This window comes from Schistocerca nitens, chromosome 7 (genome assembly GCF_023898315.1).
Source record: "Schistocerca nitens isolate TAMUIC-IGC-003100 chromosome 7, iqSchNite1.1, whole genome shotgun sequence".
Lineage (NCBI taxonomy): Eukaryota > Metazoa > Arthropoda > Insecta > Orthoptera > Acrididae > Schistocerca > Schistocerca nitens.
Genome location: NC_064620.1, coordinates 512,466,216 through 512,610,394, shown reverse-complemented (window position 1 = coordinate 512,610,394; position 144,179 = coordinate 512,466,216). Strand labels below are relative to the sequence as shown.

The 144,179-nt window shown below is 43.2% G+C and overlaps 1 protein-coding gene across 1 annotated transcript; it reads right to left on the bottom strand.

Moving 5' to 3' along the window:
* Positions 1 to 79,793: 79,793 nt before the first annotated feature.
* LOC126195807 (tubulin beta-1 chain-like) lies at positions 79,794 to 139,820 on the bottom strand. Its single transcript, XM_049934443.1, has 5 exons — positions 139,764 to 139,820; positions 115,994 to 116,331; positions 95,335 to 95,661; positions 88,886 to 89,353; positions 79,794 to 79,947 (listed from the first exon to the last, which is right to left on the bottom strand). Exons 1-5 carry the CDS (start codon positions 139,818 to 139,820, stop codon positions 79,794 to 79,796), a joined length of 1,344 nt encoding a protein of 447 aa, XP_049790400.1.
* Between the last annotated feature and the right edge of the window lie 4,359 nt (positions 139,821 to 144,179).

Here is a 144,179-nt window from a genome sequence, read left to right as displayed (position 1 = left end):
ATCCTCATCGACTGCAGGTCGCCGAAGTGGCGTCAAATTGAAAGACCGGCACCTGGCGAACGGTCTGCCCGACGGGGGGTCCTAGCCATACGATTAAATAAATCATACTCTGAGATTGGTCGAACCACTGTGTTAGGTTCTGCAAGCATCATGCCAACAGATCGCGTAGACAGGTGCCTATTGCATGATTACTGCAGAGCGAATGGTGATGGGCTCAAGCCAACAGTGTGGATACAAATGTAGGCACAGATACTTAGAGAAGGACTACAGCACGATAAGCCGAGATCCGGGCAGAGATTCCGAGGCGATCATGAGCTGTCATTCTACATTTAATGTTGGTTGATTAAGCGGAGGGTACCAAATAGCGAGGTCATTCGTCCCATCGGATTAGGGAAGGATAGAGAAGGAAGTAGGCCGTGTCCTTTCGCAGGAACCATCCCGCAACATGCCTGCAGCGATTTAGGGAAATCACGGAAAACCTAAATCAGGACGACAGGACGCGGCTGTGAACCGTCGTCCTCCCGAATGTGAGTACAGTGTACTAATCATTGCGCCACCTCGCTCGGTATTTAATGTTGGCAATATACCACGGGCATCAGACTCTTGCAGTGGTATGCAGCCAGATCAATTACGACGCAGTGTTTGAGAGAATATGTCTCGATAACGTTTGTTGTGGTCGGAACCACGTCAGTGTGTCCGAAGACGACCTTGAGAGGTCATTGGAAGCAATAATGTTTGAGATCCACATGGCTCTAACCGTGGGAAACTTTGTGTGGGGGACTATTGGGTACGGCAACAGCACTGATTGCATTTCAATCTCGGTCCTCCCCAGCAAATTTTAGCCTCTGCAGTTGCTTCTAGTACCATAATGGTTTTTTCCACCATGAAGGCTTTTTCCTGATGTTTTAACACATCTTATCATCCTGTCCCTTCATTTGTCAGTGTTTCACATACGTTGTTTTCAACCCCGACTATGCGAAGAACCTCCTCATTTCTCATTTTATCAGTCCATCTGATTTGCATCTTTCTTCTGTAGGACAACATCTCAGGCGCTTCAAGTCTCTCCTGTTCCGAATTTACTACGGTCCATGATTCACAACCATACGGCGATATGCTCTAAACGTACATTTTTCAGAAATTTCTTCCTAAAATTAAGGTCTGGGTTTGATACCAGTAGAATTCTCTTGGTCTTCTTCGCCTATGTTAGACTGCTTCTATGTTCTCCTTACTTCGTTCATCATGGGCTACTTTGCTTCCAAGTTATCTGAATTCGTTAACGTCATCTGCAACGTGACCATTAACATGACGTTAAGTTTCTCGCTATTCTCATTTCTGTTACTTCCCATTACTTTTATCTTTTGCGGTTTACTCTGAACCTGTTTCGTGTACTCAATTGACTGTCCATTCCTCCCACACAATGTGTAACTTTTCTTCACGTTCAGTGAAGACAGCAATGTCATCGGTGAATTTTATCACTGATAGCCTGTCACACAGAATTTTAATCCTACTGCTCGAACTTCCTTTTATTTCCGTCATTGCTTCGTCGATGTGTAGATTAAACAGTGAACAGCGGGGGCGAAAGATCGAATCCTGCCTTACACCCTTTTTAATACGAGCACTTTGTTCTTAGTCGTCCAGTCTTATTGCTCCTTCTTACTTCTTGTTCTTACTGTATCTCACCCGTCCTTACCTGTTGCTTATTCCTGTTTTTCTCAGAATTTCGAACATTTTGCACCAGCTGACACTGTCGAACCCCAGTCTTATTGCTCCTTCTTACTTCTTGTTCTTACTGTATCTCACCCGTCCTTACCTGTTGCTTATTCCTGTTTTTCTCAGAATTTCGAACATTTTGCACCAGCTGACACTGTCGAACGCTTTTTCTAATTTGAGAAATCTTGAGAGCATATCTCGGTTTTTCTTCAGTCTAGCGTCCATTATCCAGAGAGAGTCACTACTGCCTCTCTAGCGCCTTTACCTTTTCTAACATCCTAAATTTTGTTTTGCATCCCTCCGTATAGTGGACTTGAAGTACTCATTGTGCGATGATTTTTGCACCCATTCGCCCCTCTTATCTTTGGAACTGTGTGGATGACATTTTTCCAAATTTTTGGAAGATTACTGCCACCAGTTGTTAAATAATGTATAAAATGCATATATAAACCATTAGCTGTTTTTGTTTTAAACCAAAATTCAACCGGTTTCGGTCTTGGAACATGTTCTCGCATGAAAGGTTAAAATGGTTTAAGCCGCCATATTGCGTTAGTCAGTACTTAAAACTTGTAGTGCGTTTCATGAATATAAATATATGACACAGGACTTTAAAAGCAAACATCGAAATATAAATTGTACATATAGCCGTACTGCCGCAATTTGACTACCGTCGTTGTTTATTGTATAACAAAGCAATTACATGTTCTCTCTATGTATTGCTAAAATTGAACATAATTAAACTTACAATTGGAATTTATGTGTATTCATAAAACCGACTACAAATTTTAATTTAACAAATACGTAGTACATTGAAATATCTTAGTGTCGATATTGAAATTTCATTAAATACACATAGATAATAATGCTCTCGTTACTTTTCGTAATTACATCATAAATATACAATACCTCTTGATAGTAACATGAATTCTGTACCTTTTCACTGAGATATATCGCTATTACTATTGCTCTTTTGTATACTTTCCCTACAAAGGATGTCTCTAGTCTGCGTTGACATTTGGCTCAAGATATTTTTGGTTTATTGTACAATCATCCAATAAAACGATCATATTTATGTGCTATTGGCTTAATTTTAGTGGAAAACAAATATGTTTCGTAGATACAATAACTGATCACTATATAATTGAAACTTCTGCTTGTTTATAACTTTGTGTAAGTTGGCATGATATTATCTCAATCTCGAAAATGTACTGAAACATACATTGCGTTTTACACTGTCGTATTGTGCTGCATTGCATCCCCCTTCAACCCACAAAGTCTCACACGTAAGAATTGTAGGAGAACATCAGTCTGGTGGTTCGTAGTATAGCATTTACCAAATCTGCCAGTGTAGACGCTGTCCTACATTAACAAAAATTCGAGTTCATCTCCCTCTAGGCACACGTCCGTAACGTCCACTGTCCGAGTTGGATAGCTGATGGTCATATGTGTTTAATGTCGAACTTAATTTGTTGATAACATGATGTGTTGTTACTGTTAAAGATGTTAATCGAAACAATGTTTCCAATATTTGTGGCAGTCTCATATTCTGCGCCCAGTTAAGCATATATAAAAATAACTGCAAAAACAAAAACAAAAAAAAAGGAAACGCTTGGTAACACAAGAATATTTAGTGGACCTGTCCCATAGTGCTGCTGAAAGTATGTTAATAATAACATATTAGAGAATGTTACTGTCCCCTCTGACAACCATAATCCACTACAAGATGCCGTGTAACTGGACTGTAGCCGTAGCAGCTGCTGATTTCCCAGGGGTAGGATTAACGGCGAAATGAGTTTACGACGATGCACTTCCACGTCATGGCGCTGGTTGCTGGCGCGAAGAAGCGCATGTCGGCACGAGAGGGAAAGTTTCATGTCTCCTGGTTCTAGCGTGCCCATGTTAAATTACCGGCTCTGAGTAGATACACTGAAGAGGAAAGTAGTTCCTTCAAACAGTTGTTTTTGATGTTCACGGATTAAATAATCAAATGATATTACTAGGTGAGAATAACTGATGAGATGAATATTGTGAGCTTTTTGTTCCCATCGTTTAAAGACATTTCAGCAATATTGCAAAGTATCTTTGTCAGTTATATTGTTCGTAACACAGGCCATACATGGACAGAATATGACAGAATACTGAATTGTACCTAACTTGCCACTGCATACGCTCAGTGATTTTACATCACAGTGTCTCTTGAGAAATTATTTCACTTAGGAATTTTTTTGGATTAGATTATATTAGTTTTACTTTCGTTCCAATTGATTCGTAGTGAGGAGGTCCTCCAGGTCATAAAAACAACCATACATGACAAATACTTACAACTCAAACAAATAAGCTAATGTACCATTCCACAGATCCCAAGTGGCATGGTCGTCATTTTTTAATGAACGCTATATGAAAGAATCATTTTACAAATACTAATGCAATGAATTTAAAAGAAAAGTTTCTTATTTATTTATAAGGTAATAAACATGTAATAAAACTACTAAACACTTATTTACAATGAACACATTACTGCACTGAACTGGTGCAGAAGTTAGATTGTACTTAGACACACACACACGCTTATTTACAATGAACACATTACTGCACTGAAATTGTGCAGAAGTTATATATATATATATATGTTGGTTCTACTGAGAAATTTATCAATGGAGTAGAAGGAGTTGGCCACCAATAAATCCTTTAGGCTTCTCTTAAATTGAATTTCATTGGTTGTTAAGCTTTTTACGGCTGCTGGCAAGATATTGAAAATGTGTGTTCCTGGATAATGCACACCTTTTTGTACAAGACTTAGTGACTTTAAATCCTTGTGAAGATTATTCTTATTTCTAGTATTGATTCCATGAATTGAGCTCTTCGTTTGAAAAAGTGATATATTTTTGATGACAAATTTCATTAAGGAATAAATATATTGGGAAGCAGTAGTTAGTATCCCTAGTTCCCTAAACAGGCTTCTGCAAGATGTTCTTGAGTTCACACCACATATAACTCTTACTGCACGTTTTTGTGCCCGGAAAACTTTAGCTTGGCTTGATGAATTGCGCCAAAAAATAATCTCATATGACAATTTGGAATGAAAGTAAGCATAGTATGCCAGCTTTTTCGTTTTTATATCCCTTATGTCTGACACAATTCGCATTGCAAATAGAGAATTGTTAAGACGCTTCAGCAGTTCTGTGGTGTGCTCCTCCCAGTTGAATTTATTATCAAGCTGTAATCCCAAGAATTTAACACTGTCCACTTTTCTATCTGCTTGTCGTTGTATGTTAGGCATATACTCGTGGGACACCCCTTACAAGTTATGAACTGCATGTAATGTGTTTTTTCAAAGTTTAGTGACAAAGAATTGGCTAGGAACCAGTGATTAACGTCCACAAATATTTTATTAGCTGATGTTTCTAAGACTACACTTGATTTGCTATTTATTGCAATGTTCATATAATCGGCAAAGAAAACGAACTTGGCTTCTGGTAATGTTAGTGATGAAAGGTCATTGATATACACAAGAAAAAGTGAGGGCCCTAAAATGGAACCTTGTGGGACCCCACATGTAACTAGTTCCCAGATGGATGATGCCTGATAGCTTGATATATGTCTCTTTCCTAATAACACCCTTTGTTTCCTGCCGGAGATATAAGATTTGAACCATTTTGCAGCATTTACTGTTACACTATAATATTCTAATTTACTTAAAAGGATATTGTGATTTACACAGTAAAATGCCTTTGACAGATCACAAAATATGCCAGTTGCCTGCAATTTTTTGTCGAATGAATTAAGCACATTTTCACTGTAAGTGTAGATAGCCTTCTCAATATCAGATCCCTTTAGAAATCCGAACTGTGAGTTTGACAGTATGGTATTTGAGATAAGATGGTTATAAAGCCGATTGTACATTACTTTTTCTAAAATTTTTGAGAATGCTGGCAAAAGTGAAATTGGACGGAAATTTGATGCTATTTCTTTATCTCCCTTCTTAAAAAGTGGCTTAACTTCAGCGTATTTCAATCATTCAGGAAATATTCCACTGAAAAATGACTGGTCACACAGATAGCGTAATATGTTATTTAACTCAGAATCACATTCTTTCATTAACTTTATTGATATTTCATCATACCCACTAGATGTTTTTGATTTTAATGATTTTATGATGGATATTGTTTCTACTGGGGCAGTGAGGGTCAAATTCATATTACGGAAGTTACTTGAAATGTCTGATCTGAGGTATTCCATAGCAGCATCTACAGAACCTGACAACCCCATCTTGTCAGTAACAGTTATAAAATATTTCTTAAAAAGTTTTGCATCACTATACACATCTGTCACCAATGTGTCATTTACTCTTAATGCTATTTGCCTCTCTTCAGGTCTGGTTCTACCAGTTTCTCTCTTCACTATATCCCATATTGTCTTTATTTTGTTATCTGATATGACTATCTTTTCCTTGTGATATATTTGCTTTGATGTCCGCATTACAGTCTTTAATATTTAGCAGTATTTCGTGTAATGTGCTACAGCATCAACATCGGAACTGTTACAGATTGACCGATACAGTTTTCTTTTTTTTTTTTTTTTTTTTACAAGATACCCCAATTCCTTGAGTAATCCATGGCTTCTTTGTAGACTTTGCTCTGACCTTGGTAAGTTTTGGGGGGAAACAGTGTTCGAATAAGGTAAGCACTTTATTAGCAAAAGTGTCATATTTTTCATCCATTCCATGAGCACTGTTAACATCAGCCCAGTGAATGTCTCTGAAGAGTGTCCTAAAATAAACAATTTTTGGCTTATTGATTACCCGCTTGAGCTCAGATTTAACAAATTTTATATCCTGTTTGGTATGAACATTTAACAGAAGGAACTGCACGTCATGGCCTGAGAGGCCATTGACTATTGGTTTTGTAATATAATTTTGTTCATTGGACTTTTCTGTAAAGATATTATCAATGGCTGTTTGTGAGCAATTGGCTACCCTAGTAGGTAACTTTACAGTGGGAATAAAGTTGAATGATAGTGTTACTAACTCAAATAAATTCTTATTGGGAGAGTCTTTAAGGAAATCTACATTGAAATCACCAGCAACTACTATTTATTTGTTTATGGTTGTTAAATGGGCCAGGACAGCTTTAAGGTGGTTTACGAACAGATTAAAGTTACCTGCTGGTGCTTGATATACACTTAATATTATGAAGGATTTTTTGTGAAATTCTACATCTGTTGGCACATGCTTCCATATGCTGTTCTAGACAAAATTTATGAATGTCTATGTTCTTGAATTTATGACAGTTCCTGGTGAATGTGGCAACGCCTCCTTTCTCCATTTCTGATCTACAAAAGTGAGATGCTAATCTAAACCCTGTAACACTTAAAAGTTCTATACCAGTGGTCACATGATGTTCAGAGAGGCAGATTATGTCAGCTGGGTTTGAAGACTCTAATTCATCTATGCAGACAAGTAATGCCACTGGGTTCCCGACGCGATTGCTTCTTTTACGCATATCGGTATAGAATGGATAGCACCCATTACATTTCAGACGTGTTAAGGCCAGTGGCTGAGTACTATTGGGAGGTGTATGCGTTTGTTTTCAAGGATTAATCATATTCAGAATTAGTGCTGTGGAAGCCATAATATTATAGAGATGTGCAGAAAGAAAATTATGATAGTCATGAAAGAATTACTAATGGTGACTCATCAAAATGCTCCAGAAGTACTTATATAATAAAAACTTCCACCTTTTTCAACGTAACGCGTAATAATGGTCTTGCATGTCTCAGGAGAGGATAGAATACGTAAGTAAACAAATTCACGAAAGTAGCAAGTGGTACTAATTTATTTTTGCTTCAAACTTACAGAGATCAACAGCGCTACGGGTCTCTTTCTCCAAATATGGAGTCCGTTTACCGTAAATTCAATAGGCAGGAGCCAAATAGCAGTGCGTAAAGTGAGCATGCTTCCACGATGCAGCGGTACCACACATAGCCGCGTGTCGTTCACGAACAGCATTCCGCGTCGCCCTACCTTATCTGATAGCTGAAAGTAACGACCAACCGATCCTCGGTTCCCCTCTTGGATTCACAGTATGTAACGTAAACAGAATAACCTTCTTTAGGTCACTTTTCGTCTAATCTTAGGTCTACACAATGGCGGTGCCCTGTGTTTACTGTCTTTAAGCATGATATAACAAAGGAAAAGATCTGCCTACAAATGATTGTGAAAAATTTGCTGTTAAGAACGAATATATTGCCCTTCAAATACATAGATATAAATGACAAATTTACATTGAGAGTGTTCAATCTCATGAAACAAGATTACATCTTCGAAAGCAATATTCGATATCATCTAACAAATTGATAACCTCTTTCTCACGAGAATTAGAAGGGAGGAATTAAATACAAAGGATAATGAAATGAATATAGAAATGATTCAGTAACAAACTTCTCAGTAATTAAAGCAGACACTCCGTCTCTCAGCCTTACCCATGAATATGAATACACGCGAGTGAAAACAAGCGTCCAAAAGAATAGAAAGTCATGACCTAACTCATCCCAGATGGTAGTGCAACATTCAGCACATTATCTTAGAAATTATGCAAGTCTGTAGGCTTTTGTGCCCATTGTCACTGAAGGTACAGTCTTCCAGGTTGTTAGCTTGCGTCATATTTCTTCTATACGATTGACGTTCATTCGGTCTGGACATCACAAGACCCTGAAGAAGATCCCAGCAGAAGGGAAGAAACGTCGATCGTATAGAAGAAATATATCGCTGTATGACAACCTAAAATATTTTTCCTTCGTTCATCGTACAAATTATTCATCATCATAGCTCTTCATCAAGCAAAAGTAATTTCATCAGAATAGCGTGCACCATGAAATGTAGCTCCTAAAGCAGCCACGTCTTAACACTCCAACCGCTGTACCTGAAACGTAATGTAAGAGAGGAGTTCAATAAGTAATACATTTTTTTTCTCGGCCATTTTCAGTTCAAAACATGCACACTTAATTCTCACTATACATGTATATCTACATCCATACTCCGCAAGCCGCCTGTCGGTGTGTGGCGGAGGCTACCTTGAGTAAGTCTATCGGTTCTCCCATCTGTTCCAGTCTCGTATTGTTCGTAGAAAGAAAGATTGTCGGTATGCCTCTGTGTGGGCTCTAATCCGTCTGATTTTATCCTCATGGTCTCTTCGCGAGATGTACGTAGCAGGGAGCAATTCACTGGAGTTTATCTATCATCTCCATAACGCTTTCGCGATTACTAAATCATCCTGTAACGAGGCGCGCTACTCTCCGTTGGATCTTCTCTATCTCTTCTATCAACCCTATCTGGTACGGATCCCACACCGGTGAGCAGTATTCAAGCAGTGGGCGAACAAGTGTACTGTAACCTACTTCCTTTGTTTTCGGATTGCACTTCCTTAGGATTATTCCAATGAATCTCAGTCTGGCATCTGCTTTACCGACGATTAATTTTATGTGGTCATTTCATTTTAAATATCTCCTAATGCCTCCTCGCAGATAATTTATGGAATTAACTGCTTCCAGTTGCTGACCTGCTATATTGTAACTAAATGATAAAGGATATTTCTTTCTGTGTATTCGCAGCACATTACACTTGTCTACATTGAGATTCAATTGCCATTCCCAGTACCATGCGTCAATTCGTTACACATCCTCCTGCATTTCAGTACAATTCTCCATTGTTACAACCTCTCGATATACTACAACATCATCCGCAAAAAGCCTCACTGAACTTCCGATGTTATCCACAAGGTCATTTATGTGTATTGTGAATAGCAACGGTCCTACGACACTCCCCTATGGCACACCGGAAATCACTGTTACTTCGGAAGACTTCTCTTCATTGAGAATGACATGCTGCGGTCTGTTGTCTAGGAACTCTTCAATCCAATCACACAATTGGTCTGATGGTCCATATGCACTTACTTTGTTCATTAAATGACTGTGGGGAAGTCTATCAAACGCCTTGCGGAAGTCAAGAAACACGGCATCTACCTAGGAACCCGTGTCTATGGCCCTCTGAGTCTCGTGGACGAACAGCGCGAGATGGGTTTTACACGGTCGCCTTTTTCGAAACCCACGCTGATTCCTACAGAGTAGATTTCTAGTGTCCAGAAAAGCCATTATACTCGAACATAATACGTGTTCCAAAATTCTACAACCGGTCGACGTTAGAGATATAGGTCTATAGTTCTGCACATCTATAGTTTCATGAAGTTCCGATAGATGGCGGTGCTATCAGTACCCTTCAAAATGGCGTCTGTATCCGAGGTGCGTTCCTAGCAGAGCGCTGTCATCCAGTTTGTTTTGGAGGAAAACCATAATATCGTAGATAGGCACTTTCAGAATATCTGCGGGAACATGGGAGTGAACGAAAGCACGACGAGTTGCTGTGCGAGGTGTCTGTCACAGTTGCAACTAGGTCGCGCAAGCCTGTCTGATCTCTCGTGTGCTGGGCGGTCGCACAGAGCTGTCACTCTTGCAATGTCGGAACGTACTGACACTGTTATTCGAGCTGCTCGACGGATCACAGTCAAATTCCTCGCTACTCAACAGGGAAGCGTCATGGGACCTCTGCTGTTCCTGATCTATATAAAAGACCTGGGTGACAATCTGAGCAGTTCTCTTAGGTTGTTCGCAGATGATGCTGTAATTTACAGTCCACTAAGGTAATCCGAAGACCAGTATCAGTTGCAAAGCGATTCAGAAAAGATTGCTGTATGGTGTGACAGGTGGCAGTTGACGCTAAATAACGAAAAGTGTGAGGTGATCCACATGAGTTCCAGAAGAAATCCGTTGGAATTCGATTACTCGATAAATAGTACAATTCTCAAGGCTGTCAATTGAACTAAGTACCTGGGTGTTAGAATTACGAACAACCTCATTTGGAAAGACCACACAGATAATATTGTGGGGAGGGCGAGCCAAAGGTTGCGTTTCATTGGCAGGACACTTAGAAGATGCTACAAGTCCACTAAAGAGACAACTTACACTACACTCGTTCGTCCTCTGTTAGAATATTGCTGCGCGGTGTGCGATCCTTACCACGTGGGATTGACGGAGGACATCGAAAGGGTGCAAAAAAGGGCAGCTCGTTTTGTATTATCACGTAATAGGGGAGAGAGTGTGGCAGATATGATACGCGAGTTGGGATGGAAGTCATTGAAGCAAAGACGTTTTTCGTCGCGGCGAGATCTATTTACGAAATTTCAGTCACCAACTTTCTCTTCCAAATGCGAAAATATTTGGTTGAGCGCAACCTACATAGGTAGGAATGATCATGAAAATAAAATAAGAGAAACCAGAGCTCGAACAGAAAGGTTTAGGGGTTCGTTTTTCCCGCGCGCTGTTCGGGAGTGGAATGGTAGAGAGATAGTATGATTGTGGTTCGATGAACCCTCTGCAAAGCACTTAAATGTGAATTGCAGAGTAATCATGTAGATGTAGATGTAGTGCTGACTCACTCGTCCACAAGTTGGGGTATTGTATTGTATTGAATGTTAACCGGGGACCTAGAAACGACGGAGAGGCCCCGTCCCCGCCGCAGCCGCAGTGGTCCACAACCCCACGACGACTACTGCAGTCCACCTCACCCCTGCGCCGCCACACACCGAACCCAGGGTTATTGTGCGGTTCGGCCCCAGGTGGACCCTCCAGGGAACGTCTCACACCAGACGAGTATAACCGCTATGTTTGCGTGGTAGAGTAACGGTGGTGTACACGTACGTGGAGAACTTGTTTGCGCAGCAATCGCCTACATAGTGTAACTGAGGCGGAATTAGGGGAACCAGTCCGCATTCGCCGAGGCAGATGGAAAACCGCCTAAAAACTATCCACAGATTGGCCGGTTCACCGGACCTCGACACAAATCCGCCGGGCGGATTCCTGCCGGGGACCAGGCGCTCCTTCCCGCCCGGAAAGCCGTGTGTTAGACCGCACGGCCAACCGGGCGGGCACAAGTTGGGGTACTCAAAACTGTTTGCCCACTCGTATCCTCGCTGCCAAACAGACCATAAAGAGCAACGAAGGACCATCTGTGCGTAATTGCTTGCTTGTTATGAGCCTGATAGTGATAAATTTTTGGCGAACATCGTCATAGGCGATGAAACATGGGCTCATCACTTCGAGCCCCAAACAAAACGGAAGTCCATGGAGTGGCACCACACCAACTCTCCTCCGAGGAAAAAGTTCAAAGCCGCACCCTCTGCCGGTAATGTCATGGCGACGATCTTCAGGGACTGTGAAGCAGTTATTCTGGTTGATGACGTCCGTTATGATGTAATGTTCAGCTCTGAAGTGTATTGGCTATCTCAGTAAATTAAAGAAATGGCTTCACGTGTTCAACGCCACAAAATGCAAACCAAATTCCCCCTTCTCCTTGACAACGCCGGACGTCAAACAAGTACGCGCACTCGAGAGGAGCTCACAAACCCTTAGTGGACTGTTCTTTGTCATTCACCCTACCTCCCGGATCTCGCCCCTCCAGACTTCCATCGTTGTGGCGCAGTGAAGCAAGCCCTCCGCGGGAAGTGGTACGTGGACAATGTGGAAGCTGTTTCGACAAGACGATGGTCCCGACGTCGACCATTAGAGTGGTACCATGCGGGCATACAGAGGCTCCCAGTAAGATTGCGTACGGCCGTCGCATTGAACGGAGATTATGTTGAAAATTAGGGTTTTGTAGCCAAAATTTAGGGGAACAGTATGGTGTATTGGAATCCTGAATAAAATCAACCAGCTTTCAGAAAAAAAGTGTTTTATTTCTTATTAAACGCCCCTCGTAACTACACTAATGCTCATAAATTAGGGATAATGCTGATAAATGGTGAAACAACGCTCTGGTGGGCGGTTTGCAGGTTTAAATCACCTCGGGGTATGACCACGCGGTGCATTTGACTTGCAGTCGTCGCACGGCGGCGCTGGCAGCAGTTCACATACGCAGAGGTGTTGGTGCATGTCAGAGTATGGTGCAGCGAGTAAGTGTGCATACGTTTCCAGATGTGCTAATGGTGACTATGTGTTGAAAATGGCTCAAAGAACACATATTGATGAATGTTATGAGGGGTAGAATACTAGGGCGACTGGAGGCTGGTCAAACACAGCAGGTCGTAGCACGGGCTCTCCGTGTGCCACAAAGTGTGATCTTAAGATTATGGCAACGATTCCAGCAGACAGGAAACGTGTACAGGCGCTACAGTACGGGACGTCCACAGTGTACAACACCACAAGAAGACCGATATCTCACCATCAGTGCCCGCAGACGGCCACGGAGTACTGCAGGTAGCCTTGTTCGGGACCTTACCGCAGCCACTGCAACGGTTGTCTAGAGACACACTGTTTGCAGACGACTGAACAGACATGCTTTATTCGCCCGGATACCTGCAAGGTGCATTCCACTGACCCCTGGTTACAAGGGAGCCCGTAAAGCCCGGTGTCAAGAACACAGTACATGGTCATTGGAACATTGGTCCCAGCTTATGTTCATGGACGAGTCCAGGTATAGTCTGAACAGTGATTCTCGCCGAGTTTTCATCTGGCGTGAACCAGGAACCAGATACCAACCCCTTAATGTCCTTGAAAGGTAACTGAATGGAGGTTGTGGTTCGATGGTGTGGGGTGGTTCAAAAATGGTTCTGAGCACTATGCGACTTAACTTCTGAGGTCATCAGTCGCCTAGAACTTAGAACTAACCTAAGGACATTACACACATCCAAGGCGGAGGCAGGATTCGAACCTTCGACCGTAGCGGTCGCCCGGTTCCAGACTGTAGCGCCTAGAACCCCACGACCACTCCGGCCGGCGGTGTGGGGTGGGATTATGATTGGTGCACGTACACCCCTGCGTGCCATTGGCAGAGGAATCGTAACAGTTTAGGCGTATCGGGACATCATTTTGCACCAGTATGTCCGCCTTTTCAGTGGTGCAGTGGTTCCCACTTTCCTTCTGGTGGATGATAACGCACGGCCCCACCGAGCTGCCATCGTGGAGGAGTACCTTGAAACAGAAGATATCAGGCGAATGGAGTGGCCTGCTTGTTATCCACACCTAAACCCCATCGAGCACGTGTGGGATGCTCTCAGTCGACGTATCGTTGCACGTCTTCATACTCCTAGGACACTTCAGGAGCTCCAACAGGCATTGGTGCAAGACTTAGAGGTTGTACTCCAGCAGCTGCTCGACCACCTGATCCAGAGTATGCCAACCCATTGTGCGGGCTGTATATTTGGGTATGGTGACCACATCCCATATTGATGTCGGGGTACATGCGCAGCAAACAGTGGCGTTTTGTAGCACATGTGTTTCGGGGCGGTTTTCTCAACTCATCACCAATACTGTGGACTTACAGATCTGTGTCGTGTGTGTTCCCTATGTGTCTATGCTATTGGCGCCAGTTTTGTGTAGTGCCACGTTGTGTGGCACCACACTCTGCAGTTATCATCAATTTATGAGCATGAGTGTAGAATCAGAACTGAAGATGAAATGGTTGACTTCCTTCGAACTAGGAAGTCACTTGCCACCGCTACTGTCAAGGCACGTGATTGGCTTAAGGCCAACGCCTCACGGAAGAAAAGCTTTCCTATGCAGTATTTATGCAAAAAGTTTACGAACGTGTCAGAAGCGGTACGTAGTGAACCGGGTTTACTTAATATCTCAGAGATAGCAGTAAAATAAAAATTACATACCTCGAAAAGATAAGATAGGGGGTGAGAAAATAAAAGAGCCTAGGGTGGTACTAGTTTTAGTTTTTGTGTCAAGTTTGGCACCACTTCATCCCGATGAGTCTCTGGGCAGAGATGGTGTGTGCTACCTCTGGCGGGAGAGTGATAGCTCGCGGCCAGAAGCCGAGTTGTGATGATTGGCCGCGAGCAGACTAAAGTGTTGTTGCTGACTCCTGGGTGAGGTGACTTACATCAGCATTGCAGGCAAAGGCAGGCACTTGTCCTGCCGGACAGAAGACACAAAACGTATGGTTCGCTGGTGTTGAGTGTGCTACGGTGGCTCTAATTTTTGATGTTTTGGACATGGTAAACTATTGCATGACCCGCAAATAAATACGATTAGCATGTGCCTAGAAAGATAGTACTTCTTTAGGCACTGTAGGCCGGCATTTTGTTTATTCTCCTCTAGCTTAGCTTGAGACTCTGAATCGGATTTGGTGCGTTAGAAAATTTTGTAACTTTTTTATCGGATTAACTGGCCGTTAGTATTCAGGTGACATGCCGTTGCACGTTTGTCTGAAATTGTTGATAATCAGTTCTTGTCAATGTTGTTAACATACGTAGTGTCTTGTGTACGATATTGGCTGTTTGAAGTAGGCCTTTGAGAAGTAGTTAAATTTGATGTAGTGGATTATCCAGCTACGTTTATGAGGCAAGCAGTCGATATATGTAGTGCAAGGAGGTGGATGTCTAATAAGGAGCCCAGGATGAGCAAGATTGTACTATGGAAATTCCTTATCTATGGGGAAATGCCTTTTTAAGTGTTTGATTTTTAGATCTGTACTAAATAATTTTCAGACTCCTCCATCATTTTGAAGTTTTGTGTGGAATATTGGTTTTACTAAGATGTAATTTAAAAATGATGTGGTTTTTAAGCGTGAGGCTTTTGCTTTTAAAATTTTAAGTGGTTACGTGTATTTCTTGTAGCCTTGGATTTGCAGTTGTTGGTTCATTTGGGGGCATATCTGTCAGTGTTTAAGAATACAATTACCTGAGCTCAAGTTAAAATTCTTTCGGTGAGAAGCTGTAAGGAGCGATCTGCGCTGTTATTGTCACATGTTCTGTATTTTAAAGGTTGTTGTTAAATATGCACATAAAAATTGTTTAATAAACTACCTCATTTTGTCTGTTAATGATTAATCATAGTTGGCCTATGTGGTATATATGTGTCATATACCTGTAAATAATAGTAAGTACATATCATTACACAGCTTTGTAATAATATTCACCCATTTGATTACATAACTTCGTAATAATATTCGGCAATTTTTTCAGAATAAATTGTGCAACATCAGAAGTGTAAAGAAATGGTCATAGAGCTGTGACATTCATTAAACCTCATGTCAAATCGCAGTGCATATTTGGCATCAGTAAGTGGTAGCACCTCATCTTCAATTATGGCCAGTCAGCACCTCCTAGACATTGAAGAAATCAAAGGAAGTTCACATCTTGAGAAACGTTCTAACCCGAGCGTACAGCTGATCCAGACGCTGTATGTTAACTACATCCTCCGAAACTTTTCTTTGGGGGTTATTTCAAATATGCTCTGTGGCGTTTAGATCAGGATATTGAGCAGATCACTGTAGCGCTGGAATGCTGTGCCTTTAAAAGGATTCAGACAGCCCTCCGACAGTATGTGGTCTGGTATCACAGGAATTGTGGCCCAGAAATTCAACGGCTGGATCGACTAAAAGTTTCAGAATGTTTTGAATTTGAATATTTGCTCGAAGTCTTCCTCCTACTGCGAAACAAAGAGGTTCGTTTAACTATCGGTCATTTTTCTCACCAGACCATTATAGATGCACTTTGAAATTTGTAGATCTCTTGTACGTGGCTAAGCCCTTCTACGTCACCTGGCCATCGTCATATGCGCACTCTTCTTGTATCTGGTAGCAGGCCGAAGAGCGATTCATCTACAAAGAAAACTTTTCCCATCTAGCCACTTTCCAACTGCGGTACTACTGGCACCACTAAATACAATGAGCACGATTTACATGACGAACAGCAGGAAATTTTAATGGTCGACGTGCACTGAGGCCTCTTTCATGCAGTAAGGCCTCTTTCATGTAGTGTGTTTCTTATATTTTTTTGTTTGAACCATTTACGTTGCCTACGTTTTGTGAGACAGTTCCTAACATTCTGGCGATTGAAGTTCTTTCTCTGAGGGTCCAGCCGGCCGTGGTGGCCAAGCGGTTAAAGGCGCTACAGTCTGGAACCGCGCGGCCGCTACGGTCGCAGGTTCGAATCCTGCCTCGGGCATGGATGTGTGTGATGTCCTTAGGTTAGTTAGGTTTAATTAGTTCTAAGTTCTAGGCGACTCATGACCGTAGAAGTTAAGTCGCATAGTGCTCAGAGCCATTTGAACCATCTGAGGGTCCTAAGGCACAGACATCTGTATCGTCCTGCAGTAGTAGGCCTTGGTTTTCCTTGGTACCTTTCACCTGGCCTGCTAAATTGATGCCAAATTGTTGCTACACCACTGCCCGTACTTAGAGCCTATGTATCATCACCTTGTTTTCCTCAATTGGCACTTACCCCAAGCGCCTTAAATGTTTCATCACGGTTTAAATGACGACGTTCTTCGATCACTGAATCTTGTCTTAATTGTTTATTAAGACTTTGCGCAGTTATCAGCTATTAATGTGCACTGTTAACAACATACTTAATTGTTTCGAAGGTAACTAAGCAAAATTACAGCATTGGTAGCTATAGCAAACTGGTGGAATGGCAAACAACAAGTACTTTGGTATTCATTTCTATTCAGTTTTTAAAATTGGTCGATTTTTTTTAACATTTCCAATTTTTAACTTGTCACTTAGACGATTCTGATGTGTGCATGTGTATCAGGACTACCATTTGTAGCTCAACTCATCCAGTCGGTTCCATTCTTCCTTCCTACGGCGCGGTACTGCCACAATAGGCACTTTCACTATCATAGTCTCCATGATTTTATCTTACAAGAAGCTAATACAAGACAATATTTTGCCTATGTCTTCCTAATCCATTTGACATAGGACGTGTTCAGCTCTTGTCGTGGCTAGCACATTCTGATATATTGTTGTTGTTGTCGTGGTCTTCAGTCCTGAGACTGGTTTGATGCAGCTCTCCATGCTACTCTATCCTGTGCAAGCTTCTTCATCTCCCAGTACCTACTTCAACCTACATCCTTCTGAATCTGTTTAGTGTATTCATATCTTGGTCTCCCTCTACGATTTTTGCCCTCCACGCTGCCCCCCAGTACTAAATTGGTGATCCCTTAATGCCTCAGAACATGTCCTACCAACCGATCCCTTCTTCTAGTCAAGTTGTGCCACAAACTTCTCCCCAATCCTATTCAATACCTCCTCATTAGTTATATGATCTACCCATCTAACCTTCAGCATTCTTCAGTAGCACCACATTTCGAAAGCTTCTATTCTCTTCTTGTCCAAACTGTATTAAAAAACTAAAAACCCGCCTCGATTGCGAAAAAAGCACCTAGTGATAAGTGTTAACCCAGGTTTTGGCGTAGATAACTACACCTTCTTCAGAACAACAATAAAACCCGCAAGTGCCTAAGAAGACCTTTATCAATGATTAGAAGAACACCATAGCGATACATTTATAAACGAAAAAGAAACCCTCATGGCCCATCGAACATAGGCTGGTGTGAGGTGGAGCGTACACCATTAAGTTAAGTAGTGGTTTTGACTTTGTACATATGCACTGTTTGTATTTTCCTTTTCTTTTTCGTTTATAAATGTATAGCTATGGTGTTCTTTTAATCATTGACAAAGGTCTTCTTAGGCACTTGCGGGTTTTATTGTTGTTCTGAAGAAGGTGTAGTTATCTACACCGAAACCTGGGTTAACAACACTAGGTGCTTTTTTCGCAATCGAGGAGGGGTTTTTAGTTTTTTAATATATTAACCAACGATTGCTGACGTGCTGCGATGTTGAAGGTTCTTACATTCTTATAAGTTCGCCCAATGATGGACTCACCGTGGAACGGCATACCTTATTGTGTCATCCAAGTTCACTTCGACTCAGTACTCTGGAAAGATAGAGTTAATATCATAGGCAGGAGCATGATGTACTAAATTTTGCAACACATGCACATAATCAAAAAATTTAATAATCTGTTTTTTATACTATACCTCACATGCACAGCGAATAGAATTTGGTTACTTGCTATCCTTTCTGGACTAGTAGTTATTACAGCGAGCACCAGTGTACTTATCTGGCTCATCACCGCTGAATAGTGGACACCAGTGGCAGGTTAACGACAGGTCGTTGCCTGTACTCTGCAAGAGAAGGCCTGCTCCTCTCAAAGCCATGTCGGCTCCAGAGATAAAAATGTGAGGGAGCGGGTGAGGAACAAGGATGGGGGGGGGGGGTATCCTCGCCGCCTCTTCCCCCGTTTCTGCCGTGTTCCCCCTCTGGCCTGCTACTTGAAACTCGCGAGGGCCTGGCGTGGCAACGCCGCCGCCGTGGCGGTAGATGGCGCTCCACGCGGCGGTGCAGACACCAAGCAGCAGGTGCTCCTTACGATCAAACTGCGTCGTTGGCCCGCCACTTCCCCACAGGGCTCTTGCGCCGGGTTACTCTCGCTGTACTCTTGCTCATTTCGCCGTGGTTGCCCGCCCAGTATGATCCGCTTCTGTGCAGGGACCCTGCTGTGCAAGCTGAAGTGCAATAGCGATGCGTGTGTCTTATTCACTACAGTTGCGCAGCTGCTGTTATCGGAAGTAGTGACATCCTTCTACAGCACTTGTTTAGCTTCGAGCCTAGCTACTGATTCGAAATTTTTGCAGTGCAAAGGAAGACGAAATCGGAGAGTATAGATACAGCGTTTCAAAAGATTCATTTAGATTCACAGGACCACGAGGTTGCAATAGCTGTGAAGCGGGAAGCCTTCTCTGGTGTCTGTAGACAGGGCAGTGAAGCCACGACCTTCATCTGTGTAAGTAAGTGGTGTTATTTTGCTTTGCCAGAAAAACGATAAATGTAATAAGAGAGCCGGCCGCGATGGCTGAGAGGTTCTAGGCGCTTCAGTAGTTACCGCGCGGCTGCTACGGTCGCAGGTTCGAATCCTGCCTCGGGCATGGATGTGTGTGATGTCCTCAGGTTAGTTGGGTTTAAGTAGTTCTAAGTTCTAGGGGACTGATGACCTCAGATGTTAAGTCCGATAGAGCTCAGAGCCATTTGTAATAAGAGAGCAATGAACTTTAGTGAACTATCAGATGAAACTTGGAAAAACTGCTATTGAAACCTACCTGTTACTAAAAGAAGTGTGTTGGTGAAGACTGTCTATCACGTAGGCTAGTTTGTGAGTAGTTCAAGCGTTTCCAAGATGGCCGAGATGAAGTTGAATGCGACTCACGCCTAGGACGCCCTTCAGCATCCAACACGGATGAGAATGTCGAAAAAGTAGGTAACCATTCGATCTGACCGTCGGTTGAGTATTCGGTAGATTGCTGAAACTGTAGGAAATGACAAAGAATAAAGACGGTTTTTGCATAACATATTAAACAAAATAAGAATGTGTGCGAAACTGGTGCCAAAAATTATCATGATAGAGCAAAAGGAAGCTCTTGATAGCGTTTGTACTGACACTTTGCACACCTTTGAAAATGAACCCAATTTTTTGGAAAGAATGGTAAATAAAACGTAAATGTCTTGTGACTAGGGCCTCCCGTCGGGTAGGCCGTTCGCCGGGTGCAAGTCTTTCGATTTGATGCCATTTCAGCGACTTGCGCGTCGATGGGGATGAAATGATGATGATTAGGACAACACAACACCCAGTCCCTGGGCGGAGAAAATCTCTGACCCAGCCTCGCTGGCCACTCAGCTACCGGGGGCGGACGGAAAGAGTCATGACATGTGACGAATCTTAGTTTTTTCATTTGTGATCCAGAAAATAAATGCCTGCCCATACACTGGATGGGGCCGGCTTCACCGAGAGTGAAAACGACTCCAATCAGCATATAAATTTTCAAAATGATGGTGATTCACTTTTTCGATATTCATGGAATTGTGTATCTTCACCGGGTTCCTGAACGTCAAACTATTGACCAAAGCCACTACCTTGCGGTTCTTGCTAAACTCAGCGAGTAAATAACAAAAAGGCACCCGAATTGTGGTAGAACAACTAATCGCTGAATTCGCGGCCAGAGTAGTGCCTCTGTTGTTATCGATGGTCGTCCGTCGTTTAATCTTCCGATCAGAGACGCTCGTATAAGGACCTTCGACTGGAAGCCTATTTAAGGGGCTCCGGAACGCCCTATACTTGCAATGTTAAAATAACGCTTATAAATTACATCTTTCCTCACAAAGTATTTGAGGTAGGAAGTTGAACTTTTTACAGATTATTTATTGGAATATGGGCTACAACTTAATACAGGGATTTTACAAAATTTTAGTTCAGTTATTAAAGATGATTTTTTTTTCAATTGTAATGAAAATTCACAACATTTTTTTGCAATTTTTTATTTATATATTCAAAAATATACAGTTTTTTGGAAAAAGGCTGTGTTAAATTATGCAGAAGGTACTGTGTAACATTTACTGAAAGTTTGAAACAAATATGTTTGGAAGATCCTTAGAAAACATGTAATTAGTATGAGAAAATAAAAGTTTTGGGAATCGAGCGTCAAAGATTGGATTAACTTTTTAGTGCATTCCAGGTCCATAGGATGGATTATTTTCATCCTCTGCAAACTCCTCCTCCAGCTTCCTCTTGTTCCTCCTCCTGTTTACTCTTGCTTGTATTTCTAGACTCTTTACAGCCCTGTCTGCAGCCCGAAGGCGTTCCTTGTCTAAAGCAAGCATCGCTCGTACAATGTTAGAACCTATCTTCATTCCCATATTTCTAAATACCTTTGGCTTTCCAACATTTCTCCTTTTCTTAAAAGCCTTCAGAGGATTTCTAATAACTTTACTTTTACTCATTATTATACATCAACAAAACAGAGACTCAAGAAACAGAATTAATTACGAATATTTTCGAGATAACGACAGAGTAAATAAACACGAAACAATCGACAATCACACCAGCGATATATATTGAACCATCACAGGTTAGCCACAACACATACTTTATCTCACATCACTAAAATGTACCTGCTGAACACGGACGTTAATAATAACACCATTTGACAGCAGTTTAACAGCGCCCCAGTGGGTCACGCCCATGTACAACACATTTCAAAAAAAAATTTAAAAATAGTTGTAGTCTTCGGAATTGAATAAATTATATATCTATTAAAAGGTAATAGTCTGCAGATTCAGAAAACGCAAAAAAGTAAAAATTGAACTTTTCGTGATTTTGAGCCTTTCCGGAGCCCCTTAAACGTGTGCGGCTTGTCGGTTGCCCTCGGGTCCTACAAGTTTGGTTCCACGGTGGTGAGAGAATACTCCACGAGGTGGCAGGCACGCGGCTGCTGGCAGCGTGAGAGAGCGAACGGGCAGTGCAGTGGGGCCGTGTCGTCCAATGTGATTGTGCGGGGCCGCCGAGGTCGTTGAGAACGAGTCCAACGAGAGTATTGTACCCGAAACTGAGGGGGCAATTTGCGCGTCTCACAGCCTGGTTACAGTAGAAGTACGAGTACAGTTACCCTACTACACTGAAGCGCCAAATAAAGTGGTATAGGCATGCGTATTCAAAGACAGGTGTCTGGCGACAGTTGTTAGATCGGTTACTCTGCCACAATGGCAGGTTATCAAGATTTAAGTGAGTTTGAACGTGGTGTTATAGTCGTCATAGCATCTGCGAGCTAGCGATGAAGTGGGGATCTTTCCCCTATGACGATTTCACAGTGTATCAGGAATCCGGTAAAATTTCAAATCTCCGACATAGCTGCGGCCGAAAAAAGATCCTGCAGTAACGGGACCAACGACGCCTGACGAGAATCTTTCAACGTGATAAAAGTGCTACCTTTCCGCAAATTGCTGCAGATTTCAATGCTGGGCCATCAACAAGTGTCAGCGTGCAAACCATTCAACGGCTTTCGGAGCCGAAGGCCCATTCGTGTACCCTTGATGACTGCACGATACAAAGTTTTACACCGACATTGGGCTGTTGATGACTGGAAACATGTTTCCTGGTCGGACGAGTCTCTTTTCATATTGTATAGGGAGGATGAGCGTGTACGGGTATGGCGAAAACCTCATGAATCCATGGACCGTGCATGTTAGCAAGGGACCGTTCAAGCTGGGGGAGGCTCTGTAAGGATGTGGCGCCTGTGCAGTTGGAATGATATGGGACTGCTGATACGTCTAGATACGACTCTGACATACGATACGTACGTAAGCATCTTAGCTAATCGCCTGCATTCATTCATGTCCATTGTGCATTCCGACAGACTTGGACAATTCCAGCAGGATAATGCGACACCAACACGTCCAGAATTGCTAAAGAGTGATGCTAGGAACGGTCTTCCGCTGGCCTCTAAACTCCCGAGACATGAATATTATTGAGCATGTCTGGGAATCCTGGCAACGTGTTGTTCAGAAGAGGTCTTCACCCCCTTATACCCTTATGGATTTAGGGACAGCCCTGCAGGATTCGTGGTGTCAGTTCCCTCCAGCACTACTTCAGACATTAGTCCAGTCCATGCCATGCCGTGCTGCGGCACTTCTGCGTGCGCACTCCGGCCCTACACGATATTAGGCAGGTGTACCAGTTTATTTGGCTCTTCAGTTTATATACTATTCTGTGACAGGATTGCAGTGCTGAGCGTATATGTTATGAAACAGCTGGTTGGTCTAAGTGAACTGATATTAGTAATTTGCCAATGCTGTATTGTTTAAGTTTCTTTCGCCCCGTAAGAAATGTCTTAACTCCAGTTGGCTGTAATTTAGTACGGCATGCATATTTAAAGAACTATCACTTGCTGTTGTTGTTTTACCGTACATTAGTTATTTTATGCTTTAATGTGTGTTCCTTTCACTCTACCATTACGTTAAGATTATCTGGGTGGATAATCACTGAACTGTTTGTAATTCTAGTACGATTAAGTGGGCTCACCTAGTTTCTTTTCGTAAACTGAGGAGGTGTTTTCAAACTATACGTTGACTTACTTAGTGAGTGTGGAATGCGAGTAACTAGCTTAAACGGTTTGTATTGCTGTTAATAAGGAATTGTTTAATTAAGTTAGATGGCTAAATTAAGAGGTTAAAATTAATTGGGTTTGAGGCGTTTAATACCAAGTAATAATTTTAATACTTGTAATTACTTTTCATTGCAAATTTAATTAAGCGCTGTGACTTCTCCTCTATGCCTGGTGCTGACATGTTTATGTTACAGCTATCCTAAGTTATTCTAACCAGAAGGGCTAAGACGTAAACTATTGTAAAGAGAAAGGCCAGCAAGTGCACTGAAGTAGCTACCATTTCTAAAGCTAATACCGATATTGTGTCGCATAACGCCCCCCCCCCCCCCCCCATGCCCCCCACAAGTTAAGTACTGTTGTTTATCCCTTGGTTGTCAATGGGTGTGCAAGGATTGTATCTGTTGTTTATTTGACTGTCTGGAGTGATTTCTCGAAACAGTCGTTTGTCACACTTTAATTTGTAATTCTTTGTTTCACAGAGAAAAGGTCATACTTAAAGATTCTTGGATGTTTATTGTCAATACTGTTTTACTGTCAGCAATCATACATGCCGATTATCAGAGTTTGTTTAAAGAGTTCTGAACTTGTAACGGTAACACCGACCATCTTAAACGGCACTCGATGCTAACGTTAACCCCTGCCATGAATTTTTATAAACTTGTGACCGTGAGATAATGGGAACAGAACAACCAAATTGGGATTCGTTTCCGAAAAACTCCAGCAGAGTAAAACCAACAGTAGAGTGGTGGGTCAGGAACAGACCTTCTACCAGCACAAAACCAAGTTGTAATATTACGTACTAATATCGGTCACCAGCCCAATTAGGTATTCGTGTGACAAGCAATTTCCTTTATATCTGTTCACAGTACAATACAGTAACCCAGCTTTGCAGATAAATGTGCTGCTAACTTGTAAGTCAGTCGAACTAATGGCCAATGAGACAGTAAACAGTAACATATGCCTATCAACAACACGAACCTTAAATGAACTAGATGCAGCAGTTTATAGAACCAACCACCAACTCACTAGTAGCAATACTAAACAGGGGAGTGCATGAAATGATTCTGATTTAAATCAGGGGGTCTGTTATTGATCATACTGTAGACCATCATTGCTTAGTACAGGGTCTCTATGCCTGTGCATTAACCAAATTGCATTATAGTAGCTAACACAGTAAATATTTCTTCCCTAAGCTCGGTTTGAAGCAATTTAACAGAATGAAAATTTAACTACACTGCCTCTGAAGGAGCATTTGCTTTGCTTCACTAACCAACTAGCCTACGACATGAGGAGCCTTAAACTTTCATGGTGAAAAACCACGTTCATTAACAAACCTACACAAGTGTTATTAATTAAGTAAAGCACAACAAACTATAACTCTTTAAATAACAAATGTGCTTTCATAAGCAGTCTTTTAATCTACTCAAAATATAATTGGCTGTACAAAAGCCAACACAACTTTAAAATCAAGTCTAAACACTTTATCGTGAAATGAACACTGATAAAACTTGTTAATTTTGATCAAAGTGCATAAATGCAACAATTAATAATCTTTTTCACTTCAGATCAACTATACTTTTTCAGGCAGCTTGTCAAGTAGGCAAATTACTTAAGAATACGATCTGATTTAAAAATGCACTGTAAGTGGAGTATTTCTCAAACTATAAAACTGAACTCTAAACACTATAACTCCACATATTAGAAAGCAATCACACTATTTTTATAGCTTCCAAATAAAACTTTCCATAGTAAATTAAGCTTCGGAATTGAATTCACTGGGATAGGATACCTGTCCAGTTTTGTAATTTGGGATCGTGACAGGTGTAAGGTAGAGTTTTTAGAAACATCACGATTGTTATTAAAATCAACCAAATTTCACAAATATCTGGTCCATTTGCAGAGTGCCAAATATATACAATTTAGTGGAAGACTGGTGGTAGTGGTGGCGTAATTTGCTGTGGCTGTTAACACAGTGGCGATGCAGTCATGGCAGTACTGTTGGCCTCGCCCTGTTACAGATCTTTATGGCGTCGGAATTCTATTTTTATAAGGACAAAACCCATGCCATGGTAATAGTATCGCCAAGTGCTGCATCCGAGGCGCCTAGATATTACTCTTAAGGGGCTCCGGAACGCCCTATACTTGCAATGTTAAAATAACGCTTATAAATTACATCTTTCCACACAAAGTATTTGAGGTAGGAAGTTGAACTATTTACAGATTATTTATTGGAATATGGGCTACAACTTAACACAGGGATTTTACAAAATTTTAGTTCAGTTATTAAAGATGATTTTTTTTCAATTGTAATGAAAATTCACAACATTTTTTTGCAATTTTTTATTTATATATTCAAAAATATACAATTTTTTGGAAAAAGGCTGTGTTAAATTATGCAGAAGGTACTGTGTAACATTTACTGAAAGTTTGAAACAAATATGTTTGGAAGATCCTTAGAAAACATGTAATTAGTATGAGAAAATAAAAGTTTTGGGAATCGAGCGACAAAGATTGGATTACCGTTTTAGTGCTTTCCAGGTCCATAGGATGGATTATCTTCATCCTCTGCAAACTCCTCCTCCAGCTTCCTCTTGTTCCTCCTCCTGTTTACTCTTGCTTGTATTTCTAGACTCTTTACAGCCCTGTCTGCAGCCCGAAGGCGTTCCTTGTCTAAAGCAAGCATCGCTCGTACCATGTTAGAACCTATCTTCATTCCCATATTTCTAAATACCTTGCACCTTCCAATGTTGCCATCATTGAAAGTCTCGCAACAGCATCATACACACCAAAGTGAAGTGTTTCTATTCCAACAAATACAGTCTTGGGGATTCTCGACCATATAACACTATTTACACTTTCATTGGGGTTTTGAGTTTTTCCGTGAATACACTTTTTCAACAGTTCAGGTGCTGTTAAGTCTCTGAAAATAGGTTTTATCACCTCCATTATTGCATGAGGCAGACTATGCTTATGAGTGTACACTTCACCAGTTAGCAATCCTTTGTTATATTTACACCAACTGTCTTCTTCTTTGGGACACAAGCTATGTTGGGGATTTTCATCGTCTTTATTGTTTACAGTAATAACACATACCTTTGGCTTTCCAACATTTCTCCTTTTCTTAAAAGCCTTCCGAGGATTTCTAATAACTTTACTTTTACTCATTATTATACTTCAACAAAACAGAGACTCAAGAAACAGAATTAATTACTAATATTTTCGAGATAACGACAGAGTAAATAAACATGAAACAATCGACAATCACACCAGCGATATACTCGTATATTGAACCATCACAGGTTAGCCACAACACATACTTTATCTCACATCACTAAAATGTACCTGATGAACACGGACGTTAATAATAACACCATTTGACAGCAGTTTAACAGCGCCACAGTGGGTCACGCCCATGTACAACACATTTCAAAAAAAATTTAAAAATAGTTGTAGTCTTCGGAATTGAATAAATTATATATCTATTAAAAGGTAATAGTCTGCAGATTCAGAAAACGCAAAAAAGTAAAAATTGAACTTTTCATGATTTTGAGCCTTTCCGGAGCCCCTTAAGCTGTTCTGGCCTCATAATTCCAGTTATCTGAGCCACAATGATCCGATACTGCTCGCGAGTTGGTAATCTCAGCACTGCTCAGCCCAGACTACTTACCAGTCACAAAGGACGAGTTGGCACTTGCGCCTCAACCACACTTTTTCCACTCCGCCAGGCTACTTCCGTAGCTGCGGGACTTACCCTCATCTTTTACACTCCGCCCTACGTTCCCTAACTATGGATCAACTCATTTACAGTACATTAAATAACAATCATTCCAGCAGTTATTTAAATCAACAAGCATAGTTTTAACAACAAAGTTCAAAAGTGGTCATAACTGAAATCGGTATATATAACTAACTAACTCCGTCTACAGGCCGCAAGCGACCCATCGGGACCATCCGACCGCCGTATCATCCTCAGGTGAGGATGCGGATAGGAGGGGCATGGGGTCAGCACACCGCTCTCCCGGTCGTTATGACGGTTTTCGTTGACCGGAGCCGCTACTATTCGGTCGAGTAGCTCCTCAATTGGCATCACGAGGCTGAGTGCACCCCGAAAAATGGCAACAGCACGTGGCGGCGGGATGGTGACCCATCCAAGCGCCGGCCACGCCCGACAGCGCTTAACTTCGGTGATCGCACGGGAACCGGTGTATCCACTGTGGCAAGGCCGTTGCCCTGAAATCGGTATATATAGACAAAGAATTTCCACGACAGATAAAACACTTTATATAAGCAACACTTCAAATTGACATAGAAATATAGATACATATGAAAAATAGTTCGAAAATAGGTGTTAAAAAATGAACATCTGTGTTCAAGTGTTTAAAGTTTTGAAGAGACTAGCAATAATCTGTTTTTAAGGTGTGGTGGATAGCGGCCTGGCACCTTACTACTTCCCTGCTGCTCTCACCATTTCATACAGCACCCCAGTGCTAGACCCCCCCACCTTATCCACCTGTCCATGTACTTCTGCCTATTCATCAAGGTCAAATCTGCATCGAAAAGAACAAAGTTTTAGTCTGTTGAATCAGTGAAAGAAAAAGCAGCACTAATCATTAAGGAGCTCACAGAGAAGGAGATAAAGCACTGTTTCCATCAAAAGAAGACTCGCATGGAGTATTGGATGGATATAGGGGCGCTGTATATGGAGGGTAACAATAACTAAGTATATATGTTTCTGAAATAACATGTTTTGCAGCGATATGCGCTTTATTTTATAGCAGCACTTCGTGTACCTCATACACGAATTCTGTAGAATCTTGTGGTCAGTTTTAACTTACAAATGGGAATGCAAATTACTCATTGTCAGAAGAAGAGGAGTTATGGTTCCTTACGTTTTTCTCCTAGTGTTTGCTCTTTTTTGTAAGAATGCTAGTAGCTTAACTGCTTCACGGCCAGATTCCTAAACTCTATTATCGGAAAATAAACGTACCTGCCTTCCGAGGTTACCCACCGTCAGCCCATTTAACCGGATTGCGTAGAGTCCCCATCTTCTGGCTGCGTCTCGTCCAAGGGAGAGGGCTGCTGGGAGCTAAGAGAGCTGCTACCGGCAGTGCTGCTCTGTGTCACCGGTTGCATCATAAGTGCGAGCAGTAACGGGACTGGAATGAGAATTTCACTCTGCAGCGGAGTGTGCACTGACACGAAACTTCCTGGCAGATTAAAACTGTGTGCCGGGCCGAGACTCGAACTTGGGACATTTGCCTTTCGCGGGCAAGTGCTCTACCAGCTGAGCCGCCTTCACAGCTTCAATTCTACCAGCACCTCGTCTCCTAGCTTCCAAACTGTGGCTAAGTAATGTCTCCACAATATACTTTCTTCCAGGAGTGCTAGTTTTGCAAGGTTCGGAGGAGAGCTTCTGTGATGTTTGGGAGGTAGGAGACGATTTACTGGCAGAATTGTACCTGTGAAGGAGGGTCTTGAGTCGTGCTTGGGTAGCTCAGATTTTAGATCGCTTGCCCGCGAAAGGCGAAGGTCCACAGTTCGAGTCTTGGTCCGGCACACAGTTTTAATCTGCCAGGAAGTTTCAGTAACGCCACTGCACTGCGTATATCTGGACTCTGCGAGCCAATTAGCGACTTGTGTCTGCCGCCCACACTCGGAAAGGGCCACCTGATATTCATCAGACGATTCTCACCGATATACGACCCCGAGAAAAAATGTGGGGTCCTAATGTCCTACGAGCCGGTAAGGATATTGTTTTGGCGCGAGTTACATGTGGGCCTAAATAACGAAACAGGCTCATTTGCATGAAATAATTTATTCAGATTATAAAATTCCATCTAACACTTCAGAGATATTCATTGCCAGGCTGTTATTCTCTGTTAATACTACTGCAGGTTGAACACACAGGAATACTATAGATTACCATGTAAGATGCCCTGCAGTAACAACGCACTTTCCTTACGTCTTCGCTAGATTTCATGACTTATCTGTGATACTGCATTTCGCAAAATATGAGGAGACTTTGTCACTACGGCAAAAATTTACTACGGTAAACACAAAGAATCGATGCAGAAAATAGTTTTTACCTTTAGTGTAAGGATAAAAGAGTACGTATCTGTGAATACATTTCTGCTATAGCGTAGGATTTTGGTGGAGTGGGGTTCTGGTTGAGTGTTTGTGCAAGCGTGAACTCAATTTTACAATTAAGTTATTCAACATAAAATTTTGTTCTTGCCGATAGAGGAATGAAGAAAAATTGTGTGAGAGCGGAACGGTCATCGGCACTTTGTTCTGTGGTCATGTTTACAGTTTATGAGTGTGGTCTTACTTAGCGCCGCTGTGAATGATGACCCACACCGCACGAGGTAACCTGATGATGCCCTACCCGGGTGAAACGTTTCGCTTTGAAGGTAATAAACAGCATTCTCCAATCTGGCACTTTCTTTTAATGTTAATCAAAACAGACGGTTAATCTACCACAATGGACTGGAATAAATTTTATATGTCTTGTCTCACATGTGTCTCGTCAGGTGGAAAAGTTCTGTCACATATGCACGTCCAAGGGTCTCAATATTTGGGAAGCCTAAGTCTTTCAGTACTCTGTTAAATTCTCGCAGTATCATATATCTAGCCCCATCTTCATCTAATATCCTTCATATTGTATTGTTTTAAATACTATTTTCTTTGCGTAGTCCTTCATTACCAATCGAGGTGACGCAGTGCTTAGCACACTGGACTCGCATTCGGGAGGAAGACGGTTCAAACCCGCTTCTGGGCATCTTGATTTAGGTTTTACGTGATTTCCCTAAATCGCTTCAGGCAAATTCCGGGATGGTTCCTTTGAAAGGGCCTGGTCAAATTCCTTCCCCGTCCTTCCCTACTCCCATGGGACCGATGACCTCGCTGTTTAGTCCTCTCCTTCATATCAACCAACCAATCTTCATTATATTCTTTCCATGTTTCAACCTCTCGTCCTTCGCTTAGTACTGGCTTACTTGAGTTAGTCCGATCACATTTTATTACCCTCGATTCACATTTGTTGGCATTCACCTTATAACGCATTCAAGGCACTATCCACTAAATACGAGGGCAGTTCAATAAGTAATGCAACACTTTTTTTTCTGAAACAGGGGTTGTTTTATTCAGCATTGAAATACACCAGGTTATTCCCCAATCTTTTAGCTACACAACACTATTTTTCAACGTAATCTCCATTCAATGCTACGGCCTTACGCCACCTTGAAATGAGGGCCTGTATGCCTGCACGGTACCATTCCACTGGTCGATGTCGGAGCCAACGTCGTACTGCATGAGTAACTTCTTCATCATCCGCGTAGTGCCTCCCACGGATTGCGTCCTTCATTGGGCCAAACATATGGAAATCCGACGGTGCGAGATCGGGGCTGTAGGGTGCATGAGGAAGAACAGTCCACTGAAGTTTTGTGAGCTCCTCTCGGGTGCGAAGACTTGTGTGAGGTCTTGCGTTGTCATGAAGAAGGAGAAGTTCGTTCTGAGTTTTGTGCCTACGAACACGCTGAAGTCGTTTCTTCAATTTCTGAAGAGTAGCACAATACACTTCAGAGTTGATCGTTTGACCATGGGGAAGGACATCGAACAGAATAACCCCTTCAGCGTCCCATAAGACTGTAACCATGACTTTACCGGCTGAGGGTATGGCTTTAAACTTTTCTTGGTAGGGGAGTGGGTGTGGCGCCACTCCATTGATTGCCTTTTTGTTTCAGGTTCGAAGTGATGAACCCATGTTTCATCGCCTGTAACAATCTTTGACAAGAAATTGTCACCCTCAGCCACATGACGAGCAAGCAGTTCTGCACAGATGGTTCTCCTTTGCTCTTTATGGTGTTCAGTTAGACAACGAGGGACCGAGCGGGAACAAACCTTTGAATATCCCAACTGGTGAACAATTGTGACAGCACTACCAACAGAGATGTCAAGTTGAGCACTGAGTTGTTTGATGGTGATCCGTCGATCATATCGAACGAGTGTGTTCGCACGCTCCGTCATTGCAGGAGTCACAGCTGTGCACGGCCGGCCCGCACGCAGGAGATCAGACAGTCTTGCTTGACCTTGTGGCGATGATGACACACGCTTTGCCCAACGACTCACCGTGCTTTTGTCCACTGCCAGATCACTGTAGACATTCTGCAAGTGCCTATGAATATCTGAGATGCCCTGGTTTTCCGCCAAAAGAAACTCGATCACTGCCCGTTGTTTGCAACGCACATCCGTTACAGACGCCATTTTAACAGCTCCGTACAGCCCTGCCACCTGTCGAAAGCCAATGAAACTATACGAGACGAAGCGGGAATGTTTGAAAATATTCCACAAGAAATTTACGGTTTTTTCAACCAAAATTGGCCGAGAAAAAAAATGTGTTGCATTACTTATTGAACTGTCCTCGTATGTGGTTACGTTTCAGAATTGAAACGTCGTGAAGACGGCGTTACCGGTAACGTGAGCAAGTTTTAGCCTCCGGCAGACGTAGATCTCCCAGGCACCTAATTGTAAGTGGTGAGCAGACTGCAAGAGCCAGCAGTGCGTGGCCTGCTATCCGCCCACTAGGGGTGGGGCGTGGGCGGCGGCCACCTGCCTGTGAAGCCCGCTATCTCAGCAACGCGTCCCGCGCTATCTGCCGTGTTTTACGACAGCGGCTCCGTCCGAGCTGACTCGCTTTCGTACCGCAGCTGGATGTTCCGCACCTCCGGTGCCAGGCTCATCAAACACGAGAAAACCCATGCGCCCTGCTGCGTAAAGCAGTTCCCCCAGTACCGAGGCGAAATGGCAGTTTTGGATCTTCAAATAGTTCACCAGTGGCGCTCGGAAGGAGCTCACGAAATGCTTGGATCGTTAACAAAAGGAGATACTATGGAAATGAGGTCTGCAGGCACGAGAGTGCCTGGAAATGAGCACCACTACCATCTCAGCCAGCTGTCCTCACCGTTGCCTTAAGCATCAATTCTTTTCCTGCTACAGTGTTAATTCACCTGGGAGTCATGCTTGATTGCAGTGATGGTGACCAACCGCGATCAGAATTAAGGTCTACTTAAATAAGAATGAACTACAGACTCGATTAAACAGAGATATCACATTAAAAAGTGGGTTAAGCAGCGTTTCACAAGGAAGGTCACTAAAAAGAATGCTTTCATCATAAGAACTGTTCTACAAGAGTCTCATAAAGGCAATTGAGATGAAAATACACCATGCATGACAAAGAAAGCACCCAGAAGACAATTTAGGGTGTACTCGTACACACCGTCGGCGCGTACGTAAATGATTCAGAGTTGGGACCCCCTGCGACAGAACGGCTAGCAGAGTGCATTAGTATTGATCGTATGTAGTGTTGTTACCATGACTTGTAGGGTATATAAGTGGCATGAACAGCTTCAAATGTTAAGTGGTCAATCTGAACGACATGGAGATGATTCATACTCACTGTGGGTCTCTATTCGGCCAGATCGAGGAATCGTGCAGTACGAGTTGCATTCAAGTTCTAAGGCCTCCGATTTTTTTTTCTCCGGACTGGAAAGAGATAGAAACATGCGCATTGTTTTAAAATGAGGCCGCGTTCATTGTCAATATGTCCCAGAGATGGCAGCACCGTACGGCAGATGGAATTTTACCGCCAGCGGCGAGAATGAGAACTGTTTTAAATACTTAAAATGGCGACGTTTTCCTTACTTGAACAGCGTGCAGTCATTCGTTTTCGGAATTTGCGTGGTGTGAAACCAATTGAAATTCATCGACAGTTGAAGGAGACATGTGGTGATGGTGTTATGGATGTGTCGAAAGTGCGTTCGTGGGTGCGACAGTTTAATGAAGGAAGAACATCGTGTGACAACAAACCGAAATAACCTCGGGCCCCCACAAGCCGGTCTGACGACATGATCGAGAAAGTTAGAATTGTTTTGGGGGTTCGCCGAATGACTGTTGAACAGATCGCCTCCAGAGTTGGCATTTCTATGGGTTCTGTGCACACAATCCTGCATGACGACCTGAAAATGCGAAAAGTGTCATCCAGGTGGGTGCCACGAATGCTGTCGGACGACCACATGGCTGCCCGTGTGGCACGTTACCAAGCAATGTTGACGCGCAACGACAGCATGAATGGGACTTTCTTTTCGTCGGTTTTGACAATGGATGAGACGTGGATGCCATTTTTCAATCCAGAAACAGAGCGCCACTCAGCTCAAATGGAGGCACACAGATTCACCGCCACCAAAAAAATTTCGGGTAACCACCAGTGCTGAAAAAATGATGGTGTCCATGTTCTGGGACAGCTAGGGCGTAATCCTTACCCATTGCGTTCCAAAGGGCACTACGGTAACAGGTGCATCCTACGAAAATGTTTTGAAGAACAAATTCCTTCCTGCACTGCAACAAAAACGTCCGGGAAGGACTGCGCGTGTGCTGCTTCACCAAGAGAATGCACCCGCACATCGAGCTAACGTTACGCAACAGTTTCTTCGTGATAACAACTTTGAAGTGATTCCTCATGCTCCCTACTCACCTGACCTGGCTTCTAGTGACTTTTGGCTTTCTCCAACAATGAAAGACACTGGCCGCACATTCACCAGCCGTGCTGCTATTGCCTCAGCGGTTTTCCAGTGGTCAAAACAGACTCCTAAAGAAGCCTTTGCCGCTGCCATGGAATCATGGCGTCAGCGTTGTGAAAAATGTGTACGTCTGCAGGACGATTACGTCGAGAAGTAACGCCTGTTTAATCGATTTCGGGTGAGTAGTTAATTAGAAAAAAAATCGGAGGCATTAGAACTTGAATGCACCTCGTATTTACAATTGTAGGGCATTCAGATATGTTGGACTGCATGAGAAAGTGAGGCCGGCCAACTCGTTGTCAAGGTAAGCATCAACCACGTCTGGAGACCACAAGGAAGGATCGTGTTGTGACTGACAATTCGTAATGTTTCATAAACACAACTTTTGTTTATGTAAATTTACAAGGCTGATGACTGAACAACAAACGAAAAGTAACAATAACGATGCCAGTAAACGTCTCCTAATTGAGGTAAACAACAAAAGTTCACTTCTAATTTTCGACAAGGGTTCGTGGTACACACACACACACACACACACACACACACACAAACACACACACACACACAGACACACACACACACACACACGCGCGCGCGCGCGCGCGCACACACACAGACACTAGTAAAAATCCAATTCAGAGACGAAGACGTAATCCGATCGAAGCCCACGAGGTCGACATCCGGATTGAACTGAACTGTGGGACTGGTTCTAGCCCCTAAATAGCTCACTCCAGCCGATCAGGTTTTGGCGCAGTGATACAGGCCGTGGCTCGAGCTCCCCCTGCAGGAAGTAGTGCTCGGCATGTCTGTTATCTTGTATGTAAGTAGCCGGTGTATACCATGGTGTTTTGGTATGCCTTGGACATAGACAACCCCGTCCTCTGTGGTGTAATATGGGTTGCCGGCCCTCAGGGGCTACTTTGGCTCCCGCAAAACAGATCGCCGTATTGTGCATCAAAGATATTGTAACACAGTCACATCCGCTCCTGCTGTTTAACCCTCTGCTTACCAGAAAATATGTATAGCGTTGCCTAGGAGTCAGTCATCTCAGACCTGTGTTGTTTAAATTGACATAAATGGACGCTATTTTGGCTGCTTATGATGCGAACGACTTCAGACGTATACTTTTAAAATAACTTTATTTACTTGAAGTTTACACTTTAAAATCTTACATTTTAAGAACATGGGAGGGACACTGTCATACAATGGTAGAAGTATGGATGATATAAACAATAAAACTGGCCAGGGCAAGCGAGCCATAAAACAACTAAATTTTATTCTCTAGAACACAAACATAACGTGCAGAACAAAAGATATCATCTACCATACAATTATTGAAAGCATCACAACATATGGTGTAAGTTGTTGGAACTAAGAGGCAGAAAGATCGCTTGCTGGCTGTCGAGATGGAGTTCTGGAGACGGAGTTGTGGATATTCGAGGCTTGATCATATTAGAAATGAAAGGAGCAGAGAGCTTATGAATGTCGAAAGGACAATCCTAGACTACACAGAAAGGAAGCGCCTACTCTGGTATGGTCGCTTACAGCGTATGCCAGACACAATATGGCTAAAACTTGTATGGCAATGGAATCCACATCAAAGAACGAAAGTGCGGGGCACCTGCGAGATGCTGGAAAGACGACGTCAACGAAACAATGGCGGCGAGAGGTCTTAATGAAGGGACTGGAATGACGGTGCAATGGAGATTGGGATGCGAGAGGCGGCGGCAGCCGTAGAAACCTCGCTCATATATATACTAAAAGATACAATTTTATTCTTTTATGGGTGGCTTTTATTCTTATTGCCAATTGTGCAGGGTCTACAGACAATAGCAGAATGTTCCGAACATACATGTAATTTGAGTTTATCAATCATTCTTCTCTACACAATATGCACATCTTCTCGTCTTCTTAGTTTGTGGTTGCACTTCACTTCACGGATTCGGGCCTATTAATGAATTTATTGACTTCTTTACACCTGCTATTTGCTTCCTTAAATTGATGATGGAAGTCCGACGTCTCTGTTTCTTACTTTTATTTTTATTTTTATTCAAATTATGTATGCATTCATTATACCTACATAGATCGTGCTGAAGAAAATCACCAATGGCCAACGCTTTGCTTTCTCTCCACACAGTAGTATCGTGTCTCCTGGTCTATGGTGTCAACGTCGCCGTTTATGGCATTGTGTGACATTATAAATGCAGGCGTCTTTACTTGTAATGATGACACCGTTGGTTGGTCATGAGAAGAGCTGAGGACGGTAACAACTTTGTTTTGCTTAGGTGCGTTAGAAGCTAGCATCACATCTGGTTGAAAACCAAATAATGTAGCGTATCCAGAACGAGATTTTTCACTCTGCAGCGGAGTGTGCGCTGATATGAAACTTCCTGGCAGATTAAAACTGTGTGCCGGACAGAGACTCGAACTCGGGACCTTTGTCTTCCGCGGGCAAGTGCTCTACCAACTGAGCTACGCAAGCACGACTCACGCCCCGTCCTCACGGCTTGGAAGGTAGAAGACGAGGTACTGGCAGAAGTAAAGCGGTGAGGACGGGGCGTGAGTCGTGCTTGGGTAGCTCAGTTGGTAGAGCACTTGCCCGCGAAAGGCAAAGGTCCCGAGTTCGAGTCTCGGTCCGGCACACCGTTTCAGTGTAGCGTACATTTCACGTCCTTTAGGCGTGATAAAATCGGGCAGGTAGTTCACGTTTGTTTTTTCAGATAATGTCAAGTGGCAGACCTTCTGACAACAAATAAGGAGCTAAATCGAGACAAATAAAAAAATAATCACAGGTGGTATTACGTCCAGACCTTTCACGTTGAATCACCATGCTTGTTACAACATTCTCTGCAAGTCGCACGGCTCTGCTTTGTTCCTTCTTCACCAAGTACACTTTCACCTTCGAGCAGTAGCATGTTCAACTGTCACAAATTGCCCATAAATTTATTCCGTACTACCAGGTTTAGATGGACTGTACTGTCAAATGGACAGCGACCTCGAAATGTGACCAACTGTTCATTCACAGCCATGCGCCATTCCGGAATGTAGTGATCGCTAAGCATAAATTCCCAAATCTCAAAACCATCCCTGACTGGTTCCAACTTGTCACTTGACCTATGTTCAAGTGGGGCTGTTGCATTGTCGAAGCACAACACCCTCAGAATAGCATGAAGTGGTTGAGATATACAGCTTCATTGAACATTGGTCGCCCATTCTCAACACTCGATAGCTGACAGATATCTTCATGACTTGACTTTTAAACTCCAGTCAGGATCAGAACACCAAGAAACTTTTTCATTTCAGGCATATCTATATTCACCCAGACCTCGTAAACGATTCGACCTCCATTGGTGCTCCACATATACATTTTGTCAGTGAGGGGTACACAAAAAGAACAACATAATACAAGAGTCCTCATTATCAAAGTTCCTAACCGAATAACTTATAGGTCCCTGGTTTTATTTCAGTACATCATTTTTGCTCCGTCTACCTGAATTTCCGTGGCCAAGTGGTTCTAGGCGCTGCAGTCCGGAACCACACTGCTGCTACGGTCGCAGGTTCGAATCCTACCTCAGGCATAGATGTGTGTGATGTCGTTAGGTTAGTTAGCTTTAAGCAGTTCTAAGTCTAGGGGACTGACGACCTTATATGTTAAGTCCCATAATGCTTAGAGCCATTTGAACCTAAATTTCCAGATTGATAAGCTATCGCCCATGTTTCATTCTTACTCAACAGAATTTGCACTAAATTGTTCTTCTCCATCTTCGTAAAGGCATCCTGAATGGTCATCAACTTCGAGTAGTTCTGAGTTTTCAGCGATATCTACATCGCTATCATCATCACTGGAATATTCACTTTCACCAGGTGCGTTTTCAGAAACAGAAGACTGCTCCAACAGTTTCCTTATCTCCTCGGCTGATAGTCTCCTTCTGCCTAACATTTTCAGTTTGCAGAACAGACAATTGTTTTGCGAGGCCCGTACGGGAGGAGACGTGCAACAACACTTTGACACAAAATCATCGGTCACTTTTATAATTTTTTGCAAAATTATGACTAAATAAAAGTCACAAAATTTCATTAAAATGAAATTTACAGTTACTAAAATAGAAGATATTAAAAGGCATGGACGGGCACTTTACGCCCGATCCTAGATAAAAGGTTAAGAACAAATAATTGACTCCATGACATGTCACCACTGATAGGAGTCCATCAGGATGCTGAGAAGTGAATAACAGACCCACGCGTAAATTGCCGGTAAAACCACGACACAAACTGCATTAGGAGTGGCGCTGCGACGGGAAGCATGGAATGCTGAGGAGCAGTATGAAAAACTGTGTTCAGCGATGAAGTGCGGTTCCTCACTACACCGACTATCATCGTCGGAGAATATGGTGGTGACCTGGGGAGCCATCCATCTCCCATTCTTCTAATGTTTCGAGAGACACAGCTGTGTTACACCTGGCACAGTGTCGGGAGCCATCGCGTATGACTTCAGATCATGGCTGCGAGTGATTGAGAAACTCTGAGAGTACAACAGTATGTCATGGACATCCTGGGTCTTGACGGGTTACCTCTCGTGTCAGTATCGCGGTGCCATTTGTGAATACGAGTCCACGCAAGACACATGTTTCTTTGAATTATTCTCTTTCTTTGAATTATCTTCGTGATGTTGTGATGTTGACGTAATCCCACGACCACCAACATCCCCATATCTCTCCCTGACAGAACGTGTAAGGGAAGATCTCGGACGCCAACTCCATTATAGGGTCAGTGTTCAGGATATATAGGACCGGTTACTACAGTTGTGGACCAGACTGCCGCAGTAGAAGACACGACGGCTTCATGACGCCCTCCAAACCGAATCAGTGATTGCATTCACGTCAGAGGGGTTGTTGTTGTTGTTGTTGTTGTGGTCTTCAGTCCTGAGACTGGTTTGATGCAGCTCTCCATGCTACTCTATCCTGTGCAAGCTTCTTCATCTCCCAGTACATCCTTCTGAATCTGCTTGGTGTATTCATCTCTTGGCCTCCCTCTACGATTTTTACCCTCCATGCTGCCCTCCAGTATAAATTGATGATCCCTTGTAGCCTCAGAACATGTCCTACCAACCGGTCCCTTCTTTTAGTCAAGTTGTGCCACAAGCTCATCTTCTCCCCAATTCTACTCAATACTTCCTCATTAGTTATGTGATCTATCCATCTAATATTCAGCATTCTTTTGTAGCACCACATTTTGACAGTTTCTATTCTCTTCTTGTCTAAACTATTTATCGTCCATGTTTCAGTTCCATACATGGCTACACTCCGTACAAATACTTTCAGAAACGACTTCCTGAGACTTAAATCAATACTCGACGTTAACAAATTTCTATTCTTCAGAAACGCTTTCCTTGCCATTGCCAGTCTACATTTTATATCCTCTCTACTTCGACCATCATCAGTTATTTTGCTCCCCAAATAGTAAAACTCCTTTACTACTTTAAGTGTCTCATTTCAGTCAGAGGGGATGTGTCGTCATAATAGTAAGTAGGTCCATACAGTCAAGTTCTTCGTAAATTTGAATCGATTTTGTCAACACTGAAATAACATGACATGCTCTCTGAACCAGTGAAGTTCCATTTTGTTCCCTCATCATCTTATGGGTGCTTCACTTTGAAAGCTGCCTGTTGTTGGCTCTTTCATTGTGGCACCACTTGTCTTTTTCAAGATCTATAGTATTTACTGTACAACTATCTCTAAGATACTAAGCGAGCCAGCTTCAATACATATCTGTTTTGATCCGTACTTAAACTCTTTGCATAATCACTGCATTGGGAACCTTGTCTTTGGCGATCTCTTGGCCCTTAGCCAATAAAGTGCCTTGACTGTAGAGAATCCGAGTGACTTTCTTGTTCTAAAGTAGTCAGCCATTTTCCTTTTAGTGTATAGTGCTTGGAGGGTTAAAATACGTCCGGTTTTGGAACTATGTATGACAGAGAATACTATTAAGATGAAACTTTTTTCCTGGTGGGGTGTTAGGACGCTGAATAATTTATATGCTGCACAAGATTACCCGTAAGCCAATTCCCAGTTATTTTATTGTGCCGAGTTCTGTGCTACCGTTTGAGTTAGGTCATGACTTTGTATTCTTCCACCCGTCAGTTTTCACTCACGCATATTTACACGCAGTGATGCAGACTGGGAGAGGGTGCGAATTTATCAACTACTGACAAGCTGATTATTGCGTCATTTATAAGTTCGTTTCATTCTATTTTGTATTCAGTTCCTCCGCCCTAAGTTGTATGAGAATCGACGATGTAAGTTTGGTTTGCAAGATTGAATATGCACACGATTCTCTTTGTAAATCTGAAATTAGTGTCTGTATTTTGAGCGTTTATAATAGCAACTGTTTCAGACGGTAGGGAGATGTCTGGAGAGTAGTAAGGTGCTGAGTTTACAAAATTTTATGCATACATCAAAAAATGTTTTGCATCACCTCGGTTCCGACAGTTCCGGAATCTTTACAGAAAACTGGAATAGAGATCAACATGAACATCACTTCCGCCCTTGTTATTGCTCATGAAAACCACACATTGCATGCTGTACCAACATACAGCGAGACTTTCTAGGGTAGTGGTCCAGATTGCTGTACACACCGGTACCTCTAACACCCAGTAGCACATCCTCTTGCATTGATGCATGCCTGTATTCGTCGTGGCATACTATTGTAAGTAGGCTGTTTAGGTTTTTATGTTGGTAACGCCACGTAGCACTCTGTATGAAAATCACTCTCTATGCTGTGTGGAGTCTGTGGCTGGTTGGCATTGTTGTAATATTCGCTATTGTAGTGGTGGGCAGTTGGATGTGAACAGCGCATAGCGTTGCGCAGTTGGAGGTGAGCCGCCAGCAGTGGTGTATGTGGGGAGAGAGATGGCGGAGGTTTGAGAGCGGATGATCTGGACGTGTGTCCATCGAAGAGAGTAAATTTGTAAGACTGGATGTCAGTATTTGAACACTATTAAGGTAAATACATTGTTTGTTCTCTATCGAAATCTTTCATTTGCTAACTATGCCAATCAGTGGTTAGTGCCTTCAGTAGTTAGAATCTTTTATTTAGCTGGCAGTATTGGCGCTCGCTGTACTGCAGTAGTTCGAGTAACGAAGATTTTTGTGAGGTAAGTGTGATTCATGAAAGTTATAGGTTACTGGTGGTCAGGGCCATTCTTTTGTAGGGACTTTTGAAAACCAGACTGCGTTGCGCTAAAAATATTGTGTGTCAGTTTAGTGTTGATCAGAATAAGTAAAGAGAGTAATGTCTGAGTGCGTTCAGTTTTGCGAGGCTGTTCGAAAATCAAATAACGTAGAGGTTTATCAGCACAATAATTCATTAATTTTTCGAAGGGGACGTTTCACTATCCACAGGATCATCAAGACACTGTTGGTCCAGATTCTCCCACTCCTCAACGGCAATTCGGCGTAGATCTCTCAGAGTCGTTGGTGGGTCACGTCGTCCACAAACAGCCCCTTTCAATTTATGCCAGGCATGTTCGATAGGGTTCATGTCTGGAGAACATGCTGGCCACTTTAGTCGAGCGATGTCGTTATCCTGAAGGAAGTCATTCACAAGATGTGCACGATAGGGTCGCGAATTGTCGTCCATGAACAAGAATGTCTCGCCAATATGCTGCCGATGTGGTTGCACTATCGGTCGGAGGAAGGCATTCACGCATAGTACAGCCGTTACGGTGCCTTCCGTGACGACCAGCGGCCTTCGTCGGCCCCACGTTATATCACCCCAAAACAGCAAGGAATCTCCACTTTTCTGCAGTCGCTGGATAGTGTGTCTAAGGCGTTCAGCCTGACCGGTTCAAATGGCTCTGAGCACTATGGCACTTAACTTCTGAGGCCATCAGTCCTCTGGAACTTAGAACTACTTAAATCTAACTAACCTAAGGACATCACACACATCCATGCCCGAGGCAGGATTCGAACCTGCGACCGTAGCGGTTGCGCGGTTCCAGACTGTAGCGCCTAGATCCGCTCGGCCACCCGGCCGGCCGGCCTGACTGGGTTGCCTCCGACCACGCCTCCGACCACGCCTCCGACGAAAGTCTGGTTGAAGGCATATGCGACAGTCATCGGTGAAGAGAACGTGATGCCAGTCCTGAGCGGTCCATTCGGCATGTTGTTGGGCTCATCTGTAACGCGCTGCATGATGTAATGGTTACAAGGATGGACCTCGCCATGGACGTCGGGAGTGAAGTTGTGCATCGTGCAGCTAATTGCGCACAGTTTGAACTGTAACACGACGTCCTGTGACTGCACGAAAAGCATTATTCAACATGGTGGCGTTGCTGCCAGGTTATATGTTTGGAGGGGTTAGTGACATCTCTGAACAGTTGAAAAATGTTCAAATGCGTGTGAATTTCTAAGGGACCAAACTACTAAGGTCATCGGTCCCTAGACTTATACGCTACTTAAACTAACTGACGCTAAAGACAACACACACACCCACGCCCGAAGTGAGGACTCGAACCTCCAGCGGGGGGGGGGGGGGGGGGGGGGGGCAGTTAGCGACATGGCGCCTCTAACTGGGCGGCCACTCTGCGCGGCTTCTGGCTTCTGAACACTCAAAGGGACTGTGTCTGTAATACATTATCCACAGTCAACGTCTATCTTCAGGAGTTCTGGGAACCAGGGTAATGTAAAACTTCTTTTCTTGTGTGTATTGTAGATGACGTATTTTTTCGTGAAAATTAGCAACTGTATTGATTTTTCAGATAATTCTTATTTATTCTTCAGTCTCAGATCTAAGTAGTTACGTCAGTAATCCGACTTGCCTGTTCAGAAGCACATATCAAAGTGCTCTGGTAAGTGCTTCCGAATAGACAAGACAAGACAAGACGGGCTATTGATGGGACTACTTAGATATGAAGGTGATCCTGAGTCTTCGAGAACATGTAAATGTAATTAAAACGTGCAATTGAGATTGAACAACAAATAAGAATTACCTTATAATCGTATATAATTAAACAGTATTTTTTTTTAATGCCGGCCGCGGTGGCCGTGCGGTTCTAGGCGCTTCAGTCCGGAACCGCGCGACTGCTACGGTCGCTGGTTCGAATCCTGCCTCGGGCATGGATGTGTGTGATGTCCTTAGGTTAGTTAGGTTTAAGTAGTTCTAAGTTCTAGGGGACTGATGACCTCAGATGTTAAGTCCCGTAGTGCTCAGAGCCATTTATAAAAAAAATGAACTCTTTACAGTAGTAAAATAGACAACTTAGTAATGGGAGCTCTCATGACCAGTAAATAAGACAGTTAAACCCAAGGTTCACCACATCCGGAAATACAATCTTTAAAATACGTGGGTGCAAGGTGCACAAACGGGCCCAATGATAAATGCGTACTACGTCGAGGACGTTTAAAGTAATGAAATTTCACATACAAATTTCCTTACGGAACAGTGTGCCTCGCTCCTTAAGACCAGTTTCACTGCTCAAAACACTTTAATAACATTTGGGTCAGCACAGGATAACAGAATCAACGGCCGGCGGCCACGCAAACAATTTTTACAAGGAGCGAAGGTGCTTTAGGATTTACACGAAATATGGTTAAGACTGGAAGATGCCTGTTAATAATTATTTTAAGGGGCCTTAAGCACATCTTCAAACGCGCCTTTGCAGGCAGGCAGGCTATCAGGCCCTGTAAACACTGTGAGGCTTGCGGCGAGATGGCCGATGAAAACACCATATACAAGGCGTAAAGTTCGTGGGAGCTTAACAGAAAATTGCCTATAACATAGAGGCCGCCGCAAACGGTCGAAACAAGCTTATACCAAAAGCACCTCCAGATGGTGTTTGTTAGATGTACTTAAAGGGATTTGGAAGGCATCAGCTGCAGCTAATCGTAAGAAAAAGCAACTGTAAATGTAAAGGTGCCCTGACCGATATGCAATAGAAATGAAATACAGAACGCCAAATTTAGGCAAACAGTAACTCTAAGGGGTTTACAGGCAAACAAACAACGGCAGTATCCGATCAAATACAAGGTTTGTCCAGAAAGTAAGTTCCGATCAGTCGCGAAATGGAAACTGCAATGAAAATCAGAAATGTTTTATTTGCGACAGTTGGCTCCACCTTCCAGCTACTTCTCTACATAGTCGCCGCTTTAACTGGGACATCTGTCGCACCGTTGTACCAACTTTCCAATACCCTCGTCGTAGAAGGCAGCCGCCTGTGCTTCCCGCCAATTCTCTACGCTCATCTACAGCTCGTTGTCTGTGCGAAATTGTTGTCTTCATAGCCGTAGTTAATATGAGCAGAGATGAAACACAGAGGGAGAAAATTACAAGCTGTAGTGCGGGTGATCAAACACTTCCCATCGAAAACTCTGCAGGAGCGTTTTCAGTGCCCCTGCAGACTTCGACCGAGAATTGTCGCGAAGTAGGAACCGTATGACAGCTCTGTAATGTGGGCTGCATAACATCAGGCGAAATCTCTCACCAGGACCTCACACTTCGCGGGACACACTATTTTCTACGCATCTTTATGTGCTCACCATGCGCTCAGAACTGAAAGGAGCGAAATGGTGCGACCGACAGGGATACTGGAGACACTGTCGAACACATATGTGCGAAGCTTTATTAGATTTTCACCCTGGTTTCCATTTCATGACCGATCGGAACTTAATTTACGAATTCCCTCGTATACAGAAAGAACTGGCTAAGCGCAGTGGGCAAAAATGGCATACAAACAGATCATATTGTAATTATTACACAGGTGGCTAGTTCGACAAGTAACCAACAACACGTAATGCAGATCTGCTAGAATCGGCTGGCCAGTTGTCTTACAATAACTGATACCCTTTTCAGAGATGTAAGAGGAATTTACATTATCAAAAAAGATGTGACAAAAATTAAAAGATCAACAGGTGCATGCAATGAGACACCATTTTCCGGGTTCGCTCTGGAATTCAATAAATAAGGTGTTAAATAATGACTAATCTGTCCTGTAACACATACATACTTTTTTAATAAAAACACTGTTCTAGTAAAACGCAAAACACCAATAAATAAAACAAGACTGTCAAGCACTGAATAAGCCAGACAAGTAGCTAACAGAAAAATATTAACCATAAGGATGTGTTAGCGTACATAATCATTTAAGCAACACTCCCAAGTAGCGTAGTACGTAGGAATCAAAATCCAAATTAAAATCTATGTTCGCTACAAACTGCGAATACGTGCTCAGAATATCAGCTAAGCACAGCCTGGTAGCCTTCGGTCACAGCAGAATATCGGAAGAACGACCACCAACACCACCTACATCCGAAAGCAACCGGGATGCAAAGGGCCACACTTCAGATAGGAACAAAATTACTGCCTATTACAGAAAACGGCTCACCATAAAGTGAACAATATAAGCACGCAACGATTCCTTGAGCTTCCTCGAATAGCCGATCAGGTGACTGTTAAATCGACTGACGACATGGCGCCATTTACACTCCACAAACTAGGCCGCCGCCTTCCAGCTATGTTCCGCCTAACGGAGTACTCACACGTATTAGGTAATACCGGACCTACAACCATCCACACTGACTTTTACTATTAAAAACAGTCTTGATCACTATTTAGTACGGTGACCGCTTTCAACCACTACTGTGGTCATCTTCAGACCTACAAGTCGTATACAAAGCTTTAATCAGAGGGCTACATACATTAAAGAAAATACATAAAGTTATAAAGCTATAAAACGATGAGTTACCAATGAGCAAGAACCTCCTTCTGCTAGAGAATCACTACTGGAGAAACTAGTACACGTCTTACTACACTCCTGGAAATGGAAAAAAGAACACATTGACACCGGTGTGTCAGACCCACCATACTTGCTCCGGACACTGCGAGAGGGCTGTACAAGCAATGATCACACGCACGGCACAGCGGACACACCAGGAACCGCGGTGTTGGCCGTCGAATGGCGCTAGCTGCGCAGCATTTGTGCACCGCCGCCGTCAGTGTCAGCCAGTTTGCCGTGGCATACGGAGCTCCATCGCAGTCTTTAACACTGGTAGCATGCCGCGACAGCGTGGACGTGAACCGTATGTGCAGTTGACGGACTTTGAGCGAGGGCGTATAGTGGGCATGCGGGAGGCCGGGTGGACGTACCGCCGAATTGCTCAACACGTGGGGCGTGAGGTCTCCACAGTACATCGATGTTGTCGCCAGTGGTCGGCGGAAGGTGCACGTGCCCGTCGACCTGGGACCGGACCGCAGCGACGCACTGATGCACGCCAAGACCGAAGGATCCTACGCAGTGCCGTAGGGGACCGCACCGCCACTTCCCAGCAAATTAGGGACACTGTTGCTCCTGGGGTATCGGCGAGGACCATTCGCAACCGTCTCCATGAAGCTGGGCTACGGTCCCACACACCGTTAGGCCGTCTTCCGCTCACGCCCCAACATCGTGCAGCCCGCCTCCAGTGGTGTCGCGACAGGCGTGAATGGAGGGACGAATGGAGACGTGTCGTCTTCAGCGATGAGATTCGCTTCTGCCTTGGTGCCAATGATGGTCGTATGCGTGTTTGGCGCCGTGCAGGTGAGCGCCACAATCAGGACTGCATACGACCGAGGCACACAGGGCCAACACCCGGCATCATGGTGTGGGGAGCGATCTCCTACACTGGCCGTACACCACTGGTGACCGTCGAGGGGACACTGAATAGTGCACGGTACATCCAAACCGTCATCGAACCCACCGTTCTACCATTCCTAGACCGGCAAGGGAACTTGCTGTTCCAACAGGACAATGCACGTCCGCACGTATCCCGTGCCACCCAACGTGCTCTAGAAGGTGTGAGTGAACTACCCTGGCCAGCAAGATCTCCGGATCTGTCCCCCATTGAGCATGTTTGGGACTGGATGAAGCGTCGTCTCACGCGGTCTGCACGTCCAGCACGAACGCTGGTCCAACTGAGGCGCCAGGTGGAAATGGCATGGCAAGCCGTTCCACAGGACTACATCCAGCATCTCTACGATCGTCTCCATGGGAGAATAGCAGCCTGCATTGCTGCGAAAGGTGGATATACACTGTACTAGTGCCGACATTGTGCATGCTCTGTTGCCTGTGTCTGTGTGCCTGTGGTTCTGTCAGTGTGATCATGTGATGTATCTGACCCCAGGAATGTGTCAATAAAGTTTCCCCTTCCTGGGACAATGAATTCACGGTGTTCTTATTTCAATTTCCAGGAGTGTATATATAATGGAGGCTCCGCCCACTTCTGGTGGTATGATGTCATTACTAACCAATGAGTTATAAGTCGAATAGCAATGTAAAATTTCTTAGTTAAAAGAACATTGTCAAGAAATAAAAAATTATATCAAAAATAACAAGAAATAAAAGATGCTGTTATAAATTCCAAGAAGAGATTTACAAAAATGACATACATGGGACCTATTTCAGATAAAATAAATAAATTATTTAAGAATACAAGCGTGACAATTTATTTATTTTATTGTTTAATATACACTACTACACATTGATCTTGCGAAAAGCCGAGAAGCGATTCTTCTTGGTGTTTTAGCTCACTGGGGCACTCTGGGATGCTCTCTGGGGCACTCTGGGATGCTCTGTGTTGCACTCTTCGATTCTCTCTGTGTCATTGTCTATTTTATTGTTTAGTTAAAAGTTGCGAACCATCCTTATCTATCTCGTGAGATTTTTTTTTTTTTTTAAGTATAGGTCTACTTCTTAATAACCAATAACCCACTACAGATGAAACTGAAAGACACAATTGGTGAATCAAATATACACCATAAGTCAGGTGTTTACAAAATACTATGTAATGGCTGTGAGAAACAGTATATTGGCCAAACTGGCCGTAACTTTCTAACACGTTTTAAAGAACATACTACTGGTACTGCACGTACCAAATCAATATTTGGTCAACACCTTGATGGATACAATCATTCTGTGGGTTGAATCTCTAACAATTTGAAAATATTACATACTGTGCCAGAAGGACTACTGCCAAATACTTTAGAAGAAACTGAAATCTTTTCACTTCATCAAAGTAACCCGTTATCTGTTTTAAACGAACAACTTCAATTCAAAGACAAACATTTCTTCGAGCTTTTCGATGATCTGCTTTAGAATGTTGACTCTTCTGTCCGTTTTTAAAATTATTAAGACTTTTAGGAAATATTTTATCTTTACTTTGTGATTTTATTTCACCAAACATTATTTTATGACTGACTATCTGTTTTAGAATGTTTGCTTATATGCTTTTAGACTGCATATTGCTAATTCATATCCTTTTATTTTTGACACTATGGCTCATAGTATTATAATTTTAAATTCTTTCCAATTTCATTATTTTTTTTTATAAGACTGGCATGCATTTTAAGTAATAGCAATGCCTTTTTAAAAATTGTCATATGCAATTAAAAAAATGCAATCTACATACAAACTTCATAGACAATATTTCATAAATATGCATAACTACTTCGTATCTTATCTGTGCAGCATGTCAGCTAAAGATTATTGCAGCCTACTCATTGAAAATCGTTTCAATAAAGACATGTTTCTCCTCAATAGTACATCGTTTGACGTGACAGTCTTCGCCATTCCACTTTCACAACAACTTCGTTAGAAAGACGCCTGCTGCCACATCTTTGTACTGGCATTTATCTTCACCATGACAACCACTAGTTTGCCTATCGACTTTATAACAACTTCAGTGGAAAGAAGCCTGGAGCCTCATCTTTAAACGGCGTCCAACTTCACCATGGCAACCAGTGGTTCCAAATGGTTCACTAACAGGCCTTGAGAGGGCATCTCATGTTCTGTCAAAACGAAGTTCATTTATCCTACTTGTTTAAATATTTTTAACGCTTCTTAATTGATAATAGCTGTTAAATAAGCTAAGTCTAGTGTGTGTTTATTTTTATTTCTTGACAATGTTCTTTTAACTAAAAAATTTTACATTGTTATTCGACTTATAACTCATTGATAGCAATGACATCATACCATCACAAGTGGGCGGAGCCTCCATTATGTATAGTGAAACGTGCACTGGTTTCTCCAGTAGTGATTCTCTAGCAGAAGGAGGTTCTTACTCATTGGTAACTGATCGCTTTATAGCTTTGTAACTTTATGTATTTTCTTTAATGTGTGTAGCCCTCTTACTAAAGCTTTGTATACGACTTTTAGGTCTGAAGATGACCATAGTAGTTGTCGAAACCGGTCACCGTACTAAATAAATTGTGATCAAGACTGTTTTCAGTAGTAAATATTTGTAACATATTGATCACTGTCAGTCCCATAAAGTATTCAAAAGTAATCAACCTCCACACTGAGGTCAGCAACTGCTCTCCCTTCTGCTTGCCTCGCATGCTCCTACGTACCAACCTCCTACTGATCAAGTGCCCTTTTGAGGGAAGCGTCCTCCAGTTTCCCAGCAATGGGGCAGAGGCATACACAGGTCAGATACAGTCAGTAACCGGGGGCCGACGACGTAGCACGCGCGTGGCGCAGTGTCGCTCGGGCCTTTCTAGCTGGATCATTTCCTTTATTCATGTTTTGGTTGAAAGTGCCGAACATAGGGCGCCACCACATTTTGACCTAAGGTTAGGCAAACAGTGGCCGAAAAGAAAGTTATCCTGTTTAAGTTACGTTTCATGAAACAAGGTTGAAATGAGATGGAAGATCAGGCAAATAATGTCTGCATGGTGGTTACTAATTTACAGCCATCAGGTTGTTACACGTAGTAATAGTATACCACAGAATCATAATCATTTCATATCTCAGACAAGTGAAAATGCTATGTAACGGTACTCTTTCATATGCTTTGCTATTACATTCACTGAGAATGCATGAATATACTCTAGAAACGATCGCCATTTGTCGTGGATCGCTAAAAGTGTGAAACTAACACCTGTCGCTTTCACAAATCTGTTGCTTGTACACTAAGTGATCAAAAGTATCCGACCACCCCCAAAAATATACGTTCTTCATATTAGGTTGCATTGTGCTGCCACCTACTGCCAGGTACTTCATATCAGCGACCTCAGTAGTCATTATATATCGTGCGAGAGCAGAATGGACGCTCCGCGGATCTTACGGACTTCGAACGTGGTCAGGTGATTGGGTATCACTTGTGTCATACGCCTGTACGCGAAATTTCCACGCTCCTAAACATCCCTAGGTCCACTGTTTCCGATGTGATAGTAAAGTGGAAACGTGAAGGGACAAATACAGCACAAAAGCGTACAGGTCGACCTCGTCTGTTGACTGACAGAGACCGTCGACAGTTGAAGAGGGTCGTAATGTGTAATATGTAGACATCTATCCAAACCATCAAACAGGAATTCCAAACTGCATCAGGATACACTGCGAGTACTATGACAGTTAGCCGGGAGGTGAGAAAACTTGGATTTCATGGTCGAGCGGCTGCAAATAAGCCACACATCACGCCGGTAAATGCCAAATGACGCCTCGCATGGTGTAAGGAGCGTAAACATTGGACCATTGAACAGCGGAAAAAAGTTGTGTGGAGTGACGAATCACGGTACACAATGTGGCGATCCCATGGCAGGTTGTGGGTATGGCGAATGCCCGGTCTACGTCGTCTGCAAACATGTGTAGTGCCAACAGCAAAATTCGGAGACGGTGGTATTATGGTGTGGTTGTGATTATCATGGAGGGGGCTTGCACCCCTCGTTGTTTTGCGTGGCACTATCACAGCACAAGCCTACATTGATGTTTTAAGCACCTTCTTGTCTCCCTCTGTTGAAGAGCAATTCGGGGATGGTGATTGCATCTTTCTACACGATCGAGCACCTGTACATAATGTGCGGCCTGTGGTTACGTGTGCTGCTGCGTTGTTCTGCATTAAGTAACTAAGGGTATTTTCATTGTCAGTTTTCTGAAAATAGGTTGGGACATTTTGTTAGTATCAATAATTTGGTGGAAACAGTTCGATCCTGTGACAATTTTTTTTCTTTTTTTTTCTTTTTTTTTTTTTTTAGGTCTTCAGTCTTCTGATTGGTTTGATGCGGCCCGGCCTCTCTTGTGGCAACTTACGTCCTCAATTATTTGCTGGATGTATTCCAATTTCTCGCTCTTCCTCTACAGTTTTTGCTCATATTCCTTTCCTCTCCGATTCTGCGCAGAACCTCCTCATTCCCTATCAGTCCACCTAATATTCAGTATTCGTCTGTAGCACCACATCTCAAATGCTTCGATTCTCTTCTGTTCCAGCTTTCCCAAAGTCCATGTTTCATTACCATAGAATTCTGTGCTCCAGACGTACATTCTCAGAAATTTCTTCCTCAAACCAAGGCATATGTTTGTTACTAGTAACAGAGTTCCATAACTTCATCTACTTTGTGACCATCAGTCCTGATGTTACGTTTCATTTCTGCTGCTTTTCATTATTCTGATCTTTCTTCGATTTGCTCTCAATCCATATTCCTTACTCATTAGACTTTACATTCCGTTCAGCAATCATGTAATTCTTCTTCACTTTCACTCAGGTTGGTTATGTCATCAGCGAATCGTATCACTGATATCCTTTCACGTGGAATTTTAATTTCTCTCCTGTACCTTCCTTTTATTTCCATCATTGCTTCTTCGATGAACGGGGTGACTTCAACAGAAACAAGTGTAACTTCAGGTGTGCCCCAGCGTAGCGTAATAGACCCTCTGATTTTTACGATTTACATAAACGATCTGGTTTATGGTACTGACAGCGGCCTTGCACTGTTTGCCGATGATGCTGTAGTCTACAGGAAAGAAGTATCACAAGAAAGTTGTGAGCAAATCAATGAGGATTTGCAGAAAATAAATGCGTGGTATAAAGACTGGCAGTTATCTCTCAATATTAGTAAGTGTAACCTCTTGCGAATAACAAGGCGAAAATCCCCGTTAATGTACGAGTACAAAATTAATGCCCAGTGTTTGGAAGCGGTAACGTCCGTCAAGTATCTGGGTGTGACTATTCGAAATGATCTCAAATGGAATGATCAGATTACACAAGTAACGGGTAAGGTGAACTATAGATTGCGGTTTATTGGTAGAATCCTGAAACGATGCAGTCCTTCAACAAAGGAAATAACGTTAGTTCGTCCAGTCTTGGAGTATTGTTCGTCTGTGTGGGACCCTTACCAGTTGAGTCTCGTTGAAGAGATTGAGAACGTCCAAAGAAAAGCGGCAAGATTCGTGACTGGTACATTTAGCCATCTCGAGAGCGTTATAAATCTCATAGAAAGTTTGAAGTGGGACACTCTTGCAGATAGACGGCGCAATAAACAGAAGGGGCTGCACACTAAATTCTGAAATCCTATCTTCACCGAGGATGTAGAGCATATATTATTACCACCAACTTTCAAATCGCGCAATGATCACCATTAAAACATAAGGGTAATTAGAGCTCATACTGAGGTGTTCAGACAGTCGTTTTTCCCTCGCGCAATCCGCGAGTGGAACAGAGAGGGGGAAATATGACTTTGGCGCGAATTGTGCCCTCCGCCACACACCGCTTGGTGCCTAGCGGAGGATATAAGTAGATGTAGATGTAGATGTACAGATCGAACAGTAGGGGCGAAAGACTACATCAATGCCTTACACATTTTTTAATCCGAGCTCTTCGTTCTTGGTCGTCCACTCTTATTATTCCCTCTTGACTCTTGTGCATATTGTATATTACCCGCCTCTCCCTGTAACTTATCCCTATTTTTCTCAGAATTTCGAACACCATTTTACACAGTCGAACGCTTTTTCCATGTCGAGAAATACTGTGAACGTGTTTTGATTTTTCTTTAGTCTTGCTTCCATTATCAACCTCAACATCAGAATTGCCTCTCGGGTACGTTTACCTTTTCTAAAGCCAAAATGATCATCATCTAACACCTCCTTAATTTTCTATTTCATCCTATGACTTATGTTCCCTTATTATACTGCAAACTCTTGTTTTCACATAATGCATTGGTTCTTAATTTAACTGGTGAGTATTTTCAGAACTTTAATGTCGACTGTGTTTCGATTTCACGTTTCCCAATGAATATAGCTGAAACATGATACGACCAATCTGTCTATATAGATTATTTCTTTTACTTTCAATCGTGCGTTCTGAATATTCGCACACTTATGTTGCGATTATTCCGTGATCAGAACCTGCAGCGATTTTTACTGGGAAATCGTCTCCGTGCACGTGGCAACACAAAGGCTTATAATTAGCTTACTTTTCGTGAAACTGAAGCTGATTATTAAGTGGAGTAATATCTTTCCAAACCGGTATGTTGTTGACTGTAGCTTATCGTCAAATGGTTCAAATGGCTCTGAGCACTATGAGACTTAACTGCTGTGGTCATCAGTCCCGTAGAACTTAGAACTACTTAAACCTAACTATCCTAAGGACATCACACACATCCATGCCCGAGGCAGGATTCGAACCTGCGACCGTAGCGGTCGCGCGGTTCCAGACTGTAGCGCCTAGAACCGCTCGGCCACCCCGGCCGGCAGCTTATCATCATCTCCTTCAGATTATGTACATTGACAACATTGCGATTTGTTTACTTTCTTTTGAGAACAATTTGCTGTTTATAGCGTTCCTTTAAATTATTTCGTTCGTTGTTGTGATTGAGTGCTGTCTGTTATTTCAGACGTGTCCGAAAGAGCAAACACCACGCATTAATATAATTGATTCCCTCGAGGGACTATGAACCTACAGTGCTGATGAACATTGACGTTCGACCTGCAGCGGGTGTCTAACATTAGGCGCTAGATGGGAGTGTGGGTCGGCCGTAGAGTGTGCCGAGATAGTCCGCGTATTTCCTATAAGCGCTGGTTCCGCTTCGAGCGCCGAGCGGAAAGGTTCCTTTGCCTCACTTGCTGCAATATCACTCGTGTGAAATTTTCCTCGTTAGTGTTGGTCTGTGTGTCGGGTGGGTCGTAGCGCCTCCTCTCCGTCTTACTGTTTGTTTGTGTTCGTCTTCTTCCAGCAGCGTCGGCCGCTCCGCTTTGGCTACCATGGTTTCCACGGGTATTCTACGAAAGATACTGTGAGCTTTACTTTCAATAAAGCAACGCGGTACGTGTAGCTCTGGTCTCTAGGAATCCATGATTGGCTTGTCGATACATTTCATGTAAACTCTGATCAGGTCCAAACCGTTTATTTTGGTGCAGAAGAGAACGTGTTTCACGTGAACTTTATGGATCCACTTCACGTTGAAAGGTTACTGTCCGGACATGACTCTCAAGTCCCGTTCAAGCTTCGCGACAATTCCGTTAGTATGGCGTTACTCGCAGACTCTGAAATTGACTAAACCAATCTTCGAGTGTTCGAGCTCCCGCCAGAGGCAGATGACAACAAAGACATATTGACTACTTATGGTACCGTGGAAAACATCCGTCGTGAAAGTTGTTCTACTGAACACAGATGACTCTGTTACAGTGGAATAATTTTCGTGGAAATTCATGTCAAACGCAACATTCCTTCACAATTACATGTGTGTGGTTACCGCGATCGTGTCACGTATACTGGGCCAGAGGGAACCTGCGTCCTACGTAAAGTGGTCACCGTCAGTTTAATTCCCCGCGGAGAGTGACTGTATTAAAGCCGTCATTCGTGCAGCGTCGCAAATCAACGGTTGTTGATCTTGTTCCTTCCACTCGCGAAGTCGACTTACCTCTGCTTCGCATAATAATGAGTGAAAAGACAGTTCTGATAATCGTGTAAGTAAATTTCCTCCTTTACCTCCGCGACAGGATTAGAATCCTGTCGCCCGCAGGATAGAACCAACAATAGCGACAAATAAGCTAGTCACACTCACGATGGTGAGGGTGAGGATTTGGCTGTGGCTTCTTTTGCACCAAACTCCTCCGCACCGATTTTGTCTACCGATCTTCAGAATAATACGATATCTCCTGTCCGTGGTACGGTGAAATGGCTGCTCTGAGCACTATGGGTCTCAACTTCTGAGGTCATTAGTCCCCTAGAACTTAGAACTAGTTAAACCTAACTAACCTAAGGACATCACAAACATCCATGCCCGAGGCAGGATTCGAACCTGCGACCGTAGCGGTCTTGCGGTTCCAGACTGCAGCGCCTTTAACCGCACGGCCACTTCGGCCGGCCGTGGTACGGTGAGTGGCGAAGAAGTTTCCTCTGGCATCCCTCCTGCTCGCGAAGTGGCTCCTTCTCAGTTGCCGGTGTGTGGAGAGGGAGAGGGGTCCCCATCTACAGTCTGACACGTGGCAGTGTCCTCCTGCTCCTTCGTCTTCAGCCGCCGATGCTTTTCTGAATTTTCCAGCTACAGTAACTCCAGAGCAGAATAAAATTAGCGGCAAAGTATCACCTGTTGCGTTGGTGGTTCCACAGAATGCTGCGCCTTAGTGACTGGACCTGCATTACATGTCCCTTATTCTGAAGGGCAGGAAGCTGTGCCTATGATCCCTCCCACACCTTCTTCTGCAGAGGCCGCCATGCGACGGCGTATAAAACCTGACCGTGCGGTGGCACGTAAGAAATCTAAGAAAAAAATATTCCGATGACGGGGGTTCTGGTCCCATGATGTCTGATTCATCTGTGGTCTCCGCAATAGACATAGACGCTCTGCTGTCTACATAATTCTGCTCGGTACGTTCCGCACATCCCTGTATAAGTGTAGCCAATGACCCAAGCCCACACGTTCCTTTCCTTAAACGTTAATCGTGTGGAATCAGCATTGCGATTGGCTTCGCGGAGTCAGTTCATTTACGATTCATGTACGGACATGGTATTCTTACAGGAGGTGTTACTTAGGCATTTGTCTTTACCAGGTTTTCGTATTATCTTTAATATAGCACCAGAATATTCTACGGGCACTGCCTTATTCTTTCGCGAAGGCATTCGTATTGCTGAGGTGGAAGTGTTGGGTTCTGGGAGGGGCATAAGTTGTCAAATTTTTAATCTTACTTTGGTTCTTTTATATGCCCCGCCTGTCACTGGCCGCACAGTGGATCTTTCGCGTTTTTATAAAGAGAAAATTGTTTAATAAATGAAAAGCACCAGTTTGCTTTTGTTCTACAGTATTACTTTTATTGTTAGTCGGTTTTCGGCTTACAAGGCCATCTTCAGACATTTACTCAGTAAATGTCTGAAGATGGCCTTGTAAGCCGAAAACCGATTAACAATAAAAGTAATATCGCAGAACAAAAGCAAACTGGTGCTTTTCATTTAATATAATGTTGTTCTACGAAGAACAGACGGAAAATTCTGTTAACATGAGAAAATTGTTTATCAGTTATGTAATTGTCCTCGGAGTATTCTGTTCTGTTGTGATTTTAACTGTGTGCTACCTCCTGCAGATCAATCTCCAAATTTTAATTTCTCTCCTGAATTACATGAATTGGTCCGTTCCTTATGCCTGAAAGACGTCTGGATATGTAAATACCCGACGCTAGTTGCATTTACCCACTTTCCTGAGACATCTAATAGCAGATTAGATAGGTTTTACCTATCAGACATCCTCCGCGATAGCTTAATGTTGAAGTCATTCCTGCTTCATTTACGGACCACAGCGCCGTAGCTACAACTCTCTCTCTTGAACAGCAACCAGTCGAATTGTATCGCACTCCGTGGATCTTAAACGTCGCTCACACAGTTCATCCCTCTCTCGATGACATGCGTACTCTACATCTACATCTACATCTACATGACTACTCTGCAATTCACATTTAAGTGCTTGGCAGAGGGTTCATCGAACCGCAATCATACTATCTCTCTACCATTCCACTCCCGAACAGCGCGCGGGAAAAACGAACACCTAAACCTTTCTGTTCGAGCTCTGATTTCTCTTATTTTATTTAGATGATCATTCCTACCTATGTAGGTTGGGCTCAACAAAATATTTTCGCATTCGGAAGAGAAAGTTGGTGACTGAAATTTCGTAAATAGTTCTCGCCGCGACGAAAAACGTCTTTGCTTCAATGACTTCCATCCCAACTCGCGTATCATATCTGCCACACTCTCTCCCCTACTACGTGATAATACAAAACGAGCTGCCCTTTTATGCACCCTTTCGATGTCCTCCGTCAATCCCACGTGGTAAGGATCCCACACCGCGCAGCAATATTCTAACAGAGGACGAACGAGCGTAGTGTAAGCTGTCTCTTTAGTGGACTTGTTGCATCTTCTAAGTGTCCTGCCAATGAAACGCAACCTTTGGCTCGCCTTCCCCACAATATTATCTATGTGGTCTTTCCAACTGAAGTTGTTCGTAATTTTAACACCCAGGTACTTAGTTGACTTGACAGCCTTGAGAATTGTACTATTTATCGAGTAATCGAATTCCAACGGATTTCTTTTGGAACTCATGTGGATCACCTCACACTTTTCGTTATTTAGTGTCAACTGCCACCTGCCACACCATACAGCAATCTTTTCTAAATAGCTTTGCAACTCATACTGGTCTTCGGATGACCTTACTAGACGGTAAATTACAGCATTATTTGCGAACAACTCTCCCTCCAACAAGGAAGTACTCTTCCATTCTTGCCTGATGGACACAACCTGCAAATCCGAGGATCAGGCAAGCATTGATACTTTCCTGTGCTGCCAAAGTGTGAGACATTCGAAAAACTTACGAATGTTACTATTCCATCCTGCGTGAATTTTATGATGTTGCAGATCGCGTCCCTTTGCGAAGTGCGAATGTTAGGAGGGAAAAGACAGAATTGTTGACCTTGAAGAGGATATGAATGAAACGTTTGAAAATGCTATCCAAGTCACATTCATTGGTGCGAGAACTGACGTCCTTATATCATTTGCTTCTGGATCAAATCCGTCGCCGGCGCTCTTGTATTCATTCTCTCGCGATAAATAATGGATGTATCGTAATGGCGCTACCTGATATAGTGCGTGTCTTACACCAATACTTTGTAGACATCTACGACATCGATGAGTCCAGTGGTACGTTTCACGACCCACTAATCAGCACTTTGGATACGACAATTACACTTGAACATAATGAAACGCTCATAGCTGCATTTCAGCCTGAGGAAGTTTAGAAACTTGTTGTGAGATCGTCTTTTCAGAAGTCCCCGGGTCTCGATGGACTTCCCAAGGAATTTTACGTGCGCTTCTGGCCGCTGTTGGGTGCTGCCTTTACGTCCCTTTTGAGTGAAGTGTCACAAGGAGAGTAGTGCCGACCTCGTTCAAAGTGGGAAAAATTGTTTTAATTCCGTAACGCCCTGGACCGGCGGCCCCTGATAGCTTTCGCCCAATTACTTTGTTAAACTTTGTTTATAAGACTGTGGCGAGGGCAGTTAATAGTAGGATGTCGGCTCTGATGGAGACGATTGTTGGAAGACATCAAAGCTGCGTACCTGGTCATATCATTCTTATTCCTACAGTCCATTGTCTTGACGTGGTTTCGATCACAGCTGAACGTACCTCCCTTCTGCCTTTGCTTTTCTAGACACTGATAAGGCATTCGACCATGTTAATCGCTACCATTTGCTTCGGATTCTTGAGACAGTTGGCTTTACTGTTGACACACGGCAAATACTCTCAAATCCGTGTACGGGTATTTCAACTTCGGTGGCTGTTAATGGCCAACTGATGCCCCCAGTAAACATCCGACGGGGAGTGCCTCAAGAAATCCCACAGTGAATGACTTTGTGTTTTCTCTGGAGCCCCAACTTCGGGTGCTGGCTTCCCAGCTGGAAAATTTGGTGTTTTCCATAGAGACAATAGCTCTTCGGATGACATGGTGGTTCTACTCCGCAATCCTGCGGAGGTGCCTCGACTGAACCAGTAATCGACTATTATTGTCAGAGTTCAGGTGCACTACTTAATGTAGGTGATTGCAGGTTTTTTACTTTGCAAGGTTTTGATGACGCGATGGTACCATGGCCTCCTGCAGTGGTTTGGCGTACGTCTCTGCATATCATCACTGATCGTTGTCCACTTAAAATGGAGACGCTCAAATGGAAGTCTTTTACGGACAAAATTCAGGGAATGATACGAGAACGTGAGAGGTGTTCTCTTATTCTGCTCCAAAAAATCCGAATACTGGATACATCTACATCTATCTACATCTACATTTATACTCCGCAAGCCACCCAACGGTGTGTGGCGGAGGGCACTTTTGCGTGCCACTGTCATTACCTCCCTTTCCTGTTCCAGTCGCGTATGGTTCGCGGGAAGAACGACTGTCTGAAAGCCTCCGTGCGCGCTCTAATCTCTCTAATTTTATATTCGTGATCTCCTCGGGAGGTATAAGTAGGGGGAAGCAATATATTCGATACCTCATCCAGAAACGCACCCTCTCGAAACCTGGCGAGCAAGCTACACCGCGATGCAGAGCGCCTCTCTTGCAGAGTCTGCCACTTGAGTTTGTTAAACATCTCCGTAACGCTATCACGGTTACCAAATAACCCTGTGACGAAACGCGCCGCTCTTCTTTGGATCTTCTCTATCTCCTCCGTCAACCCGATCTGGTACGGATCCCACACTGATGAGCAATACTCAAGTATAGGTCGAACGAGTGTTTTGTAAGCCACCTCCTTTGTTGATGGACTACATTTTCTAAGGACTCTCCCAATGAATCTCAACCTGGTACCCGCCTTACCAACAATTAATTTTATATGATCATTCCACTTCAAATCGTTCCGCACGCATACTCCCAGATATTTTACAGAAGTAACTGCTACCAATGTTTGTTCCGCTATCATATAATAATACAATAAAGGATCCTTCTTTCTATGTATTCGTAATACATTACATTTGTCTATGTTAAGGGTCAGTTGCCACTCCCTGCACCAACTGCCTATCCGCTGCAGATCTTCCTGCATTTCGCTACAATTTTCTCTAATGCTGCAACTTCTCTGTATACTACAGCATCATCCCCGAAAAGCCGCATGGGACTTCCGACACTATCTACTAGGTCATTTACATATATTGTGAAAAGCAATGGTCCCATAACACTCCCCTGTGGCACGCCAGAGGTTACTTTAACGTCTGTAGACGTCTCTCCATTGATAACAACATGCTGTGTTCTGTTTGCTAAAAAGTCTTCAATCCAGCCACACAGCTGGTCTGATATTCCGTAGGCTCTTACTTTGTTTATCAGGCGACAGTGCGGAACTGTATCGAACGCCTTCCGGAAGTCAAGAAAAATAGCATCTACCTGGGAGCCTGTATCTAATATTTTCTGGGTCTCATGAACAAATAAAGCGAGTTGGGTCTCACACGATCGCTGTTTCCGGAATCCAGGTTGATTCCTACATAGTAGATTCTGGGTTTCCAAAAACGACATGATACTCGAGCAAAAAACATGTTCTAAAATTCTACAACAGATCGACGTCAGAGATTATAGTTTTGCGCATCTGCTCGACGACCGTTCTTGAAGACTGGGACTACCTGTGCTCTTTTCCAGTCATTTGGAACCTTCCGTTCCTCTAGAGACTTGCGGTACACGGCTGTTAGAAGGGGGGCAAGTTCTTTCGCGTACTCTGTGTAGAATCGAATTGGTATCCCGTCAGGTCCAGTGGACTTTCCTCTGTTGAGTGATTCCAGTTGCTTTTCTATTCCTTGGACACTTATTTCGATGTCAGCCATTTTTTCGTTTGTGTGAGGATTTAGAGAAGGAACTGCATTGCAGTCTTCCTCTGTGAAACAGCTTTGGAAAAAGGTGTTTAGTATTTCAGCTTTACGCGTGTCATCCTCTGTTTCAATGCCATCATCATCCCGGAGTGTCTGGATATGCTGTTTCGAGCCACTTACTGATTTAACGTAAGACCAGAACTTCCTAGGATTTTCTGTCAAGTCGGTACATAGAATTTTACTTTAGAATTCACTGAACGCTTCACGCATAGTCCTCCTTACGCTAACTTTGACATCGTTTAGCTTCTGTTTGTCTGAGAGGTTTTGGCTGCGTTTAAACTTAGAGTGAAGCTCTCTTTGCTTTCGCAGTAGTTTCCTAACTTTGTTGTTGTACCACGGTGGGTTTTTCCCGTCACTCACGGTTTTACTCGACACGTACCTGTCTAAAACGCATTTTACGATTGCCTTGAACTTTTTCCATAAACACTCAACATTGTCAGTGTCGGAACAGAAATTTTCGTTTTGATCTGTTAGGTAGTCTGAAATCTGTCTTCTATTACTCTTGCTAAACAGATAAACCTTCCTCCCTTTTTTTATATTCCTACTAACTTCCATATTCAGGGATGCTGCAACGGCCTTATGATCACTGATTCCCTGTTCTGTACATACAGAGTCGAAAAGTTCGGGTCTATTTGTTATCAGTAGGTCCAAGATGTTATCTCCACGAGTCGGTTCTCTGTTTAATTGCTCGAGGTAATTTTCGGATAGTGCACTCAGTATAATGTCACTCGATGCTCTGTCCCTACCACCCGTCCTAGTGTCCCAGTCTATATCTGGTAAATTGAAATCTCCACCTAAGACTATAACATGCTGAGAAAATTTATGTGAAATGTATTCCAAATTTTCTCTCAGTTGTTCTGCCACTAATGCTGCTGAGTCGGGAGGTCGGTAAAAGGAGCCAATTATTAACCTAGCTTGGTTGTTGAGTGTAACCTCCACCCATAATAATTCACAGGAACTATCCACTTCTATTTCACTACAGGATAAACTACTACTAACAGCGACGAACACTCCACCACCGGTTGCATGCAATCTATCCTTTCTAAACACCGTCTGTACCTTTGTAAAAATTTCGGCAGAATTTATCTCTGGCTTCAACCAGCTTTCTGTACCTATAACGATTTCGGCTTCGGTGCTTTCTATCAGCGCTTGAAGTTCCGGTACTTTACCAACGCAGCTTCGACAGTTTACAATTACAATACCGATTGCTGCTTGGTCCTCGCATGTCCTGACTTTGCCCTGCACCCGTTGAGGCTGTAGCCCTTTCTGTACTTGCCCAAGGCCATCTAACCTAAAAAACCGCCCAGCCCACGCCACACAACCCCTGCTACCCGTGTAGCCGCTTGTTGCGTGTAGTGGACTCCTGACCTATCCAGCGGAACCCGAAACCCCACCACCCTATGGCGCAAGTCGAGGAATCTGCAGCCCACACGGTCGCAGAACCGTCTCAGCCTCTGATTCAGACCCTCCACTCGGTTCTGTACCAAAGGTCCGCAGTCAGTCCTGTCGACGATGCTGCAGATGGTGAGCTCTGCTTTCATCCCGCTAGCGAGACTGGCAGTCTTCACCAAATCAGATAGCCGCCGGAAGCCAGAGAGGATTTCCTCAGATCCATAGCGACACACAACGTTGGTGCCGACATGAGCGACCACCTGCAGATGGGTGCACCCTGTACCCTTCATGGCATCCGGAAGGACCCTTTCCACATCTGGAATGACTCCCCCCGGTATGCACACGGAGTGCACATTGGTTTTCTTCCCCTCTCTTGCTGCCATATCCCTAAGGGGTCCCATTACGCGTTTGACGTTGGAGCTCCCAACTACCAGTAAGCCCACCCTCTGCGACCGCCCGGATCTTGCAGACTGAGGGGCAACCTCTGGAACAGGACAAGCAGCCATGTCAGGCCAAAGATCAGTATCAGCCTGAGACAGAGCCTGAAACCGGTTCGTCAGACAAACTGGAGAGGCCTTCCGTTCAGCCCTCCGGAATGTCTTTCGCCCCCTGCCACACCTTGAGACGACCTCCCACTCTACCACAGGTGAGGGATCAGCCTCAATGCGGGCAGTATCCCGGGCAACCACAGTCGTAGTCGGATCGGGGGATGCGTGGGACGAGCTGGCCGTCCCCGACAAACCCCCATCCAGAACCCAACAGTGATGCCCATTGGCAACAGCCTCAAGCTGTGTGACCGAAGCCAACACTGCCTGAAGCTGGGAGGGAAGGGATGCCAACTCAGCCTGCATCCGAACACAGCAGTTGCAGTCCCTCTCCATGCTAAAAACTGTTTTGCAAAGAACGTCTGAACTAATCTACAGAGAGCGCAAACAAATCGACACAAAATTTGAACGGTTATTAAAATACAAGATTGCCTAGTAAATGCAGTAATGCTGCTACTTGCGCAGTCCTGACACACTGCTCGGCGGCGGAAGGAGACTACGCGATTTTACACTATTCAGGTACTAAAACGGGATGCTACAACTCTCAAATACTATAATACGCCAGAAATTTATGAATTGGACAATGCAAGTACCAAAAACACGCAAAGAAATTAAGAATTAAACTATGTAGCAAATGAGTGAGCTAGGAGTATACGACTTGCTGCTGCAGCTGCTTATCCAACGACGGCAGGGAGCACACATATGTCTCATGCAAAGCTTATTAAGTGCCCCAAATTTATCCGCTTCCCTCGATGATGGCGAAGAAAGTACAACAGCTGTCTGGTGGTTTTCTATGTAAGCGAAATCTTTCGCTTACTGTATGAGGTGGTGGCAGATGACTAAGGTTGACGTACGAAGGAAGATGCATGCGCCAAATTTTCCACGTACTGTTTTGACGATAACTCCAGATACTCATAAATTAGAAGTTAAAGAACATTCGTAACTTCTATCTTGCAGTGAGCTATTTAGGAGATGACAGTTTATGGAGACCCGTCCTCACCATGGAAAGAGCCCCTTGCCCGAATCTCATTGAAAGAGAGTCCGTGCAAACAACCTGGACAAGAATTTGGTTCAATATCAGTCTTCCGATTTTGACGATAGGCGTAGCGTCCTCGTGGTATAACTTGATTCCAGCGAATGAGCTGCTTTTCTGTATTGGGCTTAGCGACACGGGTTTATGCAGTCGTTGTGAGTCTGGAGATACAGTACGACTTATTTTACTTGTGGAGGTCATATGGAAAACTGGCCTTGGGTTAGGACACACTTGACCTTCCTTATTCGATCTTCTGAGACTGTATACACTACGGCCATCATATTTCGCCCAGATTCTTTCTTCTTTCCACGGTCGAAAACCCATACCATAGTGAGGCTGCTGGGACACTTCGTTCATTGTGTCGTAGAAGACAGGGGGGAAGATCACATGGCTTTCAGGCAGTACATGATCACGGCTTATTCGACATGCTTGCGAATGCCTCGATATAGAGACCTCTTCGCCAACAGGTCGGCAAGGTGTTGGTTAATTTCATATTTCTGATGATAGGTGTTTTCTTTGTTATGTATATTCCCAACGGTTTTGCTTCGGCTTGTTCTCTCCCAGTGTCATTGCTCGTTTTGTTTTGTGTTTTACTTCAGTATCGCTACAGTTCTATTGTATCACGTATGTATGCACATGAGCGTATACAATCCTTGCAATCAAATTGGAATTTTTCTCTAGACGGAAGGTTTAGTTTGCGATCGGTATATTATCTGATTTCGTTGTTCTCCTGCTTTTAGAGTATATAGAGAAACTAAAGAAAAAACTATAAAAATACATAATAAATAAAAATTTCAGAAAAATTAATGAAATATAAATGAAACTAAATAAAAGATTGTTAATTCATAGGGAGCTTGGTAGTAGTTTGTCGGGTATGTTCTCGGGTTTTTTCCTTTCTCTTTTACTTATTATTCTGTTTTCATAATTATTTTTTCCCCCATTTACAGTTAGTACACATGATCATTTAATTATACTCTACTGAATTTTCATGTTAGAACCAAGTCACTGTGATAATTAGAAAAATAAGCGATTAACGCAAGGGTCCAGTAGGCAGGAGATCTCAGGTTCGAGTCCCAGCGTGGCACACATTTTCACTCGTCATAACTGATTCTCTAGTATGACCAAAATTGAAAATATTGAAACTTGTGTTGAGTCCTAAGGGACCAAACTGCTTAGGTCATCGGTCCCTAGACTTACACACTACTTAATCTAACATATCCTAAGAACAACACACACACTCATGCCCGAAGGAGGACTCGAACCTCCGCTTGGAGTGGCCGCGCAGTCGGTGACAGGCCTACAATGTCCCGATGCAGCTGAGAACATCAGTTCTTGTCTTTCAGTTTCCTTTCTCGCTCCTCTACATTCAGTTTACGTAATACCCTCTTTCGGTCAACCAAAGTAATTTTTTTACTACCCGCACGTAAAATAGTTACACACTGCTGTTCCACCATCTTTTGATAGCCTGTTGATGGAGGCTTTTCGATATCAATGGCAGTCATGGTGCGATCACTTAAATCATTGAATCCTACGGTCCTGTTGTAACACATTTATAATAAATACAGCGACTCCACATGAATCAAATTGCGGCAGAAAGAGATAGAATGTTGATGACTTCGGAAAACATTGCATTGTGTATTCGTATAATAGTGAGATATTTCACGGAACACGATATAGTGAGTGGTTCTCTGTTTTCAATGGGATAAGGAAATTTTGTTCTTAAATCAAGTGAGGATCTTACAGATTTAATGAAGCATTTGACTGATCATTGCGGGCCCATCGTACTGCTTTTGGCTATGAGCTGAAAGTATACATGTCGTCTAATTCTTTGCACAGGATTTAGATAAGTAATTACGTGTGATTGGCTTTCAGAATACCAAACGATGCATATTCATCATTGCACTTATATTAAGTAAGAGTGGTAGTGTCCATGACTATTTCATTAATCATTGTTCATACAATACAGCGCAGCTTAATGGATCAGAACTTTACTTGATTACTCATGTTAGTAGCTCACAATTACAACACGGCACACACTTTACATTTGTTGACTGATGTGTCAGAATGTTTCCTGGAATATTGTGATTAAATGCTATTGAAAATTATTTTATGTAAGGTTCTGTTTGGTCAGTATCATCCAAATTACATTTGGCGTGGCCTACCAAGTTCAGAGCCAGAAGCTTTCTGATCGTTTAGTATTTTATCAGGTCAGTATCTACCAAGATTTTCATTGGGTCTGTTAAAATATATATATTCACATTATCTCCAGTGCTTCTCGGTTTCTGCATGAATTTCTCATTCCATGGAATCACTACCTATGCTAGCAGCATACAACATTGTACACTATCATATATGAGGCTTTTCCAAGAACCTTCTTTGGTTATTACGTATTTGCATAATTTGTGGATTTGGCTAACTATTTATTACAGTAAATAGGGAAGTGGCACTGCATAACTACTTGCTAAAGAAATGTATTTATGTCTTTGAGAGATCACTATCATGAATTCAAGGAGAGTAACACGTGATGTTAGATCAAGAATTTTCAATCGCGTAAAACTTTCACCGTAAATATTACGGAAAATGGGAAGTGCTACTGATGTGCCGTTTACACAGAATGGACCGGTAGTCATGGTCTCGATTTGTTAGCCAGTCGACAAATTGTATGATGTAATATTTAATAATATTTAAAAAATTTATTTTTGTGCAAACACACACTTTTTTTTAAATCGAACAGTGCCTACTGACATTAACAAACTAAAAGTTAGGTGTTTGTTGCACAGTTCTAGTGCGATTCGTTTACGAGAAATCATATTCTGAAAAGTTCCAACACCGACACTTGCAAAATACCTGTGGTAATACAGACTAAAGTACGACACAAGTGCTTACACTAGCTACCTGGTTTCTGACCAGTAACGAGACAACTGACCATCACACCCTGTGTTCAAAACGACTACCTGTAACGACAATAAACGCTTACAGTCTGGTATGCAACGACCGTTGCACACATGCTAGCGTTTCAGAGGAGATGTCCGAGCATGCTGCAGTAATACTTCGTTGCATATCATGCATGTCCTTGTAGACACTCTCTTTCCCCACCGATAACAGTGTACTGCGTTAAATCCGGGGAATGAGCCTGCCAAGGAACATGTTTTCTGCGTGCAGTCCAACGATTTGGAAACAATTCGTGAAGAGCATACTGTAATACTTCGCGTACTATGGACTAGAGGCTGCGCCACTTGTGCCCGTTCAGTGTTCTGTCTCTGAAAAACGGGCCTGTGATCTGATGGTTTACTATCCCATATCATACGTCTACACTGTATGGACGCTGACATTCCACGTATCTCACCAACGGGGAATGTCAACAGACCAATAGTGCGTGTTACGGCTGTTAATCCGGCCATTATTGGTAAATTAGCTTCATCACAAAACAAGATACATGGCACATCTGCCGAATACTGTCTTAATGCCCATGTACAGAAGTTAACATAGTTCTCATAACCGTTTCCATGCAGCTCCTGACGGAGAGGGATATGACAGGGATGAGACTCATGTAGACGGAGAATGCGGACACTCGCATGACTAAAGCCAGTCCCTCGTGCGATTGTGCGGGTGCTAACTTGCGGATCAACAGCAGCAATAGCAAGAAAATTAATTTCCCCCTCTTCGGTCGTCACTTGTTTCCTTCTGTTACGTTGTCTTGGTGTTACACTACCACTTCACTTAAATGGTTGAAGAGGTTGATAAAACTGCCGACATGGTTGACGTCTATTGGGATATCTTACCGCATCACCATACAAAGATGAACTGCATGCTTCCAACACTCTCCATACACCATGAGCATGTCGGATTTTCCTGAATTGGTAAATACCACCGTCCACACACAAGCTATTGCTTGGACTATGACACACTAACTGTCTAGCAAGTAGCAATGCACTCACGGAATACAGAAGAACACTGTAAGCAAACAACAACATTGTATGTAGCAACTACCCAGATTGAATGACACAAACAAGTGTTGGTGGGGAAGCTTTTCAAAATAAGAATAGAGATTGGACCCGATATTCAGCTGCTATCTCTTATTGATGTCAGAAGGGAAACACAGTCTTTATTACATCCTCAGAACGGCAAGAATATAAAAAATTCAGTGTAGGCGTGGACAGTTTTACGTCGGTCGGAATGTGCGTTCTACTGAACAGCACTGTGTAGAACACGAGAGATGGTTTCGCCATGGGTACTCTGAGAAATCGGCGGTAGTGAATCAAGCTGTAGAAAACAGAGATCGTATTGCATTCGAACAGTCGTAAGTCATAACACGAACTATTAGTTTTGGAGTCAATGTATGTAAACTTGTGATGTAATTAATCGTAAATGGGGAAACACTTATGTATGTAAATTTGTAATGTAATTAACCGTAAATGGGGAAACACTTGCATTCAGGTGCGGTCAATTATCAATGCCGAGAGTAGTATTGTGGGGCAGCGGGTGGAATTATTGTTGTTAAAAATGTTCCTATTATTTATGCTGTTGTTTATGCTGTCTTTCGCCGTTCTCAACACTGGCTCTCTAACTACAATATTGGCTACCAGAAAGTGATTAGCAAAACGTGAAGCCTATAGTTAGAATTCCTAGTGAGAATACACTTATAGTTACAGCTTATAGCTCTGAGGAATTAGAAGATTGTCCGGGATTTATAATCAAAAACGATTTTCTAAAAAAACGTTCTGTATTCTGAAAGTCACAGATGAAAACAGAAGAATCCACACAATCTAACTAACAGAGCAGTTCAGAGTCTATTGCGCTGATGCAACTATAAATGTCCAAATTAAATGTTTAAATGAATGCTCGCCATAATTTGATGATAAGGTTCATCAAACGCGACGCTAAATAATTGGTAGAATGTCTGTCCCGCGGCGGCACGTGAAAATACGACATATGCAAACTGAAGATCGATAATTAAAGTCAACCCAGAATTAACACTTCACTCGAAAATGATTTCATGGTTACGCGTATTCCGAGTAACTTAATACGGCATCCGAGGCTGTTTGTAGCATTGATACCGACGCGACGCGACTCCTGACACAGATGGCGTGCTATTTAGCGTCTGGAGAGAACTGGGGCCTTGCTTCCTCGCGCAGCGTTCTTATATATAAAGCCGCGGTGCGGACGGCTAAGGGAACGCCTGATCAAATCGGCTCTCCCGACTAGCCGCTGGGCTAGTAATGCACCACTTTAAGTCATTGAATAAATCATAGCTTCTCTTGCTGATGACCGATGAAGCTCTTAATTTAAATGTGCATTCAGCACGCAGGTAAGTATTGATAATAAAATTTTGACGTGGCTAAGTTAAATATTTTTGGCGAGAGAATTAATTTAATTACACTACACGCAGTAGACGAGCTATGAACTGGCCCTTTGGAGATACGCTATCGCTATAGTTTTATAGGTATTCAAATGAAACTTCTCACATCTTCATAGTTATAGCGGATCTCCAAACTACTTAAATATAAACATCCTAGCCTTATTTATTAGCGTACTTAATCTATCTTGCTTCCTTAAGTTTTAAGACAAAAACCAGAAAATCATGAATTTCCACTAAAATTTTAATTTGTGAAATCCAAAGTACTGTTTTTATTACATAATTATGAAAAATGAATCTAATTATAAATTTTTAACTTTCTAGCTCTTTACAGTTGTGCCAATGATTTTTACAGAGAAACGTTCAAATTTCGAAAATGGCTAAAGTTATCGAACTGATATTCAACACACATTAATTTAGTATTACTCCTGACATGCTAGAAATGTTTTAGGTTATTTGCTTGATTTTTAAAAGTATTGCGCAACATTTATGACGTCAGAGCTAGTTACAGCGGACTGGCTGGCACACAATGGAAAGACTGATGTGAATTTACTATGGCGTGAGTAGGCTGCTTCTTTACATCACCCTCTACTTAACTTTTTTGTTTTTGAATGTTAATGAATGAAAAAAAATTTAATTACAAAAAGGGAAGCAAGAGTACAGTTTAATTCCCTATGAAAAATTAAAATTTAATTGTAAACATATATAAATATTAAAAGAGAACTGATTACCTACTTTAATTATTTAAATTGTGGGCATGTTCACTGCCTCTTAAGCAACATTATTACTCAAATTTTTAAGCAAAGTCCATGAAACACTTTGGCATACATATTGCCTTGGATAAACGAACACATAAAAATATGTAAAATTATGAAAATCTTAAATCCATTAAATACATTTTTACATACACAAATTAAAAGAAAATAACATGATACATAAACAGATGATTATCTCTTAGCAGTCTTTTCTAAACCTGAAAGAAAATTTCACAAATCATTTTTACACACGTGGTTGTAGCCGCTTTGGCTGGCGTCCTACACTTCCATTCACAAGGGTAGAGGAGGGGAAGTTGCTATGGTGTGCGTCCTTCACGTTCACTCTAAATTACATGGGGAAAGGGGAGGGGTCACTGTGAGTTGTGTCCAAGTCACTCCACGATTTCACGCAGCTACCAGGCTGCCATTATCTGGTTTGTCCTGTAGAACAAACAAAAAGAGTGCCTCAGACTCTGTTCACTTAACATCTAAGGGTGGGTCACAATGAAATGGGGATATATACAGATTATCCTTCAATATGTTGCTGGAACAAAGTTAACAGAACTTTTTCAATTTTACTCTCATGATTACTTAACTGTCAAAATCGATAAACAAATGGCTTAAAACGCCGTTAATGACGTACTTGAGAAAATTTATGCTCAAGGCATACAATCATAAATCCTATTTAATCTGAATTTATTATTTCTGGGCCGGAACACTGAACCAATGCTCGGTACATTCCTGATACATTTGTATTTTATTCACTTCGCTGACTCATCTTTGATTACCTTATTCTTAGAAATAGTATGAGTATATTTGATTAGTGGTTGTTTTCTCAGCTTCTTTGTACATGTGAGTAACTTTTGGTAATAGTACAGTTCTGAGGGTTCAAATCACACTACGTTTAGTTGACTACTAAATTCACTTATTGGTCCTCTGCTGCTGTGTCAGTTCCACATCTGCAATTATGTACTTACTTCATCGAAGTGTATTTATGCTGAGCTATAAATAATGTTTCACATCTGCCATTATGTATCTACTTACTTTGCTAGTGTATGAACTTAAGTAATACTCACTCCATTAAAATTTAAAGCACAGGATAGCACATTTATTTCATATCTATAGTGTATTGCAGCTGATCAGTTTGCTCACGTGGCAATCCATTTCCACTCGATCGGACGCTGAAACCACAGGTAGTCTCTCTCGACCTACCAATAAAGTGCATCAAGTAATTATGGACGAGCGTAATGCTAAATTCCTTAAACCTATAGGACACCATAAGCTGCTCTGTCTCATCTAACATAAGGGTACCTATGGTCGCATTCACGCCTCCAACTCATAACCTCAATACATGTAGGTGTGACCTGTCACACACTACACCAAAATAATGGCCAGTTCCAACCTTATAAATACTTCAAGGACGTGTCCTTCACGTCTCAACCACAAACACTGTTCAATTCTATTACACTGCCATTCCTTGCTACACAAGGTGAGTTCATTTTTACAGCTTATCTGCATATTTTTCTTAACACTGAGCAATCTCTTTTACTATTAATTAATTAGCTCTACAGCATACAATAGGTTTCGCTACCACTTCAGATCCTGCTTGTACACGAATTCATATATCTTTTTAAATTACTGTTGGTGGGCCATTTCCAATGAAACAACACTTTGTACTCACTGTATTACCAGGGTTCTATACATAATTGTTACTCAGATACATTTTATCTTAATTACATCATACTTCTCTGTTGTTTACGTCACTGTTGGGTTTGTCACATTAGGTATTTTTCTTCACTAATCGGTGGATAGAATGGTTCCAGAACTCATGGCTCGACAGCCATGACGGAAAATTTTCGTATTGGAAAGAAGAGGTCAAAATTTTTGTAGATAGGAAAGATGAAGAATGAGTGAGACCTGAAATGGGAAAGAAGATCTCACACAGCTGGGACTGCACAGCTGCCACACTGTGTAGAGGTTCTAGAACAACCTCCTCCCTACAGCATTCACTGGTTTCAGAAAATTTTCATAATGGAAAGAAAGGGTCGAAATTTTTGTGAATAGGAAAGATGAAGAATGAGTGAGATCTGAAATAGGAAAGAAGATCTCACACAGCTGGGACTGCACAGCTGCCACACTGTGTAGAGGTTACAGAACAACCTCCTCCCTACAGCATTCATTCATAACCTTTGACCACGCCACGTCGATCTGAAAATACTCTATGATGCCTTTTTAGAACCTGTCTCAGTTCTTCCTTCTGATTAGCTGAAATTTTATCGATTTCCTGCAATTTAGCTTCTATCTTGTCCAAAATAATTGCTTCTTCTTCTTCTGTGTTTAGCTTACTTGTACTAAGATTAACACCTTCGTCCCAATATCTCCTATTTTACAGAACTCTTATAGGCAGCTCCCAAGTGTCATCATTAGCTACTACATGTTTATCACTAAAAGGTACTGTAATTACTCCGGTTATTGGCAAGACCATTTTTAACTGGCTTCTTTCAAAGTCAACAACACTCTGATATTTTGACAGGAAATCTATGCCAATTGAAACCTCAATACTGAGATTGTTTACAATTAAACATGGATGATCAATTAAATTACCATTAATGTTAAAGGGAAGCAAAGCTTCTTGCTTTACCGTTTTTGACACCTTGCCAGTAGCACCATTTATTCTTAGTCCTGATACCCTCATTACTGTAAGCTTGTCTTTACCATGTAATGCATCAAAGAAGGACTGAGATATTGCACTCACCTCACTTCCACTGTCTAAGAGACAACGTACATTGATACCCAACATATTCACTATTATTATAGGGTGGCTTATTCTAGGATGTACAGGTGGTTCCTCAAACTCATCCAATAGCTCCTTTTGGATTTGTCTCCAACTAAAGTGATCGACATCTGTCTTCATTACATTTAGGTCACAGTGTGTAGGGGTTTCCTGAATTACATTTTCAGCTGCCTTTTACAGTCGGTCTATTAATTTCAAATCGAAACACCGCACGACTTCATTACATTTAGTTTGCTGAACATGGCCCAAATTACTGTAGTCTGAGCGATTCTGCGCCTCCAGACCGGGCATAACACTAGTTACAGCTAAACCACTTTTACTATTATCGTCGGGTTCCTCCTCAAGTGACAACTGGTCACAGCTACCGGGTTCATCGACCCCCAACAGGCTACCCCCTACATTCTCACTTATCTCCTGTCCTAAATTTATTAGTACATTATCAACATCCTGCACAGGCACTTTAGATAAGAGCACATCATTCTCATCGTAAATATAAGCATGAATTTCTTCTGCTTCTTCACCTGACAATTCAGTATTTTGTAGCTCTTCCCTATCATTACACTGCTGCGCCTTCTCTTTCTCTTCCCATTTAGAAAGCGTCTCTAACACGGTATCTATCAAATACTATGAGTGATCTAATATTTCTGTTGTATCCTTAGATGCTACCGACACTTCATCCACATGTTCAGTTTGAGTATTCTGATCTGTCTTACCAATTATTGTAATTACTGGCTTAGGAAAAGTAACCGCCTGGTGAGCGCCAGTGTCCTCATAGACGGGAACTAGTTTTCCTGCCTCGGCCTGCTACTGTTTCCTTTATTTACATTATAGTTAACTGGCACAGCATTGCTTTCCGTACTGTTGTTTACCTGCATAATTTTGTTTGAAACAAAATTATTATCACTTGGATGCCATTGTTGGTTCTGATAATTATTTCTCCAATTCCTACCTATCTTAGGATGGCGAACACCTACTGTTCTGATGTTTAAATTGCCATTCTGCTCGTTCTTAAAATTACTACTAGTGTTATTAGCATTTCTGTTATTACGTGCTTGCTCCTCATTGGCAGCAACACGTTCTACACGTTCCAAATACTCAATGAAACGATTTAGATTGTCTCTAGGGGCAGATATAATTCTAGTTTGCCAATACCATGGCAGTTTGGCTTCAAGACCTAGTATAATTATTTCCGGTTTTAGCTTTTCGACCAAATGTGACAAACGTGAGATCCATGACCTAGCAAACTCTTTAATAGATTCCTTGCCTGCATTGAAGCGTTTTCCACTCCAAAATTTTCTCAACACTTCATTTTGCTTATTACTAGACCAATACTCATTAATGAAAGCTGTTTTAAACTCCGCTAATGTTTTACACTTCAACATAACATCAGCTGACCAACGCATGGCGTCACCTGCTAAATGGCTTCTAATAAATGAGATTTTCTCTCGTTCAGACCAAGTTGGTGGAATCACATCTTCAAAATCGATCCAGAAATCTAGCGGGTGAATATTTTTATCTGGATCGAACCGCAAGAACTGCCGACACCCGATAAAAGCGGCGTTTGCAGCTACAACTTGTTGTATACTACCATTACCAGAAGTTACTGAAGCTACTTTACTCTCAATGTTAGCAATGTTAGCAATGTTAGTACTAATATTTTCTACTTTCATTTCAACATTATCTACTCTTTGCACAATATGAGTAGTATCAGTTTTGATTGCATCTACGTCTGCTTGACATATGTTTACTTTTATATTAACATCTTTAAACCTATCTGAGCGCAGTTCAGATTCCGCCTCGATCTTTTCTGTTAACTTGTGCTCCAGCTTCGCATCTTCCATTTGGAAGTCTCTGCGAACCTCAGAAACTTCGGATTTTACTGTTTGATACATTTCAGAAAACTGTTGAGCAACCTTTTTCTTAATATCCTCATGATTGTAATCAAACAGAACGTTTACAGAAGATATTGAGCGGGTAATTCTGTATGTAAGGGAACATAAAATCTAATAAATACGGGGTAGCAGAATGCGACTGTAGGTGAACAAATACAGGCAAGGGTTGTGAGAGAGTATGGGCTTGCCAACGAGAAAGAGAGAGAAAAAATCTGAGTTCAGCAATGAATTTCCGATGACCTCTGTTCAAGAATCGCAACTATACTGATAAGGAATGAGGAGCTGCTCCGCAGAATCGGCACAGAAAGGAACACATCGAAAACAATGGAAAGTAGAAGGACTTACTAAGACATCAGGGAAATAGCCTGCATGATGCTAGAGGGAGCTATTTGTTTTGAGTCGTCACTGTCCTGACTGGTTTGATGCGGCCCGGGGCGAATTCATCTCCTTTGACAACCTCTCCATCTTAGAATAGCACTCGCCATCTACTTCCTCAATTATTTGCTGGATGTATTTCAATATCTGTTTTTGTCTACAGTTTTTAGCCTCTACAGCTCCCTCTAGTACCTTGAAAATTATGCCCTGATGTCTTAAGAGATGTCCTACCATCCTACCCCTTTCTCTTGTCAGTGCTTGCCTCGCCGATTCTCCGGAGAACCTCCTCATTCCTTGCTTTACCGGCTCACTCAATTTTCAACATTCTTCTGTACCACCACATCTTAAATGCTTCGATTCTCTTCCGTTCCGATTTTCCCACAGCCCATGTTTCACCACCGTGCAACCCTGCCCTCAAAGCATATAATATCAAAAATATCTTTCTCTAATTGAGCCTATGTCTTCTCTTGGTCAGGAATGCCCTTTTCGCCAGTGTTAGCCTGCTTTTTATGTCCTCCTTGCTCCGTCAGTCGTGGGTTATTTTGCTGTCTAGGTAGCATAATTTCTTAACTTCATCGACTTCGTGATCAGCAATCCTGATGTTAAGTGTCTCGTTGTTCTCATTTCTGTTACTTCTCATTACTTTCATGTTTTTTTCGATTTACCCTCAGTCCATATTGCGTGCTGATCAGATTGTTCATTCCGTTCAACAGATCCTGTAATTCTCCTTCGCTTTCACTGAGGAGAGAAACTTCATCAGCGAATGTAGCCATTGATATACTTTCACACAGAATTTTAATTCCACTTTTGAACCTTTCTCTTATTTCCGTCATTGCTTCTTCGATGTATAGATGAACAGTAGCGTCGAAAGATAAAATCCCTCTCTTGTGTCAATTTTGATTCGAGCACTTCGTTCTTCTTATTCCAGTCTTATTGTTTCCTCTTGGTTCTTGTACAAATAGTTTATTATGCGTCTTTGCCTATAGCTAACCCCTACTTTTCTCAGAATCTAGCACCATTTGACATTGTCGAACGCGCTTTTCCTAGGTCGACAAACCCTATGAACCTGTCTTGACTTTTCTTTAGTCTTGTTTCCATCATCAACCGCAACGTCAGAAATGCCTCTCTGGTGCCTTTACCTATCATAAAGGCAACTGACACATTCTAAAATTTCGTTTTTATTCTTTTGCATATTATCTTGGATGCTTGAGCTGTTAAGCTGATTTGCGATAATTCCCACACTTCTCAACTCGTGCAACCCCCGGAATAGTGTGTATGATGTTTTTCCGAAAGGCTGATGCTATGTTGCCAGACTAATATATTCTACAGACCAACCTGAATAGTTGTTTTGTTGACATCTCTCACAACGAATTTAGAAATACTGATACAATGTTATACCTTCTGCCTTATTTGATCGTAAGTCTTCGAAAGCTCTTGCAAATTCTGATTCCAATACTGGATCGCTTATCTCTTCTGTATCGACTTCTGTTTCTTGTTCTATGAGGTCATTAGGTAAGTGTACCCCTCACAGAGGCCATCAACGTACTTTTTCCACCTATCTGCTCTCTCCTCTGCGTTTAGTAGTGCAATTTCCATTGCTCATTTAATGTTACCGAAGGTTGTTTTGACTTTTCTGTGTACTGAGTCAGTCTTTCCGTCAAACATTTCTTTTTAGATTTCTTCACATTTCTCACGCAGTCACTTCGATTTAGCTTCCACGCTCTTCCTATTTATCGCATTGTATTTCTACATTCAAGTGGTTCAAATGGCTCTAAGCACTATGGTACTTAACATCTGAGGTCATCAGTCCCCTAGAGTTAGAACTACTTAAACCTAACTAACCTAGGGACATAACACACATCCATGCCCGAGGCAGGATTCGAACCTGTGACCGTAGCAGCAGTGCGGTTCCACACTGAAGCCGCTAGAACCGCTCAGCCACAGCGGCCGGCATTTCTACATTCCTGAATTACCCGGAATATTTTTGTACTTCCTTCTTTCGTAGATCAGCCGATGTATTTCTTCAGTTACCAGTGGTTTCTTCACAGTTATCTTCTTTGTATCTATGTTTATTTCTTTCCAGCCTCTGTGATTTCCCTTTTTCGAAATGTCCATTCCTCTTCAGCCTAACTTCCTACTCACCTATTCATTGTCTTAGTATCTAGAGCTTCAGAGAACGTCAAGCGTGTCTCTTCATTCCTTATACACTTCCATAGTCGACTTCTTTGCGCATTGATTCACTAGTCTCTTGAACTTTATCACTACTAAATTGTGTTCTAACTCTATACCTGCTCCAGGATACGCCTTACAATCAATTACATGATTTCTAAATCTCTGCCTGACTTTGATGAAATGTAACTTAAATTTTCCCTTATCTCTCGGAATTTTTCAAGTATGCTTCCTTCTCTTGTTATTCTTGAACAGGGTGTTCGCTGTACCTACATGAAATTTGATCGAGAACTCAATTAGTTTTCCCCCCTCTTTCATTCGTAGTACCAAGACCATATTATGTGGTAACCCTTTCTTGTACTCCTTGCCCTTCAACCGGATTCCAGTTCCCCATGGTTACTAGATTTTCGTCTCACTTCACGAACTGAATTAACCATTCAGTATCCTCACATACTTCCTTTATCTCTTTACCTTCGCCTTGCGACGTAGACATGTATACTTGTGCTATAGAGGGTAAAAACTTTAGGGGAAGAGAGAAATTTGAATACATGAAACAAATTTTTGAGGACGAGATTTCCCACTTTATTAGTAGACTATTACTTTCTTGCGTCATTCGAAGCTTGGTGAAAATTCCTTTTGCAGCGGTTAAATTTATAATTTTGCTTCCTTTAACTTCTTTATGGTGTAAAGTTATGTGAAAGAAATACTTTTTCAATTGTTTGACTGAGTTCTTTCTGGTGCACATATCAGTCTGTAAGTGCTAAGAAAATTCTAGCTGCTACTATATTTGTATCCAGGATAAAAGTTATACATTGAATGCTTAAGCATATATAGGTCTGCAACCTGTCTCCACGAAGAAGATAAGGACTTAAATACATTGTGCATTCTCATAGACAACTTACATCCAGAAATAAATATCTACATTAACCCTGTAGGATATTTCAACGTGAGAGTGCGTACGCACTATATACAAAATATTCACTGCCTGTATGAAGAAAATAAGAAAAAAAACAGGAACTGTTATGAATGATTAATCGAATCTGACAGTTTTAAATAATACCTGGCAAATACAGCCTTCATAGTAACTGCTGAAAGTATAACCACAAATAGTACTCAACGTAAGTGTGGGCTCAAAACAAATATCTGGAAAGAAGTTTGTGTTGACAATGCAGAAACTGTTGGCCTTTCACCTGAGTATATCTGTGTCACAGTGATTGCTGAAAGCAGTTCACTAAAAGAATCACCAACCTGCAGATACAAAATTTGTTCAATTTGTGGAAAAGAAACTTTATTTGCTGAATATGTTTCGATCATTATCCAAATTTACATCAAATGTTTCTCTAATGTGTTTTATTTCTTACTTCTATGCAATACATTTCTTAAAGTATTTCACCGATTTCTGTTTCAGTTTTTCTTTAAACTTAATCTCACCACAAGGCATTGCGAAGTCTCACAAATTAAAGAAGAAATTGAGGCCAGAAATTTCATTTAGTCTTTTGTACAGAAACTATCTCAGCAGTCACTTAAATAACTTTAGTTGAACTCTGGGTAACCAACAGCAGGACAGTCAGACAATAATTTTATACCCATTTTTCCTTTTCTGGGCACAATGTCTTAAATGTACCGCTTCGCTCACTTAGACCATAAATAATGTCATTGTATGTCATAATCAAATGTTCAATTGATTAGTTGAAACTGCTTCGTTGCTCCAATATTGTAATGACTACATTCCAGTGCGTTGATCTGTACAATTTTATAATATTACGATTGTAAGATAAGTTTCAATGAGAATTACATTTTTAGGTATTTCTTTAAATTTCCATTTTTATTTTAAAAAAGTATTTTTGTGGCTTCTGAGGGAACACTATTTCTTGTATTTTTGTGTACAACTGTTCGATGCCTCATTATCAAATTCATTGTTAGAACAAAATAAAACATTTTGGTACATAGTTGGTGCTGACGTATATCAAGGTATTTAAATAACAAGTTCATCTTTGAATTGCTACATACTGAGTTTAATCGGTACATTAAAAGTAGAAAATCAGTTTTCAGATTTTGTGAAGTTGAAACTATCAATTCTACCTTGCACTTAGACCTCACAAAATTAATGCATAATTGTTTAAATGTGTAATTGTATAAGTATATAATTTTATAAATGTATAATTATATAAAGTTATAAACTATGATTGAAAAATCTTCAAAACTACTTCTTCTGGGTACAATCGAGGATAGTTCATGCACTATTTTGTAAATGAAAAATTATATAAATGTATAGCTTATGATTGAAAAAGGTTCAAAATTGCTCGTGGATAGAATATTGGACAGTTATTACATAATTGTATGAATAAATCGTTGTATAAATTTGTAACTGTATAAATGTATAAAATATGGTAGAAGAAGCTTCAAAATTACTTGCTCTGGGTAGTACCCAGGACAGTTTATGCATAATTGTATAAATATATAATTGTACAAATGTATAATTGTATATATGTATAACTGTATAAGTGTGAAAAACTATGATCGAAAACCTTAAAATTACTTCTTCTGAGTAGAATCCAGGACAATTCTAGTGAAACATCTTATGAATCTTTTAAATAACCAGTATAGTGATGTGGCAATAGTATCACAACGCCAGTCAGTTTGTAAGAGACATGCACTCTTAGCAGTAATGCCAACTGTGTCACAATTCGCCTTCACCACGAATGGTTGTTGACTGCCACCTCTCTGTGTCTTGTGATTAAGTTTAATTCTCATCAACCTCTACTTCTTCCTCTTCATCAAATTCTGCGTCATCATCAGCAGTGGCCTCTTGGTACTGCTGGTATTCACTAACAAGGTCATTCATGTTAGATTCCGCCTCAGTGAACTCCATTTCATCCATGCCCTCTCCAGTGTACCTGAAATTAAGAAGCAGCACGTTATTGCTCATTGCATTAGCATTCCTCTATTTCTAAACATGTTAAGAGAAGCAAAAGTTTTGATAAATCATGAATTATTCCGTTTGTATCGAACTATGTCCTTTGTTTAGTTTGCCAGGCAGCTTTTAATAAAACTTTAATGTCTGTCTTGTGGAAATCTGACCACATCTGTATAGGTCTATGTATCACAACCTAAATATTGGATTCCGCTAGTGAATTATAATTATGGACACTGAAGTGAATGGGACTTGCTGGGACAAGACGCGAACCTAACTCCTGACTCCTGACCTTGAATTTGCTAGTAAAGTGAAGTAAAAGAAGGTGTATGGAGAGTGTTGGAAGAATGCAGTTCGTCTTTGTATGGTGATGCGATAAGATATCCCAACAGACCTCAACCATGTCGGCAGTTTTATCAGTCTCTTCAACCAGTTAGGTGAAGTGGTAGTGTAACGCCAAGTCAACGAACAGAAGGAAACAAGTGATGACGTCTTTCAGCGTTCCCCACCTCAGCCAGCTTAAATGCCCGTCTTACACTCAGTAATGTGTCCCCCCCCCCCTCCCCGGAATTTAGCCTTTGGGGGAGGGAGATTGTGCCATTTCTCTGGCGCGTTGCGTATCCAGCACTATCGATAGCGTTCCCCACAGATAACAGTGTACTGCGTCAAATCCGGGGAATGGGTCTGCCAAGGTACATCTTTCCTGCGTCGAGTCCAACGATTTGGAAACAATTCGTGAAGATATACTGTAATACTGCGTGTAATATGGACTAGATGATGCGCCAGTTGTGCGTGCTCAGTGTTCTGTCTCTGAAAAACGGGCCTGTGATCAGATAGTTCACTATCTTATACCACGTGTCTACACTCTATGGACGCTGACGTTCCACCTATCTAACCAACGGGGATTGTCAACAGACCAATAGTGCGTGTTACGGCTGTTCATCTGGTCATTATTGGTAAATTAGCTTCATCACTAAACAAGATACATGGTACATCTGGAGTAACTGTCTTAATGCCCACGTACAGAAGTTAACACCATGAGCGTGTCAGATTTTCCTGAGTTGGTAAATGCCATGGTCCACACACAACCTATTGCTTGGACTATCGCACACTGTCTAGCAAGTAGCAATGCACACAGCTTATTCGCAGGCGCAAGGTATGGTGTCCGCCTAGGCGGGCCTCATGACGCTACGGTCAGTTCCAGTACAGCACTCGTGGCTGCCGCATCGCGGTCGCGAAGTGGGGCCGAGGCAGTTATGGATTTTTTTGTTTTAGCTTGAGGATGTCCACTATGGACAAACGGTAGTTACTTTTATTCTGAAGAAGGTTGGGTTATCCCGACTGAAACCTAGGTAAATCTAGGCAATCTGTGCAACTGTCGCTGTTGATTTTTAAAATATATATATATATATATATATATATATATATATATATATATATATATATATATATACTGCTACCGGTCATCTACAAAATTCTATCAACCTGCCTTCTCACCAGAACGCAAGGACAACTGGAACCCGCCATCTCGGAATACCAAGCTGGTTTCAGACCCAACAGAGCCTGCCCCGAACAAATCTTCAACCTGAAATCAATCATAAAATCCCACATGACAAGCCCCAAAAAAATCATCTGCACTTTCGTCGACTTCAAAAAGGCTTACGACTCGATCGACAGAAAGTCCCTCATCCAAATCCTCAGAGAAAAAGGCCTAGACCAAAAGACCCGAAGACCAATCGAACAGACACTAACCAATACAAAATCCAAAGTCAAATTCATGGGCGAAATATCGGACCCCTTTGAAATCCACACTGGCCTAAGACAAGGAGATGGACTATCCCCGCTATTGTTCAACATCGTCCTGGACAAAGTAATGAGCGAATGGGAAGCTGAAGTCAGGAGACAAAACACCTGGAGACCAGTCACATTAGGAAGGAAAAGACTGGAAATCCCTTACCTAGCATTCGCAGACGACCTAGCGATACTGACCTATGACCCAACATCAGCAAAAACACAGATCTAAATCCTGAAAGAATGCGCCGAGAAAGTCGACCTACAAATCTCTTTTGAAAAAACGCAAGTCCTAACAAGAGAAGGCGACGACATCACAACCAAGTACGGCAAAATTAAAGGGGTCACACACTTCAGACACCTAGGCGAAATCATCGAACCGACCGGAACAGAGAAACTGGCTTACGAAGACAGACAACAGAAGACACGGAAATCACTAGGCATGGTACGAAACGTCTACAACAAACAATGCATTTCCAGAAACGCCAAGATCAGACACTATAACACAGTGATCAAACCCGCCGTACTGTATGCCAGCGAAACACTAGCACTCAACAGGAAAATCAAAATTGAAGAAATCAAAAAAGAAGAACGCAAAATCATGAGGAAAATTTTAGGAGGAAGACACACACCAGATGGCTACAGACTACAGAAGAACTCAACAGTAGAAGCATATTCGAACATCGAGAACGATATGAGAAAAAGGCGCCTTAAATTCTACGGACATTTAGATAGACTCCCTGAAACAAGACTCACCAAGAAAATTCTAGAACACATCAAGACACTTAAAGTCTCGACACCCTGGATGGAAGGAGTCCGAAAAGAGCTACAAGCAATTGGCACCACAAACACCACAGACAGAAGCACCTTCCGAAAACACATAGACAATTGGGAAGTAAAGTCAGAAGCGCTAAAACAGCGGACCAAACAAGAATGGTCTGAGGAGAGAAAAGAGGCCCTCTCCAAGAGAATGAAGGAGTACTGGAAGGACAAGAAGAACAAGCCTTCAAAGTCATAAGCTTAACGATTTCCTTTTAGGGAAAATCCGTCAACAATAATAATAATAATATAAACTGTACTTGCGTCAAAAGTAATTACTTTGGTTATATGAAAGCACAGAAGTTTTATTGTTATTTCATTACTTACACAATGTAATTTATATTCTGTTAGAATAAAGAATACACAGCGGACTAACACTGAGTAAAGCGCAGTTCTATTTATGTGCAAAATCAACAATCAAACAAACAGAAAGCAAAGAGATGTCGTCGGCTCACAGTATCTCTCACACATATTCATTTAAGTTTTTTCTCTGCCAGTGCTACCAATTCTATCGGTAATCCTACCATTTACTATGTTATTTGTGTAGCGTGCCAAAACTATCGAACTGTAGTTTTGGTACAGCTCAATTACACTGTAAGCAAGTCATAACCAGGACTGCTTATCGGTTGGTATTGCGTGAGCCCATGGTGGCAGTGCGAGGATAGTTTCAGGCAACCAATGAAATGACAAATTACAGTCCGCATTTAGTGGTGAAACCGACATTTTTCTGTTTTGAGTTTGCTCACACAGGTCGGCAACATTTCAGCACATTTGACGTGATCAGCAATGTTTGCGAGTCACCTTAAACAGAGCGGCAGCTTATGTGGCAACACTACAGCTAAGGCGAGTACACACGAGACCAACGAAGACCAAGGAACGGTAGCCATCCGCTTCATTAGCCGAGATTCGCTTAGTGTGTACGAGTGGCAAACAGGTGTCAACGAAGTGAAAACGCTGGTGGTTGATTGGCTTTGGGATCCCTCACCTAGTGTGGAGGACGCGTTGAATGTTCTTTGATTCAGTACCATATGTTGTGTCTCTACAACGGTTGTGTATTTACGTTTTCCAGGACAATCACAATTCGCACTTAGTGTGTTTTATTAAATGCTTTCGCTATTTAATATAACAACATCGTCATCAGAAACTCTGGAATTTGCAGTGTAAAGTGCAGTAGTTGAATGTTAAATTAAAGCGCGAAACCAGTCAATGAAACATAATTAGTGCGACTTATTGCTGTCCTGAGAGCCCTCATTTTAACAGCCGCTGTTTCCCCTGCACGCAGTGCCTACTCTCGCTAAAAACGTGTATTTATTTTGTTTAAAAATACCGGAATACGGAATGGAATATGGAGAAAGCTGGTAGTTTAATCGTGAACGGTATTGTTTACGGGCCCCTATGAACTGTAGTTGTGAGACTACTACTACTACTACTACTACTACTACGTGATCAGGCCCAGTGGACCGCACACATCTACAAGTTTCCTCCTCCACCGTATTCTGTCCATTGCTGCTATCCGCCATCCGTTCACATCTATTGACACTTGGTTTAAATCTTCATGGAGTCCATCCCTCCAACGCATCTTTGGTCTCCCTGGCGGTCTCTTTCCTGTAGGTGTGAAATCCAGGAGCTTCCGAAGCCATCTGCGATCCTCCATCCGGGCCACATGGCCGGCCCACTGCATTCGTTTGGCTTTGACAGTTACTGCTATGTTGGGCTGCTGGTATAGTTCCTCAAGCTCTTGGTTGTATCTGATCCTCCATTCCCCGGTATCTGCATCCAGAACTGGAACGAAGATCTTCCGAAGCCCTTTTCTCTTAAAAACAAGGAGCTTATAGAAGTCCTGTTTCCGGATACTCCATGTCTCACAGCCATATAGAACAACAGGCTGGATCAGGGTTTTGTACAGTCGAATCTTGAACTGTCTGGAGAGATATCTGGACCTAAGCAGTTGTGCTAGGCTGTGGTAAGATCGGTTTCCTGCTTGTATTGTGGCATTGATCTCTGTTTCACATGAGGAGTCCTCAGAGAAAAGTGCCCATAGGTATTTGAATTCTTGCACTCTCTTGTAGGACTGGCCCCCAACCAGCAGTGATTGTAGATGATCAGCAGTCTGACAATGACCACGCACCATAACGAGATATTCTGTCTTGGCTTCGTTTATGTTTAGCCCAAAGTTGTTGGCAGCCTCCTTCAGTGCTTTGGTCATTTGCTCCAGCTCCTGTTCCGACCTAGAGAGTAAACAGATGTCGTCTGCATAGGCTAAGTATGCCAGTCTCTTTTCTTCGATTTCAATCCCTTCGTTCTCTTGGAAGGTCTCACGCACGATCTTCTCGAGGGAAAAGTTGTAAAAAAAACCGAAAACATCAGAAGTATGGAGAGAAATAAGTGAACTGTTAGAAAGAAATGTGCACGACGTGCAAGAGAACATGGAGTCTTTGTTGACATCTTTTCGCTTTGATCAACAAAGAAAAACAAATAAAACTGGACGTAACTATTAACTTTCTGCTGCAGATACTGCTTTCCTAAAAGAAATGTATCTGTGGAAACTTTAGGGGAAACACATATCAGTAACAATTCGAAACAAATAACCTTCAGTCGGAAAAAAATATGAAATAATCCATATTCAAATTCAAATTTAAGGTAGACATAATTTTGTCCCAGCACACTACTCCCTAGTTTTAAAAGGAGAGGTCATTCACTAGCGTTATTTCTTCTTCTTCCGTTTATGATGATCTTCACATGTGACGACTGCTGAATCCGCATCTTCTCACATAATGTCGGCCGGTGAAATTGTAATCAAAATGCTACTTTACAACAAAAAAGAAACGGGAGATTCGTCGGCAAGTTATCAAGCCAACTGAGATTCTATAGGGCCGAATCACTTGGCCCAGCCCCTTCGTTTCTTGCTCATGAGAAGCCGAGCGCTAGTGCATGGGCGACCACCGTTCGGCCGTCTGCAATCTCTGTCGTTCGTTGGCCTTTGTTGACCTTAAGTGCACGCGCCTATACGTGAACTAGAAAGTAACGGTAATCGGACTGTTAAGCCATGATTACAATTGTGAATTCCGAAGCTATCCCAGCGCAATGAGTGTTCCACGACGTTTCGGGATCGAAGTGGAATCACATCTATATGTTGCCTTTGTATTTTGCCCGATAACCATTTTTCTAAGTTGAGCAGAGTATTCTACATTGCTGGACGTACTCTCATATGACTAGAGGTACTGCACTCAGGAACACTGTCGAGTATGACACAAAGCTGTTGGGATTCGATACTGCTTCCCAATGTGCACATACAATGCAGCAGTTGTTCCTATGTATAATTAAAGTTTTATCGCGCTATGTTACTTGGCTGTGTCACATCATGCGAAAGTTACCTCTGTCCTTAATTTCTGCTCACCAGTCTATTACGCTGAGGTGACAAAAGCCATGGGATACCTCCTAATATCGTGTTGGACCTGCTTTTGCCCGACGTACTGCAGCACCTCAGGTAGCATGGACTCAACAGGCCCATTGGAAGTCCCCAGCGGAAATACTGAGCCATGCTGCCACTATAGCCGTCCATAATTGCGAAAATGTAGCGGTGCAGGATTTTTTTCACGAACTCACCCCTCGATTATGTCCCATAAATGTTCGATTGGATTCACCTCAGGGGATCTTTGTGGCCAATGGACTGGCTCGAATTGTCCAGAACGTTCTTTAGACCAATCGCGAATAACTGTGGTCCGGTGACAAAAATTCCATCATTATTTGGGAACATGAAGTCCATGATTGGCTGCAAAAGGTCTCTTAGTAGCCGAAAATAGCCATTTCCAGTCTAAACACAGCCCACAACATTATGGACTCACGACATGTGCCAACTTGGATCCATGGCATTGTGGGAAAAACTCCACCCCCCAGCCCTACCATCAGCTCATACCAACTTAATCTGGGATTGATCTGACCAGATCACGGTTTTTTAGTCGTCTAGGGTCCAGCCGATATGGTCACGAACCCAGGAGACGCGCTCCGAAGGAAGCCGTGCTGTCGGGAAAAAAATGGTTGAAATGGCCCTGAGCACTATGGGACTTAACATCTGAGGTCATCAGTCCCCTAGAACTTAGAACTACGTAAACCTAACTAACCTAAGGACATCACACACTTCCATTCCCGAGGCAGGATTCGAACCTGAGACCGTAGCAATCTCCGCTGTCCCGGACTGAAGGGCGTAGAACCACTCGGTCACATCGGCCGTCTGCTGTTAGCAAAAGCACTCGCAATTTGTGCATTAACGTCAAATTTCGGCGCGCTGCGGTAACGGATACTTCCGTCGTACTAACCATTGATTTAAAGCAATGTTGTTTGCATTTAGCACTGACAACTTTTCTCAAACGCTGCTGTCGGTTGTTAAGTGGCGACCGTCGGTCACTACATTGTAGGTGATGACTTCTCATCATTATTTGGGAACATTACCCCTGAAATTTGGTATTCTCGACACACTCTTGACATTGTGGCTCCCGGCATATTGAATTCCCTAACAATTTGAGCAATGGAATGTTTAACGTGTGTAGCTCCAACTACCATTCCGATTCAAAGTCTGTGAATTCCTGTTATTACTAAGGCTTTCCCGGCGTAATAATTCATAATATTCTTCTCGGGTGTGCAGTCGGATCTTAACGTCATCTTGACACAATATTTCAGCGGCCAACTGGCCGCCATCTTCAGGTGAGAGTGCTGGTTCACGATCTCGCCGGAACTGATCTCTCAGCGCAAGCGGCGGCCGTTATATAGGCCGCAGAAGGCCCACAGAGCATGCGTGAGAAGGTGCCGTAATCGCCCTTTAGCGCAAGTAAACATACCGCGCCGCCAGTGGTGGAAACAGGCGAAATCGAGATATCACTATCAAAAATTAAAAATTATTCCGACGATCGAAACACAGACACAGTGATGGGACACTGGGACACAGTGTTTATCGAAAGCCCACGCACACGGACCGTTACCTGCATGCTTCTTGCTGTCATCCATCGTTCCAGCGTACGGGGGTCCTGCGGACGTTGGTGAGAAGAGCTTATGCCATTTCAGACGGAGAAAGCTTAATACAAGAACTGGACCATCTTAAGGTTGTGTTCAAGCAGAATGGCTATACAGATAAACAGATCCGTCGTGCTTTCCAGTTTGGACCTTCGCCTGAACCACTAGAAGATACCTGCAAATCGGTGGCTTTCTACCTTTTGCTGGGGGTGTTCTCTAAAATAGGAAGAATTCTAAAAAGTATTTTTCGTCCGCCAGCCAAGATTAGAGCGCTTCTTGGCTCTGTTAAGGATGACTTGGGTTTGAGAAAGCCCGGTGTGTACAAGATCCCTTGCCACTGTGGGAAGGCTTATATTGGTCAGACAATCCGGACCATTCAGGACCTATGTGTTGAGCATCAGCGGCACACACGGTTGCTTCCACCTGAGGAATCTGCAGTGGCGGAGCACTGTCTCACTGAGGGACATAGAATGCAGAATGACGAGACACAAATGGTTGCCCCTGCATCTCGCTATTGGGACTGTGTTTTAAAAGAACCCATAGAGATTCGTTTATCTGATAATCTTATTAATAGAGACAAGGGTTACTTTTTATGTAAGACTTGGAACCCGGTGTTAGTAGACATTTATAAAACAACTGTCTGTATTTCTAACGTCGGAATAATTTTTAATTTTTGATAGTGATATCTCGATTTCGCCTGTTTCCACCACTGGCGGCGCGGTATGTTTACTTGCGCTAGAGGGCAGTTACGGCACCTTCTCGCGCACGCGTTGTGGACCTTCTGCGGCCTATACAGGGGCCGCCGCTTGCGCTGAGAAGTCAGTTCCGGCGAGATCGTGTGCCAGCACTCTCACCTGAAGATGGTGGCCAGTTGGACCGCTGAAATATTGTGTCAAGATGACGTTATGATCCGGCCGCACACCCGAGAAGCATATTATCTGTCAATTCCTGTTGTGCAACCATGATCACGTCGGAAACCTCTCCCCATGACTCACCTAAGTACAAATAACAGCTCCGCCAACGCACTTTCTTCTTTACTTCGTCGGAAACTATTTCACATGAATGACCTGAGCACAAATGACAGTTCCGCCAATCCATTGCCCTTTTTTTCTTGTGTACGAGGTAATAATTGCATCTGTATCGCTACCCACGACTTTCAACACCGCAGTGTATAATTCGGAAACTTTCTGACATTATCCCACACTTTTTATTAAGCTCTAAGAGCAAGGAAACTGCACTAGAGGATAAATGTTCATTATTTCATTCATATTTATTAGGGAACAGCGAGACTGAGTATTACGTACCAGTGGAGGAAAGCCTTCCTGCGGAACATTGCGGTGAACTGCTCAGAGATTCGCTTGAACAGCTCCTGGATGGCGGTGGAGTTACCGATGAAGGTGGCGGACATCTCGAGTCCGCGAGGCGGGATGTCGCAGACGGCGGTCTTCACATTGTTGGGTATCCACTCGACGTAGTAGCTGCTGTTCTTGTTCTGGATGTTGAGCATCTGCTCGTCGACCTCCTTCATGGACATGCGGCCGCGGAAGACGGCGGCGACGGTGAGGTAGCGGCCGTGTCTGGGATCGCAGGCGGCCATCATGTTCTTGGCGTCGAACATCTGCTGCGTCAGCTCGGGCACGCTGAGCGCGCGGTACTGCTGCGAGCCGCGTGACGTCAGCGGCGCGAAGCCCGGCATGAAGAAGTGCAGCCGCGGGAACGGCACCACTTTCACCGCCAGCTTGCGCAGGTCCGCGTTCAGCTGGCCGGGGAACCTGCGGCAACAGGCGAACCGTCACTGTGGGCTCGACCCACTACAGGTTGGGCAGCACTGGCATAGATAACGCTCCTTACTCGTCACTAGGGCCGTTGATAACGATATATCTATATTCTTTCCAGAAAGATATAGGGTGGTCCATTGATAGTGACCGGGCCAAATATCTCACAAATATCAAACGAAAAAATTACACAGAACGAAACTCGTCTAGCTTGAAGAGGCAAACCATATGGCGCTATGGTTGGTCCGCCAGATGGCGATGTCATAGGTCAAACGGATATCAACTGCGCTTTTTTAAATAGGAACCCCCATTTTTATCACATATTTGTGTAGTACGTAAAGATATATGAATGTTTTAGTTGGACCACTTTTTTCGCTTTGTGATAGATGGCGCTGTAATAGTCACAAACATATAAGTACGTCGTATCACGTAACATTCCGCCAGTACGGACGGTATTTGCTTCGTAATAAATTGCCCGTGTTAAAATGGGCCGTTTACCAATTGCGGAAAAGGTCGGTATCGTGTTGATGTATGGCTATTGTAATCAAAATGCCCAACGGGCGTGTGCTATGTATGCCGCTCGGTATCCTGGACGACATCATCCAAGTGTCCGGACCGTTCGCCCGATAGTTATGCTATTAGACGAACCAGGAAGTGTTCATCCACATGTGAAACGTCAACCACGACCTGCAACAAATGGTGATGCCCAAGTAGGTGTTTTTGCTGCTGTTGCGGCTAATCCGCACGTCAGTAGCAGACAAATTGCGCGAGAATCGGGAATCGCTAAAACGTCGGTGTTGAGAATGCTACATCAACATCGATTGCACCCGTACCATATGCGCCAGGAATTGTATGGCGACGACTTTGGACGTCGTGTAAAGTTCTGTCACTGGGCACAAGAGAAATTACGGGACGATGACAGATTTTTTTCACGCGTTCTAATTAGCAACGAAGCGTCATTTACCAACAGCGGTAACGTAAACCGGCAATAGGCCTATGCACTATTGGGCAACGGAAAATCCACGATGGCTGCGACAAGTGGAACATCAGCGACCTTGGTGGGTTAATGTATTGTGCGCCATTATGGGAGGAAGGATAATTGGTCCCCATTTTGTCGATGGCCGTCTACATGGGGCAATGTATGCTGATTTCCTACGTAATGTTCCACCGATGTTACTACAAGATGTTTCACTGCATGACAGAATGGCGATGTACTTCCAACATAATGGATATCCGGCACATAGCTCGCGTACGGTTCAAGCGGTACTGAGTAGCATATTTCATGACAACGTCGATTGATCGTCGAAGCACCATACCATGGCTTGCACGTTCACCGGATCTAACGTCCCCGGATTTCTTTCTGTGGGGGTAGTTGATGGATATTTGCTATCGTGATCCACCGACAACGCCTGACAAGATGCGCCAGCGCATTGTCAATGCATGTGCGAACATTACGGAAGGCGAACTACTCGCTGTTGAGAGGAGTGTCGTTACACGTATTGCCAAATGCATTGAGGTTGACGGACATCATTTTGAGCATTCATTGCATTAATGTGGTATTTACAGGTAATCACACTGTAACAGTATGCGTTCTCAGAAATGATACGTTCACAAAGGTACATGTATCACATTGGAACAACCGAAATAAAATGTTCAAACGTGCCTTATTTCTGTATTTTAATTTAAAAAAACCTCCCTGTTACCAACTGTTCGTTGAAATTGTGACCCATTTGTTTGTGACTATTACAGCGCCATCTATCACAATGCCAAAAAAGTGGTCAAACTAAAACATTCATATTTCTCTACGTACTACACGAATATGTAATAAAAATGGGGGCTCCTATTTTAAAAAACACAGTTGATTCCGTTTGACCTATGGCAGCGCCATCTAGCGGGCTTGTTTCGTGAGATATTTGGCCCGGTCACGAGCAATGGATCATATATATATATATATATATATATATATATATATATATATATATATATATATATATATACCCCCGATATATTGATATCGAAATGACAATATCGGCTGCCAATATTTTTATTTTATATTATATGCTTCGAAATTTTGTAGTAGAACATAATTTTACTTTTACTGTGTGAAAGAATCTTCCTATTTTTTTGAGCTCCCATCACGTCCAGTGTTCCTCTTTGACTGTGTGAAGCAAGTATAGATGGCACAAAGAAGAATTCCGATTGCACTGGGGGCTGGCAGTGTGAATGGAATAACAACATTTCCGATGTGGAGAAATATCACACCAGTTGCGTAAAAAAAAATTTTTTTAACGCAATTAGTGTGCTATTCTTCCACATCGGAAATCTCCTAAAACAGTTACTCGAAAAGGTGACCATAATTTAAATGACAAGATTTGTTTTTGAAACTTCCTGGCAGATTGAAACTGTGTGCTGGACCGAGACTAGAACATCGGGACCTTTCCCTTTTGCGGGCAAGTGCTCTACCAGCTGAGCTACCCAAGCACGACTCACGTCCCGTCCTCACAGCTTTGGGTAGCTCAGATGGTAGAGCACATGCCCGCGAAAGGCAAAGGTCCAGAGTTCGAGTCTCGGTCCGGCACACAGTTTTAGTCTGCCAGGAAGTTTCATATCGGGGCACACTCCGCTGCAGAGTGAATATCTCATTCAAGATTTTTGTGGTGGGCGGGGACGTGTGAGGCGATATGCTGACTTAATTGGCGCTCAGTGCCACCAACAAAAATCGGAACGTTTAACATCACCACGCAAGGTTGACACTACAACTGCTAGGTCGCTGGAGTTTGCAGAATTAAAAAGCTGGGAAGTAGGCATGAAGTGTTCAGACAGATCCGATGTGTGACGAAACCGAACGACGCACCCATCGGTCACCTCTTAAACGATGCACGTTCGCGCTTTGGGATAACCACTTTGCTAACTATGGTAACTGCGTGTAAGTGGCACTCCAGTTCTTGCTCTAAGGGGCATAAGCAGGAAGCTACCTTGTTCATGTGCAGAATATCTAATAACAAATCAGTGTTTAAATATACGGATCTAAAACCTTATACTTAAAATGTGTCGTACCTTTAAATATTCTTTGTTTGAAGGGTGACTATTTCTTTGTTTAAATTGCTCAAGTATTTTAATTAAAAATATTGTTTTTTGGGATCCCGATATTTTTATAGGTGGGTAGCTCCATATTTTTCTCGTCTATGTATCGATAGTTTCTTCTGATATATCGAGTGCCGATAATGATACCTTATCAAATATCGGATTCCGGATATTTTTAAAAATATCAACACTCCTACTCGTGACCTTGGCAGCGGTTGGGGAGTATGGAAGCGAAAGCTGGTGGCCCCAGTACATCAGCGCATCAGCGAAGCGACTCGGTGCCACAAACAGTGGATGGGAAATTGGCGAAGTGTGATAATGAAACGCGATGCAATGAAAACTGCAGACTAATACGTACACGTTTGATGAATCCATTACTTCATGATCATAATACAATAATATGGGGACTCCACAAGAGACACAGGCTTGAACATAAATGCAAATTATAGCCAACTCTGCAGGTGGCGCTGTTTTAAATGATTCAAATGGATCTAAGCACTATGGGACATAACATCTGAGGTCATCAGTCCCCTAGAACTACTTAAACCTAACTAACCTAAGGACATTACTCACATCCATGCCCGAGGCAGGATTCGAACCTGCGACCGTAGCAGCAGCGCTGTTCTGGATTGAAGCGCCTAGAACCGCTCGGCCACAGCGGCCGGCGGCGCTGTTTTATTTGATCATAAACGGCACCTGTGAAATGTCCTCAATATGTTGGAAGTATCATTCGTCATCAGAAAAGTTATCTGTGTTGTGAGTGCATTATACCGGAGCTTAGTGAATTCGTACGTTGGCAAATCGTTGGTGTTCGTGTGGTGGATACTACCGTAACCAAGGTAGCCAAAATGTATAGTGTTCCAAGAGGCACCGTATCGAAGATTTATACGGTAAAGTGGAGAACATCATCCGCTAAGTCACAACGTTGACGAAAGTGTGCGCTGAGTGAACGTGTTGGTCGGCTATTTCAAGGGGATTGCGACGAAAAATAAGAAGACGACAGCTGCAAAAGTCACTGGGCATATTAACAGAATAAAAATGCACATCAGTTGCCCATCATTTATTACACGACCGGTTTCTAAGCCTAAAGCTGCATATTCAGGTGCCATCATAGAATCTCGACATCACGACACGTAACTGAGGCGGGAGCCCCGGTTATTGGTTATACAGGGTGATTCAAAAAGAATACCACAACTTTAAAAATGTGTATTTAATGAAAGAAACATAATGTAACCTTCTGTTATACTTCATTACAAAGAGTATTTAAAAAGGTTTTTTTTCACTCAAAAACAAGTTCAGAGATGTTCAATATGGCCCCCTCCAGACACACGAGCAATATCAACCCGATACTCCAACTCGTTCCACACTCTCTGTAGCATATCAGGCGTAAAAGTTTGGATAGCTGCTGTTATTTCTCGTTTCAAATCATCAATGGTGGCTGGGAGAGGTGGCCGAAACACCATATCCATAACATACCCCCATAAGAAAATATCGCAGGGGGTAAGATCAGGGCTTCTTGGAGGCCAGTGATGAAGTGCTCTGTCACGGGCTGCCTGGCGGCCGATCCATCGCCTCGGGTAGTTGACGTTCAGGTAGTTACGGACAGATAAGTGCCAATGTGGTGGCGCTCCATCCTGCTGAAATATGAATTGTTGTGCTTCTTGTTCGAGCTGAGGGAACAGCCAATTCTCTAACATCTCCAGATACTGTAGTCCAGTTACAGTAGCACCTTCGAAGAAAAAGGGACCAAAAACTTTATTGGCTGAAATGGCACAGAAAACGTTCACCTTAGGCGAGTCACGTTCATACTGGGTTGTTTCCCGCGGATTCTCAGTGCCCCATATACAGCCATTGTGACGGTTGACTTTCCCATTACTGTGGAAAGTTGCTTCTTCACTAAACACAATCTTTGAAACGAAAGATTCATCTGTTTCCATTTGAGCAAGGATAAAATCACAGAAATCGATTCTTTTAATCTTATCAGCTGCAGACAGTGCTTGAACCAATTTCAGACGATAAGGTTTCATAACTAACCTTTTTCGTAGCACTCTCCATACAGTTGATTGTGGAATTTGCAGCTCTCTGCTAGCTCTGCGAGTCGATTTTCCTGGGCTGCGAACAAATGCTTGCTGGATGCGTGCTACATTTTCATCACTTGTTCTCGGCCGTCCAGAACTTTTCCCTTTGCACAAACACCCATTCTCTGTAAACTGTTTATACCAACGTTTAATACACCATCTATCAGGAGGTTTAACACCATACTTCGTTCGAAATTCACGCTGAACAACTGTCGTCGATTCACTTCTGCCGCACTCAATAACACAAAAAGCTTTCTGTTGAGCGGTCGCCATCTTAGCATCAACTGACGCTGACGCCTAGTCAACAGCGCCTCAAGCGAACAAATGTACAACTAAATGAAACTTTATAGCTCCCTTAATTCGCCGACAGATAGTGCTTAGCTCTGCCTTATGTCGTTGCAGAGTTTTAAATTCCTAAAGTTGTGGTATTCTTTTTGAATCACCCTGTACTATCCATGACTGGCTGGCTCGACCGCGAACCTTTTTTCTTACCATAATTATTCGGTGCCACCTGAAGTTGAAGCTTTAGGATTCGAAACCTGTCGTGTAGTAAATAAGAAATTACAGTAACCTGAAGAGTATTTTTATTCTGTTAACATATTGAGAAGGTAGACTATCTATTGTACCAAAAGTTATTTGAAGATAGGATTTTGGTTATACTGTATCATAGAGCTTTTCCTGTCATACATTCCAGGTTACCCAAAGATGTGACGAAACCGGCCAGAGCCTCTCAGTAACTGCGATCTAAACATCTTTCAGTTGTTTGGAGAGGCGCCAATGTCGCTAGGATCGGCGGAGAAACAGCATCGGACGTACCTGAGGCAGGTGGTCACTCCCGACATTGTGAGCGAGACGAGGTGGTTGAGGTCGCCATAAGTGGGTGTAGCGAGCTTCAGCGTACGGAAGCAGATATCGTAGAGAGCCTCGTTGTCGATGCAGAAGGTCTCGTCGGTATTCTCGACCAGCTGGTGCACGGAAAGCGTCGCATTGTAGGGCTCGACCACGGTGTCAGACACCTTGGGTGATGGCACCACTGAGTAGGTGTTCATGATGCGGTCCGGGTACTCCTCTCGGATCTTGGAGATGAGCAGCGTGCCCATCCCAGAGCCGGTGCCGCCGCCCAGGGAGTGCGTCAGCTGGAACCTGCAGGCAGTGTGACCACCACAACAGATGTAAAACAGGTCCATTTGAAGGATATGAGGTAAGGGTCGTAATGTTTTAGCAGTAATAACGGGCAGCATCTCCTCCAGTTTGGTTTCACTGAATATTAAGAAACTGTACTTCAGTGTTCCCGTAAAGAAAGCGGTCTGCAGAAATTCCCTTAAATATTGGAAAATTTCAAGGCGAGAGACCATAGAATTCAATGTTATTTTACAGCTGATTATAAGTTTTAATCATTTAACTTTGAATCATAAGTTTTATATTCAAGTCATATGTTTGGCCGTGGAGTACAGCAGTTCAGGGACCTTGGTTGACATTTTTATCAGACACCTAGAAAAGAAAGTTTTGATGGCTGACCAAGCTATTATGGGTAAAACTGTTTGTAATAAACGTTACGACGTAGACGATACTTTGTTGCCGAAGAAGATATATTAGGCAGTTGCATGAGTTCGTAAAGTTTTTAGTTTGTTTTTTTCTATACGATTATTTATGCATTATTATTTTTTATTTGTAGTTTACTGTTGCTATTTGAGTTTACCCATTTTCGTTTGGAAATAGTGATTGGAGCTGTAGAGACTAGAAAATGGAGTGCCGAGTGGAGAAATCATGACATTACTGACAGTTTTTTAAAAATTAAAAATGAAAGTCCTCCAGCTGTACTTAAGATTTTATATTTACTTCGCTACTAGTTTCGACGTTGCGTCAACACCATCTTCAGGCCCGTATACTTTGATGAAATCAGGTGTGTGTGGCTCAGTCTAGCAGTGCGCGGTGAGACCAACACGTGCTTCACAAGGATGGCGGGCAGTAACTAGTGTGAAGTTCAAACTTTCGAAGTTTAAACTTCATCAAAGTGTACGGGCCTGAAGATGGTGTTGACGCAACGTCGGAACTAGTAGCGAAGTAAATATAAAATCTAAAGTACAGCTGGAGGAATTTCATTTTTAATAAAAATTATACCAGCTGTGTCGCACCTTCATCCAGTTTAAATATGGAAGTACGAAGATAACTGACATATTCTTCTATTTGATTTCAATAGAGGGGTGACAGCAGCTGAGGCACCCACAAACATTTGCGTCGTGTATGGGGATAATGCCACTAGACAGAGCACGGCAGGAAAATGGTTTTATCGCAGTAAGGAGGATCGTTTTGACATTAATGACCCTCCACTTACAGGAAGACCTTCGGGTTCTGATGTAGATCGTTTAAACGCATTAATCCACAATGATCCACGTTATTATACTCAAGAATTGACAAATGTGATGAACGGTCATCATTGCACCATCGTGCGACATACGCGTGCAATGTGTAATGTTCAAAATTCGGGTGTATGGGTAGTGCATGCTCTAAGCAAGAATCAACAAAGTCAGCGGGTGGCGATATATGCATCTCTGAATGCTCGTCATCAGTTGGCTCGTGAACTGCAAATGGCTCAAATGGCACTGAGCACTATGGGACTTAACATCTGAGGTCATCAGTCCCCTAGAACTTAGAACTACTTAAACATAACTAACCTAAGGACATCACACACATCCATGCCCGAGGCAGGATTCGAAACTGCGACCGTAGCAGCAGCGCGGTTCCGGACTGAAGCTCGTAGAACCGCTCAGCCACAGCGGCCGGCTTGTCATGTTTCAGCTATATTCACTGGGAAACGGGAAATCGAAACACAGTTGACATTAAAGTTCGGAAAATACTCACCAGTTAAATTAAGAACCTCTGCATTATGTGAAAACAGGAGTTTTCTCTACAATAAGCGAACATAAGTTATAGGGTGAAAAAGAAAATTGAGGAGGTGTTCGATGATCAGTTTGGCTTTAGAAAAGGTAAAGGCACCCGAGAGACAATTCTGATGTTACGGTTGATAATGGAAGCAAGACTAAAGAAGAATCAAGACACGTTCATTGGATATGTCGACATGGAAAAATCGTTCGACAGTGTAAAATGGTGCAAGATGTTCGAAATTCTGAGAAAAGTAGTGATAAGTTATAGGGAGAGACGGGTAATTTACAATATATACAAGAGCCAAGAGAGAGTAATAAAAGAGGACGATCAAGAACGAAGTGCTCGGATTCAGAAAGGTGTAAGGCAGGGATGTAGACTTTCGCCCCTACTGTTCGATCTCTCCATCGAAGAAGCAATGATGGAAATAAAAGAAAGGTCCAGGAGAGGAATTAAAATTCAAGGTGAAAGAATATCAGTGATACGATTCGCTGATGACATTACCATCCTGAGTGAAAGTGAAGAAGAATTACGTGATTGCTGAAGGGAATGAAAAGTCTAATGAGTAAGGAATATGGATTGAGAGTAAATCAAAGAAAGATCAAAATAATGAGAAGCAGCAGAAATGATATCGGGAAACTTAACATCAGGACTGTTGGTAACAAAGTAGATGAAGTTAAGGAATTCTGTTACTAGTGACAAACATAATCCTTAATTTGAGGAAAAAATTTCTGAGAATGTAAGTCTGGAATACAGCAATGTATGGTAATAAATCACGGGCTGTGGGAAAGCTAGAACAGAGGAGTATCGAAGCATTTGAGATGTGGTGCTACAGACGAATGTTGAAAATTAGGTGGACTGATAAGGTAAGGAATAAGGAGGTTCTGCCCAGAATCGGAGAAAAAAGGAATATGAGCAAAAACTGTAAAGGAAGAGAGAGACTGGAATACATCCAGCAAATAATTGAGGAGGTAAGTTGCAAGTGCTACTCTGAGATGAAGAGGTTCCCACAGGAGAGGTCGCCACGGTCGCGCGGTTCCAGACTGAAGCGTCTAGAACCGCTCGGCCACAACGGCCGGCTGTGAACTACACGGGCCATTCTCACCATGTATCGATACTGGTCACGAGCGATGGTGTCTTTATGCTAACATAACTAAAAGAAACGAATGACTGAGCCCATACAAACAGCAACTCGCCGTGCTAAGATATGAGCGCATCCACGAAAGATAATACCATGCATTTGGTGGAAAAGCGACGGTTTAGTGTGCTACGAATCGCTTCCCCGAGATGTAGCCGTGACTGCTGACATTTGTTGTCAACAACTGAGACGGCTTGCAGCGGGAATCCGAGAACAACGACCAGGAAGACTGCGTGAAGTTATGTTACTATACGATAATGTACAACCTCATTCTGCTAGACGGACAGAAAACACTGTGCAGGAGTTGGATTCGGAAGTCATTCCGCATCCACGTTATTCAACTGATATTGCGCTCTCAGATTCTCACCTTTTCCGCTCACTATCGAACTACCTTCAGTGAGCTTCCTTTCTGGATGAAAATGAGCTCCGAGCATGTCTCTACGAGTTCTTCGCCTCAAAACCTCGTGATCTCTACAGTAGCGGAATCGGAAAGGCACCCCAGCGTCGACATACTGTTGTAAATAGTGAAGGAGAATATGTCATTAATGACGTCTTTGTTAAGTTTATTAAACTTACATAAAAAGGCTCCATCCTAACAGAACAAATAGTAAAAAACTTGAACGACGTCCGTAGAAAAATGGAGTTTCCATTGGAGTAGGAAACTGACAGCAGCTTGCAGTTCCTCAATTTGACCACTACTAAGAAGGGATATAAGCACATATTTATCAAATGCTTCAAATGGCTCTGAGCACTATGGGACTCAACTGCTGTGGTCATAAGTCCCCTAGAACTTAGAACTACTTAAACCTAACTAACCTAAGGACAGCACACAACACCCAGCCATCACGAGGCAGAGAAAATCCCTGACCCCGCCGGGAATCGAACCCGGGAACCCGGGCGTGGGAAGCGAGAACGCTACCGCACGACCACGAGATGCGGGCACACACTTATCGTTGACAGGAAACCGGTGAGAAATGAGGCTTTAATTTCCAGTGATTCGTGCCATCCATAGGTTTATAAAAAAGCTTCTTTCCATAGTTTTGTACAAACAGCAGACAATGTGTCAATGGGCAGGAAGAATAAAGAGGCGGAACTAAACATCATTAAGAAGATAACTGTCAACAACGGTTACAAATGATGTGCAATGCATGATGCCCGGCACCATATATATACAGAACATTTTCCACCAGAGACAAGAAAGATAAAAATTCATTTAAATAAATCAGCTGTTGCGATCCATGTAAACGAAATAGGGGAATAGAAGAAGACGTAAAAATCTTGGGCAGGAAAAGAACGGGAGATGACTCGACTTACTGGAACAACTTGAAATCGCCATTCATCAAAAAACACATCGCAATATTCTGAGTTCGCAAGTGAAAGAGAAGGAAACGAGATTTTAGCATTATTTTAAGGTGGCCAAATGGAGATACCAGAGAGGCCCCTCGCGAAGTGTGTCAGATTCTGATAACGCTGTCTCACACGAACACGCGACACCTCCCTGTCCTTCCAGTAGCCGTGTGGAGTGGCCGTGCGGTTTTAGGCGCCACGGATTGCGCGGCTCCTCCCTCCGGAGGTTCGAGTCCTCCCTCGAGCATGGGGGTGTGTGTTGTTCTTAGCATAACGTTGGTTTAAGTAGTGTGTAAGTCTTGGGGCTGACGACCTCAGCAGTTTGGTCCCTTATGAATTCAACACATTTGAACATTTTTCGTCCTTCCAGTGGTCACTTAACCCCCGACGGTGTTTACGCTCTTCATATAATCTACCACACCTGAAAACTACCACACCTGGTGACGTTATAAACAAAAAACACTAATGCACGGTTTTGTATGTCCATTCTTGTGATCGGAGGTCAGGGGGACCTCAGCCGTTCACTTACGTAAGAAACAAAAGTTGAACGAAGTGAGCCGGCCATTGTGGCCGTGCGGTTCTAGGCGCTTCAGTCTGGAACCGCGCGACCGCTACGGTCGCAGGTTCGAATCCTGCCTCGGGCATGGGTGTGTGTGATGTCCTTAGGTTAGTTAGGTTTAAGTAGTTCTAAGTTCTAGGGGACTGATGACCTCAGATGTTAAGTCCCAAAGTGCTCAGAGCCATTTGAACCATTTTTTTTTTTAACGAAGTGAAAATGAGCGTAAGGAACGCAATTAGATAAGAGTTCAATGATTCTTACTAACCCGAGTAAAAACCCTAAGAGATTTTGGTCGTATTTAAAATCAGTAAGTGGGTCAAAATCCTCTATTCATTGTCTCAGCGATCACACCGGCACCGAAACGGAAGAACAGAGAGAAGGCCGAAATACTGAATTCGGTCTTCCGAAGCTGTTTCACAGCGGAAGATCGTAACACTTTCCCTCCTTTCAACGGTCGTACGAACGTCGAAATGGCATATATTGAGATAACCTATCGCGGAACTGAAAAGCAGGTACCATCGCTTTGTAGTGGAAAGGCGTCAGGACCAGATCAGATTACTATTATATTCTATAAAGATTACGCGAAAGAACTGCCTCCCCTTCTGGTAGTAGTTTATCGTATATCTCTTGAGTAACGAAAGGTACCTAACGACAGGAAAAAAGCGCAGGCCATTCCGGTTTTTAAGAAAGCCCATCCACACAATTATGGACCTATATAGTCGACGTCGATGATTTGTAGAATTATGGAACATGTTTTATGCTCAAGAATTGTGATGTTTTTGGAAAATGAACATCTCCTCTATAAAAATCAACATGAATTCTGTAAACAGAGATCCTGCGACACACAGTTCGCTCTGTTCCTCCATGAGATCAAAAAAAAAAATGGTTCAAATGGCTCTGAGCACTATGGGACTCAACTGCTGTGGTCATCAGTCCCCTAGAACTTAGAACTACTTAAACCTAACTAACCTAAGGACATCACACACATCCATGCCCGAGGCAGGATTCGAACCTGCGACCGTAGCAGTCGCACGGTTCCGGACTGAGCGCCTAGAACCGCGAGACCACCGCGGCCGGCTCCATGAGATCCACAGCGCAGTGGACAACGGTGCTGACGTTGATGCTGCGTTCCTTGATTTCAGTAAGGCATGTGACACCACCCCTCATTGCCGCTCAACGAAAAAAAAAAGAGCTTACGGAGTATCGGAGCAGACATGCGATTGGATTCAAGACTTTCTTGCAGATAGAACTCACATCGCTCTTAACGGAACAAAATCGACCGATGTAAAGTTAATGTCCGAAGTACCAGTATAGGACCGCTGCTGTTTACAATATATATAAACGATCTAATAGAAAGCGTAGGAAGCTCTTTAAGGCTATTCGCAGATGATGCAGTTGTCTATATCAAAGTATCAACGCCAGAAGATAGTAAGAATTTGCAGAACGACCTGCAGATAATTGATGAATGGTGCAGGCTCTGGCAGTTGCCCCTGAACGTAAATAAATGTAACATATTGCGCATACATAGGAAAAGAAACCCACTACTGTACAGCTACACTATCGATGACAAACAGCTGGAAACAGCGTCTGCCGTAAAATTTCTAGACGTAACTATGCAGAGCGACCTTAAATGGAATGACCACATAAAACAGACAGTGGGAAAAGCAGACACAAGACTTAGATCCATCGGAAGAATCTCAAGGAAATGTAACTCACATACGAAAGAAGTGGCTTATAAGGCGCTTGTTCGCCCGATTCTTGAGTACTGTTCATATATCTGGGATCCCTATCAGGTAGGACTGATAGAGGAGATAGAAAAGATCCAACGAAGAGCGGCGCGTTTCGTCACGAGTTCGTTTAGATGGCGATAGAGTGTTACTCGAGATGCTAAACAAACTCCACTGGCAGACGTTACGAGAGAGAGGAGTTGTACATCACGGAGGCATTCACTACTGAAATCTCGGGATAGCACTTTTCATGATGAGTCGAACAACACATAACTTCATATATTACTTGCCCACGAGGAAAAAAAATTCGAGAAATTAGAGCTAAAACAGTGGCTTACCGACAGTCATTCTTCCCAAGCACTATTCGCGAGTGGAACAGGGTTGGAGGGATCAGATAGTGGTACCGAAAGTACCCTCCGTCACACACCATTAGGTGGTTTGCGAGTATCATGTAGATGAGATGTAGATGAAACACCTACAGCCATCCTTATGATGCCATTTATTGTATGCCTACCAGTTTCGCCGTTTCAGTGTACCACCTTCAGGCCTTAGCTGATGCTAAAGTGATTAACACCTTCCGTATATGCGTTATATCAGTGGCCAACATCACAGTTACAGGCAGTCTGTGTAAACTGGTTATGTTGGCCACTGATGCATAGTATTAGCCCCTTTTGAATCAGGTAAAGCCTGAATAATGTTGCAATGAAGCACCGAAGCTGGTAGCCATACAAATAAAAGGCACCCTAAGGACAGCTGTAGGTGTTTCATCTTCTTACTCTGATGCACGTGTACGAAGTTACATTGACGTCTTACCACGTCTTCTGGGTACTTCAGTTTATTTGTCGTGAGGTGTATTAAAACAGTTTGTATGAATTTGAAAAGGCCAGATGCTAGGCTTTACGTTTTCCTTTTTTGCAAAAAATGACACGTATTTTTTTTAAATAACTAATCAATCCAATCTTTCTATGAAGATCACAACTAACTTAGAGCCATGATGCATGTGCGATACAGTACTGGCCCGAAGAAGACAGCGTGGATTTCCTTTATTCCAAGTGGCATAAGATTCAGCATAACTTCACCCATAATTAGCCGTCTGATTATATTAGCGATACGCTGTTCTCATCCCCAATTTTTTTATCCGAATTTGTGGATATTGAAATTTATTGAACCCCCGAAGCACTTTCAGCTTGCTGGCGCTCTGAAGGTAATACCGCAACTGCTATTAATTATCTTCTTCTGCTAAAAGTTCGTGTGCTTGGCTTTGGAGCTGATCTGTAAAATAACCGATCGTTATACCTAAATGTCAATCACATGAAAGTTCAGCTCATCTCATTCTTCGTCTAGCGAATATCGAGTTTGTTTACTTTCGATTAAGGCGTATTTTGATAAGAAATGTGTAAGTTGTTTTGACAGGCCGTGTCATTTACTTTCCATAAAATGAAAAAGTATAGGCCTATCATAATCAAATACATCTCCTTGGAAAGCTACTTTACTGCGTCAGGCTGGGGATACGTCATCCACAACTCTTTGCTCCTTTCCTGATACATTTACGATAGTGCGCGAGAGGAATGACCGCCGCTAAGTCCCCTTGTGAACTGTTATAACTCCGGTCTTCCCGTTGCGGTCATTTGGGCGAGATTTATACGTGAAGGAAAGCAGAGTCGTCCTGGAAACAAATGGAACAATCGGGATCAACCGACCATCGTCTCATCCTCTAGCAATAGCTTCTATTGGATGCGGTATGGACCGGTGGGTGTAACCAAATCGCTCTCCCGGTCGTCGTAGGGGTATCAGACCTGATGTCACTACTTCTTACAGCATCACTACTTCTTACAGCATCACTACTTAAATGGCATCACGACGCTGAGTGCAGTCCGTTCCGGTCCTCCCACCGATAAGCAATTTCTGACAGTACCGAAAGTCGAACCCTGGTCCTCAGCACGGCAGTCACGGAGGCGGACTGGGATGTATGTGCGAAAGACTAATATGTTTCACTGGCTTTTCCTGGAAAGTAATCTTTTGGAATTTTAATTCCAGTCTCCCCTGATGATCAGCTTGAGCGTGACGTTCATCTTTCGTAAGGAAACTACATTTCCTGAGGTGTCTTGATGTAAATCTGTCAGATATCTACTTTACATACATCTAATTTAGTGTGCTCATTCCACTTTGGATAGCTTCAGAATTATACTCCTAAATGACTTGGGTTTGTTACTGTTCTCAACGATTTATAGCCAATCGTGTATGCGACCAGTAATGAAGCATTGCGTCTATTTATGTACAACATGTTACATTTATTTTGAGAGTCGTTTCTCCAGTCCTTGCATAAAGCATCGACAATTTGCGAGTATCACAGCACTTTGTTGTAACATTCTTTGCAGCTTTTCCGGTACCAATAAAGGCGACATGTGGTACTACACTCCTGGAAATTGAAATAAGAACACCGTGAATTCATTGTCCCAGGAAGGGGAAACTTTATTGACACATTCCTGGGGTCAGATACATCACATGATCACACTGACAGAACCACAGGCACATAGACACAGGCAACAGAGCATGCACAATGTCGGCACTAGTACAGTGTATATCCACCTTTCGCAGCAATGCAGGCTGCTATTCTCCCATGGAGACGATCGTAGAGATGCTGGATGTAGTCCTGTGGAACGGCTTGCCATGCCATTTCCACCTGGCGCCTCAGTTGGACCAGCGTTCGTGCTGGACGTGCAGACCGCGTGAGACGACGCTTCATCCAGTCCCAAACATGCTCAATGGGGGACAGATCCGGAGATCTTGCTGGCCAGGGTAGTTGACTTACACCTTCTAGAGCACGTTGGGTGGCACGGGATACATGCGGACGTGCATTGTCCTGTTGCAACAGCAAGTTCCCTTGCCGGTCTAGGAACGGTAGAACGATGGGTTCGATGACAGTTTGGATGTACCGTGCACTATTCAGTGTCCCCTCGACGATCACCAGTGGTGTACGGCCAGTGTAGGAGATCGCTCCCCACACCATGATGCCGGGTGTTGGCCCTGTGTGCCTCGGTCGTATGCAGTCCTGATTGTGGCGCTCACCTGCACGGCGCCAAACACGCATACGACCATCATTGGCACCAAGGCAGAAGCGACTCTCATCGCTGAAGACGACACGTCTCCATTCGTCCCTCCATTCACGCCTGTCGCGACACCACTGGAGGCGGGCTGCACGATGTTGGGGCGTGAGCGGAAGACGGCCTAACGGTGTGCGGGGCCGTAGCCCAGCTTCATGGAGACGGTTGCGAATGGTCCTCGCCGATACCCCAGGAGCAACAGTGTCCCTAATTTGCTGGGAAGTGGCGGTGCGGTCCCCTACGGCACTGCGTAGGATCCTACGGTCTTGGCGTGCATCCGTGCGTCGCTGCGGTCCGGTCCCAGGTCGACGGGCACGTGCACCTTCCGCCGACCACTGGCGACAACATCGATGTACTGTGGAGACCTCACGCCCCACGTGTTGAGCAATTCGGCGGTACGTCCACCCGGCCTCCCGCATGCCCACTATACGCCCTCGCTCAAAGTCCGTCAACTGCACATACGGTTCACGTCCACGCTGTCGCGGCATGCTACCAGTGTTAAAGACTGCGATGGAGCTCCGTATGCCACGGCAAACTGGCTGACACTGACGGCGGCGGTGCACAAATGCTGCGCAGCTAGCGCCATTCGACGGCCAACACCGCGGTTCCTGGTGTGTCCGCTGTGCCGTGCGTGTGATCATTGCTTGTACAGCCCTCTCGCAGTGTCCGGAGCAAGTATGGTGGGTCTGACACACCGGTGTCAATGTGTTCTTTTTTCCATTTCCAGGAGTGTAATTCACACAACGATGTACATCTGTCGATGTGATATAAGTAGGTGAAAACATATTTTTCAGCAGTAATACTGGCCTTTGAATTTCCGTAATAGTCCTTGCTTTGTAAAAGAAAAAGAAAAATATAGGTGCGGATATCCGCCAAGTAATTACTACTGCGTCACCGAAATGAATATCAAAACGTTCCACAATACACTTCATATGGCACACACAGAGACCGTTGTCCGAACGAACCGGAATGTCAAAGATTCCCAGGGAGGAATATTTGCAACAATCGGAAGTTCACCCGCTCTCGCCCGCCCCCGCATGTAATAGTGTCGGTATTTTTTTCCTTTTGTACGGTGTCAAACTTTGTTTTATTGCTTGCTTTGTTTTCGTGAAACACTGTGACGTTTTTATGAGGACTTTTAATTTTTCCTACGCGTTCTCCCACTAAGGAAGACACTATGAAAGCGAAAATATTCAGGTTTTACATTGCCTGAACAAAGAAAAAGTCTGCATTGCGCTTAAGTAAGAACGTAGAAAGATAAAAGTCTAATGAGAATTGTTTCGACACTGAAAACGTGAGGCGTGCTGACAGAGAAAAACACATGTATTCGATATCATTTGACAATTTGGAAGAAAACAACACACGTAGGATGTACCGAAAAACTGGTTTGCACTGAATTCTCAGTATTACTTGCTGTGTTTTTCCATGTATGTATTTTCACGAGCAAGTAGATGTTGATCTCTCAGAACTTATACGGTACTTCTAGTTCCCATCAGCGTGTACAATATACCGTACAGTTTTGTAAAGAACATCTGTTATGAATTTTGCCATGGCTACTATAAACTCTACTAGCGAACCCGGCAATGTTTGCAATTGCTAAATATGTATGGAAATTGGATATACGTCATAATATCTTTTTCCTCCTTTCTGTCCATCTCCCCTTCCCCCCTCTCTTTGTGCATCTCCTCATCCTTCAGCTCTCACTGTCTATCACCTCGAACCCCTTTTCTCTGTCCATCTTCTCCCTGTGTCTGTCTACATCTTCAATGGCTCTGAGCACTATGGGACTTAACATTTATGGTCATCAGTCCCCTAGAACTTAGAACTACTTAAACCTAACTAACCTAAGGACATCACACAACACCCAGCCATCACGAGGCAGAGAAAATCCCTGACCCCGCCGGGAATCGAACCCGGGAACCCGGGCGTGGGAAGCGAGAACGCTACCGCACGACCACGAGCTGCGGGCTCTACATCTTCCTCTTCCTTCTTTTTGTCCATCTTCTCCATTCCCCTCTCTACATACATTCCCCGCACCCTACTGCCACTGTCCGTCTCCTCCTCTTTCTCTGTCATGAGCTTTTTTTGTTGTTATCGCCAGCTTATCCCTTATTGAGAATTGAAGTAGCTAGAAGAATCTATAAATCTTATACGGTGTACCTCAGACCTCCCGTGCCGCTGCATTTGAGAGATTAGTAGCTTAAGAGACATTAATTCGCATATTTTCAGTCTGCTAATGGGTAAAATTACAAATTTCGTACAATTCAGGTCCCATAGTAGTGTTCTAATCGTATTCTGGTTAGTCATAAATACATCTTTACTGTTTTCCATTGAAACCGACTGCGGGAAAAAAAACACATTGTTGTGTATACGTCTTATGTTTAAAATTATATATAAAAAGAAAGAATGCGTATGAAATAAACAATTGAGGAGTAACTCTTCAAAACACTATTAGTCCACAAACAAAAGTTTTACAGGAGAAGCAAAAAAAACTAATATTAGGCAAAGTTTTGGAGTAAATTAGGATTTGTGTATGAGAATTATTTGTCTGATGTTTAAATGCGCCGCTGTTGTGGCTAAAACTGACTGCGGGAAAGCAAGTGAAACGCCGTCGTTTCCCACTGGAAACCTATGCACTGATATTTTTAAAAAAAAGTGTAGCTTATGGCTGTCTGTGTATGTATTAGAGTGTAATTTTAACTACATCGGTGAAGAACTTCTCGAGAATTTGGCAGTCACCATTTCCCCTTTATGTACAACACACACATACACACATATTTGAAGTTAATCGATCAAGAATTTTTCTAGAGTTTTGCTGAAACCTTTCCCCCTTCATGCTGTACACACAGGATGATTCAGCTGCCGTCACCGACGTCGTTTTGTGCAGCCAGCCGCGGTGGCCGAGCGGTTCTAGGCGCTTCAGTCTGGAACTGCGCGACCGCTACGGTCGCAGGTTCGAATCCTGCCTCGGGCATGGATGTGTGTGGTGTCCTTAGGTTAGTTAGGTTTAAGTAGTTCTAAGTTCTAGGGGACTGATGACCTCCGCTGTTTAAGTCCCATAGTGCTCAGAGCCATTTGAACCATTTTTTGTCGTTTTGTGCAACCGAAAATGATCTATGTGGGCCTTCATAAACCACGCGCTACATTTTCATCTTCTCTCGCTGTTTTCACTGGAACCACAGTGTTTTAGTTATTTATGAAAAACATACAACGTGACCAAATGCATCTACATTCCGACACTCATTCTTCACCAAACAGGATTTCTAGTATATTGTTAGTGGCATTATCTCCTACCACTGTTAGAAAATGTCTGACTTCATGACCCACACCTCATCCCTTGCCTTGACGCCTCTGCAACAGAGGTAAGAACTGCGACGCCCAGCGTTCAAATTTCACGCTTTTCTTACGGGTGACCTAGGGAAACATTTAGGACGTAACAGATCGATAATAAAACGATTCAGGGGGTCTCATACGGGACGTGAATGAAGCCACCTCTTCCCTAGGGGCGTTCATGTCACATATTTCGTGGTCGAAAGTGACAGTTTGCAGTGCCATATGACACAGGACAACTTTTGACACTACTAACCTTACTGGAGTGTAGCGTGAACGCAATTTTTGGTCTGGTATCCGAGATGGAACCACAAGGGACGGTTCAAAACCATCCACCGAAATTTGAACATGATCGGGAGCAGAAATCCCTCAGATATCGCATGCGGCCAGTAGGTGCTAGTTTCGAGAGCGCTACCTAACCGGCCAGCGCGGCATCTAGTGATCGTTGCACTGGCGTCTCTGTTCAGAGATATTTAATAAAATATCCAGGAAAGGTGCACAGGTGCCATGGAGGGCTTTTCCAGACTGAGGGACCGGTTGCCGCTTTATTCACGTGCGTGTTATTGGCACATGACAGCTTGCACATGTCAAAGTCGAACGCGAAAAAGCCTAGGTGAAAAGAAAAGAAGAAACCCACCCTTTTCTGCTTCGAATCACGTTCAGATTTCGTCAAACGGTTTTGAATGGTCCTAGGTGCTTCACACTGTGAACTCACGTTCAGTGCGGTTGAACCCCATGACGTCCTTAGAGAAGGTGAGACGCCCGGTAAACCCGCTGGGTAGAACAGGTGATTAGGATTGTGGAAAGGGCCAAATAAGGTTGGGGTCAGTTTCACCTTAAAATTGTAATTTATTGTAATTTAATAACACATTTACAAGCAACCGGCCATAGCCAAACCTTTACAACTACGAGTTTCAAAAAAATGCAAATCTTTCACGGCTGAAGGCCTCTACACAAGAAATCTTAAAAGGCAACAAGATAAAATGCAGTTAAAATTGCAAATAAAATAATTAAAATACATATGGTACAGCTAGGCTGAAAACCTCAAGGCAAGGGTGGATAGACAAACATAAACAAGATGCAATACCATCCGCTGAAAGCCCACAATAAAATTTTCAAGATTTTAAAATAAATTACCATAACCTTTCAAAGGCGGGAGGCTGCAATGTTTAAGCTCGAAAAGTAATTTGAAGAATAAGGTTCCAAGCCGCAATTTTAAGCTCGAAAGGTAATTTGAAGAATAAGGTTCCAAGCCGCAATTTTAAGCTCTAAAGGTAATTTTAAGAGTAAGGTTCCAAGGCTGAAGGCCCACAAATAATTTTCCAAAATTAAAAAAAAATATAACCATAAGCCTTAAATTTTAAGTAGCCGAAACTGGATTAAAAGAAAAGACAACACAACGGCAATAACCTTTCAGCAAATATCCACTTGTCGGAATTCAAACTTAATTACATAAAACACAGTAAAACCAAGAATTTTTCTTTTATCATTGGCTATGATAGATTATAAACAGACAATTGAACACCGTTGAGAAAGACAGTAAAGCAACAGCACTCACAAGCCTCCAGCCGGTCGGTCTGCCCTCGTTCACTTAGGTGAGACAGGTGGTGAGTCCAGCTACACTTGATCCGTCAGAACCCAGCCAAGGGACAGCCACGGACAGACCGACAAACGAGTTGCTTGCCACCACAACACAAAATTTTACAGGCGTGATTATCCACATTATTAAGCTGTCAAAATTACACACCGTGTTGGACAGCGACAACAGGTAAGGAAAGGACACTGCCTGAAATTACGTTAGTGGCCAGGGCAGGTAGCCAGAACACTAACGGCTACATGGCAGAAAATTCCGCTGGTGCACTTGAATTGTAGTCAACCAATATAGTTAATTTCACCGCATGCCGGCTGAATTTCAGCAATCCAAACACACGGTGTTGCTCACAGGAAAACCTCCCCAACAGCAAACCACCGAAATGAACCACACAACTTGGGTACTTGAAACCACTACTCAACTTTGACGTCCTGGGTACGTGAACCACGAAGCTCGTAGCGGCAATCGGACAGCTCCACACACGCTCCGACACTGCGCAGGGACCGCCAGCGGACCCAGCCGACTGCACGGCGCGGAGATAACTTCCCTGGTCCGCAGCAACCGACCGACTCCTCTCAGAGTGCCGACAACATTTAAAATAGTCGTCAGTAGAAATAACGCCAACTACACACACAACCTGAAAAGCACTTGCACGCAGGCCTGAACGATACTTAACAGTAACTAAGCACGCACGAAGGCAAATCGGGAGTCGATGCACACACAAACAGCCGACTCATGAACGATCGGCGAGCCAAAACGAATCGTCCGGTAGGACGAACGACCTACGATCCACCAAGACTGTGGCCCGGCTGCCGGCCGCGGTGGTCTCCCGGTTCTAGACGCGCAGTCCGGAACCGTGCGACTGCTACGGTCGCAGGTTCGAATCCTGCCTCGGGCATGGATGTGTGTGATGTCCTTAGGTTAGTTAGGTTTAAGTAGTTCTAAGTTCTAGGGGACTGATGACCACAGCAGTTGAGTCCCATAGTGCTCAGAGCCATTTGAACCATTTGTGGCCCGGCTCAAGTGATGCATGGCGGCAATAGTCGGGTGAGCCATGTCGACGCAGACCTCACTGCTCCAGTCCGACTGCAGTAGTGCCGCATTGCCCCTGCTGGCAAGTCCGGACTGCGCTCCAGACGCGTTCCAACTGACTAGCAGACCCGAACTCGCAATACGAACTGACTTCAACAGACAACGACCGGGAAGTAATAGCAGTCGAGCAAACATACTAGGAGAGGGGCTATATCGATACGCGCTGCTAGCGCTGGTCACGTTCAGGCAAAGCAGTAACTCAGCGCCAGTAGTAATTTAAACTAAAGTAGTGCGGTGGAAGTACGTTAAAAACAGGGTGTAAAATACATGATGACGGGAACACGAATCACGCACGACTCAGAAGGTTTGAAGGGTTGAATCCTCGGAGGGGTGTCAGTAGTTTCAAAGGTCGTCAACTACGTCGTCCGGTTGCATATCACAATGCTAACTAACGTTTTCTACCGCGAAATGTGTGAAAACAAGAGGTTGTTTGGTTATTGTCCTTTGTTACACCTCCTGAGGAGTTCTCGCACCATCCGAAAAGTTTTCCTGGAGCACCCGTAAGAACGCCGCCTGATTTCGATTGTGTGCATCTGGAATCTGACCTGCGTGGCAAAGGCGTTGCGACAAGGTGGGTTTCGAGACTTCGCATTCTTATCACGTTCACACTCTTCAATCCACCTACCTAGACAGGCTTCTTCTCTGCTCGTTTTCCCTTCACTCTGTCGTAGCAGGTATCAGCCAGCTGGTGCAAAGCAACGTTCAAGAAATCACCACCTATTACCTACCAAAGAGAGGCCTCAGAACCCTAGTTAAAAATGAGTTCATGGTAATCATCGAGGGTTCGGGTTCTACCTTCTTGTAGCGAGGTGTTTAAGGTTCTGTTCGCTATTTATTGCCACTAACAAGGGAACCTCCCCATCGCACCCCCATCAGATTTAGTTATAAGTTGGCACAAGGATAGGCCATGAAAAACTGAACACAGATCAATCGAGAAAACAGGAAGAAGTTGTATGGAACTATGAAAAAAATAAGCAAAATATACAAACTGAGTAGTCCGTGTCCGATATAAGCCACATCAAGGTAGGTGTATGCTGATGAGCACCGTGGTCCCGTGGTTACCGCGAGTAGCTCCGGAACGGAAGGTTCCTGGTTCAATCCTCCCTCGAGTGAGAAGTTTTAATTTTTTATTTTCAGACAATTATCAAAGTTCATGCACTCAGACATGATCAACTTCGCTCTCCAAAATTCCAGGACATGTTCAGATTTGCTTGGACACATGCAGGATTTGACGGTCTACTCACGGAAAAACTTGAAAACGTTAAAAACGTATGTTTTGACAGAGCACAGGGAAAACTGTGCGACTGTGAAACTTGCATTCATTTGTTGCAGTTTATGTGACAAACTCTTATGTCTTCATCACTTTTTTGGGAGTGATTATCACATCCACAAGAAAACCTAAATCGGGCAAGGTAGAAGAAACTTTTTACCCATTCGCGAAGTGTGCAAGTTAGGTGGGTCGACAACATATTCCTGTAATGTGAAGCACATGCCGTCACCAGTGTCGTATAGAATATTTCAGACGTGTTTTCCTGTGGAGGAATCGGTTGACCTATGAATTTGCGATCAAATGTTTTCGGTTCCTATTGGAGAGGCACGTCCTTTCGTCTACTAATCGCACGGTTTTGCGGTGCGGTCGCAAAACACAGACACTAAACTTATTACAGTGAACAGAGACGTCAATGAATGAACGGTCAGATCGTAACTTTGCGAAAATAAAGTAAGTAAAATTTTTACTCGCGGGAGGATTCGAACCAAGGACCTCTCGTTCCGCAGTTACTCACTCTAACCACGGGACCACGGCTCTCCTCAGCTTACATACTCCTTGATGTTGCATATCTTACACTTGGACTACTCAGTTTGTATAATTTGCTTATTTTTTCATAGTTACACACAACTTCTTCCTGTTTTCTCGATTGATCTGTGTTCAGTTTTTCAAGGCCTATCCATTGTGTCAATTTATAACTAAATTTGAGGGGGGTGCGATGGGGAGGTTCCCTTGTAAGAATCAGGAAATGGCTATCACATCTGTATTTACGTTAGCACTAATATTTTCTCTGCGCGTTCACAGTTATAAAGATGTGCTACACATAGCCACACGAAAGCAACCAGAAAGTTCGACCTGAATATTACGATCTAAATAGTCACTGAACCACAACTATACGCGAGTTAAACAATCGGTAGATTCAGTAGCCTTTCCTTACAGAAGTGCCCGTCATACTATTCCGTCACGAATGCGCAACCTGCCATCACGAATTTTCTTAGTTCACTAGAATATTTCACACTCGGGTATCTTTCACACGGAAGCACATAATGTTAACAAACATTCACTAAAATGCTTCCTACTCAATTCGCTTTCTGTTTGCGATGACCGAACCGAATTTACGTCTCTAATTCTCCATTTTACATATTATTTGCCAAAAGCGATCTAACATGATGCGTTCAGTACAACGGTTCGAAAGCGACTTCCCTATGCCATGTCTTCGTACAGATGGCATCCCTCTCTTCGTGCCGGAAGCTGTCAGTTCTGATTTGCGCCGGCCGCGGTGGTCTAGCGGTTCTGGCGCTGCAGTCCGGAACCGCGGGACTGCTACGGTCGAAGGTTCGAATCCTGCCTCGGGCATGGGTGTGTGTGATGTCCTTAGGTTAGTTAGGTTTAAGTAGTTCTAAGTTCTAGGGGACTTATGACCTAAGATGTTGAGTCCCATAGTGCTCAGAGCCATTTGAACCATTTTTGAGTTCTGATTTGCTGTTGATCTGAATGACCAATCGGAACATTATTTCTAGATTATTATCGCGGCAAAATCATCTCTTTTCCAGTCGCAATTTAGAAAGCAATTTTACGTAAGCAAAACTTCAAATTTATTACACTAGATTTAATTATAAACCGAATAATTCCCAAATTAAATGACAAACTTATTCCGTTACTAGCTTCTTTTCTGGCTGCCTGTTAGAAAAGCATGCTCACTCAGACATATGTCATATGACTCGTGGTTCTTCCCAGAAATTTTTCCCACTACGTGGATTTCACATAGACCTTTACAAAACAAAAAAATTTCGAGTTTTCATATGTCCCTAATTCAGTTTCTCAATTAAACCCACGGACTCATGTAAAAATGTATAACTGAATATAAATTTTAAAAGGTTCCACTATTCCATCAAATAAAAACTGCAAATGTTATAAAATGAAATTTTCGAATTTATTGATTTTCAGGAGCTGAACGTTTCGTAATAGCTCCATATGGTGTTGAAAGTTAATCTATTAACCGTTACTAGATCAGTTTTGAAATACCAGAATGGTTTTTTGTGATTTTAGATAAAATTTTCTATCTTCTAAACTATGATAAATAAGGAAATGAAATTTCGACGGTATCATTTTAGCAGTAAGAAATAGCAGTGTATAAAGTTTGAACAAAATCGGAGAATAAGTAATGTAGTTCACTTAGATTTATAGGGACTGTAAATATTGGTAAATGTTACTGGCAGTCTGTCAGTGCCACAGGCGGCGACTGACATAGGTGCGTAAGCTGCTTTCTAAAAAAACGAACGGATCTCCTACAGCTACCGTACCAGAGGCGCTCACAGATTCATACTTTACTGCACCTATGGTAACACAAAATAACCTTCTATATTACAGTGTCAAGAAATGGGTGAGATGCGAGTCATTAGAAGACCGTTCCACATCGTGATACGTAGATGGTGGCGTTGGGCAGAATTGTTGGTGCCAATGTGAGAACACTAACCCACCGTACATGAACTTCAGAGTACTGGCATATTTTTTACGTGTGTCGACACCTTGCTTTTTGAACAGTCGCCGAGCGTGTGGGTGACGTCGCTGTGTGTCACACCTTTGCACCACTACAGAGATGCTCTGGAAATCCATCAAGAACAGGACTGCAGCCGGACACGATAATGATAACAAAACCTGCGGTTGTATTTCAATCCAACGTCGTTTATTCTTTGTAAGACATGGTACCAGTTTCGACACCAAGTGGTATCATCTTCAGGCGCCTGCATATGGAAACATACATAACAGGACTGAAGAGTGTGAGAGCACAGACAACGTAAACCATAGTTCATAACCAAAACGGGACAAATCACATCGTAAAATTACACAATAAAAAATGTGATGTTATGTGTGTTTCCATGTGCAGGGGCCTGAAGATGACACCATTTGGTGTCGAAACTGGTAGCATGTTTTACAGAGAATAAACGACTTGGGTTCGGATACAGCCACTGGTTTTCTCATCAGTATCCAAGTACTACCGAGGTAGTTTGTAAGCACCTCCCAACCATATTTCGTTCTGCGCCACAATGGCAGAAAATGGCAAGATTTAGAAAAAAAGAAGAAAATCGGTGCAAATGGCTCTGAACACTACGGGACTTAACATCTGCGGTCATCAGTCCCCTAGAACTTAGAACAAATTAAACCTAACTAACCTAAGGACATCACACGCCACCATGCCCGAGGCAGGATTCGAACCTGCGACCGTAGCGGTCGCGCGGTTCCAGACCGATGCGCCTAGAACCGCTCGGCACAAACTGCCGGCAAGAAAATCGGCTTTTCATTTTGTTGCATAGTGTATTTCGTCATTCACCGCGAAAATATCGTGAGTCGTTATCGCCCCAATCCCCAAAGTGCGAGATCACGGTACGGCTTCGATGTCACCAGATTTGGAAGAGGCGCCGCCACGGAGCACTCACCCCTGGAGACAGTCGCAGCTCTCGGCCTCCTTGCGCACGACGTCCAGCACCGAGTCCACGAGTTCGGCGCCCTCAGTGTAGTGGCCCTTAGCCCAGTTGTTGCCGGCGCCACTCTGGCCGAACACGAAGTTGTCCGGCCGGAAGATCTGGCCGAACGGTCCGGAGCGCACAGAGTCCATGGTGCCCGGCTCCAGGTCCACCAGGATGGCGCGCGGCACGTACTTGCCGCCCGACGCGTCGTTGTAATACACGTTTATCCGGTCCAGTTGCAGGTCCGAGTCGCCGTGGTACGCGCCCGTCGCATCGATGCCGTGCTCGTCGGAGATGATTTCCCAGAACTGAAACAACGAGACAAGTTGCTCTTTAAAACACCTGCCACGGGGGAAGCTAGCACAGTGGACAGCTATCGGCAGGTGCGAGAGCGGGACAATCATGAACCTGAATGAGATTTTCACTCGGCAGCGGAGTGTGTGCTGATATGAAACTTCCTGGCAGATTAAAACTGTGAGCCGGACCGAGACTTGAACTTGGTGGTAGAGCTCTTGCCTGCGGAAGGCAAATGTCTCGAGTTGGAGTCTCGGTCCGGCGCACAGTTTTAATCTGCCAGGAAGTTTCATATCAGCGCACACTCCGCTGCAGAGTGAAAATCTCATTCTGGAAACATCCCCCAGGCTGTGGCTAAGCCATGTTTCCGCAATATCCTTTCTTTCAGGAGTGCAAGTTCTGCAAGGTTCGCAGGAGAGCTTCTGTAAAGTTTGGAAGGTAGGAGACGCGGTACTGGCAGAAGTAAAGCTGTGAGGAAGGGCGTGAGTCGTGCTTGGGTACCTCAGATGGTAGAGCACTTGCCCGCGATAGGCAAAGGTCCCGAGTTCGAGTCTCGGTATGGCACACAGTTTTAATCTGCCAGGAAGTTTCATATCAGCACACACTCCGCTGCAAAGTGAAAATCTCATTCTGGAAACATCCCTCAGGCTGTGGCTAAGCCATGTCTCCGCAATATCCTTTCTTTCAGGACTGCTAGTTCTGCAAGGTTCGCAGGAGAGCTTCTGCAAAGTTTGGAAGGTAGGAGACGAGGTACTCGCAGAAGTAAAGCTGTGAGGACGGGGCGTGACTCGTGCTTGGGTAGCGCGGATGGTAGAGCACTTGCCCGCGATAGGCAAAGGTCCCGAGTTCGAGTCTCGGTCCGGCACACAGTTGTAATCGGCCAGGATGTTTCAATCACAACCCTTCTTTTGCTGTACTCTTTTGAGACGAGCACGCGGACTGGTATCTGCGCGTAGCCATATTTTTGTGCAACAGCCTCCCGAAGAAAATTCCTACTCTGACGTCTGTTGATTTAGTTTACCAGAATGGTTCAGAACCTCGTAATTAATATTATGTTTGAGCCTCTTCAGGCAACTAGTTTCCAGAAAAATCGATTTTTCACACAAGTTTCGCGTCCGATAAGTTTGAAAATGCTAAGGCGACATTTTAATAGCATACGAAGTTTCGTACAGTGTGTTCGGAAAGTTCTGTTACAAACTTCTAGGGTTTGTAGAAGGGAGTGAGTATATAATACTGTCGCAGATGGCGCTGAATAGCACTGTGATGTAGTGGTTGCGATGGCACACTGTTGCATGGAGTGTCGTGAGTTCAAAACTCATGTGGACTGTACGGTTTTAATTTCTATATTCGGTTCGAGTACATACTAGAAGTATCTACGAATGTCAAGAATCATTGGATAGGAATGTTTTGTAGCCGTATATATGCTGTATGTTTTTCTGGCTGGAGGCAGCTCGCTCCGCCCTCTTGTATGTGCAAGTGCTGAATAAACCTTCGTTAAGTGAAGTTAGTGTTCGTCATTCATCTAATTACACCTTCTTCTACGTGACAATATTCTGAATAGGAACCCATGTCCGGAAACGTACCGTTTCCGTTCCAAGACGGCTTCAATTCAGATGTGTAACGCTTCCACGTCTGCTCAGAGAAAGAGGAAAGTCTCACAGCAGCTTGTTCCGGTACGCAGTAGGGTAGACAGGACGACGTGTAAGACATAAGGCGACCGCCTGATGTTGTAATGCATCAGTGCTATTCTATACGTACAGTATGTTGGATTCTTTTTTGTTCTGGAATAATGTAACATGTAATCTTCAATTGTTGATACAAACAAATGTGCTTGTGTGATAAATGGATGTTTCGTTATGTTTCCTTTCGAAATGTTGCGTAACAATTTCACTACGTAACACGTAATTCATTTTCTCAACCAGAAGTGGATGAGTTACACCTCTGAATGGAAACCGTCGTAAAACTGAAACGGTACCTTTCCGGACATGGGTTTCTTTTCAAAATATTGTGTACTCGCTCCCATCTACAAGTCGTTGAAGTCTGTAACGGAATTTTCGAACATCCTGTGTAAAACGGTTGCGTACATTTTTCTGTGGAATTAAATACTTCGCAAATGATCAAGGTTGTTTCGAAATGTCACATCCACTCAAATTTGAATCTACAGACTTGAAATAATTATACTAGATGTGTATACCACAAAAACAGTGAATGGAAGTTTTTATACCGTCATTTTTAATATTATCAAAGAAGCTATGAATTAAAAATACAGAATTTAGTAGAGTGTAACAGATTATCTACTCTTCAGCATTAAGTTCTAGGTACTACAGCACAATATTCTGGCTTTGAAGTGATAGAGATGTACAAAGTTCCAAAGAAATCAAAGTGCTAATAAAGGGTACAGCGATGACAGAAAGCGCAGTTGAGAGGAGAATGTCTACCCGAAATATTCTACTTAAAAATCGTGCAAGCTACATTCACTGGAATAGAGAATCGAAATTTAAAGAGGATGTTCCTCAAGCATTTATCTATTGCAGGAAAAATAGAAAGTAGATACAGTACCGAGTGCGACAGATACTTAAAATGTAATTTGGCAAGGAGGGTGCATTCCAAGCATGTAGTTAGATGCACTGACCATCTAAAACCGAGTGGTTCAAAAAGGGCTCTGAGCACTATGGGACTTAACTTCTGAGGTCATCAGTCCCCTAGAACTTAGAACTACTTAAACCTAACTAACCAAAGGACATCACACACATCCATTCCCGAGGCAGGATTCGAACCTGCGACCGTAGCGGTCTCGCGGTTCCAGACTGTAGCGCCTAGAACCGCTCGGCCACCCCGGCCGGCTCCGAGTGGTTCGCTCGATGTCCGCACAGTGTGCTGCAGTCGGTCACGGTGCAAATATCAGAGTGTCGGAGACTCGAAATGTATTCGTGTGTGCATGGCCGTAAGTAGGGGTGCGGACGGGTGGGAGCAAACTGGGCAACTGCTCCAGATCCGAAGTTTTTACGGGGTGGCAATATTTGCGGAAAACTGCGCGAAAACCATTGGCATGAAACAAGTTCCTAAAATTTTAATCTCCTGCTCACAGTGAAGAAGTGATATATATCAGTAGTTCTGATCAGTTTCCATGCCAAGATCTTGAACACTCAGCATTTGTAGCTGAATATTTGGATTTCAAAAGCTACAAGCCTGTCGAAAAGAATGAAAAAGTCATACTTTCTTCCAAAACCGTGACAGATGCTAAAAGGTAGCAAGTTAGAGAACACAGCTTCACAAATATACTTGAGTACTCCCGCTTCGGCTTGCTCAAGAGTAAGATAATTTTCTGCTGTAAGACGTACAAATAATTATTCAAGGGCATCATAAAACAGGATCGTCTTAGCTACCTTGATGTCCTTGCTATTGAATCAGACTTGACAGTGAAACTGGACTGTGAAGAAATTGTAAACTTGTTTGTAAGTGACAGGGCAAGGAAAAAAACCCCTCATTATTTAAATAATCCCTGTTTTGTCCCAGATACCTTTCTAAGTGTAATGTAAGTTGTCTGTATTATTTCTGAGTAATTGTAATGAAAGCTGGATTATAGAATTTACATTTAAAGTCCTTGTACGACGCTATATTAAGTTTCTGCATTTGTAATACTCATAAAAACACTGTTTTAGGTTTGCAAACTCATAGTTAAGTATTGCACAGACGAAAAACGTACCATACTTGACAAACTATAATATTATCTGTATTTCAAGTGCGGCGGAAGGGTTTTGGGGGTTAGCAGCAGAAATTTTTCTTTTTTTTTTTTTCAGGTGCACCATGAGTCCTAAATACGAGCCTGTGTGTGTAACGATAGCTGCAAACTTGAATGCGAATCGTACTTCATTCGCATTGTATAGAAATTAACTTTTGTGTGAACGTTAGACAAGTATTTGCCTCGTCCGTTCCGGTTTCGCGAGCTTTTGTAACGCACTCGTATTGAAATCCGCGTGGCGAGTGAGGCATTGAGCTCCCCGCTTTTAAGGCGAGCTTATGTCGAGCAGACACAGAGTTTGTAGAGCTGTGAATAGCATATTGACTCCGAACTGTGGTACGGCGCTGACGGCAGGGAACAGTTTTGCTGAAGTATTAGGCTTTGTGCGTATTATGTAAGGAAAATTTGAATACACTGATTTTTTCGTGACAAATGAGTTACGTGGTTTCAGGAGGCACTTCCTCGCTACCTCACAGTATGAACTAAGAGTTTTCGGACAGCTGGAAATGTGAACAAATGGAATGCAGACGCCAGATAACTTGTGGGCTGCTATTGTAATGTTACCTACCCGAGTAACACACAGGCCCTGCTGCATGGTGGACAATACATAATGACAACGAAGCTAGAGTCAAGCGCCCCACCACACTGTGTCTGCAAAAGTAACTAACTGAACGCGAAGGGATCATCCTTGTAAAGCATTAGACATTTAGAATTAATCTTTCATTCTGCAGCGGAGTATACACTGTTACGAGAAATTCCTGGCAGCTCAAACAGTTTGCCGGATCGGAATTCGAATCTTGAAAATCGCTTATCGAGGGCAACGCTCTTACCGTCCAGGCTATTACGGAGAGACTCACGACTCGTCCTCATAGCTCTATTTCCAAACTTTACAAAATCTGTTCTGCAGTCCTTGTGGGACTAGCACTCCTGAAAAGATATACGTTGCGGGGAAACGGCTTAGCCATAGCCTAGGGGATGGTTTCCCGATTGTTTTATCGTGGCCTATCACTAAGCTATTTCTCAGCAATATCACGTCTTTCAGGAGTGTTAGAGAAGTAAGGTACGCAGGTGAAATGTGAAATTTCGAAACGAAAACAGACGTAGTGTGATGACAAAGCTTTGAGGAGGGATCCAGAGTCGTGGCCGGACGGAGCAGTCGGTATGAGCGTCGCATGCAAAGGGTAAGGTCCCGGGTTCGATTCACGCACTAGCACACAGTTTCAATATCAGGAAGTTCTATTAGACCATTACTACAACTCTTTCCAAATTAATATTTTAATATTTTGAAGAATTCGACATGGTACCACGGTACTATAGGTTTTAATTTTAATGTTGACTGTGCCTTACTCTGGTTTGTTATAGTAATTTTATGCTTCTGAAGAAGGCTACATTAATTTAGCCGAAACCTGGTAAAGATCTGAAAATTTGCACAACTGAGGGTGATTCTTCAAAATATTAGTCAATCACAATTGCTGACGGGGCTGCAATATGCTAAAAATTCCTGCCCAGGAATAATGAAGAAAATACATACTGACCGTCCTCTATAAACAATTTACTTATTCAGCGTACGTTACTGTACTGAACAATATGTACGTCAATACAGCAGATTTCATGTGACGGAATCAGCATAGAGGGAGATTCAAAACTGAGAAAGGAACCTGACAAAATGGTCAGTATCACTGGAACTTTTATGAACAGCCTTACAAGAAGCTTGCAGCTCCTTGAACTATGAAAATAAAGGATGAATAATATTAGTGGTAAATATCAGAACAACCTCCGTGTTTCCGAGAACATGTTTTCCCCTTGAGCAACAGGCATCGAGAAACGAAATGAATTAAAAAATGTAAGAGTGATATCAGAAATAAATCGAAATAAAATTTCTCAAGTTACGTCAGTTAAAACTACCGGGAAGATGAGCTGTGGTCATATATAAAACTATTTATTAATGTCCCATCCCCTGTTTGGGAAGACGTTCTCAGAGAAAAACCAACAAGAAGCGAGAAATAGGTTTGTAAATCGACCATGACTTCTTAGCCAGGAAGTCTTAGCTGAAGCAAATACTATTGTTAGTATATAGGTCGACTTGCACAATTTAGGATAGTTGCAGACAAATATTAGATGGACAGCAAAAGAATAAATAAACAGATGCGCAAAAATGTCCGGATTACTTTTTATAAATGAATTAGTTTTCACATTCAGTTTCTGATATATTTGAAACGGAAAACTTTAATTGGAAAAACATTCCCCTCTACCACATCTCCATCGAGGACCTGCACGCTATTCTGGACAGAAATATTTTGTTACCTGAAGTCTGAAAAAAAAAGCGAACTCCTTTTAGTTCGCGAATCGGTAACTGTTTGTGTGAAAGTACACCTACAGTATCCATACAACAGCACTTTTCGTTCACATACTGTCGATTAAATATTACGTGAGATATCAAGGAAGAGATTCTGGAATGAAGTATTGTCTCTGGCTGGCATTTGTTCATCGTATTCGCAAGTGCTCCATTTAGTTCGTATGCTTCCTATTCTAAGGCCGGAGATTTGGGTCAATCGAGCAGTTAAGTGCGTTCGTCTGCACCCGAAGTTACTCTAACTGAGGCAACGCATGGAAAAAAATTTATTTTCGGGAAAATGTCGTCTCTCCCTTCATATTGATAACGAACCTGTAATGCCTTCCAGGGGCTTGAGGTAGGAAGATAGCACCTCGTCGAGATGAGAGGACGTGGACCATGCACAGAAGGTGTCGAGTAAGGTGGAGGCCAAGACCACTTGTCTTCTTCCCGTCAAGATGACGGGCGAGGGGCCAAGATAAACCCGATAACAACCGTGTTCACGATATCGAACTGGGTAGAAGAGTCAGGGCGAACAAGCCGTCTAGAGGGTCGGGAGCAGAACAAGAGCCCGCACCACAGTCTAGAGGAAACAGAGATTTGTTTCTAGAGGGGACAATCAGGAATGACCAGGCGAATGGCGGATAACTGAAGAAAACTTCACAAGCCATTTTATTGGATGATCGGTTGTGATAGAGCTGCACTCTCATCAACGGATATTATGCAAAAATTTTAAACCATAAGGTCCGGTGATGACAGTATAACTCTGTCGAAGCCAGTCATCCAATAAAATCCCTTTTCAGCGATCTAGGCTTGTGAAGTTTTCTCAAGTTATCACATATTACACATCGCACCCAGATTGACTATGTCAGCAACATACACTGCTGGCTACCGTAAATGCAACACACTGAAGGAAGCATCCGAATCAAGTGAAATTTACACCATGGGTTTGCAGCGATGAGATATGCAACTGATTAGAATTTCAGCGCAGACGCACATCACGCGCGCCTGTGGCGCCACCTCATAGCGCCATTTAAGGCTTGGAGATTTCGACGAGTGTACGTTCGGCACGTGTGTTTACCTTGTGGTTGTTTCACAAGACGATCAGTTATGCCTCGTAGACAACAGCGAACATCGTTTGATCAAGTATCCGAGTTCGACAGAGGAAGGATAGTGGCTTACCGAGATTGTGGATTATCATACAGAGAAATCGCTAGTCGTGTTGGACGAAACCAAACAACTGTAATGCGGATATGTGACCGTTGGATGCAGGAGGGTACGACGGACCGACGTGGTCGATCGCATTCACCTCGGTGCACCACTGCACGTGCTGATAGGCAAATTGTGCGCATGGCAGTGACGGATCGCTCAGTGACATCCCGAACCATAGCACAGCACATTGCGTCTGTAATGCATGATCCAGTGTCTGCGCGTACCATTCGACGCCGTTTACAGCAGAGTGGTCTGTCCGCAAGACGTCCATTGCTTCGTCTACCATTGACGCAGAACCACAGACGTCTCCGTCGCCAATGGTGTGATGACAGACGGATGTGGACGGCAGAATGGAATGACGTTGTCTTTACTGACGAGGCACGCTTCTGTCTGCAGCACCACGATGGTCTGATTCGAGTGTGGAGACACCGTGGAGAGAGGATGCTGGACAGCTGCATTATGCACCGCCACACTGGTCTTGCACCGGGTATTATGGTATGGGGCGGTATTGGATATTACTCTCGCACGCCTCTAGTACGCATTGCCGGTACTTTAAATAGTCGGCGCTACATATCCGAGGTGCTGGAGCCAGTTGTCCTTCCTTACCTTCAGGGCTCGGCCACAGCCATATTTCAACAGGATAATACGCGACCACACATGGCACGCATTGTCCAAAGGTTCTTCGTCAATAACCAGATTGAAGTGCTTCCCTGGCCGGCTCGCTCTCCGGATCTTTCGCCGATAGAAAACATGTGGTCCATGGTTGCTCAACGAGTGACCCAGATTACATCCCCAACTGCCACACCAGATGATCTTTGGCAACGTGTGGAAGCTGAATGGGCTGCTGTACCCCAGGAACACATCCAACGTCTCTTTGACTCAATGCCGAGACGTGTGGCAGCGGTGATCTCCAACAATGGCGGCTACTCTGGCTACTGATTCTGGCAGGAACCACATGTCACAGACGTCTGTAAACGTAATCATTTGATACTTGGTCAACATGTTATCTACAAAATAAATTTTGTTGTGCTACCTCTTGTCTTTCTTGGTGTTGCATTTACGGTGACCAGCAGTGTATAAAGATGGAAGGGGTCAAATCGAATTCAAATGCTGAGTTATCACAAAGAGATGTTTGAAGTCCTGTTGTCGGAAAACGAGACGGAAGCAACAGAGAAGCTACAACCAGTGGTGCCAATTGTGGTTCAAGATAGAGAAATACTTGCTGTTCTGGATTCAGGGAGGGATGTGTTCGCTTTCTCAGAACTTGTTTAGAAATCTGTGGTAGAAAAGGGTCAGCTACCGACGTTAATACTACCAGGTGTCAGAATTACAGGTGTGTTCGGAAAGAGAAGTAAACCTTCGACGTTACCTTCTGGCTGGAGTTTACGATGGGAAACAGCGTGTTCAGACACAACATGATTGTTTTTCCGCAGGTACGCATACCAATTCTACTGCGGTGAGACTGGCTAAGAAGCGCACAACTGCAAATAGATGTAGAGAAGTAGCTATGCAAGGCTATATCTGATGGGAAACAGGTGAAACTGGCACTAAAAGAGAGGGAGAGAGAGTGTTGTCCGACAGTGCAATGAATTCCGAAGTACTAAACGTGTGTGCAACATACGAAAAACAGTACTCGTTAATAGAAAATGCAAGAGCAGAATTGGTAGCAGAAGAGGCAGTGATTCAAAGCAGTATCATAAATGAATCAGGCCAGGAAATGGAAGCAGATATCGTGGAACTAATGGAGATACCACTCCAGGCGCAAAGAAAATAGTAAAGCCAGTAGCTGTACCACTACTACCATGTGTTTATGCTGCATCTGGATGAAATTACACAGTTAGAATAAGAGTTTAAAGTGAAACCCAAGCTACCTTCCTTCACTAAGACATATCGTATGCCACTTCCCAGTATGTTGACAAGACTGATGCGTGATTGTATTTGTAGCAGATCTGAGAATTTGACGATTGCAGCTAGTTGCTGTCGAAGCTGGTCATGAAATGAACTATTTCATATCAAATGATCTTGGCACCTAATATTATAAATTGGTAGAATTCTATAGGAAGAATCATCCAAGGCAATACTGATTTAAGCGGTTACAAGGAAGAATATATCTCGGAAATGATGGAAGCAATGCGAATATGAGGTAGACAGGTTCAGGGAATAGTTGGTAAATGCAAGACTTTTAGCTCATCCTAATCTTACACCACCATTTGATCTTGCGACTGACCGTTTCTGTTGCGGAAACGTTGCTCTACTGTATGATGTAGAAAAACACGCAAATGGATGGGAACACAAGATAACAGCATTCGAGATTCAGATGCTCAATAAGAGCTAGAGGAATTATTCTCCACCTGATCTTGAAGTCCGGAGTTTCAAAAGTTCCAGTTTTTCTTTCTAGGTCGCACACCTACAGTTACAGAATGATCATAAGGCGCTGAATTCTTGATGAAAGCCAAACGCACTCATGGACACCTAATGTGATGGGTAATGACCTTCCAGAAGTTCGCTGTTTCAGTTCACCATCTTCAAGACACGGAGAATGTGATTGCGGATTCCCCATCAAAGCTACTGGTTGTGGAAGAAGGGGTACTGCACTTACAGTACTATGGGTATAAAGTAAGGCTACTGTACATAGATGGAGTGTTCCTTACGAAAATTTCTTGTGGAATCTCATCTGACAACTTCGTGGAGGAAGAGACAAGATTCTGTGCGGTAAAACATATTCGACCGATCCAAAGTTAGAGGCTGTAACTGCCTAAGACAATTGTATTTGATGTGGAATGAAACCCTATTTCATAGGCATAATCATGGGCAAGGGCGATGGAAGATATGCGTGCATAATGTAATTGTAAACAAACTTACCTGTTATGTTCAGATCAGATAAGCTCATTTTGGAGCAAATAAATGCTTGGTACACTTTCAGAAAAACTGTCATTTTAAAATATGGTGAGGTGAACAAGGACGTATTTGTGCTCCAGTATGGCCGGCCGTGGTCGCCGAGCGGTTCTAGGCGCTTCAGTCCGGAACCGCGCTACTGCTACGGTCGCAGGTTCCAATCCTGTCTCGGGCATGGATGTGTGTTGTGTCCTTAGGTTAGTTAGGTTTAAGTAGTTCTATGTTCTAGGGGACTGAAGACATCAGATATTAAGTCCTATAGTGCTCAGAGCCATTTGAACCGTTTGCTCCAGTATGGCATGTCAAAGAACTAAAGTCTGGACAATGTCTGCTACACCCCCAATCTACAAAATAATTTCGAAATGTATTAGATATTTAGTGGCAATGGCTTTGGACTTGTAAGAGACTTTTCCTAGGAGCAATGGGTACATGTACACACTGGTAATAGTAGAGCTGGTTTTGAAGACTGAATGTGGATACCATTTAGGGAACATTTATGGTGGCAATGACAAGATACCTGTTGACAAACATTTTGGGCAATTCTTCATGGTGAGATAATTTTTTTTTTTTTTAGTCATCCGTCTTCTAACTGGTTTGACGTGGCCCGCCGCGAAATCCTCTCCTGTGGCAACCTCTTCATCTCAGAGTAGCACTTGCTACCTACGTCATCAGTTATTTGCTGGATGTATTCCAATCTCTGTCTTCTTCTACAGTTTTTATCCTCTACAGCTCCCTCTAGTACCATGGAAGTCATTCCCTGATGTCTTAAAAGATGTCCTATCATCCTGTCCCTTCTCTTTGTGAGTCTTTTCCACATATTCCTTTTCTTTCCGATTCTGCGCAGAGCCTTCTCATGCCTTATCTTACCAGTCCATCTGATTTTCAACACTCGTCTGTAACACCACATCCCAAATGGTTCGACTCTCTCCTGTTCCGGTTTTCCCACAGTTCAAGTTTCACTACCACACAATGCTGTGCCCCAAAAATACATTCTAGAAAATTTCTTCCTCAAATTAAGGCCTATGTTTGGTACTAATAGCCTTCTCTTGGCCATGAATGCCAATCCTGATGTTAAGTTTCTCGGTGCTCTCATTTCTGCTACTTCTCATTACGTTCATCTTTCTTCGAATTCTTTCAATCCATACTCTGTACTTATTAGACTTTTCATTCCATTAAGCAGATCATGTAATTATTCTTCACGTTCACTCACGATGCCATGTCATCATCGAATCGAAACACTGATGTCCTTTCACTTTGAATTTTAATTCCACTACTGTACTTTTATTTTATTTCCATATTTGCTTCTTCGATGTACAGATTGAACAACAGGGGCGTAACACTAGATAAAGATACCTGTTCTTTTTTCGAGAAGATAACTGCCTATGTATGCTATTCTCCGTCCAGCGAGAGAAGAACTATGCCAGTTGAAGTGGCCTTGGCGCTCTTGCTTTGCTCGTCGAAGACGCGAATCATGAGATTTTGTTTACGTTACCGCGCCAACGGCCCGGTGTTGGGTTCAAATGTTTCTGAGCGCTATGGGACTTAACATCTGAGGTCATCAGTCCCCTAGAACTTAGAACTACTTAAACCTAACTAACCTAAGGACATCACACACATCCATGCCCGAGGCAGGATTCGAACCTGCGACCGTAGCGGTCGCGCGGTTCCAGACTGAAGCGCTCGGCCACTCCGGCCGGCAGCCCGGTGTTGCCTTACAAGGGGAGGCCGCCAATTGTGAAATTCAGATTCGATTCATACTGCGCATAATAAAATCTCATGGCCAGAGGTGTAATGTGGCAAAGCACCAAGATGCACTTCTCAGCCGTTGTCGAGAAAATCGACAGTTAAAAGAAACCGTTGCCGTGAAGTACTCTCTACGATTAATAATGTTCTACAGCGTCGTGGCGCAGCGGTAAGCGCTCGGGTTCGTAATCCGAAGGACGCCGGATCAAATCTCGCGCCATGCAATCTTTTTATTAGTTTTTTGTAATTAAATATATATATATATATATATATATATATATATATATATATATATATAAAGTTAGCAGGGAACTACGCTGTTATGCGGCTGCTCGTTTCGGCCCATTCAACATCTGTCTTTCAAGTGTAACGAGCGAGTAACGGAGTTTATATTTCATACCTGCCACAGCAAATTTGTGTTCGTGGGGTCTCTGTTCTAATTCGAACGTTTGACTTACGCTATACGTATTCGTTTCGGAATATCGTTTCTACGTCTTCCGTTAACTATACGTGGTTAACATTATGAAGACAATTAATAACATTTGTGAAATACAACTTTGTTTGCGGAAAACGTAATGATGTTCGAAGTCGCCAGTTTTTCCACGAGAAACGACTTTCAACAACTTATTATATGCATAATTGTTGCAACTGATTGCCGGGAATTATATATATATATATATATATATATATATATATATATATATATATACTGATTGCCGGGAAATATATATTTGAATTACAAAAAACAAATACCAAAAAAAAAGGTTGCAGGGCGCGAGATTCGATCCGGCGTCCTTCGGATTACGAACCCGAGCGCTTACTGCTGCGCCACGACGCTGTAGAACATTATTAATCGTAGAGAGCATTTAACCGTATTATATATATATATATATATATATATATATATATATATATATATATATATATATATATATAGGAATTACAAAAAGCAAATACCAAAAAAAGAAGGTTGCAGGGCGCGAGATTCGATCCGGCGTCCTTCGGATTACGAACCCGAGCGCTTACCGCTGCGCCACGACGCTGTAGAACATTATTAATCGTAGAGAGCATTTAACCGTAACGGTTTCTTTTAACTGTCGATTTTCTCGACAACGGCTGAGAACTGCATCTTGGTGCTTTGCCACATTACACCTCTGGCCATGAGCTTTTATTATGCGCAGTATGAATCGAATCTGAATTTCACAATTGGCGGCCTCCCCTTGTTAGTGCTAGGCGACCCCTACTTTCAGTCAGCGGTTCCGCGTGCTTCATCCAAATTTGCGTGTGAACGTGTGCAGTCCACTAATTCTGTGAGTTTCTTACAGTGTGTGTGGAAAATGGCTTCCTGTAGTGCAGAGAAGAGGTCTTATGGAATACGAACTACGCTGAAATCTCAAAAACGCCAATTTACATAAGATTACATGTTTACTTTGAAAGTGAAAGGGGCAATGGTGAGACTCTGACCCTAGTGAGTACAATGACTGACAGGGTGGCAGAAACATTGAAGATCTGTGCCGGCCGTTGTGGCCGAGCGGTTCTAGGCGCTTCAGTCTGGAACCGCGCGACCTCTACGTTCGCAGGTTCGAATCCTGCCTCGGGCATGGATGTGGGTGATGTCCTTAGGTTAGTTAGGTTTAAGTAGTTCTAAGTTCTATGGGCCTGGTGACTTCAGATGTTAAGTCCCATAGTGCTCAGAGTCATTTGAACCATTTGAACATCTGTACAGCGACAGTGGAGAGGGTCATAAATTACTAAGAGGATGCCAATTCAGCTGAAAGCTCTGTTATTGTGACACCTGGAAAGTCATGGACGAGATCGTGTCGTGTAACTGGAACAGACTACTTCGACGATAGTGATACCAGGCAACATATATACACATACTACAGCAGAAAGGAATACCCGACACCTACAGAGCTGATGGCGTCACTATCGGACAGTGGTCTGTTCACAGGCAAAACGACAAGTCACTTCAATGTTTAAAAAAATGGTTTCCGGTGTAAAAAATTCTCAGGAAGAAAGGCACTAATGGAACGCCGAGGCATTGTGGCATGAAGATGTCGTCTCCTGCTTGAGTTGCTAGGAGTGAATCCGTTGAATGTAATACGAGGTGCGGCTAGAAAAAAACCGGACTGACGCTGGAAAAAACATTTATTTACAATTATTTACAATTTCATGTTATCTCCTTCAATGTACTCTCCTCCTCGGTCTGTACACCGCTCCATACGAATTTTCCACTGTTCATAGCAATGCTGCAGATCATTTTCGGTAAGTCCATACATTACTTCCGTCGCTTTTTCTTTTACTGCTTCAACAGTCTCAAATCTAGTTCCTTTCAAAGCTGACTTGACTTTAGGGAAAAGAAAAAAGTCACAGGGGGCCAAATCAGGTGAGTAGGGTGGATGATCTAAGATGGGAATGTTGTGTTTTGCCAAAAACGTCTTCACTGACAACGCACTGTGAGCTGGGGCATTGTCTTGGTGAAGGATCCATGACTTTTTTCGCCACAAATCGTTCCGTTTTCTCCGTATTCGCTCACGTAGGGTAGCCAGGACGCTAATGTAGTAATGCTGTTTCACTGTTTGTCCCTCTGGTACCCAATCAATGTGCACAATCCCTTTGATGTCAAAAAAAACAATCATCATTGCCTTGAATTTCGATTTTGACATTCGTGCTTTTTTTTGTCGTGGAGAACCAGGCGTTTTCCAATGCATCGATTGGCGTTTAGTTTCGGGATCGTAAGTAAAAAACCACGATTCATCGCAAGTAATAACATTTTGTAAGAAGGTGGGATCACTTTTAATGTTTCCAGGATCTCAGAACAAATCATTCTTCGGCGTTCCTTCTGTTCAATTGTGAGACACTTTGGAATCATTTTTGAACACACTTTATTCATGTTGAAACTTCCATGAAGAATCTGCCTAACACTTTCCTTGTCAACTCCTGTTAACTGAGACACTGCTCTGATTGTTAAACGGCGATCTTGTCGAACAAGTTTACCGATTTTTTCAATGTTTGCATCAGTTTTTGCTGACAATGGTCTGCCAGTGCGAGTGTCATCACTGGTGTCTTCGCGGCCATCTTTAAATCGTTTAAACCACTCAAACACTTGTGTTCGCGATAAACAATCATCGCTGTACACTTGTTGTAACATTACAAACGTTTCACTTGCAGATTTTCCTAGTTTGAAACAAAATTTGATGTTAACACGCTGTTCTTTCTGTACACTCAACATTTTCCGACGCACAGACAAAACGTCAACTACTTAAAACAGACGCCACGGGCAGACTGAGTGCAGGAGGCAGATGAAACTCGAGCAGTAGGCGGAGCGAGAGTCACGTGACAGGCCACGCGACTTTCAGCCTTATTGCATTCGCTTTATTGTTTCACCAGTACTAGTCCGGTTTTTTTCCAGCCACACATCGTATGTATTGACGAAACATGGCTCAATGTGCGTCATGCACGATCCGTCACGTGGACAGACGACATGCGCCACGAAACTATGAGTGTACCATCTGGTAAGGGAAGGCGACTAACTAGTGTTCATGCTGGTTCAGAAAAGAGAAATCGATTACCACGAGGAAATGAATGCAGATACATTTAAAGACTAATTAGTTACTCGTTTGCTACCAAATGCTATTTCTCGTAGTGTTTTTGTAATGGAAAACGCGTCGTACCATTCTGTACAATTAAATATAGCACCAACGGCTACTGCAAGGAAAGAAAAACTGATACTTGATTGAAAAATAATAAAGGAGGCTTTGAACAGAACATGCGAGAAGCGTAACTTGTGGAATTAGTGAAGTGACACAAGCCACAGAAGATGCACTATGTAATTGATACGTTAGCAGACAACCACGGCCACATAGTTATACGTCTTCCACCGTACTAGTGCCATCACAAATCGATCGAACTTGTCTAGGGTAAAATAATAGCAGATTTCGCGTAGCGAAATACAATCTTCACGGTGTGAGGCACGGAGAGACTGGAAATGAACAACGCCAGAAAATTGGAAGAACGTCGTGAACCACGTATGGAAAGAGATTACAAGGTCGAACATAGAAGAAGGCGTAAGATAATATTCTGTACAAAATATCGTAATTTCCTTAGGAGACGATGGGGATAGGTGCAGTGAAGAAAGCTAAGCCTGTGTGGTCTGTTCTCCCGTACGAAAAATAAAATTAACGTCTTTATCCGTTATTGTACATGTAATATTTGTACATTTTCCTGTACGTTGTCAGTGTCGAAAATCTTTTGGTGTGCGTTTGTGTAAAGAGGTGAACAGTGCTAGTACATGAGAGGAAACATTTAATCGAGAGCCGGCCGGTGTGGCCGTGCGGTTCTAGGCGCTTCAGTTTGGAACCGCGTCACCGCTACGCTCGCAGGTTCGAATTCTGCCTCGGGCATGGATGTGTGTGATGTCCTTAGGTTAGTTAGGTTTAAGTAGTTCTAAGTTCTAGGGGTCTGCTGACCTCAGATGTTGGGTCCCATAGTGCTCAGAGCCATTTGAACTATTTAATCGGGAAATTCAGTAGAACGCTGCCGGTCTGTCACCACACTCCCCGCCACGCCACTCGGTGGCGCCCAGCGTTTCCACAGCGAATGCTATAGTATCATCCACGAACGATGGCGGTTCAAATGGTTCAAATGGCTCTGAGCACTATGGGACTTAACATCTGAGGTCATCAGGCCCCTAGAACTTAGAACTACTTAAACCTAACTAACCTAATTACATCACACACAACCATGCCCGAGGCAGGATTCGAACCTGCGACCGTAGACTGAAGCGCCTACAACCGCTCCGCCACCCCGGCCGGCGATGACGGTTCGCACGCGTCGATGCATAAACGCGTATTGCATTACTGACGATTCCAAACGACAGTTGCGGTAAGCGCATGCGCGTGCTTCGCTCGAAGAAAGCGTATATGCTGCAAATTTTGTCTCTCGCTTGCTTCTGCAGAATTTATCACATACAACCACTATCGGAGATGACAGCTCACAACAAATAGAATAGAGATTCACTAAATAACTCGCTACGATCACGTTTAGTGCTCGTATTAGTTACGGCATTAACAGCAGAGTGCTCACAATGTTACTTAACGCCCGTTGGCTTTCGGAGAATGCGTGACGTCTGTGCTCAGAACAAGCCTAAAAGCGACCGCCATTGTTTGTGACTCCAACAATAGCGACTGTGCTGCCAGCTGTCGTAGCCCTTGTATCACCTAACGGAGTGTACTAAGAGAAATTTCGTCTTGTTTAAGGTGTCAGAGAATTATGTCGTTGTACCCTAAAGTTGGTAGTCATCTCTAGCATCTTATTTGGTACTGGAGTAGCTCATTCGAACTTCATGTTGAGACGTACTTGTACTGATTGTGGTCTGCTTGTGGTTTCTTATTAGTGTTAAGTACACAGTAAGAGTCTACGTGCACACTTCGCTAGAGTGATACACTGATAATTCTTCGTGAAGAACGGGTTTTGCAAGATAATGAGATCACGGCATGTGCTTGCGGTATACATAACCAGTTATAGGATCAGCAAGGCGGGAACAATATCCGGCCCACCCCAGGGAGCGCGTTCCAGAAATGTTTTTCTGTAGAAAGCCGTTGCGGGACTGGCAATTAATTTCTCCCGCCCGCCACAGTCGAGGGGATGGAGGTTTTCAAAGAGAGAGAGAGAGGGCAACCATGTTACTGGAACATGGCATGAAATTGCAAGTCCTAAAATAACAAATAATTAGCACAGAAAGTTATTTACTGTAGTACGAAAATGCAAAACAAAGACAGCTATAGAGTTCTCGAGCTAAAAATAATAAAATGTTATTGTTTTGTAACAAGAGGAAGAGCCCTGGCTTATGGCGGGGAATATGGTGATTAGCTGTTTCCTCATTCCCAAATCTAGCAGTTTAGAGCAATAAGGCTACCAAAACTAATGCGACAAGTACTTCACCCTTGACTGCATCTTGACAGATGATTGCTGCGTCTCAGCTACGTAATATGTTTCATGAAACTGCGGTACCACACAAGGCTGAGTAACTACCATTACTTGTAGTTACTCATCCATGTGTGCTACCGTTCCTCCATGAAAAACATTACAAAGCCAATACTTACGTATCCTAATGGTCTTTGATAGCATGTAAATTATTGTGCTCGAGCATAACTTCGTAGCGGTTTTCCATTAGTTTAGTAAACATAACAGATACTCATAACAGTGACTTTAGTCAGCATTAACATATTGTCATTCACTGTTTACAACAGTCTGCCAACGATTCCGCTATTGTAGAACGCATCTGGTTTTGAGGCGAAGAACTCGTCGTACTATGTTGGCAGCGCATTTTCATCCGGAAAGAAGTTCCTTGAAGGTTGTTTGATTTAGTGCGGAAGAGCTCAAAATCTGTGTGCGCAAGCTCAGGTGAATAAGGTGGGTGCTGAATAACTTCAGAACCGAACCACTCTACACTGATTTTTGTCAGACTAGCAGATTGTGGGCGGGCCTTGTCGTGGAGTGGGGTAACCGAGAGCGCTAACGCGTTGCTTCCTGGACTCGGATAGGTTCGCCGGCCCTGGTTCGAATCCGCCCGGCGGACTAACGACGAGGGCCGGTGTGCCGGCCAACATGGAGGTTGTTTTTAGGCGGTTTTCCACATCCCGCTAGGTGAATACTGGGCTGATCCCCACGTTCCGCCTCAGTTGAAAACGTTCGCACTATTCCCTGGCTTACACGAGGTGCAGACAGCTGGGGTACACTGCATCCGTCCCCGGGGGTACGGGGTGCGACAGGGAGGGCATCTGGCCACCCCTTAAAATTAACATGCCACGTCATTTTAGCCATAACAGCGGACCCCCAAATTGGGATTAATGCTTGGAGAGCATTATGTCATGCAGTCTTCCTGGTCGTTGTTCTTGGACTGCATCTGCAAGACGTCTCAGTTGTGAATGTCAGCAGTTATGGTTAAACCTCGGAGAAAACCACACCGTCACTGTTCCACCAAATTTTTAGCATTATCTTTTGTGGACGAGTGCAGGTCTTAGAACGGGGATCGCCGCTTTGTTTGGGCTCAGCAATTCCTTTCTTTTCCTTATCTTAGCATAAAGACACTACGATACATGATAGAAATGGTCGGTGTTGTTCAGAAGCCAACTAATGGCGAGTAACCAGAGATGCACATACGGCCACCTGCTGATTTTTGTTATTTTGTCTTACACCGTGCGGTACCCATACGCCCGACTTTTGAACCTTCCCCACTGCATGCAAATGTCGCACGATGGTGCAGTGATCACAGCTCATCACATTTTCCAGCCCTCGAGTACCGCGACGTAGATCATTGTGGATGAAAGTGTTTAAACGATCTCCATCAAACCCCGAAGGTCTTCCTGAACGTGGAGAGTCTTTAATGGCAAAACGGTTTAATATCAAAACGATCCTCCTTAAAACGAGGAAAACATTTTCTTGACGTGTTCTGTCCAGTGGCATTATCCTGATACACGGCGCAAACGTTTCTGGCCGAATAATCTGCTGCCTCCCCTCAAACCGAAGAATGCGTCGGAAATGTTACGATTTCTCCACTTGCCACTCCATTTTCTAGCATTCACAACTACACTCACTATCTCCAAATGACAATATGACAATATGTAAACTCAAATAGCAACAGAAGTATAAATAAGAAAGTAGCAATCTGTAAATAAACCTACAGCAACCGGAATACCAACATACGAAACAAAATCAATACGAATTTATGCACGAACCTAACACTCATTCGATGTTTTTGCCACTATATATTTCGTTACAGGAGTCAATATGAACTTATTTGAATAATTTTAGCAGAGCTCAAATGGCTCTAAGCACTATGGGACTTAACATCTGAGGTCACCAGTCCCCTAGAACTTAGAAGTACTTTAACCTAACTAACCAAAGGACATCACACACATCCATACCCGAGGCAGGATTCGAACCTGCGAACGTAGCGGTCGCGCGGTTTCAGACTGAAGCGCCTAGAACCGCTTGTTAGCAGAGCACTTTCCTAGGTTTTCTGTAGTCTCGAAGTAATAAATATACATTTTGTTCATGAGTAACGAAGTTTTTATTGTATCTCACTGTAGAACCACCGTCATAATGCCATAATAGGTGCGCAACTTTACTGATCAGTCCTTGACATTAAATTCAGCTAGTGGCGACCCTCTCATTCAACAGTTAATTTATTAATATTATATTTCAGATTTACCTTGTTATTTTTGTCAGTTACAGTCTTCTAAACGCATCCATAGGGAGATCAAGATCTCACTCGGCTGCCGGCGCTTCATGTTAAAAATGGCCACGCACGGGTATATATTTGACAACCGAAATTATCTTACGATTTTCTCAATAACGCTTAAGAAGTACCCGTTACTCTTTACACATTTTGTTGTCCTAATGTAGTACTACGAGTGTACGATGTTTGCATTAAATCAGCGTTCCAAACGTCGTGGCCTCCGCTTGATAAGTTCCAGGGGACTGCTGACCTCAGACATAAGTCCCAAAGTGCTTAGAGCCATTTGAACCATTTGAAGTGCTTCTCTGCAGCGCCAGAGCCTTCAAATGGCGCGGCGCGGAACGCCGCCACTGACTACTTCAGCAGCTGTTGCTATGAGCAGCTTTGATGGTGCCGCTACTGCTACTGCTACTGCTGCGCTGACATCACATGCCTGTTGTTCATATGCGGCGACACGCTGCTTGGCTGATCAACAGCGCCTCCAAGTGGCGGCGTGTGAAGGCTGCTTTTGAAAGCAATATTCCCTCAGCGGCGTCAATAGTTCGCCACTGAAGCGCTGTGGCGCTGCACGTCAAAAGGCAGCCATTTAAGCCAATGCTTTGCGCCACTGAAAAGTGCTTTTCAATGGCTTCGCATGGAGGGCGGCGGGAGTAGATGAGAAGCGTGCTAACCAAGGGACCGGTCACCGATTTGTTTCATATTCACAGCTTGTGTAGAGCACGGCTACGACTTCAATACAAGTAAATAGGCAGGACGCAACTCGCAATATTTTACGAGAAAATCGAGTTTCAAAATTTTATGCTAATTTGTATATACAGGGTGTTACAAAAAGGTACGGCCAAACTTTCAGGAAACATTCCTCACGCACAAATAAAGAAAAGATATGTGGACATGTGTCCGGAAACGCTTAATTTCCATGTTTGAGCTCATTTTAGTTTTGTCAGTATGTACTGTACTTCTTCGATTCACCGCCATGATTTCATACGGGATACTGTACCTGTGCTGTTAGAACATTTGCCATTCCAAGTACGACACAACATGTGGTTCATGCACGATGAAGCTCCTGCACATTTCAGTCGAAGTGTTCGTACGCTTCTCAACAACAGATTCGGTGACCGATGGATTGGTAGAGACGGACCAATTCCATGGCCTCCACGCTCTCCTGACCTCAATCCTCTTGACTTTCATTTATGGGGGCATTTGAAAGCTCTTGTCTACGCAACCCCGATACCAAATGTAGAGACTCTTCGTGTTCGTATTGTGGACGGCTGTGATACAATACGCCATTCTCCAGGGCTGCATCAGCGCATCAGGGATTCTATGCGACAGAGGGTTGATGCATGTATCCTCGCTAGCGGAGGGATTCATTCCATGATAAATGTGATTTGAAGAGAAGTAACAAAATGAGTTCTAACATGGAAAGTAAGCGTTTCCGGTCACTTGTCCACATAACATATTTTCTTTCTTTGTGTGTGAGGAATGTTTCCTGAAAGTTTGGCCGTACCTTTTTGTAACACCCTGTATATTTTGCATCGTCGTTAGTACTCAAGAAGCTCGCAAATGAGCTTGTTAAGGGTTTAGTTTCAGGAGTGCGAGTTGCATAGCCAATCATCCCTGCATGCAGTTTTTTGTTTTTCTCTTCCCACCTACTTATTACCACTGCGCACAATTTCATTATTCAATGACTCATTTATTGTTTCCATAATCTTTATCCCGAAAAAAAAAGAGAAAAAAATTTTCACAGTGAGCCTGAAAAAAAAGGATACATAATAACTTTCAATCAAATCAGTATAGCCATTTTATCTATATTGTTTCATCAACATGTGTATCCGCCCCGATAGCTGAGTGGTCAGCGTGACGGATTGCCGTCCTCCGGGCCCGGGTTCGATTCCTGGCTGGGTCGGGGAATTTTCTCCGCTCAGGGACTGGGTGTTGTGTTGTCTTCATCATCATTTCAGCCCCATCCGGCGCGCATGTCGCCCAATGTGGCGTCGAATGTAATAAGACCTACACCAAGGTGGCCGTATCTGCCCCGCAAGGGGCCTCCCGGCCAATGACGGCAAACGCTCATTTCAAAATGGTCCAAATGGCTCTGAGCACTATGGGACTTAACATCTGAGGTCATCAGTCCCATAGAACTTGGAACTACTTAAACCTAACTAACCTAAGGACACACACATCCATGCCCGAGGCATGGTCGCGCGGTTCCGGACTGAAGCGCCTAGAACCGCTCGGCCACATCGGCCGGCACGCTCATTTCCATTTGCATAAATGTGTAACATATGGAGCACTGTACGAATGAGGACGATATTGATCACAGAAACATGTAAATGAATAATTATTGCGACATACATCACTTGTAATGAACGTCGAATCTCTGCATGTGCATGGATTTTTCAACGTGTCTGTTGTAAAACACTCTTGGGTTACTCTCTTACGTAGTTCTCCGTCATCACACAATTTTGCTGCGGACCACGAATATCTGTTGTCAGAATTACGAGGAGTACCGAAGCGAGATTCGATCAACGGAACTCGCGCTTACGAAACTAAGTGCTTACACAAAAAATAAATAAATAAATAAATAAAATTAAAAAAAATAGTTCAAATGGCTCGAACCACAATGGGACTTAACATCTGACGTCATCAGTCCCTTAGACTTAGAACTACTTAAACCTAACTCATCTAAGGACATCACACACATCCATGCCCGAGGCAGGATTCGAACATGCGACCATAGCAGAAGCGCGGTTCCGGTCTGAAGCGCCTAGAACCGCTCGACCACAATGGCCGGCGAAGTGCTTACTCCCTTTGCTGCAAAATCCTTAGTTGCCAGCGACCGTACGAAGTACGTAAGCAAGCGTAAATGATCAAACCCGATATTCTCGAAAACAATTGGGGTTGCTTCTTGCTATATACATATATTCAAGTCGCGCCCTACACAGGCTGTCACTATGAAGCAGATCGGTGAGCGGAAGTTCGTACGATCCCGTTGTTAGATTTCACAAGTTGCTGAATGAATGAAGAAGACGACATTGATGGGATGGTGGGCGGGGGGGGGGGGGGGGGCGTCAGGAGGAGGGCTTAACAAAGCTAAAGTAGAGGAATGGTCTCATCCGCCATCGAGACACGCTAAGAGGGAGCGGCGTTTCGTATCGTTGAATGCAACAACATGAAGTCCGTACCGGGTGGCTGTTCTCTACGCTATCTGTAGAAGTACGTGGCATGTATTAGGATGAACAAAGGAGACAGCGCCGCTGTACTACTGCAGTTTCGCACTCACCTTGGCGCCGATTTGGTTTCCACATTGGCCCGCCTGGATGTGTACTATCTCCCTCATTTTCGTGTGTCAGAGGTTCCGTCTCAAGAACAAGTGGAAGCAGTATACAACGTCTTTCGTCTTGTGGGAAGACACCGGACTGCAGGACGCGATTGAGGCTTAAGGACGCTCTCGACTGGGTTTATACCCAAGCCGCCACGGCGCGGACCCAGTGCTCATGCGCGCCGAATGGGCGTGCTGCCATTGGTCGGTGTCCCGCGGAGTGAGCTGTTCTCACCTGCGTAAGGGGAACGGCAGAGACTACCCTTCTGTCATCATTCGAATTAGCGAGTCGGAAGCATGCAAAGACCGGCGCGAGGGAGTAGCCGAATGCCGGCCTGGGGGCACGCCAAATTAAACTTCCAGCAACTGGAACTTCCTTGAGAAACAAAAGAAGAGCTCCCGCAATCACCGCCATTAACGAAGCTCGCCGAAGGGGAAGGAACCGAGGAAGTGGCTATGTGCATGCGGAAGAACTGCCCGAGGAGTGCAATTATCAATGATTTCCCCAGCAGGAACTGCTAATGCATTTGCACAGATATAAGATCTCCGAGAAGGCTCAGAAAGCGCTTCTACAGAATGAAAATCTGATGTGCCACATCCATCGCTAGTACTTGAGTTTGGAAAGAGCTACAGGCATTGTCAACAACATCTCCAAAGCTGGACAACCGCTTTTAAAGTGGAGACTGCAGGCAGAGATCTGTACAAGTTACCACTAAGTAATTCAAAAGATTTCCGACGAGTGAGAAATGAAACGAGCAATAAAGGAAGAAATCAGTTGGAAATGGTACCCTCACTGTCTCATATGTAAACTAAAATCCATAATATCTACAAAGCAATATTCAGTAGTGTGATCACTTGTCTACATGTGCTAAATTGAGATCGTTTCAAAGAGCTTTTACTGTCAGCTTGGAGGACTTGTGTATTTCTATTGCCTATTGTCTATTGTCTATTTATGAAAGATGTTTATATTTTATTAACAGGATTAAGTAGGAGTATTTAATATTTGTCATTTTGGAAATAATTGTGGTAGCAGGGAATGTCTGCACCGAAGTAATGTTGGCGGGAGAGATCGTACATTGATATAATTTGAAAAACGGCGGGGGAGACCGCGTATGGATACATTTTAAGAAAAGAGCGGGAAAGACCACCCATTGATACATTTTGTAATGGTATCATGGATTGTCTGCACCAGGAAGCATTGTTGGTGGCAGAGACCGCACTTTAGCGTTCGTAGGAAGTCAGTAGTAAGCGAGATGTGAAGCGAGTCGGTAGCAGGTCTGAAGCGAGAGGTTGAGAGGAGCGGTGTGCCTGCCAGCCACCAGCTATGATTTACAAGAGATTATAAACGGATGTACAGAGACATCAGCTATTATCATAAGAGGAACTAATGTTATTGATTTTTTTTTTTTTTGAGAAACTCAAGATACTGAAGGTATGTTTGCTCAATGCTGGTTGTCAGATTATTGTAAAAAGTAAGTCCCATTTGAACGTTTGTAAAATCATTTCACTACCAACAGTAAATATTTGAAGAATCGTTTTCAGAATATAATTAATTTTTGCCAGCAATATTGTATTAATGATTATAATCCATCCCAAAAACCATCAACGTAAAACAATGCAAAATTTTATTGTTATCAAGAAAAAGTGTAACTATGAATTACGTAACTTCAGTCAAAGTAATTAAAGAATAACGTCAGCTTTGGTAATAAATACAGCCACTTGTTATGACAGCCGACCATCAGCTAATGGAAATGGAAATGAAGTCCCATGCTTCTTTACAGAGCGTAGGGGAACGATGCGGGAGACCCGCACCGCCTTACTAGGCAAGGTCCTAATGGAGGTGGTTTGCCGTTGCCTTCCTCCGACCGTAATGGGGATGAGTGATGATGATGAATACGACACAACAACACCCAGTCATCTCGAGGCAGGAAAAATCCCTGACCCCGCCGGGAATCGAACCCGGGACCCTGTGCTCGGGAAGCGAGAACGCTACCGCGAGACCACGAGGGGCGGACCCATCAGCTAATAGAGTATAGTAAAACAGAGTAAGTCTATTCATGTCGCAGTCTGGACTCGCATTCGGGAGGACGACGGTTCAATCCCGTCCCCAGCCATCCTGATTTAGGTTTTCCGTGATTTCCCTAAATCGTTTCAGGCAAATGTCGGGATGGTTCCTTTGAAAGGGCACGGCTGATTTCCTTCCCAATCCTTCCCTAAACCGAGCTTGCGCTCCGTCTCTAATGACCTCGTTGTCGATGGGACGTTAAACACTAACCACCACCACCACACATGTCGCAGTTCGATGTAGCAGTCAGATGGCGATCCAGTAACAGTAAAAAAGATAAGGAACAGTTTTGGTTTATTGCAGGTAACGACTGAGGGCCACGACGACGACACATTCTACGTTTCGTCGAAATAATCAGCAAATCACTTTTAATAAGCAGAATTTAAATTTGTATGCGAAGATTGCACTTATTGAGAAAGAGAATTAATTTCAAAGGGAAGATTTCGTTGGTTATCATTAAGGAAGCAATAGAAACCCTTAGGGAAGGTTTCATAGGTTATTGTAGAAGGGAAGGTTGCATAACAAGAGAGATGTAGAGGAGACGGGAAGGTTTCAAGGTGATGGTTCCCAAGTTTGGTAATGGCTTCATCACAATATTAACGATGAAGAGGATGAACGGTTTATTAGAGACAGCAGGTTTCTGCGCCTGGTTTCAACGCTTCTCATACCATGCGTCCGTGGAAGTCTCTCCGCAGCGGTGAGCCACGCGCGTCTTGCCCAGCAGAGCGCAAAGGATGGCAGCACATTCGAGTAAGTCTCACCTGCACGTGTTCTGTGAACAAGCAGCGGTAGGCTGGGGGTAGTAGTGTTGTGTGTGCATTGCAGCTATTATTTATGTTATTTTCTAGTTCTTGTGGGTGTCCACTAGAGCTCTGCATTTCGATGAAAACAACCGCTCGAGCACTTCCCGTTTCGTGCCGCTGCTCGACGGCTGGGAAAGGCCGACGCTGCGTTACGGCTGTGGCCGTCTAATGCACCATGTGGCCGGTTGTCCCCCACCTCTCGGTTATAGGTTGGACTGTCGAGCACTGCCGGGCGCTCGAGCGTACTCACAATCTCGGCCGGTGACAGTACGACCGCCGCGCGCTCTACCGTGCCGAATGGCATTGGAAACCGTGTGTACACGCAGTTGACGACCTGGCTTTGAGAAGCGCAGACAGCGTTATGGATAAATCAAGTATAGGTCGTAAACGTTCCATTCATGAAACGAAGAGAAGTATTATGGAGATAATTAGGAGCGGCTAATTAGTCCTGAAGAAGAAAGACATGTCGGAAGAGGAGGCGAAAAGTGAAGCTTGGAAATCGTTTGCACTTGTAGTGGATCCTGTCACGCAGGCTTCTGCTGGTTTCGTGCAATGTACCACATGCGATACCATACTTTCGTACCAGTCAAGCACAACAGGTATGATTCGGCCCTGCAAAAGTAAATGCGGAACGGAAGTCCACCGGCCACTTTCAATACCAAGTAGCATAAAGAAAGTGGTTGTTGATAGGTTGGTCGGTATGAGTGGAATAGATTTGCTACCGTTAAATACTTGTAGTAAGATTGGCTTCAAGATTTATTCGCAGGAGCTCATCAATGTTGGCGCCACTTACGGCAAAGTCAGTATAGAAGATGTTCTTCCGCACCCTACAACTGTATCGCGGCATATTAAAGAAAAGGCAGACAAGATACGGGTGACAATGGTGCCCAAGCTAATATGTGCCTTAAAGAACAAAATGTGCGCTTTAGACGCTGATCTGTGGTCTGATAACTACAAGAAGAGAAATTTCTTGTCTGTGACGTCGGTTTATGTGAATGATAAGTGGCAGCTGGAAATGTTTGTTTTGATAACAACCGAGTTTCCGGACGTACCTAAGACAGCAGAGAACATACGGCACGAAATCGAAGAGCGGGTGCTTGAGTTAGGAATTAACAAGAATGATCTTGCGAAATGTTACTTTGTCACCGACCAAGGAGCTAATATGAAGAAGGCACTTGAATCTTACGACCGTTTGCCTTGCTTTGATCACTGCTCGATGACTGCGCTTCGTCACACATTTCAAGAGACGTTTTTAGAAGACGAAGCCCCTGAAATCCTGTCGTGTCTACTATCAGCAAGAGCTATAGTAGGCTGTTTGAAGAGATCGGGTCACTCGGGGCGTCTGCGGCACTCTGTGAAGCAAGAAGCTGGAACTCGGTGGAACAGTATACTGTTAATGCTCAATTCCATCATAAGTCAAATCGACGATATTCGAGATCTACTAGAATCCCGGGGGCAATCGACACTCTTAGAAACCTTCCAAGAAGGGTGCGTACGAGACGTTGTCGC

Excerpts from the sequence above, each read along its gene's own strand:
- LOC126195807 (XM_049934443.1), bottom strand. The coding sequence starts at position 139,820 with ATGAGGGAGATAGTACACATCCAGGCGGGCCAATGTGGAAACCAAATC. Across the intron at positions 95,662-115,993 it reads AGCTGCGACTGTCTCCAGGG|GTTCCAGCTGACGCACTCCC; the intron begins GTGAGTGCTCCG and ends CACTGCCTGCAG. Across the intron at positions 89,354-95,334 it reads GGAGTGACCACCTGCCTCAG|GTTCCCCGGCCAGCTGAACG; the intron begins GTACGTCCGATG and ends CTGTTGCCGCAG.